This window comes from Panthera leo, chromosome B3 (assembly GCF_018350215.1).
Source record: "Panthera leo isolate Ple1 chromosome B3, P.leo_Ple1_pat1.1, whole genome shotgun sequence".
NCBI lineage: Eukaryota > Metazoa > Chordata > Mammalia > Carnivora > Felidae > Panthera > Panthera leo.
Window position 1 is genome coordinate 4,184,272 of NC_056684.1, and position 111,804 is coordinate 4,296,075.

The 111,804-nt window shown below is 45.0% G+C and overlaps 3 protein-coding genes and 1 long non-coding RNA gene across 17 annotated transcripts; 3 read left to right on the plus strand and 1 right to left on the minus strand.

The window, feature by feature from the left end:
* Positions 1-283: 283 nt before the first annotated feature.
* LOC122221561 (AP-3 complex subunit beta-2-like) lies at positions 284-4,739 on the plus strand. Its single transcript, XM_042940890.1, has 6 exons — positions 284-389; positions 578-806; positions 1,236-1,320; positions 1,530-1,627; positions 4,041-4,179; positions 4,284-4,739. Exons 2-6 carry the CDS (start codon positions 692-694, stop codon positions 4,432-4,434), a joined length of 588 nt encoding a protein of 195 aa, XP_042796824.1. The 5' UTR covers positions 284-389; positions 578-691; the 3' UTR covers positions 4,435-4,739.
* Positions 4,740-6,103: 1,364 nt separating this feature from the next.
* LOC122221564 lies at positions 6,104-14,760 on the minus strand. Of its 2 annotated transcripts, XR_006203297.1 has the most exons (4): positions 14,577-14,760; positions 7,465-7,646; positions 6,768-7,124; positions 6,104-6,552 (listed from the first exon to the last, which is right to left on the minus strand). It is a non-coding gene; the product is annotated as an uncharacterized LOC122221564 (long non-coding RNA). The 2 variants fall into 2 exon arrangements; XR_006203296.1 differs by having other exon boundaries at positions 6,768-7,646.
* Positions 13,420-104,631, plus strand: CPEB1 (cytoplasmic polyadenylation element binding protein 1). Of its 13 annotated transcripts, none has more exons than XM_042940895.1 (12): positions 13,420-13,503; positions 29,535-29,709; positions 78,414-78,605; positions 90,522-90,748; positions 92,481-92,733; positions 94,689-94,802; positions 95,055-95,159; positions 96,050-96,186; positions 99,047-99,245; positions 100,689-100,783; positions 101,324-101,404; positions 103,148-104,631. In XM_042940895.1, exons 1-12 carry the CDS (start codon positions 13,489-13,491, stop codon positions 103,256-103,258), a joined length of 1,704 nt encoding a protein of 567 aa, XP_042796829.1. In that variant the 5' UTR covers positions 13,420-13,488; the 3' UTR covers positions 103,259-104,631. The 13 variants fall into 13 exon arrangements, with proteins under 13 accessions (XP_042796829.1, XP_042796825.1, XP_042796826.1 ...); XM_042940891.1 differs by lacking the exon at positions 13,420-13,503 and adding an exon at positions 13,802-13,994; XM_042940892.1 differs by lacking the exon at positions 13,420-13,503 and adding an exon at positions 13,823-13,994 and having other exon boundaries at positions 78,417-78,605.
* Positions 104,632-106,376: 1,745 nt separating this feature from the next.
* On the plus strand, positions 106,377-109,564 carry RPS17 (ribosomal protein S17). The gene is made up of 5 exons (XM_042940905.1): positions 106,377-106,486; positions 106,777-106,928; positions 107,439-107,544; positions 108,081-108,146; positions 109,440-109,564. Exons 1-5 carry the CDS (start codon positions 106,484-106,486, stop codon positions 109,518-109,520), a joined length of 408 nt encoding a protein of 135 aa, XP_042796839.1. The 5' UTR covers positions 106,377-106,483; the 3' UTR covers positions 109,521-109,564.
* Positions 109,565-111,804: the final 2,240 nt, after the last annotated feature.

The window sequence follows — 111,804 nt, forward strand, 5'->3', positions numbered from 1 at the left end:
TTAGGAAGGTCCCTAGGAGCTCTGGATTAGGTTCCCCAGGGCTCCGGGGTAAGGGGAGCAGACGGAACACACTTTTGGGGCCAAGAGGGCAGAGGGACAGCCTCCCCAGGTGTGGGGTTGGGATACAGGACCTGGTGTTCCCGTAAGAGCCCCCAGGATGCCATGTGCTTCGCTGTCCATGGTGCTGAACCGTCTCCTTCGCTGAGCTTTGGGTTCCCTGCTCAATCCAAGCCGATTCCATGTTGCCTCCCTCATCGTAGCCTTCCTCATCTGCTCCCACAGTCACCCCTCCCAGTGTCCAGCCTGTGTCTCCCCCCACGATCGTGTCCACCAGTCTGGCTACTGACCTGGAGGGCCTGACGCTCACAGACTCCCCGCTGGTGCCCTCAGTGAGTGGGATGGGGGAGGGACACATGTCTGGGATGCATCTTACAGTGTGGATTTGTGTGTGTGGAGGAGGGGTGTGATGTAGGGGATAGCTTTGAGTCCCCATTGCTGGGTGACCCCAGGTGAGGACAAGGCAGGGACAGGCTCTCTCCTTGTTCATTTCCATACTGGCCCTCCTCCACCCCTCCAGCTGCTGAGTCCAGTGGTAGGTGTTGGGAGGCAGGAGCTGCTGCACCGTGTAGCCGGTGAGGGGCTGGCCGTGGACTACACCTTCAGTCGCCAGCCTTTCTCTGGGGACCCCCACATGGTATCTCTGCACATCCACTTCTCCAACAGCTCTGATACCCCCATCAAGGGCCTGCACGTGGGTACCCCCAAACTGCCTGCCGGCATCAGCATCCAGGAGTTCCCTGAAATCGGTACGGAGGGCCTTGGACATGTTGGAGGAGGGGGCTCCTGGGCAGTGTCAGTCCTTCTGTGGCTGCTGATGCCCGCTCTGTGCCAGGCCAGGCCATGAGGGCACAGAGAGGGCATCTAACATGATCGTGCCCTTGTGGATAGTACAGACTAGGAAACAAGCACGTTTGTATCAGGGCAGAAGGTGCTTGAGGCAGGCAGTATGGGCCTTGGTTGTTTCAGGACTGACTTACATGGGGTAAGGGTGGGTAGGAAAAGGGTGTTTAGAATTCAGAAGAAAACCAGGAAATACCTCCAGGGACCTAGAAAGCCAGGAGTGCATAGAGGGGTGGTCAGCTCTGGCAGTGGAGGAGAGAATGGGTCTGGGTTCCAGACCTATCAGGTGACAGTATCTTTCCCTGTCCCCCTTTCCCTGCCTCATACCACTGCAGAGTCACTGGCACCTGGAGAATCTGTCACTGCTGTAATGGGCATTAATTTCTGTGACTCAACCCAGGCAGCCAACTTCCAGCTGTGGTGTGTATCCAACTCAGGGTGGGGTGGGAGGGTGGGCTGGAGAGGGGAGGGGGCAGAATGTCAGGGATACATCGTGACCTGCTGGGTTCAGAAGTCATCCCAAGCTCTCAGATCTTCTCTCACTCTTTGTTGCCTCCAAAGTGGGAGGTGAGGGGAAAAGGTGCCTCACTTCATTTCTTCTCCCTCCATTTCCTCCCCACCCTTCCTAGTACCCAAACCCGGCAGTTCTACGTCTCCATTCAGCCACCCGTTGGGGAGCTAATGGCTCCCGTGTTCATGAGCGAGAATGAGTTCAAGAAGGAACAGGGTGAGTGCTCCCCAGGGTGGACAGGGAGGGGCTCGGCACCACCCACTGGGGCCCTGGAAGCTCATGGTGCAGTCCTGCTGGAAGGGCCTCGGCATTGTCAGAGCGTGGGCCTCTGGCAAAGGCTTCACAGAGGGTGGGACACTTCAGTGAAGCTTTGGAGAGAGCAGGACTCAGCCAGGCAGAAAATTCTAGGCCTGCATTCCAGCTTGGGAAAATATCATGAGTACGTGTTGGTGAAAGTTTGCAGGAACTGAGGAGAAAGACAATTTGGTTTGGTACACAGAGATAATGAGAACAAAGCTGAAAATGAGATGTTTGGTCCAGCATCTGGAAGTCTTGAATGCTGTGCTAAAGCATTTCAATCCCAGAATTTCAGAGCTGGAAGGGGTCACCAAAGTTATCAGGTCCACCTCTGCTGTGAGAGAGATTAGGACTTCATTAGACTTCATTTTCCTAACAGTGCAGAGGTCGCCAAAGGTGTCTGAGGAAGGGGCCAGCTTCAGGCCTCTGCCTCAGCAAGGGGGATCTGGCAGCACCCACAGCAAGGACTGGACTGGGGGGAGCCTGCAGTAGGGAACAGAGGCGGGACAGCCTAAGCAGAAGAAACATGGGGCTTTGTGAGTCCTGGCTTGAAATTCTGACCCCGCCACTCACTTGGTGTGTGACCTTGGCCTAAATTCTGTGACTATAAGGCTATTGCAGTAGATCTGGTGAGAGAAGGTGGGAACCAGATGAGAGCCACAGCAGAGGGAATGCAGGGCTGGGTGGGTAGGGGGAAGGGGGCAGCCGTGGGCAGCTGCCCTGAGAAGGAGAAGAGGGAGGTATGTGGGGATGGCAGGGAGAACTCGGTGCCCTTCCCCTAGACCAGGACTCGGCAAACTTTTTTCCATAATGTGCCGGAAAGCAAACGTTTTGGGCTTTGTGGGCCATGTGGTCTCTGCTACAATTACTTGGCTCTGCTGCCATTAACGCAAAACAGCCCCAGATAACGTGTAAATGAACGAGCGTGGCTGTGTTCCAATAAAATTCTATTTATGGACACTTAAATTTGAATTTCACATAATTTTCATATGTCATGAAATATTAATCTTTTGATTCCCCCCCCCCCCCCCAGTGTTTTAAAAATATAAAAACCACTGTGGGCCGTACAGCTGGCAGGCTGGATCTGGCCTGTGGTCTGTAATGTGCCGAGCCCCGATCTGGAAGAAGGAGGAATGGGTTAGGCAGGGGAGGAGGGAAGATCATGGTTGGTTTCAGATAAGAGGACTGTGAGGTGCATTTGGGAAATTCAGGAGGAGGTGTTTAATAAGCCACTGAAGATGCGGGTCTGTGCCCCAGAAACACCTCTAGGCCAGAGTCATGAGTACAGAGGTGATGGAGGTGACAGCCAAAGCTGTGAGTATGAGTCAGATCCCCCTGGCAGAGAGATGGGTGGGAAGATAAGAAGGCCAAGGAACTTCCTTGTGGAAAACCTGCATGCTTCCGGAGAAGAAGGAGGGGAGGGATGAGAGAAGGAACAGAGTAAGAGGTGGAAGGGGTGCCCTGGGGTGGTCTACAGGCCAGGATGACCCAAGACCTTCAGCTCCAGCAGACAGGAGGCTGCCCACATCAGAGAGCAGGCCATCGCCCAGGGGGACAGAGGCCATCTGCAGCGGGTTGGAGGAGACCAGGGCTTGAGGAAATGGAGCCCTCTTGGGAGGACTTTGGCCACGTAAGGGAGGGATGCACGGCAGTGGCATGAGGAGGGAGTCTTGCTTCCAGAAGGGACTTTTGAGGGACTTGGAGACTTGGACATGGGGAGAGTGAAGGGATGGGGCAAGGAAATGTCACTAGTCTGGAATTAGGAGAGGCAGGGGCAGCAGGAGAGGGATGTCCGTTCTCAAAAGGAGGAGAGGGGAAGCAGCAGGGAGGGGACAGAGGGGCTGAAGAGGAGGTGGCAGGAGGGCAGACAGGGTGTCGCATGGCTGGCCTAGAGTGTGTGAGTGGAGAGGAGAGGTCAGCCCTGTAGAGGAGAGGTTGTGGATGCCTGGGGGCTTTGGGAGCCCCGGCCAGGTATGGAGCCGTTGCCTCCTTGAGCTCCTCTCCAAGCTGACTGGCCACCATGTCCACTGGTGCCTCCCTCCCAAGGGGATGGTCGCCAGGATGTCTGATGCTGGGGAAATGCCAAGTCAGTCTTTGGTCAACAACACGGATAGAGCCCTGGGTGGGGTGGGGTGGGGAGGCTGGCTTCCCAAAGGAGGGTGTGGTCCAGGAGGAAAGTAGCCCCTGCTCAAGACAGAGAGAGGTTCACACCTGCTCTTAGCATGAGACCTGCCAGCCTGAGGAGAACTTGGGGAGGATACCCCGTGGTCAGACCCAGGAGCCAGCCTCTGGACCGTGTGGCCTCCGCCCTCATCGTGACCTCTGTCCTCAGGAAAGCTGACAGGCATGAGCGAGATCACAGAGAAGCTCACACTGCCAGACACCTGTCGGAATGACCACATCGTGGTGCAGAGAGTGACTGCCGTTGCCAACCTGGGTCGTGTCCCTTGTGGGGCCTCTGATGAGTACAGGTACTCAGCCCCCAGCAGAGGGGAGAGGCGGGCTTTAGGGAGGCCTGCTTTGCAGGAGGGTCGCATGCCCAAAGGCCAAGACCCTTCCTCTACCGTTATCGCAGATTTGCGGGGAGGACGCTGACCAGTGGGAGCCTGGTCCTGCTGACCCTGGACGCCCGGCCCACGGGAGCCGCCCAGCTGACCGTCAACAGCGAGAAGATGGTGATCGGCACCATGCTGGTGAAGGACGTGGTGCAGGCTCTGACCCAGTGATTCCCGAGGGCTGTGACCTCTTTGACCCCTGCTTCTCTCTCCCTCATGACATCTGGGCTGTTAGCCCCACTTGTCTTTCCTCTCTCTCTCTCTCTCTCTCTCTCTATCTCATAGCAGTTTCCTCATGCCAGAGAGCATCGGATGGGGGGGGGGGGGGACTCTTGCCCTCTAGTCACTACCAGGCTCCCCCGCAGCCCCTCCCCCGCCCTGTGGGTCCCCTAATGGCCTGTGTGGGGGGAGCCGCTCCCTCCAGTCTTCCCGGCTTTCTGTAGCTATTTCTGCAGCAACATCCCAATAAAGTGTCTTCTCCCTACGTGCTGGCTCAGCTTTCCTTCCTTCTGAGGGGATCCAGGGGAGACAGCTGCTAAGTGTGACCATGTAACCCTTGTGAAAGATCATTACTGACTTTCTAGGGACGGCTGTGACTGACTCATAGGTGACTCTGGTTGTACCCCAAGGTGACGATCCCTTAGTCCCCAGGCATGTGTGCGGAAGAGACATCCAAGCAGGGATGGGAAGGCCAAGCCGGAAGAACTCCTTGGTCCTGCAAAAGCAAGGCCTTTCCGGTGATTATTGGTCCCCCTGGATTTCCCTCCTGGGCCTCTCTTTGGGAGAGACTCATAGTGTGGGGGACTCCGCAAACATAGGCGCGAGGTTCAGAATATGTCAACTGGGGAGCCCCCACCTTGCTGGGGAGATGACCCGACCAGCCCTCCCGGAAGGGGAAGAACGGGAAAGAGATGGAAAGTGCTTCTCAAACAGCCCAGCATCACATCACTTGCAGATTTCGTTAACATGCAGATTCTGATCAGTGTCTGTGGTGGGGCCTGAGAGACTGCATAGAGAGAGTGCACACGCGTGGGTGGGGGGAGTGCAGAGAGAGAGAGAGAGGGAGACGGGATCCGAAGCAGGCTCTGCGCTGACAGCCGACAGCCGGATGGGGGGCTCGAACTCACAAACCATGAGATCATGACCTGAGCTGAAGTTGGAAGCTTAACCGACAGAGCCACCCAGGTGCCCCCAGATTCTGCATTTCTAACAGGGTCCCGGTGGCAGATGCCGTCGCTCTGTGGATACACGTGTGCGGTGAAGATGTGGAGGGATCCCCTGCCCCTGGGACAAGTCTTCTGGAGGTGGTCGTCAGGGTCATGGCCCTCCTTGATGCCTTTCCTGGTGAGGAAAGAGGCTGAGTGAGCAGGGGTCCCAAAAGGTGTAAAAAACAACACAGTAGCATGTATTCCAACAACAACAAGAGTCTGTGATCAATAAGTTTCAGAATAATGGGTTTAAATGAAACAAGGTTACTTCCCACAGGCCTTCTCAGAGCCTTTACCATGACAATTTGCACTGTGACCTAACCATCCCCAAAGGGGCTAGGGAAGTGTTACCCAAAATCAGTTCTGACTTTGGAACACTGTCCCCCCAACCCCCCCCCCCCCCCCCCGAACACTGTGACTGCCGGGGTTACAAGGAACACACTCAATGATAGTTTGAGACGTGATGCCTCAGCTTCTGATCCTCTGTGCTTCAGACTCGTCCCTTGGCGGTATCTTCTCACAGCCCTGTTACCCCATCCCTGAGCGAGTCTCTGCAGGGTAAAGACAGGTGCGGCAGGTGTTCCATCCCCTCATAGGGGACACCCCCCCCCCCCCCCCCCCCCCCAGTCTCTGGGGACTTGCCGGGCTCCGTGGCACCAGAGAGCAGCTGCAGCCACTGCTTCGTGAGGAGCCTTGGAGCCCCACAGTCTCCCTGGGATCACTGTTTTTTGTCACTGCAGGTTTGGAGATGGGACTGATCTGCCAGTCAAGGGCCACTCGAACGGTCGACTTGTTCTCACTTCTGTCACTGAATCAGCACTGCCCACAGCATAAGAAGGTGAGAGCAGTTTCCCAGGGAATTTGAACAGGACCATCAGAGAATTACCAACAATTCTGTGCTTTGCAACAAAGGTCCTAGATGGACTCTGTTAGGAGCCGGAAGTGTACCCCCGGCCCCTCTCCAGGAGCTCACAGCCCGGACTTCCACAGCCTCTGAGAAAGGGGAGCTCTAACCCTGAGCGAGAATCCCAAATGCTGGAACTTTTAGCGACCACACACCTTCCCAGCTTCTCCCTGGTACCTGGAAAGAAAGAATGCTTGTCTTCTGTCTGGGATCTGGGAAGACGCAAGACACATACGTCCCTGTCTGTATTTTTAAGGGACTGTTTTAAAAAATACTATTTAAGAAATGTAAATGTAAATATAATATTCATGTAGAAAATTGTACAGATCACAAGCGTGCAGTTTGATGAACAACCCGTGTAAACAAGAGACTGAGTGTGACGGCACACCCACCTCAGGTTGCCTTCCAGTTTGCGGCAGTGTTTTGTTTTGCTCGGAGATCACGGAGCTTCGAGACGGTCTGACACCAGACTCCAGTTGTCAGTGGGATCCCAGAAGGCCGGCGTGGACTTGTGTCGGGCAGTGCCGACGTGCTGGCCTGTGCTGCTCTCTGGGGCTACGAGGGCACCGACCACCCCCCGTGGCAGAGGCACCGACCACCCCGTGTATGTGGAAATAAGCCGGATTGTCTTCTTGCTTTAACTGAGGGAGAATGTGAGGGAGCAGCTCTGGGAAAGAAGGAACTCGTCAGGGCTTGGGCAACGTGACCTTGATCTAGGCCTTTATGTGCCAGAACCCCAGCACCTGCACCTGCAGAGGGAAGGCACGGAGGAGGGGAGGGTGGGAGAGGGTGAGGCGTGGTCCTTCTTCCCCAGGACAAGGCCAGACTGAGGCCCCGGGATCCTGACAAGAGCAGCTGCGTTCTCGCAAATAAACCCCTAAACTTGGTTTCCTTAGCTGGAAACCAAGCCCAGGGCCTCTTGGGTTCTCACGGGGCTCCTGGTGCTGAGACTCCGGGCATCCCTGACCCATTTACAAGCGGCTCAGGACAACCAGCCCTCAGTGTGATCAGTGTGGCCGCTGACCTCCAGGACGGCCCCCAGGGATCCCTGCTTCCTGGCATCCTCGCCCTCGGGCCATCGCCTCCTACCTTCCATCAGGCTCCGTGCGCGTGCACGCCGGGACACTGCCGCAGTGACGGTACGTCTGAGATGAGGTTAGACACGTCAGCGCGCCTCCATCCCCGCATCTTTCTCTCTTTCTCCCTTTCTCCATCTGGTCATTTGCTCTGGAGAGGGCCGGGAGCCATGTCTTGAGCTAAAGCCAGCAGCCCTGTGGAGAGATCCACGTGACCAGGGACTGAGGCTCTGCCAGGGGCCGCTGGAGCGAGCCACGAGGCAGACCTGCAGCTCCAGGCACAGCTTCCGATGACTGCGGCTCCGGCAGACGGCCCAGCTGCATCCCTGGGGCGGGGGGACCCCGAGCCAGAACCACCCAGCTAAGTCATCCTCGGGTTCCTGACCCGCAGAAATCGTCCGAGGCCGTACACTCTCGTTTCAAGCTGTTGTTCGGGGTTCACTTTACAGCCACACGTGAAGACAATCCAACCCCGACCCATCTCCTGGGGCGTTGGAAAAGTCCTTAGAGGCGGCCAGGGCTCCGGTCTCTGGCCTTCCAAGCACTTTGCTCTGACACTCAGCGTCAGTGCCGTGCTGGAGCAGGCTGGCGCTGGCTCAGAGCACCGACTGTCACGCCTCCAGGAATTCTGTGAGCTGGGTAGTGTCACGCTGGTAGCTTGAAATCAGCTGTGGTGGGAGTATTTACGCCACAGAAATAGGTGAATACTGCAGATCGCTGGCCCCCCCCACAGCCAATTGTCAGACGTCTGCCAGCACATCTCTGCCTTTAATAATCTCTGTCCCTCATTGCTTTGAAAAAGTGTGATATTTATTTGTTTATTTTTCAGAGAGAGAAAGAGCACGAACAGGGACGGGCAGAAAGAGAGAGAGAGAGAGACACAGACTCTGAAGCAGGCTCCAGGCTCTGAGCTGTCAGCACAGAGCCCGATGTGGGGCTCAGACTTGTGAACCATGAGCTCGTGACCTGAGCCAAAGTCAGATGCCCAGCTGACTGAGTCACCCAGGCGCCCCCCCAAAACTGTGCTGTTTAAAGACTAAAATAACAACCACTAGTGTACTGATTCCTGGCCTTAAGGACTGAAGCATTTATCAATCCAGGCAATACTTCTCATACTCATTTCACAGACTCTTCCCTCCTCACCGATTTGGAATTTTCCATTTATCAATGCCATGCATTTTTGTTTTGTACTTTTACTACATATGGATGTGTCCCTAAACAACACGTGATATGGTACTTTGTGATAACAGTGTACTACGTGTTTTATTTTTTATGTTTTTTTATTTATTTTGAGGTGGGGGGGGGAGAGAAAGAGAGAGAGAGAGAGAGAGAACAAGCAGGGGAGGGGCAGAGAGGAGGAGACAGAATCCCAAGCAGGTTCCGCACCATCAGCACAGAGCCTGGTGTGGGGCTTGAACTCACGAACCATGAGATCATGACCTGAGCCGAGATCAAGAGTTGGATGCTTAATCAACTGAGCCACACAGGCGCCCTTAAATTTTTACATAAATGGCATCGTAAAGTATGTATGTATCCTTCCTCCTGCTTTTTTCACTCAATATTATTTCTGAGTCATTTCTGTTTCTGTAACTGGTTTTATTTCATTTACTTTTCCTTATAGATGATATTCCATTGTATGACTATACCACAACTTACCGCTCCAGTCTCCTGCTGGTGGGCATTTAAGGTGGTTATTTTATTTTTGCAATTATACATGATTCAGCTATTGGCATTTTTACTCCTGTCTCCTTTAACACATGCAAACGTTTCTCTACGTTTCCCTAGGAGTAGAATCGCTGGGTCATAGAGCTTACACACCTGCAGCTTCACAAATCACCAGAGGAGCTATACTTGACATCAAGAATGGTCACAGCACTTGTGTTCATGAGTCCCCAAACTAGAAACAATTCAAATACCAATCAACAGGAGAATGGAGAAACAAATGCAGTATAGCCGTACCAGGGAATACTACTTAACAATACAGAGGGCTGAACTATTGCCCCATGCGACCACATGGGTGAATCGCACAGATACCACGTTGAGGGGAAGAGGCCAAATCTTATATGAAGTTCTACAACAGGCAGGATGAATGTCAGGAAGTCAGTAAGAATAACAGTTACCCCGAGGAGTGAGGTATAAAGTGGGAAGAGCATGACGGAACCGTATAGGGTTCTGTAAAGATTCCAGGCCTTGATGTGGGTGATAGTTACCTGTATATATGTAGGTAAAAGATTAATGAGCTGTAGACTTAAGATTTGTGCATTCCATACTATACGTGTTATCCCTCAATTCAAAACATCTAGAGAAGAAAAACAAAAATCAAAGTCGGGGAGCCAGTTTATACCCTCACTGGTGGTGATCCTGCTACTGGGATAGTGAAACTTTGTCATTTGGTCTGTGTGACAGGTGTGAATGGTATCTACTGTGGTTTCATTTGCATTTCCCTGGTTATTGCTGAGGGTACATACACATCTAGTGATGTGTTTGTTGGCCATTTGGGTTTCCAGTTTCTGTCCATTGCCTATTCCCATCTTTTGTCCTTTTTTCTACAGGGTTGTCTTTTTTTCCTCACTGATTGTAGAAGTTCTTATGTATTCTGGAAACTAGTCCTTTATGGATCTCACATTGCAGGTATCTTCTTCAAGTCTATGACTTGTTTTTTTAAATTAAAAAAAATCTTTTGTTAAATCAAAGTTTTAAATTCCAATGTGGCCAAATTTATCAATCTTCCTTTATGTCCTGTGGTTTTTGTTTCTTATTTACAAAATTCACCCATACTCTGAGGTAATAAAATATTCTAATATTTTCTTCTAGAAAATTTCCAGTAATGCCTTTCACGTTTATATCTTTAACCCACTTTAAATTAACATTTGTGTATGATGAAAGGAGGGGCTGATCCACATTTTTAAATCCCGCTTTACAAGACATAAACAACAGCGACAGCAAAGAACATGCTTTCTTCTGCGCGGACCATGGGAAAAGTCTAGCAGAGACCGTGCGCTTACGTTGCTACCTCATGGTCTTGAGTTCCTCAGTAAATCCCCCTCGTGATCTTTTGCAACCAGAAAAATTATGTTCTTCCAGCACTGTCTTTTGTTCTTTCGGCTCTCTGCCTGCTGTGGAAGCACTGAGCACCTGAGCATATAGAAGACCGCTGGGTCCCTCCTGTCCTCCTAGCATACGCGTTTAAAACTTAGTCCGGCCAATTACCGTTACACTTAAAACCTGTATTGTAAGTCTTGGGCTTGACTACAGAGACGGTGCCAGGCATAGCTAGGCTCAAAAGGCTGTTTGTTGACTCTGAGAATGGATAATGCTGCCTGTTTGTTCCTGCTACTTCTGCCAGTGACCAGCTGTGGAGACTTAACGGAGTCACTTAATATCTCCACCTCTGCTGCTTTCCACATCCTCCCCTGTGGATCGTGGACACCTTCCAGTCAGAGGTACTGTTCTTCCTGTTCTACCTGTAGGCATGGCCAAGTGTGGGCAGGGAGCACAGGGGCATGGCCACACCTGAGGCCATGGCTGTATTTTGACTCAGCCACCCCTTCCTTCACTATGTAAGGAGCTCTGGGGTCAGTCTGAAGGAAGTGCACACATCAGGGTGCTGGGAATCTTGTTCTCATCTGGTAGAGACTTCAGGCTCTGGAGCAGGAAGGCTGTCTGGGTTTGCGCTCCCACTCTTCCATTTCTAGCTGGGAGTCCTTAGGCTAGTGACTTCGTGGTTTTTTGGGGTTTTTTTGCTTCCATTTTCTCATTGAACACAGGTAAAACACTTTGAACAGTGCCAAGTGCACAGTGAGTGCTCAGGGAAGGTCAGCTCTTATTACTGCAACAGCAAGTTTAGGAAGAGGGATTTTAAGCAGCAGCAATTTCTGTCCCAAGTCACCTGAAAGATGCATTCATTTTCTTATGGCTAGGAGCTTTAAAATATGAAAGAGCTCCCAGATACTTATTCCCTTGGGCACTAGCCCAGGTTTCAGATTCTTATCTTGTTCAGCTTTGGGTCAAGGAGGAGGAAGGATGCACCCAAGTTTGCCGCGAGAGGGCTGGATGGGGCCCCTAGACATATTGGGCTTGGCTCTTTTAATTTGAATTAGTGACCAAATTTAAAATTGGGAAGATTTCACATTAAAACAAAAAACCTAAGACAAGCCGGATTGTCCTAAAAGATCCAGCTAGGCTGGGACCTCATTCCTGCATGGTATCCATCAGCGAATTGCCCCTTCGGATGTGCCTTGGGCCTTTCTGGTGCTCTCACCCGCCCTTACGTGGGCTCCTGTGATATATATATAGGTGTCTAGGTTGGCATCCCCTAAGACAAGCAAGATACACCACTTCAGAGCAGCTGTCCTATGCTGTCGGCCAGAGTAAAACTTGGGGGTGGGCTGCTCCCCAAGAAGGAAGGTCCCAGTGCCGCTGAATCACAAGGTATGGTTTTCTGGGTAGCTGGAATGGGCTGCCTTGAGGATGGGGGCTGGTGGCTAATCAGGAAGAGGGTAGAACAGTTATGGGCAGGGGAGGCCAGGGTCCTCTTTTGTCCTACTCCTGCAGCCATCATCCTCTCTGCCCGTGACCCCAGCAACCCAAGGAAGCTCCCGGCAGGAGGATGTGTCTGAGACTGGCTAACTTTCACTGTCACTGAGTCCTCCTGTGCGCTTCCACTCCATCTGTTCTTACCCTGGCCACCTTCTCGGGGTAATCCTGAAACACTAGGTTAGGCCCTTGACTTCCTCTCCATCCACAGAAACCTACTGTTACCTACCCCCCCCCCCCCCCCGGCCCCCGCCTTAGCCATTAGATCTAGGCCAGCCTCACCAGCCTGCCAGGAAGGCAGCAGTCCTGTTTTCCCAACTGCCAGGAGGAGCCTTGTGCATAATAAATGCTTTCTAAACAGTGTTAGGACGATGAGATAACATGTGAAACACTCAGTAATGTTCTGCGAACGCTGGTCCCTCTCCTCCTCACTCCAGTCCCTGTTTCTCCCCAGCCGCTACTAAGTCTCCAGTAACATCTTAAGAGACCTGATACTGCCATTCTCCTGTTTACAATTCTTAATAGTTCCCTGCTGTCTGCAAAATAAAGGCACTTCACAGACTGGGCCCAGGCTTCCCTCCTGTGGTGTCGGCACATATTCCCCTTACGTCCTGGTCAAATTGAGCCTCTCTGTTCCATTCTCCTCCCTGCCTTTGCTCGGTCTCCCGCCTGGAATGCCATCTCCGCCTCTGCGCGTGCTTGGGGGTTCCAGACCGCTCCCGCACCAGCTACCCCAGGTCGCCTTTCCTGACGACAGCCGGATCACGGTGGTTTCTCCTGCCCCGTGGCCGCCGCCCTGTCCCTCGTCCCCACTCCGTCAAGTCCCATCACAGTCCGGCAGGAGCGTCGGGATTGGTTTCCCCAGGGAACTGCGGCCCAAAGAGGACCCCGAGTGTCTTAGGAAGTTTCCGGAATCCCCCGACGCGCCCCCCTTCCAGCACCGGGAGCAGCCGATCTAGTGTGAGCGCGCGCCTGCCGGAGTCCGGGAACAGGGGCAAGGGCACGGGCTAGGGCAGGGGCGCGCAGGGCCGGCTCCCGCCCTGGAGGGGTCCTTGGAAGAACAGGAGCACCGGCACGGGGCTCTCCTGACAAACCACACCGCCGCCGCGTCGCAGCGGCTTGTAAGTCCCACACGGGGAAAAGTGAGGCCCCGCAGAGAAGTGACTTGGGCAGGGTCACTAGGTGAGTAGCGCGCTCAAGCGTGGGCCTCTGGCCTCCCGGTCCTGGAGCCCAGCTCCGGGTGGGCGGCCGAGCCCTCGGCCGGGCCTGCAGGGAGGGGCGGGGCGGGCGGAGGCGGGGGCCCGGGCGGGGCCGACACAGGTGCTTCGCATCCGGCCGGGGCGGGGGGGGCGCGGCTCCGCGGGGCTTTATAAGCGGCCCGGGGCGCGGCGCTGTGTGCGGCTTGCTGCAAAAATAGTGCCCACGTGTCTGCGCGTCCTTTGCCGCGCCGGCTCGCCGCCCGCCGGCCGGCCCGTCCGTCCCGCAGGGCCACGCCGGCCCCATGGCGTTCCCGCTGGTAAGAGCCGCCTGCCGCCCGCCGGGGCGGGGCCGGGCGGGGCGCGGTCCCGGCCGCTGCAGCTAACGGTCCGCGCGCAGCCTCGGCCGGCTCGGCGGTCCGCTCCTCCCCGCCCCCCTCCCCCCCGCCGAAGGAGCGCGAGCCCCGGGCGGGGCGCGGGTCACGTGCCCGCGGGCGTGGGGCCTCGTGGAGGAGTGTGTGCGGGGGGGGGGGGGGGCAGGGAGCCTCCTCGTGACTCAGGGCCTTTGGGCTTAAAGGCGCCGCGGCCCTCCGGGGGCGGCCGGCGGGGCCTCCAGGCTGCACTGCGGTCTCCCGGTGGCCTCGAGTGTATGTCCAGACGGGAGCCGACCGGACGGAAAGGCGCCTCGGCGCCGGGAGCACTTCCTTCTCCCGCAGCCGTCGCACGTGAGACCCGAAGCCGCCGGCGCAAGGAGCTCACGCACCGCGGAGAGCCCCGCGCCAGTCTCGTTCGTACCCAGTGGGCGGCGGGGGTGAGTGGCCCGGTGGGGCGGGGCTGCCGGCGGCGGAGACCCCCGCGCGGGACCTACGCCGATCTGAGAGTGCCACGACGGCAGTGGGCACGGCTCCTTTAAGGCGGAGGGATCAGGCCCCTCGTGCGGACCGCGCTGCCTGGCCCGGGAGGTCACGTGGCTTCACACGTTCGATTGTGCCGGAGCCGCGTTCTGGGGGCGGGGCTGGCGGGGTAGGGTCCCACGCGGGTGGTCGTCGGGCACGTGCGCCCGGGCTTCGCGCCGGGGAGGCTGGCGGCTCTGAGGTGAGGTGGGTCCTGCGGCCGCCGGCGGGCGGCCGGGCAGGCGTGGGGGCGGCGCGGCGGTGGAGGGAGCGTAGGCCGCACCTGCCTCGGCTTTCCCCAAGGGCGGCCGGGGGAGAGGACCCGGCGTGCGTGTGGCGCCCCGGTTCTGTCATTCTCTCCTCAGTCCCGGTTCGGGCCGGTTGCACCAGCTGGGGGGAGGCGGGCGAGGAGTGCGCCCCGGCCTCGGGCGGGGGCGGGCAGCTGGCTAGAAAGGCCCCGGCGGGGCCGACGGGACCCAGACCGAGGGCAGGCCACTCACCCCCTGGCGGTCCCGCTCGGCGTCGTTCCCCGGGCTTTTTCGCGGACTGGGCGTTGTGTGTCGTGCGGTCGCCCCTGACTTCGTAGCCCTGTTCCCGGGGGTGGGAGGCCGGGCCGGCGCCCTCGTGAGCCGCCCGGCGCGGGCCGCCCGAGGGGCCCGCGACAGGCCGAGAAGCCGAGGCGCACCCGGGCCCGGGAGCGCAGCCCGGTTTCGCGGCCGCGTGCACCTCGCAGGCCTCGCCCCGCTGCGCGCGCCCCGCGGGAGCCTCGCGCCTGGGGAGGGAGGTCGGCCGCACCCGTGAGAACCCGGCGGCGGCCCCTTCCCCCCCCCTCCCCCCCCCGCCGGGCGCCGCAGCTCCGCGGCAGCTGCCGCCTCTGGTCTCCCTGGCTACCGCTCCGCCGCCTCCCGGGCACCGAGTAAACTCTGCGTCATCCGTCGGGGCGAAGGGCCAGCGGGGCGCTTGGCGCCCTGGGAGGCGCAGGTGTGCGGCCGGCCGCTCCCGGAGCGCAGGTGACGGCCAGCTTGCGCCCTCGGGCCGGGCCTGGGGACGCGCGCGGCTGACGGGGAGGAAGGACTCCGGACGGGCCGCCCGGAACCCGGGAAGCTCAGATCGGTGAGGGGTTTCTGTCGGGGGTGAGGAAGGGAACGCAAGGAGGGTTGGTTTCTGGAGCTCGGGGTGCTCCGGGCCGTGTGTGGTGGGGGCGGTGAGGACGGGAGCGCCCAGGCGTCCCCCCCCCCCCCCCAGCTGCTCTTCTCCCCTTCCCGGTGGCGCTGGCTTTGAGCCGCACGTGCTCCCAGAGCACGGTGCCGTCGGGGGTGGCTTTTGTCCCAGCGATCGAATTCGAGAGTTGGCCTGGCGGTGGGATTTGCAAGTTGGCTTCCCTGCGTGCAGGTGCGTGTTCCTGAGCGCGAAACGCTTGCCGTCCCTCCTCCCAAGGCGCGTTCTCCAGTCCTCTCCCACGCCCGGGCCCCCCGAGCGGAGGGGACTTTGGGCCAGCCGTACGCGAGCCGGTGCGGTGCACGGGGTGGGCGACCGTGGAAGCACGCCCAGGGCACCCGACCCGGCCGTGGTGCTGTGGTCTCTGCCGCCGTGGCACGCCTCCTGGCAGTGTTGACGAGGCGGAGAGTGGAAGAAGACCCCAGGCTTAACGCCAAAGTTGTTAGCCAGTGAGCTCTCGATAGTGGCTGTCTCAGTATTTTCATGAGTCATCGAGCTGTTTATTTTGTTTTAAGTCCTTAAAGCTGGTTGTGTGCTCCCATCCCTCCAGGGGCCCGAGGTAATATAAAGGAGCGAAGCGGGGAGAGGAGGGAAAGAGTTGTAGTGCGTCCGGAACCACAGAACTTCCGTCTCTCTCAAGGGAGCAGCTGGCTGTTGCCACACAAAAACGTGGGCCCGGGTTGATGGATCTTTGATTTTTTTCCTTCCTAGTTAAAGCTGCCGGTCTGTTTTAAATGCAGCAGTTAAAAAACTGAATAGTGTAGGACCAAAGGTAATCTGTCTCTGAAGAGTAGATTCCAGGTGAGGACTAGACTAGTTTTGGGATCTCGGTCTTCAAATGTTCCTTTTAGGTGTCCCCCCCCCCCCCCCATTTTGTAAATGAGGAAACAGGCTCTGAAATCAAGTTACAGGGCTATTAAGGAATAAAATTCGAGTGTGAACCTAGGTCTTTCTGGTGCCGTAGCTCAACGTGATAGTCTGTGTATTCCGGTATGTCCGAGGGGGCCAAGGCTTACTCGTGATGTAGTTTGTAGAGAAAAAGCGGTGCTTTATGCTGGAGCCCCATTTACAGGCAAAGTGAACCTTACTTAACTGCGTTGGAGGGAATGTCTGGTTGTGGAAGTCAGTGTGGGTCTTCTGAGCATTAGTGCAGCGGCGTTGCCGTCGGGAGGAATGTGCTGCGTCTATCATTCCACCATGTGTGTCAGAGCGGTTCGCTGATCTGAGAGAGCCTGAGGTCTGGAGAAATCGGGCTCCTCCCCCTGGGGCGGGGGTGACCCTCCCAACCCTCTGCACAAAAGACTTTCCTTTTTCAGGACAGTTAAAATTCTCATAACTTTTGAGATTAGGCAAATGTGAAATTAGATAATTGTTTGAAGACTCCAAAAAGAGAATGTGGCTTATTAAGTCTCACCTTTTCTCTCATAGCTAAGATTCCCAAAATCATGCCTCCTAGATTTCCAGGAAGAATTAATAGGGGTTTTAGCAGTACTTACTGAGATCTTCTTGAATAAGCTTCCAGGGCGTAAGATGCCTCTCTTTGCCAGGAATGAGAGACTGGGTTTTCATTCTGGGTAAAACTGGGTAAAATTTAGACTGGCCGCAGTGTACAGAGCCACACTAGCAGAGGTAAAGGGATTTGTACCTTTTATTTCTGTATTTTATTCCCAAAGGGTTTAAAGCATAAAGCAGTAAAGACCATTTTGCCAGAGGGATTTTTCTGTGAAAATTCACAGAGAAATATAGACTTGATAGCTTTTTTTTTTTTTTTTTTTTTTTTTTTTTTAAAACCTGTGGTCTGGACAGTTTTTGGAAGGTTGGAAGCTTTAAAATGTTACCTGTTTCCAGCTGCTTTTCTAGCAGACCTTCTTAGCCCAAGCACTCAGGAGTTTAGTGTTTGTGAATTTAGGGGTGGGCAGGAAGAGTGAGATGACTAAAGTAGCTCTCTGCTGGTACTTTAGTGTTTACGTGATAGGCAATATCTGTGCAGATCTTCTCATTCATTGGTTTCAGGTCCCTCGTCTAAATGACCATTCCCTAAAATTATGTGTTTGTTTGAAGTGCAAATTAATTAGTGGGTTTGTACCTCTGGCTTGAAGTTTGGGACAGGAATGCATACCAAACCTGGATATTAAGGGTAGGCTGTTATCTTCAGTAGCTAGTGGTGGAGTGAGTAAAAGAAATCATAGGATCAAATAACAAATTATTTTCTTTCCTATGGGAGAGCTGTGCTAATCCCATCCTGTTTTGCAAATCTTCTTTTCCTAGGCAGTATCTAAGCTGTACTGACTCTGGGGAGAACTTGCCAGAAAGCCTGGGGATAGAGGGTGAGGGGATTAGTAAGGGGGTTGGACCCAGAGGTTGGAGTAGAGGAGGCTACAAGAATTTTTGCTTCGATCTGTTGTTTGATTTAAAGCCAAGAATCCTTGATCGCACCTGCCTCCTTGGCCCCCCACATTGCAGCTTTGGAAGTGCTTTGTTTTCTTTCCTGCCATTGTTGCAGCCTGCTTTGGTTATACCTCCTCATGAGAGCTCAGCCACTTTAGTGAGCACAAATTTTAAGTGCTGAAAGTTTTTATCTTCAAGGTAGGAGCCCCCCCCCCCCAAAGAAGAATATCTGTTATAATAAACTAGCTGAAAAGGTGGAATGAACCAAGGTACATAATGTGTGTTAATATTTCCTATATTTTATGGGGAAAATTATCTGACTTTCCATAAAAAGTCAGTAACCAAAGTTCAGTATTAAATTTGCATTGTAAACATAATTTTCAGTAAGTTTTCTTATTTGGGATTTAAAAAGCCTCCAGTCAGGGATTATTTTGCTTCCTTAACGTATAATATGTTTTTAAATAACAGGCGTGGGGGGGAGGGAGAAATTCCTGACTAGTTGGGGTAGATCTTTGCTTTCAGTAGCACAGAAGAACCCTTAGGCATGGATAACATTTGAATTCTACTTTGTTTTTTTAGTATTGCTGTATGGTTGGAACACTTGTTGGATTATAGTGAGTGAACACTCTTTGTTTTGATTTTTAAGGCATTTTGTGATTACTTGCCTTGAGGTAATTGTAGAATCCCTAGAGGGCAGGTCTAAAGATTGATTTGTGTGTGAAAAATGGGTCACGGTTGTATCTAGCTGTTGATTCTGGGAGTAACTTAGCTGTAATCGCGTTACTGGTTTCTTTATTCTTGGTCAGCGTTATATGCTGATATGTGTACCATCCTGACAGATTTAGCACGATGGCCAGAAGTCTGTCTCCTTGGATAAAGGTATGGGAGTTGCTTTCTGTTGGAGGAAAGCGGTTACCTTGAGCTGTTTTTGTGTTTTTTTTTGTTGTTTTTTTTTTTCCTTTTGACAGAACACTTAATCTCTTACTACTTAACACCTGTGCTCTCTGCATTCTGGCTTTGTGCTCCTGGCTTCTGGCTCTGATACCATCTGTCTCCCAAGTCTGTCCTTTCTCCTGAGACTGTTGTGCTTGTTTGTTTGTTTGTTTGTTTGTTTAAGCTGTAATTTTGGAATGGTTTTGAAGCTTAGAAGATATTAGAGACCTGTCGGTCTCCCAGATGTAACTTGGAGTTGACAACACAGATCCTAATGGCTATTTTCACGGATGAGAGAATTAAGCTGAGAATGAAAAGTGGTTGTTTTAGGGGCGCCTGGGTGGCGCAGTCGGTTAAGCGTCCGACTTCAGCCAGGTCACGATCTCGCGGTCCGTGAGTTCGAGCCCCGCGTCAGGCTCTGGGCTGATGGCTCGGAGCCTGGAGCCTGTTTCCGATTCTGTGTCTCCCTCTCTCTCTGCCCCTCCCCCGTTCATGCTCTGTCTCTCTCTGTCCCAAAAATAAATAAAAAACGTTGAAAAAAAAAATTAAAAAAAAAAAAAAAAAAAAAAAAGTGGTTGTTTTAAGTCCATTCAGCGAGTGGATGATAGAACCAGAACTTGAACTCTGGTCTCTTCCTTTCCAGATGGGTATTTCTAGAATTCAGGCACCTTGACCTTTGCTGTATTGGTCTCTGAGACTTAAAATCTCGGTCTCGTGAGACTCTATAGCTTTCCCCTTGCCCTGTCTGATCTTTTCTTGTCCTGGCACTTAGAAGCTTTCTCATCCCCCTGAATGCCACATTCCTTATGGTTCATTCTGTTGGCTCTTTCTTGTCCCTTTATACAGAGGGCCTGTATATTCTTGCAGCACTAGTTCTCTCTCTGTGTGACCAGGCTTGAGGTTGTTCTCCAACTGTAATAGCGTTACTGGTTTCTTTATTCTTGGCCAGCATTATATGCTGATATATGTACCATCCTGACAGGTTTAGCATCATGGCCAGAAGTCTGTCTCCTTGGATAAAGGTATGGGAGTAGCTTTCTGTTGGAGGAAAGCAGTTACCTTGAGCCCAGCCCTGATTGTTCTCAGAATCCATAGTTCTGACTGGCTTACTGAATGAGTTCTATCTTGCTGAAGTACAGTGAACCCAGCAGTTTTAAAAACAGAACCAATTTTTTCCCCTTACTTCATCTCCTGGGGCCAATCTGATTCTATCCCCTCTACCCGATTAGTCTCTTTTCCCCCCAACTAGACTGTAGTATCCTCTAGGGGGAGAGAACGTGTTTGGGTGTTCTGATTTTTATTTATTTATTAAAAAAAATTTTTTTTAACGTTTATCTATTTTTGAGACAGAGACAGAGCATGAACGGGGGAGGGTCAGAGAGAGGGAGACACAGAATCTGAAACAGGCTCCAGGCTCCGAGCCGCCAGCACAGAGCCCAACGCGGGGCTTGAACCCACAGACCGCGAGATCATGACCTGAGCCGAAGTCAGACGCTCAACCGACTGAGCCACCCATGCGCCCCTGATTTTTATTTTTTTAATGTTGATTTATTTTTGAGAGAGAGCACATGCAGGGGAGGGGCCGAGAGAGAGGGACAGAGGATCTGAAGCAGGCTCCACACTAACAGCAGCAAACACCATGGGGGCTTGAACTTACGAACTGTGGGACCATGACCTAAGCCGAAGTTGGACTCTGGAACTGACTGAGCTACCCAGGCACCCCCTTTCTTTAACATTTTTCAGTTACTGGAGGCCCCAGTACAGACACTAGGTAAATACATATTTGCAGCTTTCCTTTGGAAACTATAAAGCCTTGATGTGGTCTAACTCTGTGTCTCTCTTAGCCCCTGCCACCTTTCCTTCCTTCTCCCTTACCATGGCCACTGCTAGTTCAGGCCTCCCTTCAGTATTTTCAGTCTGGTCTTTACCTTTTTCCTCAGTTCTTGGCTGCTCACACCCACCACTCTGGAGCGCTACCATACTAGTGGTCCTGTTGCTCCTCAGACCTATCCTCCTGGGATTGCAGAGCAGAATCACTTCTAGTACAGTTTATTGGCATTGCCTTGATTCCTGCGAAGGTGCCAGTTTTACCCACTCGTTACTTTACTTTTGTATCATCGTTGCAAATGTCAGCATAGTGAAAAAAGAAATTGGTATTTTAAGGTTATGAAGGTAGTTTTAGCCGTGTGGATTTCTGAAAGGGCTTTGTGGACCTCACGAGTGCACAGACCTCACTTGGAGAACTGCTTCCACACAGTAAGGGCCAGTCCCCTTGGTAGCGTACGAAGCCCATCATGGTCTGGCTTCAGTCTAGTAGTCTACTGGTCTCCTCCTTGAATCTTTTTAAAATTGAGAGAGAACGTACATATGGTAAAAGGCACTAATTGTAAGTGTATAGCTTGGTTAGTTTTTACATGTTGATGTTATTTTTATATACCTAAGAAACTGCCACACAGATGAAGATCTAGAATGTTCCCTTCACTTGTTAAGATTCCCTTGTGCCCTTTGCCATTCTGTATCTCACCCTTGACCCCCCCCCCCCCATGAACTACTGTTCTGACTTCTGTTGTCATTGATTGGTTTTGCCCATTTTTGAACTTACAAATGAAATCGTGTAGCATGCACTCTTTGGTGTCTGACACCCCCCCCCCCAGCTTAATTTAATATCTGAGATTTCTACAAGTTGCAGTGGAAGCCCGAATTGATTGCTATAATCCTACCATTTCCAGAATTAATAGAGTGAATTACTACACCTAAACTGTGCAAGCAATGTGATTTATGCTGAATACCTGCTTCCCTCCTGGAGTCTGGAATTTGGGTGTATTCCAGGCAGAGGCTGCCTTTGTGACCACCCCTCAATAAAAAACCCTGGGAGCCAAGTTTCTAGCAAGCTTCCCTCGTTGGCAACATTTCAGGTATGTTGTCACAACTTGTTGCTGGGGGGAGCTAAGCGATTAAGTTTATCTTCTATGACTCTCCTGTAAGAGGACTCTTGGAAGCTTGTACCTGATTTCCCCCAGACTTTGAACCATGTGCCCTTTCCCTTTGCTGGTGTTTCTCTGTATCTTCAGGCTGTAATAATTAGCTGTATGTGCTGAGTACCACTCTATGCTGAGTCCTGTGGGTCCTCTTGGTAATTGATCAAATCTGGGGGTGGTCTTGGGGACCACCAGCACTGTGGGTGTTTTGTTTCTCTTCAGAGTTTGAGTATAAAACTGCTGTGACTATTGTACCTGCCTTTTTATAGTCCTGTATACTTCTTTCTCTTGTATATGGGAGCCTGAGTGCAACTTCTGGGTCATAGCATAGTGTCCCTTGCAATTAAAATTCTAGCAACAGCGAACTTCTAGTTGCCTGAAAGCACCCATTTCATCCCCCCTTGCCCTTGTACATGTTCTTTTTTGCCAGACTGCCTTCCCCACTCCTACTATGAGTGTATGGTAAAACCTTTTAATATTTTCACCTCCCTAATACCCTTGTTATTTCTTTATATATTTATTGTTGAGCTTACAAAATAGCATGTAACATACTCGATGTGCTTGTGTTCCCATTAGACTAACTCCTTGGGTGCAGGGATTGTCTTATTTACCCTCCGTCTCCAGAATGGCTCCTGGCATATGATGAGAATACAATCAGTAAATGTGATTGTAATCTTTGGGTCTGCAATCACCAGGTTATGTTGTTATGGGTTCTTTATTTTTTGTTCATGTAAATTGTCTCTGGTCTGAGGGGTTTAAAACTCCCAACTGCTGAAATGACTTTGAGTGGCTTGGGGCTTTGACAGTGACAGAGCTAGAATTGGTGACTAAAGTTTTATTTTTCATCCTGTCTTAACATTGAAGGAGTCACTACCATTTATGGAGGTTGTGATTGAGGTGGTCGAACATGCCAGTGAAAGGCATGTGATGTGGGTCTGCCTTCCTGTGGTGTCTGAATTGAGTACCTGCAAATGTGGCAGATATGATACTGAGTACTGCTTCAATGAAGGTCTTTGAGGGCCTTACCATTTATAAAATGCAGAGCTAACAGTGCATATAGCTAACAGTTGGATAGGTAACTGTGATAAGAGCTACAATTTTGGTGGCCGTGTGTTCTGGATATTCTTGAGCAGTCGTGGTATTAAATATTTCCTTCATGTTCTCATAAACCTGTCCTGGAAATTGTAGGATTTCCTTTCCCAGACTGAGTTTATTGTGTGTGTGTGTGTGTGTGTGTGTGTGTGTGTGTGTGTGTGTGAAAGAGAGGGAGAAAGAAAGAGAGGGAGAAAGAGAGAGGGAGAAAGAAAGAGAGGGAGAAAGAAAGAGGGAGGAGGGAGAGAGAGATGCATTAGATATACTCTGTGGAAACTGAAAACTAATCAGAAAGGAGAGATCCAGAAGAAAGGGGTTCCTGAATTAAATGAGTGGAGAAGAGTTAAGGATCAGATCCCCCAAAATACCAAGTAAGGTGAACTTGAAATGGTGGTTGGGTTTGGCAACTATGAAGTCCTTAATTTAGGAGTTCTGTGGCGTCTTTTTGCAGCTTTGTGCCAGCAGGATATCGTGGGTTCAGGGGACAAATGGGTTAAGAAGTATAGCACCTTTTTAGAAAGTTGGTAGTAGAGCAAAAGAAAGAAGGCAGTGACTTGGGAGGATGTTTTAAGTCAAGGAAGATTTTTTTTAAAGATGAGAGAGCCTTGGGCATACTTACAGATTGTTGGGAAAGAACCAGTGGAGAAGAGAGGAAAGTCAGGTCGTGAAGGAGAGGAAGAAGGGGTGGTATCTTGAATTTTGTATCTGGTGATGGATTTATTTTGTCTCTCTGTAAGGACCTGCAGCCATTTCTCCTTTATTACTGGTGAACCTCCCTATCCAGCCCTATTCCTCTGCTTTCTTTCATTGAATTTACTGTGTTCTGTATCCACTCTGTGTTTATTCTCTGCTTGTCTGTTCTTCCCACACTTACGGAAATTCTGATTTTTCATTAGTCTCTAGCTAATTGTCACACTATTCCAGATACCTTAATTTATTCTTCTCCTGTGTGTAGCATTTTGTGCTTACCTCAGTCTCCATTTACCTAACTAGATTTTCTTCTCCCACTTAACTAATTCTCCTTTGGGCAGGGATTATGTTTTATCTGTCTGTAATCTCAAAATCTAATGTAACAGGCTTTTAGTACTTATGAAATACTAGATTGAACTCTGTGAAGCTGCCATTTTGTTGGTTGCAAAAGGTCGAGTATTGGCAGTTTTGTATGGACCAACATAATACATTTTAATTCTTTCCAGTGTTGTACAGAAGACTCGAGGTGGAATTTCAGTTAAGAATGGACAAGTAAGGGTCAAGGAGAAAGTCAAACATAGAGAAGCACTTCTTAGCTACAGACTCATTGAAGTTCAACCAGAAACTGGCTTTGAGTGACCAAGTGACCAAAGCAAAGGTGGACATTTGGCTAGATGATTTACATTCTTCCATAAAGATAACCTGTCAATTCCTCAGGTGAAACTGTAGCCATTTCCTAATCTTTGGTCTGAATAACATTTTTGTAAGTGGTTGTTCATATAAGGACTGTTCAGAATTGTGGTTAAACAGTATCCTCAGAATCATGAGTGTAAATCCTATAGAGGTTTTTTTCAGCGTTATTACTATAAAGATAAAAGCAAATTGCCAAAGTACGTCTGTGAACTAGTTCTTCAGGGGCATCTAAGTATATTGCCCCCGATATACTGTTGGTGTATCTTAATTAAACAAAACCTAAATGTTCAAGATGAATGCTTTCAACTAAAAAAGATGTAATTAGAAAATCTTATTCTCAAAAATTTTTTTAATCTTAATTTTTTCAACCTAACGCTTTGTTTTAATTTACATCCAAATTAGTTAGCATATAGTGCAACAATGATTTCAGGAGTAGATTCCTTAATGCCCCTTACCCATTTAGCCCATCCCCCCTCCCATACCCCCTTCAGTAACCCTGTTTGTTCCCCATATTTATGAGTCTCTTATGCTTTGTCTCCCTCCCTGTTTTTATATTACTTTTATTTCCCTTCCCTTCTGTTCATCTGTTTTGTCTCTTAAATTCCTCATATGAGTGAAGTCATATGATATTTGTCTTTCTCTGACTAATTTCACTTAGCACAATACCCTCCAGTTCCATCTACGTAGTTGCAAATGGCAAGATTTCATCCTTTTTGATTGCCAAGTAATACTTCATTGTATGTATGTGTAGATATATACCACATCTTCTTTATCTGTTCATCCATCGATGGACATTTGGGCTCTTTCCATACTTTGGCTATTGTCGATAGTGCTGCTGTAAACATTGGGGTGCATGTGTCCCTTCGAAACAGCACACCTGTATCCCTTGGATAAATACCTACTGGTGCAATTGCTGGGTCATAAGGTAGTTCTAGTTTTAATTTTTTTGAGGAGCCTCCATACTGTTTTCCAGAGTAGCCGCACCAGCTTGCATTCCCACTCAGAAAATTTTTTAATGTGAACACAGTTTTGCTGGAAGCTTAGTAGATTGCGATCTGTGGACCCCAGGTTAAAACTCCGTCTTGAAGAGTAAAGTGTGTGCCCTTCAGAGAGTCTTCCTTAAATCTCTCAACTGGCTTTCATGAATCCATAGTAAATAATTAGCAGAAATGGTCTTGAGGTCTGCAATATAGGTATTGTGTTTTTGATTAAAGGCAAATTATATCAACTCAGAGATGGTAAAGTTGGCATTCATTATGACCATTAAATAACCCCAGGCCAGGATTTTGACCTAAAAGAATGGCCATCCTATTACCATGTTGATCCTGGATTGTATGGCATCTGAAGGCAAGACCAGTATTTCCAATTAGACCGTTCTAGCATACAAATAAGTATAAAATTTGGGCATATTATTCTTTAATTAGAACACATAGCTATGTGGTATGGGTTCAGATTTTTAAAGTGTTATGAGGGACAGTTTCAAACCACAAATGGAGAAAAACCTCCAGTTGTGTGCTAAACAAGTAAATAAGCTTCTTGGTGAATTTCACTGGGATGAGCCTATACAGGCACTTTATAGATTTCTCATTACTACAAAGTCTGCGAAGTAGGTGGTACTCCACTTGAATACCCAAGACAACCAAGGCTCCTAGAACATACCTAAATGGTAGATTTAGTATTTGTACTCCACAGGCTGTCCTGTGTTCTGCTTTGTGAAACAGTGATTCAGTTTTGGGGGAAGATTCTTCCCTTCTGGAAAAAAGGAATGCTTTTTTTTTTTCTGTCGTCTCCCTGCCCCAACCAGTTGAGAATTACTGGTGTAGGAGACCAGTGTTGGTTCATGATGGGAGTGTCCATTTTCACCTATTGACCAGGAGAACATTGAGGCCTGCTATAAAATAGCTTGTATCCATAGAGATTCATCATGAGCCATTCATTCTGACAGTAAGTAGGTACAATTAGTTTTATCTTGACATCAGTTTTAGTCCCTGACAGTAAGAATTCCTGCTTTTCATTTCTAGCTTTGCCAAGTAATTTGCTCCGTTGATCCATAGTTCTCAATAGTGTTAAGATTTGCATTCTAAGCTTCTGATCTGTCTTAAAGCCTCCTTTCCTGTTCATCATGAAAGACCAAATAAAGGTTAAAAAAAAAAAACAAAAAACCACCTAGCAAATGGTCCCATTTAAGGGCGAAATATGCCAGAAATAACTGAAAACTACCAGACAAGAGTGGTATAACCCAGGGAGAAAACTGTTTGTATTTATGGTAAAACATTGGTAGGAACTCAGACCTATAAAGTGATCAGTCAGGATAGAATATACAGAGTAATGGGTGTGTAAGTATGGGTGTGGATAAGAGATAGTGTTTTGAAGATGAGACACTGAATTCATTTAGCTGAAGAGTTTAAAGGATTGCTAAATTCTGCAGTAGGTACAGGTTTTGGGCAGTTTGATTTGTGTCCTGTCTTAAGTCTTTTTAATTAAGCTTTCTGAATCAAACGATTAGGAAAGTTAGGCATAGAAGGGCCTGGGGTCTTCAAAAGAGTAGTTTCCCTGAGTCTTTAGTACATTATTCTCTTTTAATGAGCAAATAGTCTTTTATTCAGGGATCCTTGTGGTGGCCCCTGAGCCCTTGGTGCAGTAGTGATACTACTGATAGCGAACATTCATCTGTTCAGCACATAATTATGTTCCAGGTACTGTGGCAAGCATGTTATATGCACTAATTCACAAAGAGCTCTGTGAGACCTTGTTACTACTTTTATCCCTATTGTACACATAAGGAAAGTAGATCCGTTCCCCATCTGATATTGCTGGCTTTGATTTTTTTTTTTTTTTAACCCCCTTCCAAATTGGTTATTCAAGGCAAACCACTGGTACTTACTGATTAGGCAGTTTGGGGTATTAATTGAACACTCCATTTACTTGTGTTCTAATTACCTGGACTCCTCTAGATAACTGGCTTGGCAGACCTGAGAGGAGGAGAGGGAGGGAGACATTCCAGATAGCATTAGCCTTGAGTTTCAGAGTTACGGTGCATGTTCATAACGGTATTGGGAGTGGGGCAGATTTGGGTCAGGCCTAATTTTTTTTTTCAGGATGCTTGAGATGGTACGATTCTTAGACCTTGCCCTACTCCTGGGGAAGCAGGTTTCTCCCAGAAGGCCTGTGGGCCCGCATCATCCCCTCACCACAGTGGCACTTTGCTCACAGGCTCTGCCTCTCTTATTTCACATAGTTGCTTGAGGTCTTCTGAGACTATTAGGGTGCTACCTCTTTGCTTGTAAGTGTGGCCAGGATCTGGGAATCCATAGATCTACAGCACATCTGTACTAGTAAATAAAAATCAGATTGTGTATTAAGAGAGGCCCTTTAAAGTTTTGAAACCTTTGATATAGGAGGTTGTTCTAATCCTGAACCTGGCATGAGGCCTTCTTTCCAGTTTGCTGTCTTCTATACCCAGTGCCCCACCACATTGGGCCGCTTCTGATAATGCCCTTCTGTTCTCTGTGTGCTTCACACCTTCTTCCTATCTTTACTTTCAGGCACATTGTCTTCTTCTGAGCTCCCTTGGCTGAGAGGACAATATAGGATTACAGCCAACTGTAGCTTATGTCGTAACTGTTAACAACACGACCAGATCTTAGTTCCCTTTCCAGACTTCAGAAATCTCTTTTTGGTTGGATCTCTAATCTGCCTCCCCTTTGGGTGCTCACTGTACATAGCAGGCAATTGGTTAAAGTTTATTAGGCAGTGAATGAGGGAGGCATGTAGCTTTAAGATCTACAGATTGATTGTAAATGCTTGCATCTTAGCCTTTGTGATGTTGCCTTAGTGAGGTTGAGAATCATCTTAGAAATCTACAGTTGTGAACAGGGCCTTGTGTCTATGGGTTTAGCTGTTCTCAATGGTGGCTTCTGGAAGGTTTGGGAAAATGACCCAGGGAATATGCAGGACTGTGCGTTCTGGTCATCCTCACAGCTTCCAACGGATACAGTCTTTTCAAGAGCTTGAGAATGATATGGGATTCAAGTTCGTCCCTTTAAGACCATCCTATAGAGTTGATAAATTCTGTGCTTCTGCTCCTTCTCCTGCTTACCTGAACATTAATAGGCACCCAGCTTTTTAGAATTTTGTTTTGAAGTGACCAGCTGTAAGATCCTAGGTGCTAGTTTCCTTACTTGGTCTGCTTTTTGCTGATTTTCCCCAAGATCATTGGGAATCCTAGAGCTGGTGACTCTGTCAGCCATTATATCATTGCTTACTATGTCAGGCATCACATGTGGTGAGAGAGGGAGGGAGATTGAAGAGTGAAGAGATTTCTGTCTGGGACACCTAGCAGATGGTGGTGTTATCTACTGAGATACCACATAAACCATTCCCTTTGGATGGTGTTTGTACACTCTTGGTGCTTATTGTGTCTTCTGTAGTTGTATCTTCAGGTGTAAAAATAGCAGCTACCATATACCAGGCTCCATGCTAAGTGCTTTAGATATCTCATCAAAAGGTTGGTAGGTACTCTTCCCATTTCAGAAATAGGGCAACTGAGGCACAGAGGTTAAGTAACTGACGATAAATGGCAGAACCAAACTCTTTAATGAGATACAATTCACATAAGCATAAAATTCAGTAATTTTTAGTGTACAGTTTTGTGATTTATCACCCTAATCTAATTTTAGAGTATCTTCATTATCTCATTATTATAAACCTTGTACCCATTAGCCACTATCCCCAAACCTTCTTCCCTGTCCACCCTGAGATGAAGACAACTCATCTCCTATAGATTTGTCTGTTTGGGACATTTCATATTAATGGGCTAATAATAGGTGGTCTTCTGTGACTGACTTCTTTCACTTAGCATAGTGTACTTGAGGTTTATCCATGTTGTAGCATGTATCAATATTTCCTTTTTTTAATGTTTATTTTTGACAGCGAGAATGAGTGCAAAAGGGGCAGAGAGGGGGAGACAGAGGATCCGAAGTGCCTCTGAACTGACAGGGGAGAGCTCTGTGAGGGGCTTGAACTCACTAATAGTGAGATCATGACCTGAGCTGAAGTCAGACGCTTAACCGATTGAGCCATCCAGGCGCCCCGGTCCTTCATTTTTTTAATTGCCAAATAGTATATAGATCAGCCTCCAAGATTTGAATCTCATATTTCTGGTTCTGAAACTCCTGCTGCTGCCACACCATGCTAATTCCTATACATGTCCTATTAGATTAGAAAGTTCTGGGGCAATATCTTGTATTTAGGTGTTTTGTTGTTTCACCCCTCTTTTAGTTTTCTCAAGATACCTCGCTCATAATAGGACTCCTCAGGTATTTTAGTATATAGGTAAGAAATTCAAGTCCTTGTTACTTTATCTAACTCACAGTGTTGGATTTAGGAGTAAGGGAGTGTAGAAAAACCTAAGTATCTTTTCTGGTGTCTAGGAGGAAAACCTAAATATCTTTTTTCTGTGTGTAGGAAGAAGAAGCTGGAAGGATAAAAGATTGTTGGGACAACCAGGAAGCACCCGCACTCTCCACGTGTAGCAATGCCAATATCTTTCGAAGGATAAATGCCATATTGGATAATTCTCTGGATTTCAGTAGAGTCTGCACTACACCCATAAACCGAGGAATTCATGATCATTTGCCAGGTGACTTAGATTTGAAAATTTAGTGTGTGTATGTATGTATGAAAACCTACACTAGGCATGTATGTAGAGCTGTTTCTAGGAAGCTTTCTTGTGAAGCTTGTAAAGAATGACCTTGAATCTCTGGTGACACTTGCCCCTTTTTGTAGCTTACTTTGTGGATTGGGTTCACTTCTGAGTGAAGACTGACTTTGATTTATAATGTACAAGTCTATTTTATGACACACAAAAAGATAAAAAAGGATAGGTCAAAGGTATCAGGACTATTTATATATAGAATTATAATAGTCATATATGTAATTAGATTTTCTGGTAGCCACATTTAAAAGGTTTGTTTTTTTTTTTTTGAAAAGTGACATTAATATTTACCTAGCCTAACAAAATATGTGAGTATGTAATCAGTATAAAAACTGTTAATGAGATATCCTATTTTGTTAGTACTAAGACTTCAGTATATATTTCACATTTACTGCACTGCTCAGTTCGAACTAGCTGCATTCCAAATGCTTGGTGGCCACATGATTAGTGGCTGCTGTATTGGACAGTGCATCTCTTGAATAATTGCTTTTACACATGAATGTGGGTCAGCAATCATTGAGATTTTTTTTAATCTTATTTTTGAGAGAGAGAGAGAGAGAGAGCAGGTAGGGGAGGGGCAGAGAGAGAGAGAGAGGGAGACACAGAATCTGAAGCAGGCTCCAGCTTCCAGGCTCCGAGCTGTCAGCACAGAGCCCAGAGTGGGGCTGGAACTCACAAAACGTGAGTTCATGATCTGAGCCGAAGTCAGATGCTCAATCGACTGAGCCACCCAGGTGCCCAGCAAGCATTGAGTTTTCGTGATATTTAGGATATTCCATAGGATAGTGGAGGGGAGAGGGCAGCATCCCCTGAAGGTGGTATTTCACAAGGAGACTCGGATGTCCTGACAGTGCTGTGTCATAAGCATTTGTGGAAGTTGCAACATGTTGATGGAGTGTTTGTTGTTGGGGTTATTTTAGTTGAAAGTTGAACATATTTTTAATTCTTTAAGTGGATCTTAAAGAAATTTGGCAATAGTGGGATTTGCAGAATAAGAACTGGCAATTGCTGCTCTTTCATTATAAATTCTTTGATTTACTTCCTAAGTTGACGTTGGAAATCATTCCCATAAAGATGCAGGCGTATATGAACATAAAGTAGCTAAATGTCTGAAGGAGAGATGTCCTCACAAAGGAGACTGACCTGTGGTAACTATAGAATTTATTTCTAGTACATTGTTCTAACTGGAGGGCAAATGGGAGAAGGACATAGGAACTAGGAATGCTGGTACGTCTGGTCTCTTCAAACTTCCAATAAAGTACATGTGTATTTTCTATTAATTGGTGTACATCATGAGCTAATAACAACCCTTACTCTTCTTTAGCTTATGTCAATTTAAAAACTCACAAAATCTCGATTCAACGTATGTGTTGTTTTTCTTCTTTGAGAAGATTTCATGAATTATATTTCAATATGAATGACCCTCAACAATGGCTTAAATTTCACTGGGTTGCCTCAGACATGCTGGGAACTTAGGCATACCTCAGAGAAATTGTGGGTTGGGTTCCAGACTGCCACAGCAAAGCCGATACTGCAATGAAGTGAGCCAAAGGAATTTTTTGGTTTCCTAGTGAATATGGAAGTTATATTTATGCCATTCTGTAGTCTATGATGTGTGCAATAGCATTATATATGTAAAAAAATTGTTCATACTTTAAAAATACTTAATTGCTAAAAAAAAAAAAAGGCTAACCATCATCTGAACTTTGAGTGGGTCATAGTCTTTATGCTGGAGGAGGGTCTTGCCTTGAGGTCTATGGCTGCTGACTGTTCACAGTGGTGGTTGTGGAAGGTGGGGTGGCTGTGGCAGCTTCTGAAAATAGTATCACCCTTCTTTTAGGAAGGATTCGGTTCCATTTTACGATGAGAAAACGAAGTCTCATCTAGGTTAGAGGACTTGGGCAAGGCTACCTACTAAGTGGCTAATCTCAGGCTTAAATCAAAGTCTGCTGTCACTGTGTTGTTTGGTCACTTTCTGACACTCAGCTCCCACAAACAGCACATCTTCAGGTGCATGCAGGTTTATGCCCAGGTTTTGACTCCTGTGTCTGGTGTGGTCTTGGTTTTATTGGGGCTCCAATGGATGCTGTGACTGCTGCAGCTCAGATTTCTCTTGAGCCAGGCACGCCATAGATGGAGTCCTGGCCTTAGAGCCTAGATCATGCTGTTCTAACATTGGGATGATTGGTTGTCTGTGCAGCTAAGCAGACACTGGTATTTCATTCTGAGATGTGCACAGGTTCCGGGGATGAAGACATGGACATCTTTGGGAGACCTCCTTCAGCTACCACATCAAGGAAAGCAGATGAACCCAACCTTGAATCTGTAGCTCAGGTCCCTCCCTCCAAACTCTGTCTTTAGATTCCTACTACTTAGATTACTAAACACTTGGTCCCACTTCCACAGTTAGCCAAATTCACCAGAAATTCAACAAATAGTTAAGGAATGCGTACTTCATGCCAGTCACTGTTGTTAGGCTTCAGGGATTCCTGACTTTACGTGGTATTCTCAGAACCTGCTCTCCCATCATGGATAATGGGAGAAACTCAATAGAGAAATAAGTAAAATCATTGCAAGTTTTAGTAAGTACTATGAAGTAATGATGTTTTGAGTGACATGGTCAGGCAAGAACTCTCTGGGGAGGTATGTTTAAAACGGAGTAATAAAGGAGGAGAAGAAGCTAGATCTTGTAAAGAGTGTGGGGAAACATTTCAGACAGAAAAGGTTGGACTAAGGCTTCTTAGAGAGCTTGGCATGTTTTAGGCACAGAATGGGGGAGTAGGGAAGGGGGAGTGCCCACACCGTGGCTGCAGGGGTGTTGGGCTAGATGGGGTGGATGTTGTGGGCGTTGCAAAGTCCCTGGATGTTCTTGTGAGAGTTGTCAGAGGTCCATGACTAGTGACATTAAGGAACTGATTTGTCCTCCAAGATCTGATTACCAATTTCTCCCAACAAGATGGAGAACAAAATGGAAGTCGGACCTCTAAGCGGGCTGCCATCCCATGACAGGAAAGGGAGGATCGACTCACCATCTTTGCACTCAGGAAGGGTTCCTGGCATTGCTCCTCTGTTTGCCACTGCAGCTTCTTTACAACTCGGCCTCAAAGATAACTTCTTAGCTTTTAGAAATCATCACGCTCCTTGACTCAGTATGTCGAGATCTGAGAATCTCTCCTACGGAGTAGTAATCAGTGCAAATAAGGATTTATGTAAATGGATACTTAGAGCATCGTTACAGTGGTGAAAATTTGAAAAAGCTTAAGTGTCTCCCAAGAGGGAAATATTTATACTGTATATTCAAGCGATGGAATGTCATGTAGTTAATAGAATAATACCTTTTGAGAATAATCTTTTTACATGTTTAGCTACATAAAAATCTCTGTAATGTAATATGATGTGGAGATAAAGTGTTAATACATATGTATGCATATACATACATACACATTCTTAGTTTTTCCTGAGACCTGTAAAATTCTCAAAAACGTTTATAGTAGGGGAAAAAAATTGGAGTCCATCCTCTCAAACCCTGCCTCTGCCTTCTTATCAACTGAGTATAGGTAATATTCTAAATCCTTTGTTGTCATTTCAGCAGTCTTCCCAGCATCTCCACTTTCTGTGCTCATCCATAAGAAGCAACCCCCCGTCTGTTACAGTTTGATCGTGAGATTTCATCAATTGAGTCCCATCTTCAGGCTCCATTTCTAATTCTTTTTCTCTTGCTGTTTCTACCACATCTGCAGTGACTTCCTCTCCTGAAGTCTTGAACCCCTCAAAGTCATCCATGAGGGTTGGGGTCAGTTTTTTCCAAACTCCTATTTATGTTGGTATTCTGACCTCTTCCCATGAATCATGAATGTTTTTATTGGCATCCAGAATGGTGAATCCTTTCCAGAAGGTTTTCAGTTTACTTGCCCAGATCCATCAGAGGAATCCCTATCTATGGCAGCTATAGCCTTACAAAATATTTCTTAAATAGTAAGACTTGAAAGTTGAAATTACTTCTAGATCCATGGGCTGCAGAATGGATGTTGTGTCAGCAGGTGTGTAAACAACATCGATCTCCTTGTACATCTCTGTCCAAGCTCTTGGGTGACTAGGTGCATTGTCAATGAACAGTAATAGTTTGAAAGAAATCCTTTTTTTCTGAGCAGTAGGTCTCAACAATATTTGGGTTTGCAATATTTAGTGTACCACATTGTAAACAGAAGTACTGTCCGGACTTTGTTGTTCCCTTGACAGAGTCCAGGCAGAGTAGATTGAGCATAATTCTTAAAGGCCCTAGGGTTTTCAGAATGGCGCATGAGCACAGGCTTTGACTTAAAGCCAGCAGCTGCATTAGCCCCTACCAACGGAGTCAACCTGTCCTTTGAAGCCAAGCACTGACTTCTCCTTTCACGCTGTGGAAGTCCTAGATGGCATCTTCTTCTGATTTAGGCTGTTTCATGTGCCCTGAAAACCTTCATTAATTATCTCAGACCTTGTGGGTAACTTACTGCTTTATTTTGCGGTTTTATGGTATAAAAATGGTGTCTTTCCTTAAACCTCATGAACCAATCTCTGTTAGCTTCATATTTGTCTTCAGCTTCCTCCCGTCTCTGTCTTCACAGAAGTGAAGATAGTAAGGGCCTTGCTCTGGATTAGGCTTTGGCCTCTGGGAAGGTTGTGGCTGGTTTGATCTTCTCTGCAGACCATTAAGACTTTCTGCGTATCAGCAGTTAGGCTGTTTGTCTTACGTGTTTGTTGACAAGTAGCACTGTTAATGTCCTCCAAGAACTTACCTTTTGCATTTACAACTTGCCTGTTTGGGACAAGAAGCCTAGCTTTTGGCTTATCTCTGCTTTCAACACACCTTCCTCACTGAGCTTAACCATTTTTAGCTTTTGATTTAAAGTGAGAGACGTGTGACTCTTCCTTTCCCTTGGATCCCTAGAAGCCACTGTAGGGTTATCAATTGGCCTTATTTTGACACTGTTGTGCCTCAGGGACTAGGGAGGCCAAAAAAGAGGGGGAGAGCAGGGGAACAGCCAATTGGTGGAACAGTGTGAACACATAACATTTATCGGTTAAGTTTGTCATTGGTTAAGTGGGCGCAGTTTGTGGCACCCCAAAGCAATTACAGTAGTAACGTCAAAGGTCACAGGTCACTGTAACAATTGCAATAATCATGAAAAGTTTGAAATATTGCAAGAACTACCAAAATGTGACTCAGACACAAAGTGAGCAAATACTGGTGGAGAAATGGCAGTGATAGACTTGCTAAACGTGGGGTGGCCATAAATCTTCAGTTTCTGAAAATGCAATAAAATATCTGGAGTACCTGAAAAATGCAATAAAATAAGGTATGCTTGTATTTGCCATTTTCCATGTATTACATTTGCAGTGTGTCCATATTGACATTTTAAAGTCAAATCAGTGGGTTTTAATGACTGTATAGTAGTAGCATTTTACATAAATGTTATTTATCTGATCCTCTGTTGGAAAATGATTTTTGCTGTTAAAAACAGTATTTTGGTGAACATCTTGTTTGTATCTCCTTATGTGCATATAACAAGAATTTCTTTAGCATATGAACCTAGAAGTGAATTGCAGAGTAATGAGTATATAACTGTCTTCAAAGTGATTTTTATCAGTTTACAATCCTGCCACATTTTCATGAGAGTTGTCCTCTACATCTTTGTAGACCCCAGGTATTGTGATACTGCAAAGTTCAGTCAGTCTGGGGGCACCTGGATGGCTCCTCTGGTTAAGTGTCTGACTCTTGATGTCAGCTCAGGTCATGATCTCCTGGTTTATGAGATTGAGCCCCAAGTCAGACTTTGTGCTGACCGTATGGAGCCTGCGTGGGATTGTCTCTCTCCCTCTCTCAGATCTGCCCCTTCCCCACTGACGTGTGCACACTCTGAAAATAACTAAGCATTTGAAAAATTTTTCAGTCTTGGTGTAAAGCCTACTTAATTTTTTGTCTGTACTGTGAAAAATTTTCTACAGTTAAAATAATACATGAGGCATATATGGTCTGGCATCATCCAAGGAAAGATCCCTAGAACTGGGCCCCAGGGGTCTTTTCTTTTATCCTGTTCTGTCTGGTGTGTTTCTTGAGATTCCGTTATATAATTAAAGTCACTGGCTTAGATGAAATCATGCAGGAAATGCTGTTCTGCTACATAGCTGAACTGTTAAGCAGGATACTAAATTGAATATTCCCTGCCTAGAAAAATCCTTGTCTTGTTCAAGAATGGCTTAGTTATCACCTCTGAAAACTTTTTCTCACATTCTCCTGCCTCTGTTACCGGTAGCGAGATCATTCTTGGCTATTTCAGATTGTTCATTGACCTGTGTGGTGGTCTAAATGTATTCTCAAAACAGAGTAGATAAGAAGAAGCCTATTCAATTTGCCCATTTCATTATAAACCTACACAAAAAATGCAGGCTCTGGATGCAGATTAACTTGAAAACAGATCCTGGATGTGCAACTTGACCTAATTTTAGCTAATTCTCTGAGATTAAGTTGCCCTAACTATAACACAGGAGTAGTAACCGTACCTGTCTATAGGATTTGGGGAAGGTTGAATAAGACATGTATCTTGAATATGTAGAATAGTGCCTGAAACTGCACTTACTTGTTATGTGATGGTACTGATTGTGATGGTGTGGATATATAAAGAACACAGTTGTGTGAGAGCATTGCTGGGGTCATGATTTTTGAAGTTGAATTCCTGGTTTCTGGTTTAGACTACAAAGGACTGGGTCTTAAAATATCCTTGGGTTCCTAATCCTCAGTACTGCGTCTGGCACATGGTGGGGGTCGTTGTATGATTGCTCGATGAATACATTCTCACAAACTGGGTACCGAAACTGAAAGAGGCCCTAATTTTAAGTTCAAATAAGTTCTCTCCCCCACATTCTCTCCCCCACATTCCCTACCTATTAATGTCTAGGATATTTCTTTGTTGTAAAAGAAAATTTACCACCATAACCATTTTTCTAGTGCACAGTTCAGTGACATGATGTACATGCACGTTCTTGTGCAGCCATTATCCCTATAATTCTTCATCCTGTAAGGCTGAAACTCTGTACCCACTGAGCAGTAACTCCCCATTCTTCCCTCATTGCCACCCCCTGGCACTTGCCGTTACACCTTATGTCTTTAAGATTTTGACTGTTCTAACTAGAACATGTAAATAGAATCCTACAGTATTTGTCATTTGTGACTAATTATGTCACTTAGCCATGAAGGTTCATCCACGTTGTAGCATTTGTCAGGATTTCTAAGTGAATAATATTCCATTATGTTGTATACATTACATTTTGCTTATGCCTCATACATTGGTGGATACTTGGTTGCTTCCACATTTTGGCAGTTGTGAATATTGTTGTTATAAACATGAATGTACAAATCTCTTCAAGACTGTGCTTTTGGTTCTTTCAGGTATATGCCAAGAAGTGTAATTGCTGGATCACATGGTGGTTCTGTTTTTAATTTGAGGAACCACCATATTGTTTTCCACAGTATCTGTACTGTTTATATTCCCACCAAGAGTGCACAAGGGCTCCAGTTTCTCCACATCCTCACAAACACTTGTTTTCTGTTTTTTTGTTTTTTACAGTAGCTATCCTCATGAGTATTAGGTCTGGTATCTTATTTAGTTTTGATTTGCATTTCCCTAATGATCAGTGATATTTAGCATCTTTCCATGTGTTTACTTGCTATTTGTATATCTTCTTTGGAGAAACATCTATTCCACTCCTTTGTACGTTTTATTCATTAGGAAGATAGTTTTTTTTTTTAATATAATTTATTGTCAAGTTAGCTAACATACAGTGTACATAGTGTGCTCTTGGTACATTTTTAAATCAAGTTGTTGGTTTTTTGTTCTTGTTGCTAAATTTTAGGAGTTTTCTATATGTTGTAGATATTAATCCTTTATCAGATAGATGACTTTTGGGAATATTTTCTCCTGTTCTGTGGGTTGTCTTTGTACTCTGGAGTGTGCCTTTTGATGTACAAAACTGTAAAATTTTCATGAAATCTGGGGCGTGTGGGGGTAGCTCAGCTTGAGTGTCCAACTCTTGATTTTGGCTCAGGTCATGATCTAACAGTTCATGGAATTGAGCCCTGAGTCAGGCTCTACGTTGACTGTGCGGGGCCTGTTTGGGATTCTCTCTCTCCTTTCTCTGCCCTTACCCCCCTCGTGCACATGCACACGTGCTTTTTCTCTCTCTCTCTCTCAAAATAAATAAACTTTGAAAAAAATTGAAAAATTTTCATAAAACCTAATTTGTCTTTTCATTTTAGAGAGAGTGAGCAAGGGAGAGGGGGGAATTTTAAGCAGGCTCCATGCTTAGTGTGGAACCCAATGTGGGGCTTGATCCCATGACCCTGGGATCATGACCTGAGCAGAAATCAAGAGTCAGATGCTCAACCAACTGAGCCACCCAGGTGCCCCTAATTTGCCTATTTTTTTTTTTTTTTTTGCCTGTTGTGCCTTTTATTTCATATCCAAGAAATCATTGCTACATGCAGTTTCATAAAGCTTTTTGTCCTGTGTTTTCTTCTAAGGTCTTAAATTTAGGTCCTTGATTTATTTTGAGTTAATATTTATAAACGGTCTTAGCTAAACATCCAACTTTATTTGCGGGTGTATATCCAGTTTTCCCAGCACCAGACCATCCTTTCCCCATTGAGTAGTCTTGGCACCCTTCTCAAGAATCATTTGACCATCTATGTAAGGATTTATTTCTGGGCTTTCTAGTCTGTTAGTTTATAGGTCTGTATGTATGCCAATACCACACTGTTTTGGTTACTATAACTTTGTAGTAGGATTTGAAATCGGGAAGTGTGAATCTTCCAACTTTGTTATTTTTCTTCAAGAAAAATAACTTGCTTTTGTTTTTCAGGGTCACTTGAGATTCCATATGAATTTTAGGATGCCTTTTTCCATATGTATTTTGGACAATAGCCCTTTATCAGACACGATTTACAAATATTCTCTCATTTGGTAGGTTACCTTTTCATTTTGTTGGTTAGATGTTAGTAATGTAATCCCACATGTTTATTTTTGCTTTGGTTCCTTAGCTTTTAGTGTCAAGGGTTTTCTACTTTTGCAGCAATGTCACTGGGATGTTTAATAGGCATTGCATGGAATCCATAGATTGCTTTGGGTAGTATTGACATTTTAGTAACATTAAGTCCTCCAGTCCATGAACATTTTTTTTTATGTCCTCTTTAATTTATTTCATCAGTGTTTGTTCATTTTCATTGTGTAAGTCATTGACTTCCTTAAGTCAGTTCCTAAGTAATTTATTCATTTTGATGCTATTGTGGATGGAATTGTTTTTGTAATTTCCTCTTCAGATTGCTCATCGTGATAGAAGTGCATCTGGTATGTATGTGTGTGTGTTGACTTTGTTGCCTGCTACTTCGCTTTTAATTTCATTTATTCTAATAGGAATTTTTTTGTGGACTCCTTTAGGGGTTTCAGCATACATTCATCTACAAACAGGGATAATTATACTTGTTCCTTTCCACTTTGGATGCCTTTTATTTTTCTTGATTAAATACTCTGGCTAGAACTTCCATTATATTGAATAGAAGTGGTAAAAGGTGGGTATCCTTGGTTTTTTTGTTTGTTTTTTTTCCTGATCTTAGGGGAAAAGCTTTTAGTGTCCCCTCATTGAGTATTATGTTTGCTGTGGGTTTTTCATATAATGCTTTTATTATGTGAAAGTTAGTTTCTTATTATTTTGGTGACTGATTTTTATCATGAAAGGTGTTGAATCTTCTCACATGCTTTCTCTGCATCAATTGAAATCATCATGTGTTTTTTTTTTTTCCTTCATTTTGTTGATGTGGCATATAAATTTTTTGTATGTTGAACCATCCTTGGATTCCATGAACAGATCCTATTTGGCCACAATGTATAATCATTTCAGTGCACTACCTGAATTCTGTTTGCTAGTATTTTGTTGAGTATTCTTGTCCAACTTTTGTTTTTGATCAGTGTTCATAAAGAATGTTGGTCTGTAGTTTGCTTGTACTGTCTTTGGTATCAAGATTATGCTGCTTTCATAGAATGAGTTGAGAAGTATTCTCTCCTCTTCAGTTTTTTGGGAAAGTTTGAGAAGGGCTGGTATTAGGTCTTCAAATGTTTGGTAGAGTTTACCAGTGAAGCCATCAGATCCAGGGTTTTTCTTTGTTGGGAGATTTTTAGTTTTGATTCAATCTCCTTACTAGTCCTATGTCTATTCAGATTGTATATTTGTGATTTAGTCTCAGTAGGTTTTGTGTTTCTTGGAGTTTGCCCATTTCATCTAGGTTATTTTTTTTGGTGTATGGTTATTCATATTCTTATAATCCTTTTTATTTTTGTGGAGCACATAGTATTGTCCCCACATGTTGCTGATTTTAGTAATTTGAATCTGTTTTAATTTAGTTCATTTAACTAAAGATTTGTCAATGTTGTTGGTCTTTTCAAAGAACCAGCTTTTAGTTTTACTGACTTTTTTTCCTTTTGTTCTTTATGTTATCTCTACCCTTCTTTCCCTCATCTGCTAGCTTTGGGCTTAGTTTGTTCTTTTGGTTCTTACCTTGTAAAAAAGTTAGGTTGTTGATTTGAGATCTTGATTTTTTTTTTTTTTTAACATTTATTCATTTTTGAGAGAGAGTGAGAGAGGGAGGGAGGAAGGGGCAGAGAGAGAGGGAGACACAGCATCCAAAGCAGGTTCCAGGCTCTGAGCTGTCAGCACAGAACCTGACATGAGGCTCAAACTCCCGGATCGTGAGATCATGACCTGAGCTGAAGTCAGACAACTGAGCCACTCAGGTGCCCCTGAGATCTTGTTTTTTGGTAAGAGTGTTCATAGCTATAAATTTTTCTCTCTGTACCACCTTTTCTGTGCCCCACAGTTCTAGTATGTTGTGCTTTTATTTTCCTTTGTCTCTTATTATCTCCTAATTTGCCTTGTGATTTCATTTTTGATCATGGTTTTTATTTTTTTTTTATTAAAAAAATTTTTTTTAACGTTTATTTATTTTTGAGACAGAGAGAGACAGAGCATGAACGGGGGAGGGGCAGAGAGAGAGGGAGATGCAGAATCGGAAGCAGGCTCCAGGCTCCGAGCCATCAGCCCAGAGCCCGATGCGGGGCTCGAACTCACGGACCGCGAGATCGTGACCTGAGCCAAAGTCAGACGCTTAACCGACTGAGCCACCCAGGCACCCCGATCATTGGTTTTTAAAAAAAAGTTTCATTTCCAGTTATGTGAATTTTCCAGTTTTCCTTTGTTGCTGATTCCTAGCACCATCTTGTTGTGTTGTTTTTAATCTTTTGAAATCTGTTGAGACTTAATTTGTGGTTTAACATATGGTCTATCCAAGAAAATGTCCTATGTACACTTGAGGAGAATGTGTATTCATTGTTCTTGGGTAGAATGTCTGTATATGTCTGTCAGATAATTGGTCTATTATGCTAAGTCTTGTATTTCATTGTATAAGTAGCTTCTTTCTGGTTGTTCTATCCATTATTGTGAGTATGGTATTAAAGTCTTGAACTCTTGTAGGACTCTGTCCTCAGTTCTGTCAGTTTTTGCTTCACATATTTTGATGGTCTGTCATTAGGTATGTAAACATTTATAATTTTTCTATCTTAATTTATTGAACCTTTTATTTACATACAACATTCTGATCTCTTATAACCTTTTTGGGTTTAAATCTCTTTTGCCAGGTATTAGTAGAACCACCCTGCTCTCTTTTGGGTACTATTTGCATGGAATATATTTTTTTCTATCATTTCACTTTCAGTCTGTGTGTTTGGATCTCGAGTGAGTCTTTTGTGGACATCGTATAGGTGGGTCACGTGTTTTTATTCATTTTGCCAGTCTCTTTTGACTGGAGAATTTAATCCATTTATGTATCTTTTTAAAATGTTTTTAGGGGCGCCTGGGTGGCACAGTCGGTTAAGCGTCCGACTTCAGCCAGGTCACGATCTCGCGGTCCGTGAGTTCGAGCCCCGCGTCAGGCTCTGGGCTGACAGCTCGGAACCTGGAGCCTCTTTCCGATTCTGTGTCTCCTTCTCTCTCTGCCCCTCCCCCGTTCATGCTCTGTCTCTCTCTGTCCCAAAAATAAATTAAAAAAAAAAAAAAATGTTTTTAAATGTTTATTTTTGAGAGCTAGAGACAGCGCGCAAGTGGGGGAGGGGGAGAGAGAGAGACAGGGAGCCAGAATCCCAAGCAGGCTTCATGTTGTCAGCTCAGAGCCCTACATGGGGCTCGAACTCAGGAACCGTGAGATCATGACTTGAGCCAGAATCAAGAGTCGGACGCTCAACTGACTGAATCACCCAGGTGCCCCATGATCCATTTACATTTAATTAATTATAAGGAGGGACTTCTGCATTGTGCTGTTTTTGTCCTGTGTGCCTTACAGCTTTTTTTGCCTCTCATTTCCTGCATTAATGTCTTCTTTTGTGTTCAGTTGATTTTCCTTTTTTTGTAGTGAAATATTTAAATCCCTTTTTTGTTTCCTTTTGTGTGCATCATATAGCCTTTTTTTCTTTGTGGTTACTACTGGGGGGGGGGCTTACATTTGACAACATAAAGTTATAACCCTCTACCTTGGGTTTATACCAACTTAATTTCAATAACATACAGAACCTCTGCTCCTTTACAAGTCTGTACTCCTCCCTTCCAGTTGTTGTTGTGACAAGGTTTATATCTTTATGTAGAATGCAAGATGACAGTAATACTAGCTTTTACGTTAATAGTGTAATTTCTTTAAATGCAGTAGCCTTTGAAATCATGTAGGAAACAAAGCACATTTACAAACCATTATTAAAATGATTCCTGCTTTTTTATTTTAAACTGCAGCATAGTTAACATACAGTGTTGTATTAGTTTCAGGTGTACAATGTAGTGATTCGCCGATTTCATACATTACTTAGTAATCGTCATGATAAGTGTAGTATTAATCTCCTTTATGTTTGACCCATTTTCCCACCCAACTCTCATCAGGCAACCACCAGTATATTCTCTGTATTTAAGTCTGTTTTCTTGTTAGTCTTTTTCTTTTTTTAATTTTTTTTCATTGTCTCTTACATGCCATATGAGTGAAATCATAATGTATTTGTCTTTCTCTGACTGACTTCTTTTATTTAGCATTATATCCTCTAGCTCCATCCATGTTGCAAATGGCAAGATTTTGTTCTTTTTTATGGCCAGATAATAGTCCATCAAAATGATACCTGATTTTGTAATTGCCCACATTACCCTTGTGGAGATGTTCATATCTCTGTGTAGCTTCAGGTAACTGTTTAGCGTTCTTTGATTTCACTGTGCAGAACACCCTTGAGCATTTTGCAGGTCCTACCTAATGGCCGTGAACTTCCTTAGCTTTCATTTGTCTGGAAATGTCCTAATGTCTCCCTCACTTTTTCAGGACAATGTTAGTGGATACAGGATTCTTAGTTGGCTTTTTTTTTTTTTTCCCCTTAAGCACTTTGAACTTACTGGCCCACAGTTTGCTGGCCTCAAAAGTTTTTGATGAGACTGTCTTACGGTCTTCCTAAGGATCCTTGAATGTGATAAATGGCTTCTCTCTGCTGCTTTCAAGATTCTCTTTGTCTTTTGAAAGTATGATTATAATGGACCTTGGTGTGGGTCTCTGAGTTCATCTGACTTGGGGTTTTTTTGTGCTGCTGCAGGGTTCATATTCATTTTCATATTTCAGAAATTTTCAGCCATTATTTCTTCACATAATCTCTGCCCCTTTTTGTCTGCTCTCCGGGAGCTGCCATGATGCATATGTTAGTCTTTCAGCTGGTGTCCCACATCCGTCCCTGAGGAGCTGTTCTCTGAAATCTTTTTTCTTTCTTGGGCATCGATAATTCCCATTGCACTCTTAAAGTTCACTGATTCTTTCTTCTGCCTGCTTGAATCTGCCTTTGAATCCCTCTAGTAAAATTTTCATTTCAGGTACTACATTTTTCAGTTCCAGAATTTTCTTTTTAGTTTCTTTGTAGGTTTTCTGTCTCTTCATTGACATTTCCATTTTGTTCACCCATTGTTTTCTTGACTTAAATCCACCTCTTCCTTTGATTTCTTGATCATCTTTAAAACCACTGTTTTAAAGTCTCTGTGTAGCATATATACCAGGGTCTTTTCAGGGACAGTTTTGTCGATTTCTTTTTTTCCCTTTGAATAGGCCATACTTGTTTCTTTGTATGCCTTTTGATTTGTTTTTTGAAAACTGGATAATAATGTGATAACTCTGGAAAGCCTTTCCCAGCATTTTCTGGATTTTGTTGTTGTTGGTGTTGATGTTTTTGCTGGGCTAAAAAAAAAATGTTCTTTTTTGTTTTGTTTTGGTTGATGCACACGGTTTCTGTGTTGAGATTCAGCCTGAGACATGTTTATACTTGGACATCTTCTCAGGTCTTTCCTGGGCGGTTACCTGGGCATGTGCAGTCAATTTATAATTTTCTCCATATGGGGCACCCAGGTGGCTCAGTCCGTTAAGCATCTGACTTCAGCACAGGTCATGGTCCTCGGCCCAGGTCATGGTCCTCGGCCCAGGTCATGGTCCTCGGCCCAGGTCATGGTCCTCGGCCCAGGTCATGGTCCTCGGCCCAGGTCATGGTCCTCGGCCCAGGTCATGGTCCTCGGCCCAGGTCATGGTCCTCGGCCCAGGTCATGGTCTTGCAGTTTGTGGGTTTGAGCTCCGCATTGGGCTCTGTGCGGACAGCTCAGAGCCTGGAGGATGCTTTGGATTCGGTGTCTCCCTCTCTTTCTCTCTGCCCCTACCCTGCACGCTCACACTCTCTCTCTGTAAATAATAAACATTAAAAAAACTATAATTTTCTCCATAAATGTGATTGTCTTAGCATGTCCTAGCCAGTGTCTGACTCCTGTAGGGGGAAAATGGAAAATGAAAGGGGGAAGTGGTACCTGCCCTCTAGGGGAGGTACAACAATAATGGTTAACTTTCTGTGTGTGCATCTCTGTGATCAGAAGTAATAATCAGTGATCAGAGCACACATCCCCAATATTTGGAAGATTGGGTCCTTTTTGCTTGCCTTAACTCCCCTGTAGTAGGATTCTTGCATAGAGAGTGGTGACCTTGAGGCTTTTTTTTTTCCTTCCAGGAAACAACTTTATTCCTTCTGGCACCACCACTCAGTTGGGTTTGTACCCAAAGAACTGAGCCCCGAACACCACATGGCGTGGTTCTTTATATATTTTTTACTTCTTAGTCTGCCATGTATGGTAACACACAAACATGCAGTCTGATTAAGTAGTCTCGTTACAAGGTCATGAGGGATGTTGTCACATGCACAGATAGCCAGGTTGCGTTGAAGTTTTTTTTTTCTTACCTTAGGGAGGGGACCCTACCACACCCCAGACCCTCTGCAGGCTGCTTCAGGAACGTATGCACAGCTGGTGGCTGGGCTGAGGGATGGGTAGCTGCTAGCTGCTCCGCCTGGAGGTGAAATTGACAAAAATTCATGCAGTTTACTCTCAAGTTTTCTCCTGGAATTTGCAAGCTTGCAGCAGACTCCAAAGTTCTGAAATAGTTACATCCCACAGATTACGCCAGTGTAATTTCTGGTGCTTTCTACACCTCCATTGTTCCAGGATCCTCCTAGTATCTAGGGTTTTAGTTTTGTACGTTTACATGTCATCACTTATTTGAACTTTATTGGTTTCTTAAATTACTGTTTGTTTTTTTTGTTTGTTTGTTTGTTTTTGTTTTTGGACTAGTTGGCTTGACTTTTCAAATCACTAAGCATAGCATACATGTACAGCAAGTTACTAAACCTGTAGTTTTACTCTGATAAATTATACCGTAACCCCCCACATTACCATTACCTAGGTCAAGAAGAATTCTTTACCTCAATACTCCAGAAGTTCCCCATGTTTTCTTCAATAATCCTAGCTCTGTTTCTCCAGATATGACCATTGTCTTCCTATGATTTTCTCTGTAATATTTCATCCTTATGTATATATCCTTAAAAAGTATTTACATTTTGAACTTTATTCCATACCGTATTTTTTCCAGCCTTATTTATGAAATTCATCCATGTTGTGTGCAAGTATAGTTAAAATTGATGGATCTGTATTATATCATAAAATATCTCATTATCAATTCTAATGTTCAGCATTTGAATGGTTTCTAGTTTTTGGCTGTTAAACAGTGGTGAAAATCTCTAATATCTAGGAATGAGTATCTCCAAAATTAATAACTAATGCCCAGCCTTTCCCAAAGAGGTTGTACCAGTTTACTTTGCCACCAGCAGAGTATATCAGTGCCAGCTGCTTTATGTCCTAACCAACTATCGGTACTGTCACTCTTCCATGGAGCTGTTCTTATGGAGTGTAATGATACCTTGTATGGTTTTATTTTTTGTATCTGCCTGATTTCACTGAGGTTCAGCATTTTCAGATCTTTATTGGCCATTTTGAATATGTAATGTGCTTGTGCAGGTTTTTGTGCCTTTTTTTCAGTTGGGAGAAACAGATTTGTAGGCATTACTTATTACGGAGTAGAGCCCTTTGATCTGTGCATTGCTAGTACTTTTTTTTTTTTTTTTTTTTTTTTTTTTTTTTTTTTTTAGTTTTCTAGCTTTGTCTTTTGACGAACATAAGTTCTTGATTTTTAAGATTGTTCCAATTTATTGAGCTGTTTTTTTTTTTACCTTGAGCATTTTCATGCCATAGTTAAGAAACCATTATTTTTTTTTTTTAATTTTTTTAACGTTTATATTTATTTTTGAGACAGAGAGAGACAGAGCATGAACAGGGGAGGGGCAGAGAGAGAGGGAGACACAGAGTCGGAAACAGGCTCCAGGCTCTGAGCTGTCAGCACAGAGCCCGACGCGGGGCTCGAACTCACGGACCGCGAGATCGTGACCTGAGCCGAAGTTGGCCGCTTAGCCGACTGAGCCACCCATGCGCCCCACCATTATCTTTTTTTTAAGGGAATGATGATACTATGTTTGAGAAGTTTTCTTTTTTTTTTTTTTTGATAATTTCATAAATGGAATTAAATTCTAATTGTTAGTACATAGAAAGAATAGCTTTTTGTATATCAGTAATGTATTCTGTGACCTTGCTGAATTTACTGACCGTAAATTCTAAAGTGTCCTGTAGATTTTCTGTATAGACAGTTGTATGCAAATTATGAATGTTTTGTTCTTCTTTTCCAGTCCTTCTACTTTATTCTTCATAATTTATTTCATTGGGTTTTTTGTAATGTTTATTTTTGAGAGAGAGTGCAAGCGGGGGAGGGACAGAGAGAGAGGAAGACAGAATCTGATGCAGGCTCCAGGCTCTGAGCTGTCAGCACAGAGCCTGATGCGGTGCTTGAACTCACAAACTGCGAGATCATGACCTGAGCTGAAGTCTGACCCTCAACTGACTGAGCCACCCAGGCACCCCTTCAAATGGTTTAGATTACACGGTAGAGCGTTGAATAGAAATGATAATACAAGCATATGTGTCCTATTTCTAGTTTTGTGGAAGAGGTTATAGGAATGGAAGTCTTCGGCATTTCATCGTTTTAGCTGAAAGTTTTGAGATATTCTTTATCTGATTAAGGAAATTCTTTTCAGAGTTGGCAGAGAATGTGTTTAAAAAATTGTTTTTAGTGTTTATTTTTGAGAGAGAAGGAGAGAGAGTAGAGGAGGGGCAGAGAGGGAGGAAGACAGGATTTGAAGCAGGCTCTGTGCTGACAGCAGCAAACCCAATGTGGGGCTCGAACTGTTGAACTGTGAGATCATGACCTGAGCTGAAGTCAGGTGCTTAACTGAGCAACCCAGGTGCTCTGTGTTCTTCTTTTTCTTCTTCTTCTTTTTTTTTTTTTTTTTTAATCATGAATGGGTCCTAAATTATAATTTTTTTCTGTATCCATTTGACTTTTCGCATTTATTGTATAAACATGGGGGATAACATTCAGGAAAGAATACCAAAGTAAAATCAACTTGGCATTCCCAGCATAAACCCATTTTGGTCATAGTATATTTAGTATATAAATAAAATTTAGTTTGCTGGATTTGGTTTACAAATATTTCTCTTGGGATTTTTGTATCCATACATGTAAGAGATAAGCTTGTAATTTTCCTTACTTAAAATATCCTTGGTAACAAGGTTATGCTAGCCTCTTGAAACAGGGAAGTTTCTTTTTGTTTTTTTTTTTTTTTTTTTTTCCTGTTCCTTGGAAAAGCTTTTGTAAAACTTCAGTGTTACTCCTTAAATTTTGGTATAATTTACTGGTTAAGCCACGTGGGCCTGGAGTGCTTGTTTTTTTGAGGAAAGGGTTTAAAATTATGTGTTCAGTTAATAGGTATAGATGTAAGAGAATTTAATACAGAATTTTTAATTTTTTTTAATTAACATTTTTTTTAACATTTACTTATTTTTGAAAGACAGAGCATGAGCAGGGGAGGGGCAGAGAAGAGGCAGACACAGAAACTGAAGAACTGAAGCAGGCTCCAGGCTCTGAGCTCTCAATGCAGGGCCTGATGCAGGGCTCAAACTCCTGAACCGTGAGACCGTGACCTGAGCCAAAGTCAGAAGCTTAACTAACTGAGCCACCCAGTCACCCCTAGAATTTTTAATTTTAATAGATATGGGATTATTGATACTTTGTTTCTTTTAAGTTTTGGTAAGCTGAATTTTTCTAGGAATTTTTCCATTTCATTTAAAGTTTCAAATTCTTTGGCATAAATTTATATGTATATAACAGCATTTTAATGTTTTAGATTAGTTTTTTTTCTTTCCCTTTTTTATTGAAATACATTTGATATATAACATACTAGTTTCAGGTGTACAACATAATGATTTAATATTTTAACATTGCAAAGTGATCACAGTAAGTCTAGTTAACATGCATTACTATACATAGTTTTTAAGATTTACTTAACAATTTTCAAATATGCAGTACAGTATTAACTATAGTCCCCATGCTGTACATTATATTCCCATGACATTTATTTTTTGCTTTTATATATGTCATTGACTTTTTTCTTTTCTTCCTATAGCTTTATTTTGCTTTCATTTACTGTTCTTTTTCTAACTTCTTGAAATGGAAGTGCTTAGGCAATTTTTTTGGAGGTAAAATTTATATACAATATATCTATCATTTAAAACTTTTACAGTTTAGTGATTTCAGTATATTCACAAAATTGTGAAACTATCACCACTAATTTCAGAATCTTTTCATCTTCCCACAAAGAAAACTCATACCCATTAGTCATGACTCCCCTCCACCATTTCCCTGTTCCCTGGCAGCTAACTAATCTTTTGGTCTCTATGGATTTGCCTGCCTTGGATATTTCATGTAAAAGGAATGATATAATATGCAGTCTTTTATGTTTGACTTTTTTTTCATTTAGCAAAGTATTATCCATATTTACCATGAATCCATACATAATTCCTTTTTCTGGATAAACAATATTGTATTATATAGATATGTCACATTTTTTTATCCATTCATCAGTCAGGGGACATTTGGGTGTTTATATTTTTTTGGCATAATATTATGAATAATACTGTTAACATTTATTATGGAAGTGCCCGGGGGGTGCTCAGTTGGTTAAGTGTCTGACTCTTGATTTCTTCTCAGGTCATAATTCCTCATTTGTGAGTTCAAGCCATGCATCAGGCTCCACACTTTAATGTTTTTTAAACATTGTTTTTTAATTTAGGAAAAAAATTGACAAGCCAGTCTTAAAAGCGATTAGGAGTTGTGAATGACTATGAAACAATGACTGTAAAACAGTCTGTGTCGGAATACTCAAACTTCCTGATTTCAAAACTTAAAACACAAAGCTATCATGGTCAAGACTGTGTGATACTGGCTAAGGACGGACATAGATCAATGGAACAGAACTGAGACCTCAGAAATAAATCCGTACATTTACGGTCAGCCGATTTTCTACAAGGGAGCCAAGAACATTTAATGGGGAAATAATATTCAACAAATAGTTCTTGGACAACTGAATGCCTAACAAGCAAAAAAAAATGAACCTAAACCCATACCTCAGACCATATATGATAATTAACTCAAAATGAATCCTAGAGCTAAATGTATAACTGAAATAAGAAAACTCTGTGCTACAGGGAAGACACTATCAAGAAAAGCTAAGAGACGACCCACAGAAAGGACAGAATATTTACAAATCATATATCTGATAAGGGTCTAATATCTAAAGTAAATATGGAATTCCTATAGCTCAGCAATAAAACAACAACAAAAAACCAAATTACCCAACTTTTAAATGGGCAAAGGATTTAAAGACACATTTTCCAAGGAAAATACACATGGCCAGTAGGTTAAACATCATTAGAGAAATGAAAACCACAATGTAATACCACTTCACCAACCACTAGTTTGGCTATAATCTAAAAGATCATAAAAACTGATAAGGATATGGAAAAAATCCAAACCCTCCTACATTGCTGGTGGCAAAGTAAAATGGTTGCAGATGCTTTGGGAAGCAGTTTGGTAATTTCTCAAAAAGTTAAACACAGATACCACATGATCCACAAATTCATTCCTATGTATATAACTTCCATAATATTCTTTTAAATTTATTTTATTTTGAGAGCGAGAATGTGCTCACTTGCAAGGGGAAGAGGGGCAGAGAGAGAGGGAATCCCAGTCCATGCTGAGCTTAGAGCCTGACATGGAGTTTGATCTCACAAACCACGAGATCATGACCCGAGCCAATATCAAGAGTCAGATGCTTAACCGACTGAGCCACCCAAGTGCCTCTCGACCTGTCAATTAATTTATGAAGAAAAGACCATTGAGACTTTGAATCTGTAGATCAGTTTAGAAACTATTGCCCTTGTAATCTAAGTCTTTCAGTCAGTGAACATGAGGTGTCTTTCAATTTATTTAATTTCTGTCAAGAATGTTTGTTTTGTAGTTTACCATATACAAATCTTGTACTGTTTGTAAGTATGTTTATTTTTGATGCTGTTGTAAGTTAAGTTGTTTTCTTATGAAAGTTTATATAAAAATATCATTGATTTTTGTTTGTTGATCTTGTACCCTGCCACTTTACTGAACTCCTTTGCCTGTTTCGTGTGTGTGGATTCCTTAGGATTTTTTTTAATGTCCAGTATCATGTCTTTGAGTAGAGTTGAATATTTTTCTTTCCAATCTAGATGGTTCCTATTTTTCCTGTGTAGTTTCCCTGGTTAGAACCTTCATACCGTTTTTGAATAAAAGTGACAAGAGTAAAGGCGGGCACCTGGATGGCTTAGTTAAGCCTCTGACTTTTGATTTTAGCTCAGGCTGTGATCTCACAGTTGTGATATTGAGCCCTGCATGTCGGGCTATGCAAGTAGGAGCCTGCTTGGGATTCTCTCCCTTTCTCTGTGCTGCTTGTGTGCACTCTCACCTCTCTCTTAAAAGGTGACGAGAGTAGACATTCTTGTCTTATTCCAGATTTATGGGGAAAGCTTTCAGTCTTTGATCACTAAGTATGATGTTAGATATGAGGTTTTATAGAAGCCTTTTATCAGGTTGAGATTGTTCCCTTCTGTTAGTTTATTGGGTTTTGTTTTGATCATGAAAGGGTGTTTGAAATGTTTTTTTTCAAATACTTTTTATATGTCTGTTGAGGTAATCATGTAATGTTTGTCATTTATTAATATGGTGTATTTAACTGATTGAGTTTTCTATGTTGAACCAGTCTTGCATTCTAGGGAAAAGTCTCATTTGGTCATGGTATGTGCAATCCTTTTTATATACCATTGCATTTGGTTTGCTAGTATTTCATTGAAGATTTTAATTTATATTGATAAGCCTATAGGTCTGTGATTTTCTTGTGATGTTTTCATCTGCTTTTGGTATCAGGGCATTACTGGCCTTATGACTGAGTTGTAAAGTGTTCTCTTGCATTTTTTTTGGAAGATTTTGAAGAATTGGTAGAATTTATTTTAAGTCTGGTAGGATTCACCAGTGAAACCGTTTGGTCATGGACTTCCTTTGTGGGAAGTTTTTGATCATTTGTGTCAATTTTTGCAGTTTGTGTTTTTGTAGGAATTTGTTCATTTCACCTAAGTTTTCTCATTTGTGTCAATTTTTGCAGTTTGTGTTTTTGTAGGAATTTGTTCATTTCACCTAAGTTTTCTAATTTGTAGGCATACAATCTGCCCCCTTTTTTTTTTTTAAAGCTTATTTTGAGAGAGAACACAAGTTGGGGAGAGGGGCAGACAGAGAGGGAGAGTGAATATGCCAAGCAGGCTCTGTGCTGTCAGGACAGAGTCCAACGTAGGGCTCGATCCCTTCAACCATGACACGATGCCCTGAGCTGAAATCAAGAGTTGGAAGCTTAACTGACGGAGCCACCTAGGTGCCTCTCTCCTTTTTATTTTTGTAAGGTTGATAGTAATGCCCCCACTTTAATTTCTGATTTTAGTAATTTGAGTGATCTTTTTTTTTTTTTTCATGTTCATTCTAGCACAAGATTTGTTAATTTTACAGATGTTGTCAAAGAACCAACTTTGGGTTTTGTTGCTATTTCTCTATAGTTTTTCTAGTCTTTTTTTTTTTTAATTTTTTTTTTTTTTAACGTTTATTTATTTTTGAGACAGAGAGAGACACAGCATGAACGGGGGAGGGGCAGAGAGAGAAGGAGACACAGAATCGGAAGCAAGCTCCAGGCTCTGAGCCATCAGCCCAGAGCCCGACGCGGGGCTCGAACTCGCGGACCGCAAGATCGTGACCTGAGCTGAAGTCGGACGCTTAACCGACTGAGCCACCCAGGCGCCCCTATAGTTTTTCTAGTCTTTATTTCATTTATTTCTACTTTAATCTTTCTACTTGGCTTTTTGTTTTTACTGTTTTTTTTCCTAGTTTCTTAAGGCAGAATGCTTAGGTTATTGATTTAAGATCCTTTTTTTTAAATATAGGCACTTGCAGCTCTAACTTTCCTTCCAAGTACTGCCTTGACTGCATGTCATATATTTTAGTCTGTTGTATTCATTCATCTCAAAGTATTTGCTAATTCTTGTGTGATTTCTTCTTTGATCCATGATTATGTTAATTTCCACATATTTGTGAATTTTCCAGTTTTCCTTCTATATTGATTTCTAATTCCATTGTGATCAGAGACCATACTTTGTTTGATTTCAGTCCTTTCAAATTTATTTAGACTTGTTTTATGGCATTACATATGGTCTGGCTTGGAGAATATTCAATATGCAATTAAAATTGTGTATTCTGGGGTGCCTGGATGGCTCAGTCAGTTAAGCATTCGATTCTTGATTTCGGCTCAGGTCATGATCTCATGGTTCATGAGATTGAGCCCTGCATTCGGATCTACTGACAGTACAGAACCTGCTTGGGATATATTGGGATATATATTCTCTCTCTCTCTCTCTCTCTCTCTCTCTCTCTTTCTGCCCCTCACCTGCTTGTGTGCACTCTTTCTTTCTCAAAATATATAAATAAATAGTGTATTCTGCTGTTGTTGGATGGAGTGTTCTATAGATGTCTTTAGTTCTAGTTGGCTGTTCAGTGTTCAAGTCTTCTGTTTTGTTGCTTATCTTGTGTCGTCTTATTCTATCCGTCATTGAAAGACACTGGTTTCCAACTATTACTGTTGAAATACCTGTTTATCTCATCAATTCTGTCTTTGTATGTTTTGACGCTCTGTTCTTAGGTTCACCTGTGTTTATAATTGTTATATCTTCTTTGTGGATTATTTTATTTCTAGGGACAGTTTTAAGATTTATTTTGTCTGATACTAGTATAGCCACTCCATCTCTTTTGGTTATTGTTTTCAGGGTATGTCTTGTTCTATCATTTTACTTTCAACCTATTTGTGTCTCTGAATCTCAAATGTATCTTCTTTATAGCATGTATTTGGACCATGGTTTTTAAAAAATCCATTTTGCCAATCTCTTCCTTTTTAGGTGGAGAGTTTAGTGTATTTACCCTTAATGTAATATAAAATGTAAAATGTAAAAGCATTTTAATTTATAATAGTCTGGTTCAGATTAATACCAATTTAATTTCAATAGTATACAAAAACTCGGCTCCAGTACTGCTGCATTCCCTACCTTCTTTGTGCCAATAGTGTCCAACGGATGACCTCTTTATACATTGTATGCTGATCAACCCAGATTTATAATTAATACTTTTATTTAGTTCTTTCAGTAATCTAGAAAAAATTTGTAAACAAGCACACGTTTGTATTGTCTTCATTTACCTGTGTGGTTACCTTTTGTGGTGGTGTCTTTGTTACTTTGTGTGGATTAAAGTATTGTTTTATTGGCCATGTAATTATTTTTTTTGTTTATTAATTTTGAGAGTGAGAGAGAGAGAGAGAGAGAAAGAGAGCGAGCGAGCGCGCGCAAGGGAAGGGCAGAGAGAGAGGGAGACAGAATCCCAAGCAGGCTGCACACTGTCAACACAGAGTCCGATGCAGGGCTCAAACCCACGAACTGTGAGATTGAGACCTCAGCCCAAATCAAGAGGAAGCTTAACTGAGCCACCTAGGTGCCCTTGGCCATAGAATTGTTGAGTTATTTCTTTCAACTCATATGAAACCCTGGGTGTTTTATCCCTGCTTTCTGGTTTACATGGGGTTGCTGATGAGAAATAAGCTGCTAATCTTACTGAGGATCCTTTGTACATGATCCGTGAGGAGTTGCTTTTTCTCTTGCATATTTCAAGATTCTTGTTGCTTCTAGCTTTGACAGATTGATTCTGATATGTCCCAGTGTGACTCTTTGTATTTATCCTACTTGGACTTTTTTGAGTTTCTTGGAGGTGTAGATTGATGTTTTTAGTCAAATTTGGGAAGGTTTTTTTTTTTTTTTTTTTTTTTTTTTTGCCATTTTTCCTTCATATACTCTTCCTTCCCTTTTTTTTTCTCTTGGGACTTTTAATTGTGTATATTGGTACACTTGATTATATCCCGGAGGTATCTGACACTCCTTCACTTCATTCTTTTTCTTTCTCTTCCTCAGACTGAATAATCTTAACGTACCTGTCTCTTGGTTCACTCATTCTTCTGCCTATTTAATGCTGAGATGCTGTACTGATTTTTCATTTCAGTTACTGTACTTCTCAGCTCCAGAATTTCTAACTGGTTCTCATTTATAATCTTAACTCTATTCTGTTTGATGAGACATTGTTCTCCTACTTTCCCTTAATGTTTGGGATGTGGTTTCCTTTAGCTATATAAACATACTTAAAACAGCTGAGGGAAGTCTTTGTCTAGTACTTGGAATGTCTAGTCTTTGTCAGGTAATTTCTTTTGATTGCCTTCTTTCCCCTGTGAATGGACCGTATTTTCTTGTTTCTTTGCGTATCTTACAAATATTTTGTTGAAAAGCGAGTACCTAATTTAATATGAGAGGTGTGGAAATCTGATTATCCCTCTTTCCCAGGGTTTGTTCTTTCTGTTTGTTGTTGTTTAAAGGCTTTCCTCAACTACTTTGGTAGAATCTCTACTTGGTTATGTTTTTGCTGAACTAATGCTTGCAAAGAGATTTCCTTATATGCTTGGAAGCAGTAAGTTTCTAGCCTTTGCTTTTAAGGGATCCAGTGTATCTTCCACACTGAGCCATACAGTTTAAAAGGACTCTATAGTAGCCTTTGCTTCCCTACTACTTCCCTACCAGTGCAGAGCCTTAACCTTAACCAGAAATGAGATCTCAGGGCCTTCTTAGGTCTTTTCTGAGAATGCATGTGGCCTTCTAGATGCCCAGAACTATGTTGAGCTTTTTAAATCCCCTTATAGGTATCTCATTCCCTAGTTTTTCCTTGTAAGCATTTTTTTTTTTTTTTTTTTTTGTAATCTGTTGTTTGCCCAAATTGTTATTTACTACCTGAGGCACCAGATATGTAATAACTGACTTTGATTGTTGAATAAGCCTTCCCCTGGAGAAAGGCTGTTAATACTGGTTGAGATTCAAGGCAAGTCAAGCAAAGATAGCTTTAATAAAAAAGGGAACTTGCAGGGAAACACCAGAAAGGTCAAGTAATGACAGTCTCTGGGGGTGGGATCTGAGCTCCAACCTTATTCTGCTTCTTCCAGTGGCTGCCAGGCTGCTAATTTTCACTGTGATTGTGGGCTGTTCATTTTCAAGGTTACTGCAGAGCTAGGGAGGAGATGGAAAAGTGCAAGATAAAAGGCCATAAAGCATACTGTTTTTACTAGGATCCAGCTGATGTTCCCCAATTACTGTAATCCTTTGTTTAATTCACAGAGTCCTGAAAAAGTTCATTCTGGTAGTTTTTGCCAGTGTTTTCACTGCTTTGATGGAGGAAAGAATATTTAGAGGTCCTTAATTGACCATTTACCTGACATCACCCTGGTCATTGATTTTTTTTTTTTTTTTTTTTTTTTTTAGTCTTTCCAGTACATGCAGAGACTATAAATGTCCTTCTCAGTATGGATTTACGTGCATTCTATGACTCGTGATGTCTTTTTTTTTTTTTTAATTTTTTTTTCCAACATTTATTTATTTTTGGGACAGAGAGAGACAGAGCATGAACGGGGGAGGGGCAGAGAGAGAGGGAGACACAGAATCGGAAACAGGCTCCAGGCTCTGAGCCATCAGCCCAGAGCCTGACGCAGGGCTCGAACTCACGGACCGCAAGATCGTGACCTGGCTGAAGTCGGACGCCCAACCGACTGCGCCACCCAGGCGCCCCTCGTGATGTCTTTTTAATGATTATTTAGTTAAAAATATTTTCTGATTTCCATTTAGATGTCTTGACCACTGAAGTGTAGGGTTTATTTTCAAAATATTTGGGACTTCTTGTTTTTTTGGAATGGACTTTTTAATCTTCATTCGATTATGATTATAGAACATTTTCCATATGATTTCAGTCTTAAAATATTTTGAGGCTTTCTTTATGGTCCAGCATATGCCCTAGTTAGTTAAATGTTCTGTGTATACTTGCAAAGAAACTTACATGGGGCACATGTTGATGCCTTGTTTTTGTTTATGTGAGTCATGTCCAGTTTGTTGGTTTTATATTTCACATCTTCTGTACTTAATTTTGGTCTTCTTATCCCATTAGTTACCAAGAGAAATGTATTTTTTTGTTTTATAGATTTTTGTAAAGATTTAGAATTACGGCCTTCTTATGGATTGATTGCTTTATACTTAGAAAATGCCCTGCTTTTATAAACTCTTCTTTTACCTTAAAGTTCACTTGGTTTAATTACAACAGCTTTCTTTGATTAGCTTTGGGATGGCCTATCTTTAACATTTTTCAGCTTACCAGTGACTTTATATTTTTAAGAACTGACTCTGATAAGCAGCAGATAGTAGAAATTTTGATTTTTTTTTTTTAATCAGTTCTGCCAGTAATTGTCATAATTGCAGTTTGGGTTTTTTTTTTTTTTTTAAACCTCTGTTAATGTTCTTATGCTTAAATCTGTCAAGTTTATTGGGTCTTCTTTTTGTTCTTCATGTCTTGTCTTCATGTCTTTTAGATTAGGCAGGTATTCTTGATTCAGACTTCCTCCTTCTGTTGTTTGATTAAACATTCTTCTGTTCTATCCTAGTTTTTTCATCACTTGCTGGAAAATGCAGGAAGCTTCTAGAACACCAATTACCCTGGCCCCACAGCTTTTGTGGTATTGTTCCTGTGCATTTTAATTGTGTGTTTATATGTTTTTAAATTCCAGAAGGAAATTATTTTATATAATTACTATTTACTTAGTCTTACATACATCTTTTTTTAATTGTTCTTGTTGGAATATACTTGGGTTGTCTTTTCTTTTGCCTGACAAATATCTTCAGTGTTCTCTTTAGTGTGAGTCTCCTGGCAATGAATTTTTAAAAATTTTCCCTGAAAATGTATTTCACTTCTGTTTCTTAGGGCACAGTGGTTATAGAATTCTTGGTTGGCATTTATCATTCCACTCTGTATATGTTGATTATCTTAAGGCTTCTCAGGTTTTCGTTTTTGTTTTGAGAAATCTGTTGCTCTTTTTTGAAATCTTTTGCTATTTGTCTGTCTCTCCTATGGCTTGTTCTAATTGTCCCTGTGTTTTCTGCTGTTGCACTCTGAGTCCACATACAGTATCTTTTTTTTTTTTTTCTTTGTGAGTTCTTGGGCTTCTTATATGTATGGATGGGTATTTTTCCATGTTCAGTTTGTAGTCATTCTTCATATATTTCCTCTGCTTCATTCTTCTCTTTTTCCCTGTGACTCTAATTAAACATTTACTCTGCTTATTCATTCCATCATTTGTCTCTCATCTTCTCTCTGGTATTTTCTGTTTTGTTTTTGTTTTTGTTTTGTCTCTCCCCTTTGTTTTGGACATTTTAGCCTTATACTCTAGTTTACTTCTTGTCCTGTACTGTGCCTCATTTGCTGTTAAGCTCCACCTTTGAGTTTTTAATTTCTGGCATTTTGGCGAGGGGTTTTGGTCCCTGACTTCATTCTGGCTCATTTTTACCTTGATGTGCACTTGGAGTCTAACAGGACACCCTGCCTCTAAGGTAAGACTCCTTGCTGGGCATGCTAGGAATCTTAACCTCTTTCCCTTTGTTTCTTCAGGTCTTAGAGCCAAACCCCAACCTTATTGCTTAACAGGCACTTAACCTTCAGAGGGTTAGTGATTGTGGTGCTCTGGTATTTTGCTTTCTCTTCTGGGTTCCTGCTTTCTTTCAGAACTAAACTGGTAGTTCTCTACCATCTTCTGTGATCTTAGATGCTTGTAAGATCATGTCATCTTTCTTATTCAGCATTGTTTATTTTCTGGACGGTTAGTCTGAATAACCTTGTCAGCCACAACTGGAAATGAAACTTGAATGGTATTAAATTTTCATTTAACCTTTGGTTTAACTCTTCTCTAGTACTGGTATCTATCATGAACGGTTGCTGTAAAGAAATGTAAAGCGCTGGCACATGTAAAGAGCTTAGGACGCATCCAGTTGCACAGTAGTGAGTAGTTTTTCCAATTTCATTTTTCAACATTTTTGTCCTCAGTATAATTCTGGGAAAACTACTTTTTCTGCTTCAATATCAAGTTTTTTAGCTGTGTTACACCAATCATACCATTTATTGGTTTTATTTACATAATCAAATTTTAACTTTTAAGGTCTCTTCTAGTTTCTGGGCATATTTATTTTAAAATCTTGTTAGCCTTATTAAGCCTTTATTTCCTCAAGTATAGGTTTTATGTTAAGCTTGCTGCCTCATGATTCTGTTGATCTTTTGAAAATATTTGGTCAGTATTGGGTGTAAGTTTTTTTTTTTTTAAATGGCTTTTATATTTGAGATTGCTTGACAGCAAGTGTGCAGATACTGTAGAAGTTTACTCCAGCCTGCCTTTTGGATGGGAGAGCGCTTCTTGGGTGATAGTGAGCACTTCTGTAAAGTGGCCCTAGGCACCACTGATGGTCACCACCTGGATGCATTAATTCATTAATGGTTGCCAAAGAACACTTTTTTAATTCGTGTGCCTTTATTAGCTGATAGGCTTTATAAGTTTACTTTTACAAAAGCAAACTTAGATTCATTAACTATTTGATTTACCTGGAAGAATAAAACAGTAAGCCACATAAATGCTGGATTATTTTTCTTCATATACTTATTTTTTAATTATTCAGTTTTGAGAGACCATGAGCTGGGGAGGGGCAGAAAGAGAGAGGGACAGAGAATGTGAAGCAGACTCTGCACTGACAGCAGCGAGCCTAATGTAGGGCTTGAACTCAGGAACCATGAAATAATGATCTGAACCAAAGTTGGATGCTCAACTGATTGAGCCTCCCAGGCACCCTCATATACTTTCTTTCATAACTTTGAGCTGATTCTCCAGCATTGTCTGAGGCTGATCAGTAAATCATTTTCCGTTATCACTGTGAACTCAAGGGTGTGATGTGTTTGATGTGTCTTGACCTGTTGCACTTACCCCTTTTTGTTCAGATTGTCAAGTCTTGAACAGTTGAGCTGCTCATACCCAGTAGGGTGGCTGTAAGAAAATAAAGCAGGCAATAACACTTGTAGACAAACTAGAGCCTTCATGCATTGCTAATACGAGATGTTACAGCTGATTTGTAAAACAGTTTAGCAGTTGCTCAGAAGGTTAAACAGAAAGTCACTACTGTAGGACTCAGAAATTTGCTCCCAGTGTAGACCTAAGAGAAATGAAAACAAGTGCACATGGAAATTTGCATATGAATGTTTATAACGTGTTATTCATCATATCCAAAACGTGGAAAACATTTAGATGTCTGTCAACTGATGAGTGGGTAAACTAGTGTGGTGTATCCATACAATGAACTATTTATTTGGCAATAGAAAGGAGCAAAGACCTGCTTGATGGTAAAACATGGATGAACTTTGTTTCACCTGGATGGCTCAGTTGGTTAAGTGTCCGACTTCGGCACAGGTCATGATCTTATGGCTTGAGTTTAAGCCCTGCATCAGGCTCTCTGCTGTCAGCGTGGAGCTTGCTTAGGATCCTCTGTCCCCACCCCCTGCCCATTCCCTGCTGGTGTGCTCTCCCTTGCTCTCTCAAAAAATAAATACTAACAAAAATTTTTTTTCTAAAAAATAAAAAACAAAAAAAACAAAAACAGTAAGAGTGAAAAAAGCTAGCTAAAAAACTTTGTGTTACATAATTTCTTTTCTGTGAAATGCCCAGAATAGGCAAATGCATAGATACAGAAAGTGGATTATTGGGTTTTTTTGGGCTGGGAGAAGTTGAAGGGAAATGGGAGTGAGTGCTGAAAGTACCCATTTCATTTTGGGGTGATGGAAAGTTCTAAGATTGTGATTGCACAACTCTGGAAATAACAAAAACCATCGAATTGTGTGCCTTTGGTGAGGGAACATGTGAAGAGAAGGGAATATTTGCAGTACATACCAGAGGTTAACTTTCTTAAATTCAGAGCGTTCTTACAAATTAGACTAAAACCTGTTTTAAGATGGTTAGAACACACATGAAGAGACCATGGTTTTAGTCACCATATAATAAACTGCTCTAGGTGCTGGGAATACAGATGTAGAAAAGAGCTATGAACTGTCTATGTAACTACAGGAGTGTAGCAGGGAACACCAGCAGATCTTCAGACCGTGCTGGCTGAAGCAAGGGAGCATGATAGAGAAGGGCAGCATGAGGAGGGCTTGTGATTGCATGGTTTCCCCACATAGGATTAAAGGAGATCCTCTTTCTCAGGAACTGGCACTAGGCTTAAGACCCGAATGATGAGCCAGCCATACAGAGGAAGTGGTTTAATACCAGGGTAAGATTGTTGTAAGCAGAGCAAACAGCAAACAGGAATGAATGTCCTGGGGTAGGACGGCTGGGTCTGAAGTTAGCCGAGTTAAGGGGTGGAACTCTTAATGGGGTGGGAAGTGTTAAGTGGTAAAGCAGAGTTAACAGGAAGCTATTTCAGTAGTCTAGGTGAGTGAGAAGTGTGTTGGCTTGGACTGGTATGGTAACAGTGGAGACCAGGTAAGTGAACAGATTGAGTGTGAATTTTTCTCAGAAGTAGGTTTACTAGGACTTGCTGATTGTGGCGGATGAGGGAGAACAGAATCAAATCTGTTTGGCAAACTTAGGCGGAATGGTTTTCTGAGATGGAAAATATTAGGGGGGAAAGGGGGACAATGAAAGAAAACATGTTAAGTCTTATAAAATTAAAGAGCTAGGATAGGTAGACCTTTGTCATTCAGTCTCAGAATTTTGTCACAAATTTAAACAATGGGATTCTAATTTTTACCTATTAGATGCATAAAAAATAAAGTATGGTAAGGATGTAGAGCAATAGCCCTCATATAGTTGGGAATTCAAACTGGAATTACTCTTGGGGCAGTTTTGGCCAACATCTGTCAGTTTTAAAATACTGGATCATAAGCTATATGCCCTTACCACGTATGTTTGTCTAAGAAGGTGAAAATAAATGTAGAAGGATATATGTTGCCTTACTGTGTGTAGCAGAAGAAGAAATAACTAGGAGAAACCCAAGCATCCATCGGTACAGACAGGGTGAAATATATTAAGCGCATTGAATGGGCTGCCACAAAACAATGAAGTTGATGTGGGTGCGCACATACGGACGTAGGGACAGATCTCCAAAACACAATACGTGAGGAATGATGTGAAATACTGTATCTGACTCTGTGGACATTTTTTAAAAAGCTGTGCATTTACATGCTTTGTGCACACGAAAGAATCTTCTAAAGGTGCCTCCAGGCTCAGGAATTTGAGGAAAGAGATAATTCTCACTTTATGTTTTCCTTTCTTACTTGAAGGTGTGCACACTGCTTTCATTAGCTTTGAATGTGGCAGTGAACTTCTGTGTAGGAGAAGTTTTATTTTTCTTTAAGAGGCAGATTGAGAAAGCATGAGTTACGGGAGTGGCAGAGAGGGAGAGAGAGAATCTCAGGCAGGCTTCCTGCTGTCAGAGTGGAGCCCGACGTGGGGTTCACACTCATGAACCAAGAGATCATGACCTGAGCTGAAATCAAGTGGGCTGCTCAACCGACTGAGCCACCCAGGGGCCCCTATGAGAGTCTTTGACCATGTCTCCTTCTCGTGATAGCATCCTACAAGGACTGGACTGCTAACATCTGTACAGGGTATAAGCACAAAGAGACTCTTGATGCATGTGACCAAGAGTATCCCAGAAGGTTTTCCAGGTTCTTTTCTTAAAAGACAGTTTATTTTTATTTAAATACACTGTTGTTGAATGTATCATGAATTCCTTTGACAGAGAACATACCCAGATTTTAAATTCTTAAAAACCATTTTCTGAATTTTTTCTGTGTGATTTATATTTGTTATAGAGGATTTGGGAAATTCAGTACCAGTTTATAAATTCTCCCTATAGTCTACTTGGGTTGTTTGGATGACTGTTCGTCTCTGTGTACTTCTGGACATTTTCACGCAGTTGTAGTTTTGCTTTGTGTGGTTTATTCTCCCTCCCAAACTTCTTACGCATTCACCTGTATCATGTGCGGAGAAAGGAATATTACTGGCTAAGTCCCTATCTCTTCATGAGAGAAGTAGTTATTTTCAGCTTTTCACCATTAATAGCTTTGTGACAAACATCTCTATAGGCAGGCATTTCCCTGCATTAATGAGTATTCACTTAGAGATTCTTAGCAATACAGTTACTAAGTTGAACAGTTTTAATTTTTTAAGCTCTGATGATTTATGGGAATGCTTTCCTTTTATGGTCCCTCCAGCAATTTGAGAGTACTTGTCTTATGTATTATGCAGAGAAGAAAATTATCAAAGTGACTCCACCACTGCGTATTATACCTTTAATTTTTCTGATTTGGTAAGCAGAATTCTTAGTTGAATTCCCATTTGTTTTAAAGTGGAACAACTTTTGGTTTTTTTTCCCTAAACACAGTATTAGTCTTTTATCTTTTCTCTTGTTGAATTTCCTACTGACCTTCTTTTTCTCTTTCAGTGGAAACTCCACTAGGTACTCTGGAAAAACCGAAGGGCCTGAAAAACCATTGTCATTCCTTTCTTTATAGTGAAGTTAAAAGAAAATATATAGCTTTTTAATTCATTGTCACATAGTTCCTGTGAATAAAGTCCCGTGAGGACATTAAAATGGGCTTGGAGGGGCGCCTGGGTGGCTCAGTCGGTTGAGCGGCCGGCTTCGGCTCAGGTCATGATCTTGCAGTCTGTGAGTTCGAGCCCCGCGTCGGGCTCTGTGCTGACTGCTCAGAGCCTGGAGCCTGTTTCAGATTCTGTGTCTCCCTCTCTCTGCCCTTCCCCCATTCATGCTCTGTCTCTCTCTGTCTCAAAAATAAATAAACGTTAAAAAAAAAATGGGCTTGGAGTGGCAAACACTCCTTATAGGCAGTTTTAACTCTTGAGGACATGCTGATGGCTAGGAATAGGAATAGTAATTGACCTGAAGTCACACTTGTGTCACTCCACATCTCTGCCTAGGAAGGTGTGTGTGCAGGTACAGATCCAGATTTGGAATAGCTGTGACTCCACTTTGAACCTCTGTCCTTGGACTCTTTCCCACTGAACACAGAAGCACAGGCTAAGGGTCTCCTGGGCAGCTCAGTCAGTTGAGTGTGTTTAGGTCATAGTCTGATTGTTCGTGAGTTCGAGCCCTGCATCAGGCTTAATGCTGTCCGTGCAGAGGCTGCTTCAGATCCTCTGTCACCCTCTCTGCCCCTCCCCCATGATGCTCTCCCTTCCTCTCTCTCTCTCTCAAAAAAAAGTACGGACTAACTTGTAAGTGTTCATCCTTAGGCACATCAGTTGACTTTGTGGTTTTACCAGCAATCCCTCTGTTTTAGACAAAATTTAACTTGGATAACTTCTTACTGTGACCAAAATTCGGAGAGATTTGTTTAATGTGCCTTTTTTCTTTTTAAAGGAAAATAATACGTGAAAGTAGAGGTCTTTACAAATGGTGCCATGGATTAAAGTGCTTTAAATCTTTTTATTTTTTTTAAGTTTTTTTTTTTTTTTTGAGAGAGAGAGTGAGCACAAGCATGGAAGGGGCAGAGAGAAGGAGGGACAGAATCCCAAGCAGGCTCCACACTATAAACACCGGCTGGCTCAGGTGCCCAAAAAATAAAGTCTTTAAAAAAAAAAAAAAAAGGTTCCTGTCCCAGTAGGGGAAGGTTGGTTAATATTTCCCTGATGAAGGATACTTTTCAAGTGTATTGTTAAACTGATTTACAACGTGAGCCAAAACCTGAGAGTTGGATGCTTAACTGACTGAGCCACCCAGGGGCCCCTAAAAATTCTTAGGAGGGGCACCTGGGTGGCTCAGTCAATTAAGCACCTGACTCTTGACACTGGCTCAGGTCATGATCTCACAGTTTGTGAGTTGGAGCCCTGCATTAGGTTCTGTGCTAACAGCGCAAAGCCTGCTTGGGATTCTCTCTCTCTCTCTCTCTCTCTCTCTCTCTCTCTGCCCTTCTCTCAAGCGTGTATGCACACTCTTTCTAAATAAACTAAAAAAAGTTCTTATTGAGATATAACTGATGTATAATGTATTAGTACTAGGTGTATAGCATGATTTGATATACATTTATTGCAAGATTATATGCAGTTTATTCTAATGACCTACATTAGATTTTGCATTCACAGCCTCTCTTGATTGGAATGTAAATTCCCATCAGAAGTAGTTGATGTGTACTTAGGTTTCATAATATATAGTTAGAAATGTAGATTTACGTCCTCACGTTCTGAACCTTACTTAAAAGTGTTCCAATAACACCCAAGTTACCAGAATTTTTATTTATTTTTATTTAAAAATAATCTCTACAGGGCCTGTTGTAGGGCAGGATCACAGATGTGGAGTGGAGAGCAGGCACACACTGGATGCCAGCACCTTAATGTCTGTCCCTCACTGTGTCCAACTCTGCTCCCTCCTGCTCTTTTACTTTCTCAGTCAGCTCCAAGGGATACTGTCTGCAGAGAGAAGGCAGAACAATGCTTGGACTTGAGGTATAGAGTTGAGTACAGAGGTGCTCTGCTGAGAGGGGGAAGCAGCCCTGACACTCCAGTCCATGGAAGGAGAAAGGTCCTAGGAGAGTGTTCTAGAGCCTGTCCACGAACTCTGCTCTTTTTGTCACTTTATGAAGTAGGGAGTGTGACGTTTCATTTCTGCAAGCCTTGGCCTGTGTGCTACCATCCCCATCTGCTGGAGGGTCAGGGCTTTGCTGCTCAAACCTAAGTCTCCATGATGTTTTGATCACAGGCAGAATTACTCCCACTGTAGTGTGTGCATCCCAACTTCTGAATGTAGGTGTTGTACTCATTTCTTATTAAAAAAGAAATACAGCTATGGTATGAAAGGGAACTGCGCAGAGGTGAATGGTTAAAGCCAGAATTCACACTTGGAGAGAGTGTTACTGCTGTGAAGTGAGGGGCTTGGACTAAGTGGATTCCAAAGTCCCTTATATCTTTAATGTTCTGTGGCTTATCGTATTTTAAATTATCCTAATTTTGGATTGTCCTCGAACTCCTAATGTCAAATTTAAAATCTTTTAATAAGGATTTTTCTTTGTAAAAATTCTTAGAAGTTTTTTCAAATTTATTTAGGGGATATTAAATTTTAAATTACCTTTACCCTGTTTAATAAGCTGTATGTTTTTCTTGTTTAAATATGTTCATTGTAAAACATTTTGAAGGAAACAGAAAGAAGGAAAAGAATCCTGTGTAATCCCACTAGTCAGAGATAACGGTTAACATTTTAGCGTATCCAGTATTTTTCTAACATAGATACAGTATATATTTATTAAAACGAAAGCTTTCTGAATACACTGTATAGTGATTTGCCGCTTTCTATTTTTTTTTTCTATTTCTTTTAATGTCATTAATTTTCTATGTCCCTGTCAAGGTTACATAGCGTTTTACTGTGTAAATAGATGCAATAGGAGATTCTTACCCTAGATTCTTGGATAGAACTCAGGGAGTCTAGTAACATGGACAGGTGAATAGATCTTTATTTTCACCAGTATTTATCTGAAATGTAGCATTTCTTGCTGTTGTAAATGTTGGCAACAAATCACAATAATATTAGCAAGGCCTAATACTTTGGTAATGATAATCTTCATTAGGATGGTCAGACATTTTATATTTGACTTCTTTACAGTCACTGAACATATTTTAAAAAGTTTTTTATATTCATTACTTCAAAAATTATCACTATTTTATATATTGAACAACATTAATCTTAGTATCGATAGGCTTTAGCAGACTGCCAAATTGTTCATTGTATACAAAAGTTAAGAATTTCGAACTACTATAGATCATTTGCTTAAATAGGTGTCTGTTTTAAACACTAGTAGAAGTGCCTAAAGTTAAATCTTTTGTCTGTATCTGTGGTTATTTGGACACAGAATAAATAAATCTCTAGAAGTAAAATTCTTTAATCAAATAAGTATCTTTCAAAGCTTTGAGTGCACATGTCAGATTACCTTCCAGAAATGTACCAGTTTACTTTTCCATAGTATATGAAAGCACATGGTTGTTTTCACATCACTAGCTTTTATATTTTCTAGCTCTATTGTGGTTTCGCACTGTAAGGGGTCTCCAGTCTGGTGTCGTGTTTAAGGAACTTATGTAAACCCCAGATTTGAACAGTATAGCATCATTTCATCGTGTTTACACGAGGCTAGTTTTATATACAGTTGGGCACACCCTCTGGCAGCGTGTGGTATTCTGGACTCAAGCCTCCGAGAGCTGGAGCACCTGCCAAACCGGGAGCCAAAGGTGAGGTGGAGCTGGATTTGAATAAGGTGGCCTCTTTCCATTGGGAAGAAGCTAAATTGTCACTTTCAAAAATAATACACACACCTGGCAGTGGAATCTTGGATGCACCAGAATGTGACCTTGACATTTTGCTGAAGAAGTGAGAGATTGGGGGAGGGGGATGGTAATAAGAGCGGAGAGAAGCTAGTTGTAAGAATTGATCTCTTGATAGGAAGAGGTGGCTTTAGTACAAAACTCCACAGGGGCCTAAGTGGAAAATGAGAATACAAGTTGTTGTTTTTAATTGTCTTTTTCAAAAATTTTTTTAACGTTTTTTATTTATTACTCAGAGAGCGTGAGCATGGGAGGGGCAGAGAGAGGGGGAGACACAGAAGCCGAAGCAGGCTCCGGGCTCCAGGTTTTCAGCACAGCGCCTGACACGGGGCTGGAACCCACAAATCATGAGATTATGACCTGAGCCGAAGTCGGACGCCCAGCCAACTGAGCACCCAGGCACCCAAGAATTTGAGTTGGGACATGTATGAGTGCAGACCTGGGCCTAAGAAAGTGCCCAGGGTAGGAGAGAAGCAATAGAGCAGGTTCATCCTGGATTTGGATCCCACCTCTTCCACTTAGTAGCTTTGTCACTTTGACCCTCTCTGGGGCTTGTTTGCTCTCCAGTTGGGGGATGGGAGATTTAACCAAGTGTGCTTTTAGATCCTTTGTGATTGATTCGCTCTCATCTGGTGGCAGGGAATTGGGGGCATTTATCCCAGAGTCCTCATCCTGCATGTAGTAATTATTTGTTTGGTCAATCCCTGATAAAGGACCTGAATTATGCAGAGCACTCTTCTTAATCTTTTTTTTTTTTTTTTTTTTTAATTTTTTTTAACATTTATTTATTTTTGAGACCGAGAGCATGAACAGGGGAGGGGCAGAGAGAGAGGGAGACACAGAATCCGAACAGGCTCCAGGCTCTGAGCTGCCAGCACAGAGCCCGACGTGGGGCCCGAACTCACGGACCGTGAGATCATGACCTGAGCCGAAGTCGGACGCTCAACAGACCAAGCCACCCAGGCGCCCCTTCTTAATCTTTTTTAAATTTAAATTTTTATTTTTGAGAGTGAGAGATTGAGAGAGCGTGAGCAGGGGGAATGGCAGAGAGAGAAGGGGACAGAGGATCTGAAGCAGGTTCTGTGCTGACTGCCCGATGTGGAGCTTGAACTCATGAACTGTGAGATCATGACCTGAGCTGAAGTTGGATACTTAACCGACTGAGCCACCCAGGCATCCCTGCACAGTGCTCTTATTTGCAACGGATCAAACACCTGATTAGAACTAACTTTGGCAAAATTTGAGAATTGTTGGAAGTCTTTTGGTATATACTTCATGGAATAGGAAGAAATGACTGGAAAACGAAGTAAGGACACTGAATCCAGGGCCTTCGATCTTGCCAAGATCCTGTCTGTCTCTCTCTCCAAGTGTGGGTTTTATTTTCTCCTTTTGCACAATTGCCTATTACCTGAGTAAGGGGTTATGTTCACATCCTCTAGCATCTTGAAGCTAGGAAATGGTTCTTCCTTCACTGTATCTAAATAGGAAAATTCAAAAAAGGACTCCCAGTTAGCTTGGTGTGGGTTGTCCCTATGCCTGGACTCATCTGTATGTCCTAGGAATGGGTTATTCTGGCCCAGATTGGGTCACATGTTCATCCATGAATCATCTCTGTGATCAGTGAAGCAAAATCCTCTAGGAAGATGGCATTTGCCTTGAAGGACCACTTGGTTGGCATAGGAAGAAAAATTGTTCAATAAAATCCTGGTGTGGGGGAGATTTTTTTTTTTAAACATGGTCTAAGGGATTCATGAACTAGGCAGCAACAGTATTCAAACAATTGTTTGTACACATCCCATTAATTAAAAAAAAAAACCCACCAGTATACTCCACAATGAGATACCATCAATTCATCCCCATAAAGATGGTTGTAGGAAGGAAGGAAGGAAGAGAAAAGAAAATAGTGTTGGTGAGGATGTGGGGAAATTAGAACACTTGTGCACTGTGGAATGTAAAATGGTGCAGCCACTATGGAAAATAGTATGGTAGTTCCCCAAAATAAAAAAATTTAGAATTACCATATGATCCAGCAGTTCTGCTTGGAGGTATATACAAAAGGAAATTGAAACCATATTTGTACACCAGTGTCCGTAGCAGTGCTATTCACGATAGCCAGAAGGTGGAAATAACCCAAATGTCCCTTGGCAGTTGAGCAGGAAACAAAATGTGGTCTCTACATACAGTGGAATATTATTCAGCCTTAAAAAGGAAGGAAATTTTGATACATGCTTACAACATGGATGAACCTGGCACATCATACAAAGTAAAAGAAGTCAGCCACCAGGACAGATAATCTGTGATTCCATTTCTGTGAGGTGCTGAAAGAGTTGAATTCATACAGACAGAAAGTAGTTACCAGGTACTGGAGATGGGGCTAGTGGGGAGTTGGTTTAACAGGGACCGAGTTTTAATTTGAGATGAAGTTCTGACAATAGATGGTGGTGGGTAAATGCATAAAAATATGAATGTACTTAACTGCCTCTGAACTGTATACCTAAAAATGGCTAAAATGGTAAAATTTGATGTATAGTTTACCACAGTAATTATTTAAAATAATTTAAAGTACAACATACAAAAATACAACATACAAAAATTTTAATAATTTAAAATACAACATACAAAATTTAAAAATACAACATACTTCTTGCATGTTTAATTTGATATCTAAGTAATCATTTAAGTGAAAATGTATCCAGTGGAAATCAAAGGTATTTGATACTTCCTCTCTATTTAAAAATGTGTAAGCCCATTCTTTAACAGTAGAAAATTTTTCATTATTCCTTTTCTCCTTTCCTCATATTTGTAGTCTGCTTCTCCCACAGAATTTTATCCTAATGTAATATTGTACACTTACAGGTCTTTGGCTGATTACATTACACTTGTCTGCAACAAAAACAGTACATAAATAGAAATCTTAAATTATTTTCTGTGAGTAAAAGGCTGTAGGTATTCTGGATTGCCATGGCCTTTGATTGCTGGGGCAGTTAAGACCATCTAAATGTTACAAATTTTTATAAAGTTTTGTTTATTGGAAATGCTTCTTAATGAGATAGATGGGACATTTAAAAACCCATGTAATTTTGGACGACTCACTTATTGCTGGAATGACTCAGGGTTTTCAACACGATATATATTCCTATTTTTTGTTTTTCCAGATCTGTGTTCTGAGTAAACTTGCTCACATAAATAGATGGGAAACGAAGGAGTTAATTGGAGCAGCATGTCTCAATTGTTTGAACTCCTCAAGTTCCAAGCAAAAAGTTAGACATCTGTCATTATTTTTAGGCTTGTACTTGCTGGCAGTTCGATTTAATCCTTCATATTTGTGACAAACAAGGAACTGGAAACCATCTAATTTGCAAAAAGATTTACCCAAGTCATCAGTCACTGAATTTCTCAGTTTTTTGAAAGTGTACCAAGAGAGCTTTATGAAGACTTTAGATAACAACTATGTCTATCATTCTTTGACTTAGAGACCTTGTTTACCTTAATTTACCTAAAGGATTGAGAAAATTAAAATAATGTTAATTTAAAAATACACCTTTGCCAGCACAGTATCTTAAGATGTGTTTTATCTTCTCACGTAAAGTATGTATTGTCAAAAACCTTAGGTCTGTAGATTTTAACTTGCTGTACTTATGGAAAATGTCAACCATAAAATCTAATGAAGTCTGTTCTTATTGTCAAACCAATCAGTTCAATCAGACTTGGCCTTTTGTCAGAAAAAGCCTGACTTCGCTTTCACCCGGTATTTTTATGAACATTTTCCAACATACATAAAAGCTGAATGATTTATGAAGTGAACACCCATAAAGCCCTTCACCTAGATACTATGGTAAACATTTTGTCAGTTGGCTTTACAACGTATTCGTTTATTTACCCCCTTAACCATTTATCTTTTCACCTGTTTACCTTTCACAATTAGTTTCAAAGTAAGTTGCCGATGTGAATATAATTCACCTCTAAATACTTCAGTGTGCAGGGGCGTCTGGGTAGCTCAGCTGGTTAAGTGTCTGACTTCGGCTCAGGTCATGATCTCACAGTTTGAGTTCGAGCTCCATATTCGGCTCTGTGCTGACAGTGTGGAGCTGGCTTCAGATCCTCTGTCCCCCTCACTCTGCCCTTCTTCCTCCGTCCCTGCCTCTCTCTCTCAAAAACATTAAAAAAAAAAAATACTTCAGTGTGCATATCATTAATGTTCAGTATTTGCTGATAATATTTTGAGGTAAAATTTATACACAAATGCACAAATCCTCTGTGGATCATGAGATTCATCCTGACAAATAACACACACCCAACTTGGACTCCCGTCAGTTGTAGTGCATTACCCTCCCCTCGCAAAGGTCCTTCCTACCTTTTCCCAGTCCGCTCCTTCCACGGCCCTGCTGCCTCTCCCAGAGGCAGCCATCGGATTTCATTTCATCATATGAGTTTTGCCTGTTCTAGAACTTCAGGTAAAAGTACATTTATGTAAGGCTTCTTTCAGTGTAATTAAGATTCATCTATGTTGCATGTATCAGTAGTTTATTCCTTTAGATCGCTGAGTCATATTCCAGTATATACATGTGTCACACTTTATTCTTCTGTTGATGGTCACTTGGGCTGTCTCCAGGTTTGGTGATTATGAATAAGACCATCACCGTTCATGTACAGACCTTTTTGTAAAAGCATACTTTCATCCCACTTGGTTGAATACTTTGGAGTGGAATTGCTGTGTCCTAGAATAGTCTGTTTAGTTGTGTAAGAAATTCACAGACCTTTCTCAAAAGTGATTATACTGCATGTATGATGCATGAAAGATCTCATCGGCAACACTAAATGTTGGCAAAATGTGGAGCCAGTCTTTCTAAATTTAGCTGTCTGGTGGGTACGTAGTGGTTTCTTGTGGTCCAATTTGCATTTCTTTGACTAATGATGAGCACTTTTTCAAGTGCTTCCTGACCTGTTGGTTATGTATCTTTTTGAAATGTCTTTTCAATATTTTATGCCTTTTTGAAAATATTTTTTCCTTTACTTTTGAGTTAAGATTTCTTTTATATTGTCCATACTAGCTATTTATCAGATATGGTTGCGGATATCTTCTCCCATTTCATAGCTTGTCATTATTTTCTTAATGGAGTCTTGATGAGCAGAAGTGTTTAATTCTGGTAAGACCCATGTATCAAAAGTTTTTTCTAATGACCATTACTTTCTGTGTCTTCCTTAGGAAACCTATGCATCTGTGTACTCCTCAACCCTAAGTCACAAGGACAGTTGATGTTTTCTTAGAGTAGCCTTATGGTTTTGCCTTTTTTAGATCTCTTGGATTCATATTGAATTAATGTTTGTATATGGTGTCAGGTAAGAGGTTAAGGTTCATTTTTTTTTTTTTTTTTTATCCCATGTGGATGTCTGGTCAGTCGAGCACCATTTGTTAAAAAGTCTTTCCGTACTGAATTGCTCAAAGGCCAGGTATTTCATTGGGGTTGCACTAACCACATAGATCACTTTGGTGGGAATTAACTTTTTAACAATATTGAATTTTCTATTATGTGAACATGTATATGACATTTTAGAATCTAAACATTAATGTTTATTTTAAGGAATATTGTAGAAATCACTTTTGATTATTGAAACAATTTGTGGAATTTGAAGATTATTAAAAACAGTCAAGACTAAAATAAGCCAATGATCCTATTTTTCTGATGGTTTGTAGAAAGTAAATCGGTTGTCTCTCATACTTTCATCTGTAATATAATTTAATGCATAGGTAAAATCATGTGTAAGCTTTTCCAGAGTATCCTAGCCATCATGCAAGCTCTCTCATCTGACCTGTTGTTTCACTTATCAGCACATAGATAAACGATAAATTATTTTCTGGAGTGTGAACTTCTGAGGAATTGTGATTAAATCTAGCTAAGCCTTTAATGTTTGGTGACTAGTGTAAGAGAAAGTTAATAAGCCAGGGCCTGAAGATTGGCTTTGATATGAGAGGCATTAGGGAGCCAGTGAAGGTACTTGTTTAGTAGAATGAACACCATGAAGGAAAGTGGTGTTGGGTAAGAATGGGGTGAGTAAGAATTACTTGGAAGAGACCATCTGGAGTAGAAAAACCCTTTTAAAATTGTACTGCTCGGAGTGTGGCCAGCATACCAGGAATGCGACATAATATGGGAGTTGATTAGAAACGCATATTCTGGGCTTGACCCAGACCCACTGAACCTGAATCAGTGTTTTAAAAAGATTCCCAAGTCATTTAAAGTTTGGGGAGTACTGCTCTGGAGAAGCTTGCAGTCTCCCTGGCATATGAGTAGTTAAGGGCCAAAGTACAAACAGAGCAGTTGAAATGATCTTGACAGATGTCTGACTTCTTGCACGTTTGTTCTTTCTCTTTAAGTTGCCAAGATGGATTTCCAAAATCATCATTTTGGTTTTTTTGATTTTGTGTGAGAAAATTGTCTTTCAGACAGTCTTTTTAGAAATACATTCTTAGAAATGCTACTTTATAGGCTTGTTAAAACCCTACGAACCATAAATCATTGATTTAAGGAGATTCAGCTATAAAGCTAGTCTTTTGAAAGAATCTAATGGGAACAAATAATGCAGTGTCCTATCTCTGCTATTCCCAGAGCCTGGAATTTGGGGATAAAGTTGAGATTTTTTTAAAAGACTCGAGTGTGGTTGCTAAACAAACTATAATAGTGTGCTGCTTAGGTTGAAAGAGGGAAAAGACAGGAGAGGATGGATTTTATTCTGCATTGTTATAATTGTACACTGACTAAAGGAAAATCCATTAGTAGTCTGCTGACCTTATACAGTAGCTGTTCATATTTTTCTGTTTCTTTACCAAAATTTCCATCAATGGACAGAATTTTCACATTGTTCTAATCATGGTATAGATAGATGCAGCTTTGTAGTCTGCTTGTGCCATTTAACATATTTCCCTTCAGCTCTTCTTCCCTCTCATCCCTGGCCTCCTGATAGGCCTTCTGAGCTCCGATCTCTGGTTCATCTTGGACCCTTCAGCCTGTTATTTCCTGTTTAAGAGTCCATAGACATCCCTCACTTGGCGTGCCTTGGTTCAACTGGTACAAACACACCTTGCTGACCTTACCTCCTCATGGAACTAGATCTTTTTCCTAGGATCAGCTTGTGATTCATCTGTTCTGTGAAGCCAACCCAACTTCTGGCAGTCACCATCTGCCTTTGTACAGTGGAGCCTCCTAACTTAAGGGCTTCACAAGTGAGGGCCTCATAGCACAGTTCTTGTCTTCCCTTAGTCTCCAGACTTCAAGAATGGTGGCAGCAGACGACCCTGAGCAATGCTGTGCTGAGTTTTGCTGGCAGAGGAGTCATCAGAGGAACAACAGCCTCTTACGAAGATGGAAAAGATAAGAGATGAGGTCACTCTGAGCCCTGGAGCCAGGGTCCCTGGTTCACTTCTGCATTTTGAGTCTGCCAGGGGATGCTCTAGTTGAGATTGTGGCTAACTTTGACCTTTGGGTCAATTTACTTATTTCCCTGAGTTGTTTGCCTGCTAAGAAATTTGGGGGATTAACTGTAAAGAAGATAACTGATAGTTTCAAAGGGAAATGATTTTTAAAAATTTGAACTAAATTAAGAAACTTAAGTCAGAAGCTTTGTTATGGGTATGGATGAAGGAAACTTGTAGGAAAAAGCATTTAAACTGAGAGTCCTTGTTCATTAGATTGCCTTAGAATAAGAATTATCACATCATCTTGTGCCAGTTATCAGCTTTTAGTACTTGAGAGTACGTAGATGGAGCTGGGCAAAAGATTATAAATAATATCCTCCAGTAAAAAGGGTCACATCCCTGTCCAGCATCTGCTGTGAGCTTCAGAAGCAAAGAAAAGCTTTTGCTCAGTATAGTTAGCCTTTGCTTTTCAGACCTCTTACCTCACTGCATGTTAGGCTGTGTTGACAGTTTACTTCTCAAACTTTCTTTCAGTACACGGAGAAGAGGTGGACAGCAAGGGATAAATTTGGATAGAAGGGATCAGTTAGTCATTGGAAAGGAGCGTTTTTGGGTAACCTGTTTCTGGAGGGGCAACTGGATGGCACAGTTGGTAAAGTGAGTGACTCTTGTTCTCGAGGTCATGAGTTTGAGCTCCATGTTGGGTGTAGGGATTACTTCAGAAAGAGAGTCTGTTTCTTGAGTAAAATGTTTCTGAACACAAAGACTCCAGATAAGAGTGATCATGCCTACCAGGCCTACCATCTCTGAGATTGCTGTCCTGGTAGGATTTTCTTAATTGAAGCGTAGTTTAACGTACAATATGATGTTAGTTCCAGGTGTACAGCATAGTGATTGGACAATTCTGTATTTGACCCCGTGCCCACCACAGTAAGTATAGTCACTGTTGGCCACCATACGACATTACTACAGTATCACTAACTCTTTACCTTATGTTCTTTGTACTTTACATCTCTGTGACTTCTTTTAGAACTGGAAGTTTTGTCCTGGTACGATTATTAAAATTTGCCTCCTTTCTCTCAAAAACGTCTTGGTTTGGATGATAAATTACATGGTCACCCTACTGAAAACTGATAAAATGCTTTGTGTCGGACAGTGTACCAGATGTTTTATGTGATCCTGAAAGAATCAGGATCTGCTGTTGCCACCTTACAAAGATGCTCAGAAGCTAAGTAACTTGACTGAGATCACACAGTGGCAAGACTTGGTGAGCAAAGTAAGATCCTGTTGGACTTTTAAAGCTACTTAATTTTTCCCAGTCTGCTACACTAAGCATTTAATGGGTATGGCCTTCATTGATTTTAGGATCTAGTGAAGGAACCCTGCAGTGGTTGTGAAAGCCTTTTTCTGGAAGAGAATGTGGGATGGGGGATGTCTGGATAAGGATAGAGGTGATGTGATGCCTATGGTGGGGATGCTGGGAGTGAAAGTAGAGTTGTGTTCAGATCACAGAGCTGGATGCACGTAGCCATCAGTATCCTTAAACAGCCCTGCTGCTGAAGCCTGGGTCTGTCAGCTTGGGATGGGAAGGTTATGGAAGTTGTATAGATACTGTTGCTTAAACTGGTGTGTGCATACATATCAGCTGGTAATCTTGTTAAAATGCAGGTCAATTCCATAGATCTCAGGGGTGCTGAGATTGTGTATTTATAACAAACTCCTGGTGATGCTGATGTTGCTGGTCTTCCTCACTAGACTTTGGGCAGCAAGAGTATAGTCGATGATTAGATCCTTCCTGCCAGAGGCATGGGGGTAGTCATGCACACAGATACCCTCATTTTAGAGGTCAGGGTGGGGTGGGGGCAGTTGTGTCTAGGCAGAGGTGGCCTCGCTGTGGGGTGGAAGGGACTATATAGATAGCTGGTTTAGTGGGCACAGGTACTGAAATATAGATGTTTTTAAAGGCAGCATTGTTTTTGTAGTTAGTACACGTAGATTATTTTTAAAGTTTGTCCTTAGCTTGTGTGAGGGTGGACCTAGAGAAGCAGGAGGGGAGTGTTCTGGGGTGGGGACAATACCAACATGGTGCAGTGGTGAACAAGGTTTTAACAAACACAGACAGGGAGCAAGCAGAGTATCTATAGCCAGACAGGAATAACGTGGATGGATGACACAGCAGCAAAGCTCTAAAGAAAAAGGAAGGGAAAAAGAAAAAGAAAAAACCACCTCTAATGGGAGGAGTCTCTCCTACAGACTGGTCATTTCTCCCCTCTCAGCTCTGCCTGAGTGCCCAAGGACATAGGGGTATGTACTGCAGGTGGTTCTCGCTAGTTTATCCTGTGGCTAATAGCATTTTTCTTGCCTCTGCCCACCTGGGACCCTGTCTATATCGGTCACTGCCCGTATGACATGGGAGAACAGGTGAGGCGGAGTACTGCCACCAGCATGGTTTAGGTGTGAGCAGCCTGCCTGCTGAGGCTGGGACCTTTGCTCTCTACCCTCTTTTCTGGGGAGGAGGCCTTGTGACTACAGGTCATGATGGCAGAGGACTGATACGGGAGAGCATGTCACCAAAGAGGAAATGGCGGAGGTTCCAGAATATCTGGGCAGAGCTGTACTTTGTTGCTGGAGCTGTGAGTGGTCACAGAAGTGGGGCCTTGGTCCTGAGCAGGACCCCTGAGTGAGGGCCCCAGCAGCCAGAGGCATCAGTGAGCCTCCCAGCTGGCTAGCTGGGAGGCTCAGAGTGCTCCTGGAAGGCCGGAGACAGGGCGTTGGCAGGGCCGGCTGGTGGGAGCTCCTGAGCACTGGATTTCTGAAGGGGCAGAATAGCACTGGGACTGTTGCTTTTCTTTCTGTCTGTCTGAACTGTTTAGCAGTGTTGCCTCAGTCTGTCCCTATGTCCGGCCGCCCGAGGGAAGGGAGGCTGGACCTGACAGAGCTGCTCATGACTCATGCCCATCCTGTTGGGGCGAGAGGAACCAGGGACAGGAATTGTCCTGGTCAGGGCAGAGCTTACTCTGGCCTGTGGGTGGTGGGACATACCAGGGCAGCCCGGCGACTCCCTTCCCTCTGCTGAAGCTGACCCCTTTTCTCTGTGATGTGCTCCAGACAAGCCTGGAGCACCAGGTGTTGTTTCCCAGGGTCCCAGTATGCAGTGTTTTCTGAAGGTTACCCCATCCCTCAGTGGTAAACACTGCTGTGTCAGGGTGCTGCTCAGGGGCCACTTGGAGCACATAGATTTTTGCTAGCAGGATTGTGAAGCTTTGCATTGGGCTGCAAAACCAGGGCTTGAGCAAGCAGCTGGAGAGAATCCAGGACTAGAGTGTTTTTGGGTTTGGGGGTGGAGAGCAGAGGGAGGGGAAGGGAGGGGCAGGAGGGCAGAGCTACACAAGCAGGCAGTCACTGCTTTGGCTTTGCTGTCAGCGGAGAGGACTTCAGTCGTGCCTCGGGGCCGCTTGGCCACCATTGCTGGAGACCGGAGGGCGCTGCCTCAGAACCCTGACTTACCGGCACTGCACCCGGACTGTTCCAAGTAGCTGTTGTGCTATCTTTTCCCGGGGAGGCAAGTCTCCTCCCTGTCGTCCCCTCCTGCTCCTCCCCCATTCTGTGAGGGATGATGCCGCTTTCTATTGCACAGCTCAGCCGGCTGATGTCACTGGCAGCGGGAAGCATCAGCAGCCTGATCACATGCTGGCCCAGTCTGTAATGCAGACGGGATAGGGGTGTGTATGTGGGGAGGGGGGCTGTATGGCAACTGCTCTTGCTCTGACGCCCCCAAAAGTGCAGAGGCAGCGGCCGCAGCATCCGGCCGACTTGGATGTCTGCTCCTTGAGCTCCGGGAAACTATTATTATTAATATTTATTGTTGATAATACTGGGGAAAACAGCCCTTAACTCTGGGGTTTCTGCTGTCCTCCTGTCCAAAGCAGACTTCCAGGACTCAGAAGAAACAGTTACGAGCAGGATGCTTTTCCCCACCTCTGCGCAAGATTCTTCCCGGGGCCTCCCAGATGCAAATGACTTGTGCCTTGGCCTGCAGTCCCTCAGTCTCACAGGCTGGGACCGACCCTGGAGCACCCAGGACTCCGATTCCTCAGCCCAGAGCAGCACACACTCGGGTGAGTGCCAGAAAATGAGTTGGCTGGGGGAGGGGGACGCATGGGGTGGTGAGCAGAGACATCCACAGCAACAGTTGTTCTCTTCCCCTTTGCATCACCTCCCCCCCCCCCCCCCCAATACAACATGGAGCTGTTTTGCAAGAGATGGAAATGCTGGCTGTGAGCGTGGCAGGACAGATGGTTGCTCGTAAAGGCAGGCATGGCTTTTCCACTTACCCTGATAAATTCCCTGGAGTTGTTAGTGTGCACCTGGGGTGGCCCTGAGAAGGGTCCCCAAGGTGACAGTCTTATGCAGAAAAGATCCAGCTAACCCCCTGAGTGCCCAGGCCTGTTTTGGAGATGATGAAGCAAAACACTTTTCAGTGGGGGAGGGGACTTCAGGGGCTGATCCCTGGATGTCCAGATTCTGTTTCTCAGTGGTTTTTATAACTAGGGACCTGTATACGAGGATGGGTGAGTCCCTAAATCATGGCAAGGGAGTAATTTTAACCTCCAGTGTGGCTGGGTGGTATTAGAATATTGGAATTGGCTTTAACATACGGGTAAGAGCATTGACCCTGGAAAGGGACAGGCAGGGTCAGTGGGGTGGAGTAACTCTCAGCTGCGGAGGCTTTGTTTTTCTTTGTGTGAAGGGTAACCAAATGGATGGAGGAAGAGCCACTCCCCTTTAGGACCCCTTGTTGCCTTGGGAGGATTTGATGGGGACAGCCTGAAGGGGCTTCTTGGCCAACCCCGTGAACTGCTTCTGCTGAGAACTTCCCAGTGCCCGTTTCTTTCCCTCTTGTGGTACACGGGGGAGGGTTGGCCAGACCCAGCCAAATCTTGGAGTGTTCAGGAAGAAATGGGAACTTCAGAAATACTATAGGTAACTTAAAACCCATGTATTTTGCTTTATGTACATTATACCTTAATAAAAAGAATAGCAGCAGATACTTAGGGAAGATGGAAAGGTAGTGGGGGGCAGCCATTTCCTATTGGTGCTGACCGTGGAATTCACTGAGCCTGCCATCCTTCCCTCACCTCCTCAGCTCCAGAAACTGGCAGTCATGGTAGCCAGGTACCGTCTTGCTGATTTCTCTGGCCTCCACCCTATTTGGCCGCAGGTCTTTTTTTAGAATGCTTTGCAGAGCCCGGGACTGTTATCTGTTGGCATTATCCCATTTGATTGGGGGTAGGGGGTTGGATTTTTTTTTTTTTTTTTTTTGATTTGAGGATGGGGAAGAGCTTTGTCTAAGTAACTACCTCTGGGTTAAGGTAGAATTTCTTGAAGTACTGGCCTTCAGTTGGCTCAGGTTTTTCCAGAAAGATTGGTAACTGCCCTGGGGCAAGGAAGTGTGGCATCCTGTGCCTGGAGATCTTGGCTGGAAGGCCACGGTTGCTTCTTTTATGTGGTACTCTGAAGTTGACCCAGATGGCCTGTGAAGCTGACCTTGTCCTCATTCCCACTGTATCTGAGCAGAAAACAGAAGAGCTTATGCAGGAGGTGGGCACCTGTCTGTGGTGACCAGTGTTTGACTAAGGCACTATCTCTCACTGGTGTCAGATTGGGGCGTGGCCCTTCTTTGGCTCTGGTCTCTGTTAGCTACAAGGGTCCTTCTGAAAAGTAGTACTGCACACAGGTTGCAGGAGGGCGCAGGTTGGGGCTTGGAGAGCGTAGCCTGAAAGTTACTGTGAAATTAGGCTGTAAAAAAAAAAACAGTTTGGACCCAGTCGTAATTCCTCCAGCTTCCTTGCTGCCTGAAAGTCCTGTGCTTGTAGCTATTTGTCTCCAGAGTGGGGATGAATTTATTTCTTCACCTTTCATCTCAGGCACATCAGTGATAAATATCACATGATTTTGTGGATCAGGGAGGGACTGCAGTCTGTGGCCCTAGCATTCACAGGGACCAGAGGGCTGCCCCAGTGCTGTCATCTGGCTATGGGCAGGGTTAGTGTGGCCGTGTCTTCCTTTCTGAGGGTTAAGGACACACCCATCCCTCACATCCGTGATGTCCTCAAATTTTGGAGCTATGATGACGGCCATCTCTCTTCTTTTCCCTGAGCTCTGGGCCTTCTCAGCCCACACGAGGGTACTGCCTACTGGAGTAGGATGCAGCCCTCCCACCAGCCAGCTGCAGTGCCAGATCGGGCACCCTTGCCAGCAATGCGGGAACATGCGGCCCACATTCCAGTGCCTACACTGCCTTCCCTTCTGAAGACCAACTAGCTCAGTTTCTTTAGGGAGGGAGGAGGTGTTTCAACATCTCTGGGCAGTCTGGGAGTTATCCATGCTGTGTTTTGTGGAGCACAGGTGCAGGCTTGCTCCTTGGGCTCTGCTTGGTGACACATTGCCCCAGGCAGCTGTGGCTTCACCACTGACCACCTTCTGCCATCATATGTGTTCATCAGTGTTGGGGGTAGGGGAGGAAGATGGCAGGGCTCTTGCCTGAAAATCTTGGTTAAATGTATTCAGCAAGCATTGAGCCCTGGCTATGTGCCAGGTACTAGATTAGGCTCTGGAGGTCCATCGATGAATAAAATTGTTGCCCTTACAAATCCCTGTAGCTACCAAGGGTAAACAGATGAGAAGGTATACCAAAGGCAGTGTGATAGTTGCTACAACAGGGGCTTCCATTTTTTCCACTAAGGATTTTTTTTTTTTTTTTTTTTTTTTTTTTTTTTTGCACAGGGACAACTTTTAACTGGGTTCTCAGCATGAGACTGGTACATGGAGACCTTTCTTGGGGGGCTAGGATCCTTCCGCTACATGGGCTCCATTGGCCTCCGAGGCCTGCTTTTGAAGCCCCTGGGGTGGAATCTGGTTTTGAGATTAGTGCCTGCAAGACTAGCATCGGTTTGGTTATGGCGCTTTGTGGGGTCCCTCCTTCTAGAAAGACTGGGCCTACCCTGAGGCCTCACCTCTTGCTGGGAAGAAAGCCTTTTGGGGAAAGATGAATGTTAGACATTGGTTTTTCCCTGAGACCCCAGTGGCATGTGTCCAGCACTACCTTTGTCATCCTTGTAGTGTGTCTGAAGTCCTGTAATAGAACAGTAGAACCACGAAAGCTGTCCTCAGTATCTTGGGATGGGGGATGGAATGACTAATAACTACCAGTTGTTGACTGCTTCCTATGTGAAGTCCATCATGTGACTTTAATGCTTGTACAATCCCATGAAATGGGTAGTCATTACTTCTATCATAAAGATGGGTAGGTAAGGTCACAGGTTGTGAAGTACCAGAAGTCACACAACTGCCAGAACTCACAGTGCTCTTTGGTTCCAAAACTCTTGTGCTTTCTATTACACCTGTGTTCCTATAAGCAGAACTCTTAACATGTTGGACAAGAACACCTATGTTAAGGTATTTCCACATACTGCCCTGGGCTGTCCATCCAGAGGTGATGTGTTCCCTAGCTGAGACCCCTCAAAGCTACAGTGTGCCGTAGACAGTTCTGACTCCCCTCTACCTGAGTCTTAGCTCATGAGCTGTGCCCACCCAATGGATCTGTCTCCCTGACTTCCCCCTGGGGACTCTGTTGCAGGCAGTATTACTCAGCATGAAGGGGGTGACTGAGAATCTACTTTGGGGAGGCCTGGAAGCAGGGACTCTTAATGCATGCCTTGTATCGAAGCCCAGTGGGTAGACCAGATGTTCTGTCTGAGGATGCCAGAGGCCATGCCCTGTTTTCTCCCACTGTCCTTTAGAAGTCCCCGGGGGTTAACCTGTCCACCTTCTCTGGTTTCTGCCCTGACTGCTAACCAGTCAGGTTATGAATGGTATGTTCCCGTGCTGTGTTACTTGCAGGCTCTCTGTTGGTGGGCAGGCTGGATCAGCCTGGAGTGAGAAGGGGGACCCTCGGCATTTTGATTTTGCTGCTGCTATACTTCCAAAACAGCCTTTCTGAGGTGATACTCAAAACAGAGTTGGGCTCCTCATCTGTGGAACATGGACTTCTTGGGCTGGACCAAGTTCCGCTCCTGCAGATCTCCTTCAACCATCCACTTCTCCACTACTGTGTCCCCAGCATGCAACACAGCACCTGGCTCATGGCTTTTTCATAAGTATCTGTTGAATGAATGATGAATGTCGAGCCACTGTGTTGTTAATCCTGAGTAGTTTTGAACTGTAGAGTTCAGTCAAGGTCTCCCCCATTCTTCTGCCTCCCACGTGTTTTGATCAGCTGGATGGATGGATTCTTCAGAGATCAGTATCTCTGAACCTCCATAGCTTCTAAGGCATGAAGATGCATTTACAGAAAATTTTGTCATACACTGGAACAGGAATTCTATCGTGGACTCAGGAAGTCTACTGAGAAATAGCATTTAGTGCAGAGATGAGGGAGGGCCTGGGAAGCAGTATGATAATAGGGTGCCTCCTAGGCAAGAAAGAAATTGGGTACAGGGGGGGCATGTGTGCTGACCTTACGTGGGACTTGGGTATGTCATTTCTTCAGGTAATGAAACTTGTCCAGTCATCTCCTCTCTCTAGAGAAGAAAGGCTCTGTTGGGTGCCACATTGCGTCTATGGGATCCAGGGTCAGTGAAGGCAGCTCACACTCAAACGATAGCCCACCACCTGAATTGGAGTGTGGTGTAGACTGCAGGGTTGGGGTTCCAGGCAAAGAGCAGTCTGTTGTTATACCTGGAATGAGTGCTGCCCTCCCACTTCCTATCTGTGTGCCTTCAGATGGATTTTGAGCACAAACAACCTAGAGCTAAGGGTTGGGAGAGAGAAGGAAGGGTTCCAAGTATGTGGCCCTAAATCTCAAGCTAGAAATAATGGCTCCTGGTGTGGGTTTTTTCCATGATTACTCCCAGGAGTTAGCAGGCATCTGACTCTGATGTCTTGGGCCTAGTCTCTCCCGAAGCTGAGCTCGAACTCAGGGTCTTGGCAATACCCACATACAGTTCCAAACTCTTGCTGCTGCCACCATCAGGCTCTGGGTGACTTTGTACTCTTGGGGAAGGCTTCAGAAAATTCGAACAGTGACTCAGCTGTAAAAACCCACAGGAGCTGGCATAGAAGGGTGAAAGTGGAGAAAGTTAACAATCGGTCTAAAAATATTCCTGCTGATTTGGTCTCTTGTACCCTCTGAGGTAGCATTAATGAGCTGGAACCCTCTGCCAGGTCTTCTCTTCCCCGTGACTTCCCTGAGAGCTGTCTGTAGCTGATCCTGATTCCTGCCAGCATGTGAGTGGTGAATGGTGCCTCTGCTCCAAGAAGAGCACACTGCTTTTCTTAGTCACTTTTGGAAGATACAAGTGCCATATGCTTGGCCACCAGGGCTGGAGGTACTTGGTAAACGTCAGACTTCCTACGGTCCCTGAGTTGTGGAGTTCAGGAGTAGAGCAAAGGTCTAGGGCCCTGGATCCCATTGAAAAGTGACTACGGACTTCTCTCCACACTTACCAGCCCCCAAGCCATATAGGTTAATGCTTGACGTCTGGCCTCGGGGAAGCTCTGTGCCCTGTGATGGGGAGTGGACTTCAAGATACTGACCTGCAGCATAAATGACCTAGCACTTGCCCTGGATTTTAGATTGTGTAGCTTAAAGAGCGTGCCTTTCTAGTAGATATACTTACTACTTCAAGTTACGAAGAGGGAAACCATGGATTGCTAGCTTTTTGGCTCCTTCCCTCCTGATTCCCAGCTAGTGGGAATCAGTGCTAGTCACACCAGGGGAAGTATGGTGTCATGGGCTGAGCCAGGAGTAGGACAGGTTCCATCTCTTGAAATGAGGTTCCATCTTCCCTAGAAGCTTTTCCTTTGATCTGTAGATATTCAAAGAACTACCTGCTCAGGTGCCATGTGAGTAGACTGTATAGGGACACTCAGGTCACTCTAGGGAATCTGACCACAGGTGACAGTTTCCAGAAACCTGGCTCCTTCTTTGGGTTGAAGGAAATCTCAAACCAGGTGGAAAATCATAGGCCTGTTGATACTAGGTTTTTTTGTCTTCCCCATATCTTCTAATCAAACTCCTACTGTATTCTTGGCCCTCCCAATGTAACATTTGCAGGAAACTGCTGCAGTGGAGGTTCTGATGCGACCCAGGTGTGTGAATCCTGGGGCATCCTGATTTTTTGTCTGCTAAATGACATTGTCCCTTTCCCTTTTTCTTCTGTGTGGTTAGGATAGTTTTCAGTGAAGCACTCTTTCCTGCTTTTAGTACTTGAATGTGGAAGTAAGTACACATAGCTGTGAGGATCCCAGCAGGTTACTGGGAGGATTGAGCAGGGAGGTGCTTCTTCTGTCCTGCCCTTCCTCAAGCGCAGAGTAGGCTCTCTTCAGCCTGTACCTATATATACTTAGTTCTCTTCGAAGAAAGTATTTGAAACTAGTGGAAGGAGTATTGTCACAATTTGATGTGACAAGTAACTCTACTTATCTCAACCTCTGTTTTGGTGATGGGCTGGGTTGGGATGAGCTAAGATTTTTTTGCTCCGGTTCTGAGTTGCTGCTAGGTCAGTATTGTGTCCTTGAGTTGAATAACCTTGATCAAAAGGGTGCGGCCTCAGTGAGCATACTGGCTCTAAGGGATATGATGTTTCTTTCCTTTTAGTACTGCCCAGCAAATACTGATCACCTGCTCTCTGCCAGATGTTGAGTTAATTACTGTTGGAGTGGCTTGGCATGGTTGGTTGAGAAGGCAGAACTTTGTCCATATGTGTGCCTGCAAATATCCATACAAATGTTTTTGAGGCTTTAAAAAGCTTGTTTAAAAGAAGATTATTTCTCTAAGATTATAGTCTCTTATAGGCAGAGACTCCAAAGGTACTTAGTTACCATTCCCCACCCCCTGGGGATTCTAGGCCCTGTTACTTGTGCTTGATTCTCCTTTTCCGGTTAGATCCAGTTACCTTGAAAGAGGCAGAGAAAGACAAATGGGAACGGACTAGTTTCACTTCGTGTCATTTAAAGAAACCTTTTTGTTTGGGAATAATTTCACATTTACAGAAGTTATAAAGTTATACCAGGAATACATGTATTTCCTTTATCCGGATTCTCCTATTATTTTTTTATTTTTAAGTTTGTTTATTTTGAGAGAGAGCGAGCGAGCCTGCATAACCAGGGGATGGGCAGGGAAAGAGAAAATCCCAAACAAGCTCTGTGGTATTGGCGCACAGAGCCTGACAGGGGGATCAGTCCCATGAACTGCAATGTGAGATCGTGACTCGAGCTGACCAGCTGACTGAGCCACCCAGGCGTCCCCAGATTCTCTTATTGCTGACATTTACCTTTATCATTTGCACATTATTGTACTTAAATATGTTCATAAGTGACAAAACGGTTCTCAACTCCATTCAACTTAAAGTTGATCTAATACTTAAACTGTTGTTCATAGTCCAGTTTTGTCAGGTAACCCAGTTGGATCCTTCATAGCACTTTCCTCTTCCTTCTTCTGTCTTAGCAGGTGGTGTCTGCCCCAAGCAGTAGGCCCTACCTCCCTTGGTTTTTGCTCAGTATGAGCTTACAGAGAATTTTGGTTGTCTTGAATATTTTTCACAATGTTCGCCTTGTTCCGGTCATCACTCTTTCTGAGACTATATTACCACAATCTATACCACTCTTTTATACTCTATGTTTGTTCCTGCTTACTGTCACTCTCCCTCTGTCCTCCCTACTCCTCACCCTGCACCCAACTAGTGTTTCCTGAGACCAGACTCTTTGGGAAATGTCCTATAGCCGCCTTGCTTTTTTTCTTTTAGGTATTAGTTGCCATTATGCTGTAAGAGCTGTGTTTAAATAACCTGCAGAAATAATGACATATCAAAGGTTTCTGGGGCATGGTAAGGGGGACTGATTAGAAGAGTGATGTAGCAAGCCTCAGGTTTTTCTAGATGAGTGCTTCTCACACTTTAATGTGCACACCGACCTCCTGGGGATCTTGTTCAGAGCGCAGGTTCTGATTCAGTAGGTCTGGAGTGGGGCCCACGTTGCATTTTTAATGAGTTCCTACAGTGGCAAGGTTCTAGAGAAGTTTCAAGGCCTGGATGATTTAGTTCCCAAGGCACTGACCTTTGGTAGGTGAGAGAGCTTTGTCAGTAGTTGATGGTCTTAAAAGGAATTTGAACAAAGAGAGGTGTCAAGAACATGAAGACGAAAAGATGTAAAGTCCTGAGTATTAAAGGTAGCTAGTGAATGGTGCATTATAGGAAATACAACTCAGAATCAGAATTAGGTCTCACTCTGTCATTCACTAGCTGTTATTTATACAAATGCTTGCCCTTTGATCCTTGATCCTTGATCCTCTCTTTAAGATGGGGTAATATTACTTCTTAGGATTCAGTGAAGATTATTTACCTTCAGGTATAAGTGCTTCTAACAAAGTGTCTAGCACATGCTATATGTGCAGTAAATGGAAGTTGCTATTAGCAAGTAGTAGGAGCTTGATGGAACCTGGTCCAGATTGTAGAACAGACGATTGACTATGAGCCATGCACATTTAAGGAAGTGGAGTTCATTAGTGGCCAACATGGGTTGTCATGCCTTTATCTTTTTAGGCAGGTATATTATCACATTTAGAGGAGTGCTGTAGACCTAATTCCTAGCTTTGACATGGGAATTTGACAAAGCCTCCAGATATCTTTGTGGGCATGGTTAAGAAAAAATTGCATGTGAGTTGAGGTGGATGAATTTGTGGCTTGTAGAATGGAGGCACCACCACAGTAGTGAACGGAAATTGACATGAATGATGAAAGTGGTCTCCAGTGGCATCCCAGTTTGCTTTTTGACTCTTTCAAATGCACGTTTTCTTTTTTCTTAAAAACCTTGGGTGAAAGACTCAGTTACTATGGCCTCGATTTGTTGTCCTTGATAGCCCCAGACACAAGCCCTCTGGGCCAGCCATCCTCCCTTGAGCTTTTTTCTGCGTGCTGCCTTATTCTGCATTTTCCCTTGACAACTTCTAGAGCTCCCTACCGTGCTACCCCTTTTCCCAGGGTTAGCACACTGCTTTCTGTCTTGTTGCTCTTTGGTGAGTGCTCCCTCTAACCTCTGCACTTGCTGAGGGCTTTTACTTGTGGGTACTGTTTTGTCCAGTGGAAGATAGACATTCTTCCAAGCTGAATTTACCATTTATCTCAGGGTCATTCTTTCTGTTCCTCATTACTAGTTTCCCAGTCCTTTTCTCCTCTGAAGATGTCAGTATTTGTTTTATATTTGTTTATTTTAACCCCAGGCTCAGTTATCACCATGAGTCCCTTTGATACCCATATGGGCGACCTAGTCAATTTTTTAGACTCCACACTGCACGTCAGCCAGTCGGTGGTCACACATTATCTTACCATCCTGAAAACTCAGTCCTCACTGTTCATCCTGTCTGCCGCTTCACCTCTGTTGTAGCTGTCAGCACGTTGAAATTGCTGGTTTTCCATTTGCTTCAACTCTGTTGACCTACTTTGGTCTTTCACCTGTACTACATGACCCGTCACTCACCTCCTGTGTTGCTATTTCCATCAGCTCTTGTCTTGTTTCCTCCTTCATAGCCCCGTATGGGTCCAGTGGAGAGAAGGGCCCATCGGGTTTAAGTGCTGTCTTTCTGGGTTGGGCCCTGGGTGCAGGTGTGGCCTTGCTGAGTTTACCCGATCAGCCTCCTTTGTCATCCCCCTAGAAGCTCTTCAGTATCTGCCAGGTGCCTTCAGGATGAAGTCTCAGTGCTCTAACTTGTTTTTCAAAGGTCTGTTTAATTTGATTACTACCTCATTATTCAGCACGCTGTGAACTTAGGTTTGTAAAATGTGAAGAAAGAGGAGACCCTCCAGGGCATTGGTACCACGTGTAAGGCCGATGTGTATGATCCGTTAGTTTCCAGAGGTTTTATGCCAGGTTTTGCAGCACCCGGAAGGAGCCTGGAATAAATCTTCACACCTCCTGCCTTCTCAGGACATGAGCTCAGGGGCTTTGATTTTGTGTTTCAATGAGGGAGGGGCTTGTCAAGAGTATTTGAGAATTTTGACAAGGACTGTTTCTGGTGGATGTCAGAGTCCAAACATTGAGAGACACTTTCAACATACAGTTATAAGCTTGTGCTTAGGAAACTGCTTTCAAAGGCCTAGTTAAAAGAATGTTTCCTTAAAAACACAAAGTAATAAATTAATGGACTCCTTGCTGTATATGGTACAGCTTCCCTCATCCTCAACACACATGCCTATTAAACTGGCTAGAATTAAAAAGACTGGTCATAACAGGTATTGGCCAGGATGCGGAGGGACTGAAACCCTTATCATTGCAGGGGGAAATGTAAAATGATACACCCCCTTTGGAAACCAGTGTAACAGTTTCTTTAAAATTCAAGGATGTATTTGTCAGAATAAAATACACATATCCGCAGTATCCTCTGCATTTAAAGATACACTTGCCTTATCTTTATCTGAAAGGGAGGCCATTTGGCTAAAAGAGAGCGGGCTGAATGGCATGTGTGTCTGGTTCCCTGAAAGCATGCTTTCACTTTGACTTCATGTTTGAAGAGGTTTATTCCTGCCTCTTGGGACTCAGCACAGCCCCCAGCAGGCATTCAGTCTAGCTTGGAACCGGAGAGGAAACCCACCCTGGTGACCTGTGTTTCACTCCCTGACCAGTGAGGGGAGCCAGTCACAGCCACCATCTATGAAGCACTTATGCACACTTCAGCATGTTACTTTGGTTTCACGTCACAGCCATTTGAGGTGGATGTTTTCCCCTTTCTTCAGATGGAAACAGTATTGGATTCATGCTTCTTCCCTAGCCTTCGTGCCACCGTGCTCCGTGGCAAACGTGTTTATTCCTCCTCCTCATGGATAGAAAGGTGTGCTTTCCTTTGGATTCCTTAATTCTTCAAGGCCATGGGTGGAAAAATGTTCTCTTCTGTCCACTTTACCTCTCTCATCTCTTCTGGCCTTTGCTTCGCTCTTTTTTTGATGTTCGGTATTTAAATGTTTACCGTGTGCTGGGCACTGCTCTGCTGAGCACTTGCCATCTGCTGTCTAGTTATTGAACCTTCCTGATGGTATTATGAAATAGTTGGTGCTCCACTCGTGATGGCTGTGAGAAAACGAGGACTCTGCTTCCCGGAGCACACAGCCATGGAGAGGTGGTGCTGACCTCGGGTTCCATTCCAGGTTTATCTTAAGCCAGAGTGGGCTTAACCATCTGTCATTCTGCTCCATCCTCAGTGTCTGAAGTTCAGGGTGTATGGGAGAGAGTCTGTCTATGCAGGAACATGGCATAAGGGAACTTCTCCGGCAAGAAGACCTGCTCCTTCTGAACCAGACTTGTGGGATGTGTCCTGAAATTGTATGTTTTAGCTATATAGTGTTAGGTAGGAATTCTTGGGGTGCCTGAGTGGCTCAGTTGGTCGGGTGTCCGACTTCAAGTCATGATCTCACAGTGCGTGGGTTCAAGCCTCGCGTCAGGCTCTATGCTGACAGCTCAGAGCCTGGAGCCTGCTTCACGTTCTGTATCTCCTCCTCTCTGTGACCCTCCCCCACTTGTGCTCTCTCAAAAGTAAACATTAAAAAAAAAAAAAAAAGGTGGGAATTCTTTGAATAAATGTGTTGGCAGGCAGTAAGGAGGGAGTGTGGCTTGGGCTTCCTAATGGTTCTGAAGGTGTCTCCTGAGGCAACATGGATGTGTGTATTCAGATATTAATAGCAGCTGTGACCAGGGTCCCCATTGGCACATTTCCCAGATACTGTTACTGACCCTTAAGTCTGGGTGGCAGAGAGCAGTTTCGCTGCTGCTGTCACAGCAAGAACTTTGGTCTTCAAAAAGCTGTCGTGTAACTACCTCTAATGGGCCCTGGTTGGCCGTGGTAGGTGTTGGAGATTTGTCTACTTGTTATACTCTAGTGATGGTTGTGCCTTTGTGTATCTTGTTGGGTGGGAGAAAAGGGAAGGACTGTTGACTGGGAAGAAAACGAAGAGGTCATGAGACCTCCTTATTTCTTTTTCTCCTAGTACTGAGCATGCTCCACAACCCACTGGGCAATGTCCTGGGGAAACCCCCCTTGAGCTTCCTGCCTCTAGACCCCCTTGGATCTGACTTGGTGGACAAGTTTCCAGCACCCTCAGTTAGAGGATCCCGCCTAGACACCCGGCCCATCTTGGACTCACGTTCTAGCAGCCCCTCTGACTCAGACACCAGTGGCTTCAGTTCTGGATCGGATCATCTCTCAGATTTGATTGTACGTAACTTGTTGGGGAGTGGGGTGGGCAAGGCAAGTGAGTGTAAAAAGGGAAGTGTGTCTGCCAGAATGCAGGCAGGAGGTGGAGGCCACTGTGTGCGTGTATGGAACTTCTCAATGGAGAGGAGGATGCCTTGTGTGCTCACAGAGCGATCCGTTTCAGGACCCCAGCTGCCAACTCTCTTTTTACAAGATACTTCCAAGAGTTTGGAGAAATAGTTAATTTCAAAAGTTAATTTGGGAGTCTTGGCGTTGCTCTGTTTCTTGACCTGCTTGGTCATTTTCTTTAGCCTCGAAACTATGTGTATGGTTTACGTACTTTTACATGTTTTACCTCAGAATTTTTCAGTGATGGTTTTAAAAATTACATTAGTAATTATCAGCTAGGATTTCCATCCAGATCAGACTGACTGTAGCTCCCCCATTCTCTTTACTGACCCAGGCCACGTCTCAATCTGAGGCTGTGATGAATCTGTTAAATGTTGCCTTGAGTTAATTTATGTACTACATGCTCCTTATCCATGGCTACGTGTGACGTGTGTGGCACCAGTGCTAAGTGGAGCTGGCAGGTGGATTAGAATAGATGAGGAATAGGGGACAGTAGAAGTAAATATATGGGCGTGGCAGTGAGAAAGCATCCTAAAATAAAATGCAATTATCAGGAGCCTTCTGAGCCTGACTTTCTGTGCTGCCAACCCCACTCCCCACCTGACTGTTGAACAAATAAGAAGGCTTATTTTCCTGCCCTCTGCTCTTCTCTATCCAGGATTGGCAACGTTGGATGTGGCTAGTTTCCTATCCATAGCATGACCTTTTAGGAGGACCCACCTTGTCACCTGTCAGCCTGTCCTAGAATATGAGAGCTGGCCTTGTTTCCACTGCTTGTTGATTTTATGTTTAGGCCATGTTTCCAGAAGGGTAACCACAAGCAGGTCCCTTCAATGATCTGGGCTGTAGTTTAGTCCCCTATAAAATGGGGTTAGTTGCTTCTAGTTCTATTTATGTTAATTTAGATGGAGCTCAGTCTTGGAAATTTACTTCATAACTGACTTAACAGTTTGGGATTTTGTTTGAAGAACTTTCTCAGATACCCTACCCCAAAGGCTAACTGATGAAGGGATACGGGCAGAAAGCTCACAGAAGAGGTAAATAGAGGCAAAGCCTCTATTTAGGAAATATTGAGTCATTTGGTTTTTTTGATAACGCAGTATTATTTTTACCTGCTTAAGTTAGTAATAGAGCCTTGACACAGGCTTATAGTGAAACCCATTCTCTTCCACATTTCTGATAGAACACGGAACCCTTATAGAAAGCATTTTGGCATTCTCCATGTAGGAATCGGACAAAAACAAAACCAACACAAAATTAGAAGAAGCTATACATACTTCAGGTTTTTATTTATAATCCTGAAAACTTGGAATGTGTCTGAATGTTTAACAGGGGAATAGGTTAGTGAAATGTAGCTTGTTCCCTAAATAGAATATCATAAATTAATTAAAAATTGTTATGAAGACTGCCTGGCAATATGAAAAAAAAAGTTGAGTTGGGAGAAAAGAATTTGTTTAAATTCAGTATAATCTTAAATTCAGTATAATCTTAAAAATGCATGGGAAGAAAGTCTGAAAGAAAATGTCAGAGCTATATGGTATTTTTTTTCATAATTTCTGTAGTGTGATTATTTTATAACAAAACTGTCCTTTAAAAACCTATATCTTCCTTTTTCCTCCCCCAGTCAAGCCTTCGCATTTCCCCTCCTCTGCCCTTCCTGTCCCTGACAGGGGGTGGTGCCAGAGACCCTTTAAAGATGGGGGTTGGGTCCCGGATGGACCAAGAGCAAGCTGCTCTCGCTGCAGTCAGCCCCTCCCCAACCAGTGCATCAAAGAGATGGCCTGGAGCTTCTGTGTGGCCATCCTGGGACCTCCTCGAAGCTCCCAAAGACCCCTTCAGCATAGAGAGAGAGGCCAGGCTGCACCGGCAAGCTGCAGGTGAGTGTGGCTGTCACCCTGTGGGGGCCTGAGGCCTCATTCTGGGCACAGAGAGTAAGTGACCTTAGTTCACAGACTGAACTGTCCAGAAGAGGACTTGGTCGTGTGTTGAGGTCTCTGGATCTGCAAAGAATGGTCTCTTCTGTGGAGTGAGTGCTAATGGGACAAAAACTCAGGAACTTCTTTGAGGCTGAGCAGAGAGGAAAGAAGCTGTGCTCATACAGAGTGGGACCCATTTCCCAGTTGTGCTCTTTTGTGGAGATTGGCTGAGTACTAGTGTTGCTTTTGATTGTTTCATGGGTGGGTGTCTTCAGGAGGAATCCTGGAAGTGATGCCCAGAATTTTGTCTACCTCTCCCCTTTCTAATTCAAAGACCTGTCAGACATAACCCCTGCTGGAGCTCTCTTCCCCTGAGGGATGCTCTGTTGGGTAATGGGTCCACGTGTCAGCCTCTAAGGTAAGGAACCCTTAGGTTCTCTCAGGAACCCTTAGCTTCTGTCATTTAAATGACCTTAAACATGCATTGAATCTATTCTTCATCTTTTACCAGTAGTTGGAAGTAAATGGGTCTTAATAAGTCATTCTTGACTAAGGCTTCAGGGAGGTGTTGTTCACCAACTGTTCTTCTAAGGTTCTGGAGTTGAGGACTATAAGTGAGTGTTGAGTTTCTCCATCCATTTGTTTCTGGTGGCTTCAGATGTCTGTCTTTCCAGTCACGGAGCTGGGCCTGATCTCATTCTCCTCTGATAGTCCTGCTGCCCTGTTCACATAATGGTTTTGGCAACCCATGTTTGTACTAATGCCATTGTTTTTGGAATGACATTACCTTACTCCTGGATGAGACCGTTATATTGATTTATGTTTTTGTTTGTGAAATATTGCTGATGGTGCCCAAGTTCTTGGCGTAGCAACACATTGGCCTTTTAAGGAATGAGCTTCCACGTCATTGTCCTGAATGGAAATGATGGTTCATTTCACTGGCTATCTGCCCCATTGCCGAAAGAGTAAAATGGGCAAGGATTAGCCAGTCCCCACTGAGACTAGTCCCTGATCTGGAGAGGTACAGACTGAGTGGCGGGCATGATTAAAGAGAGAAGGCTGAGCTGAGAGGCCAAGAACAAAGAGGCCTCTAGAAGTTTTCAGAACAGGCCACACAGAAGATAGTTCCTACTCTGTCCAGCAAGAAAGGTTTCTTAACGGGGTGTTGTCAGAGAAACTTCACAATGGGTTTAGACAAACTTGGATTTGGTATAAACAGGAAGCAGAGTAGTTGGGGAAAAATCAACATTATCTTACAGTGTTGGCATCAAGGAAGGCCCAATGTCTGTCCAGGTGCCATGGAGACAGCTCTGGCAGTGATGGGACATGGTTCTGATGCAGGGAGCAGTTGAGACGTTCTTGTCTTTTGGGTTGCTAATGGTGGCTTTTACTGGCAGTGGTCCTGACTTCTGTGACTGATAAGTTCAGAGTGCAGACAGGAGAACAATAGAATGTTCCTTATTTGAATATTTAGGGAGAAGGCCAGTTTGGACCAGTAAGTCTGTAGAACATTGTATACAAGATTGCTCTGTTTATTTTAAAGCAATTAGAAATTTAAATCCATTAGTATTGTAAGCCATGACTAGGTAAAACTGCTTTGTGGTTAGCTTATCAGTTATATGTTTGAAAATAGCTTGGGTCGTGATCATTTTTACCCTACATAGCTGCTTTGCCTTTCCTCTCTGTTCTAATGGAGACAGAAGTAGTGGTTTAGAATTGTCCTACTGGGCCAACTGGTTTGAGGAGGCATAAGGTTCCTTGCCTTTCCGAATACTGGTGGATGTTCTCCCAGCGGCCAGGCTAGAACTGTGGCCTGTGTAGCTCTCCCCAGATGAGTTCATCCCAGAAAGGAGCAATGACTTTGTTGACTCTGACCGGTTTCTTTCTCTCTCTGTCGTCTCTGTTGTCAACCAAAGCTGTGAATGAAGCAACCTGTACCTGGAGCGGCCAGCTTCCTCCCCGGAACTATAAGAACCCCATCTACTCCTGCAAAGTGTTCCTAGGAGGTGTTCCTTGGGATATTACGGAAGGTGAGCTGCCTCTGAGACCTCCTACTTGAGGGTGGGGCATGTCTCTCTAGAGCATTAAACTTGGACCTAAACCTGTGGCTCCCATATTGCTTCTGTCTGGTGCTTACACCCATCACCTGAGACCCAAGATCACTTCCGAATTGTTTGTCAAGGGAGGGAAGTCTGGGGGAAGAATGCCGATGATCCTGTGCTTGGGCCTTCCTGGGGAGAGTGGTGCCTCAGTTTCTGCCATTCTTTTCCATCGCTTTGCAGCTGGATTGATTAACACCTTCCGTGTGTTTGGCTCTTTGAGTGTGGAGTGGCCTGGTAAGGATGGCAAGCACCCCCGGTGTCCTCCCAAAGGTAATATGCCTAAAGGTAATACAGACATGGTAGGAGATTTTTTTTTCCCCTCCCTAGTATGTAATTGCACTGAGGGATGCTGGTATGTCCCAGCCGCATGCTGGTAACGTGGTTTGGGCACTCCCGAGCACAGAACTTTGGGCTGACAGCACTTCTCTTCACCCTGGCACATCCTTCTGCTTCCTCTGAGCTAATGTTCCATCAGTCCACATTGACACTGCAGTTGGAGCTGTCTGGGAAACTTCCTCGTGCACTTCCCTCCAAACCTGAACCCCGGCAGCTACTTTCCTCTCAAAATGAGGTGTCTGAAAAGCTTTCCTTTGCCTGCCTTTCTTGCCCAGTTACATTGTTGCCTGACCTAATTCTGAGATCCCTTTGGAGTTGGCAGGAATGAGGACCAAGCATCTGACTCCTCACTGGTCTGAAATGAGATCCCTTCCCTGTAGAAAGGAGCAGGTGCTATTTTCACTCTGCCCCATCTTCACTGAAAATGTTCCGATAAACTGAACCACTGGTCTAACTAGGCTTTTAAAGCAATATCTCCATGGCCCAGCAGGCTGGCCACAGACCTGCCCTCCATCCTGCCCCCAGGACAGCCTGGCTCTGCTGACCAGAACATGCTGTGTGCCCTGGGACGGATGGCTGCGTGGTTATGATGGGATCCTGTGTCCCACCTTGCTGGTCCCTTCCTTCACTCAGGTGGGAGACGATGTGCTTCTCCCTCCCATGGCCTGGCCATCTGACACAGCAAAGTGCTTCCATTCAGAGACTCTGCAGGAGTGGGACAGAAATGTGTTTTACACGTGAGACTCTTTCTCCTGGACAAAACTCCCTACTGCAAAACCAAGACTGAGGAGTAACCACCTGAGGGATGTTAATGCAGTTTCTCCTTTTATTGGAAATAGGGTATGTGTATCTGGTCTTCGAACTAGAGAAGTCTGTCCGGGCCTTGCTTCAGGCTTGCTCTCATGACCCGCTGAGCCCAGATGGCCTGAGTGAATATTACTTCAAGATGTCCAGCCGAAGGATGCGCTGCAAGGAGGTGTGTTAGCCCGGGGTCCTCTCTGGGTCGGGGTAGTTGGTGCATGAGGCAGTGGGTCTCCCACAGGTGGGTGAATATGCAGGCTGCTGGATGAGGATTCTTGTTGCGGCCAAAAGGCTGCTCCTCCTGTTTTACGGTAAATACAGCAAGATACTCTGTTGTGTTAGAAAAACAAAAATCTTTGGTCCTCAATGGTGTATGTGTGCTCCTGCCTGTGGTGATCAGGCTGTGTCCCAGCCCTTACTCCAGCCAACACTTCTGTCCCAAACCTCTAGTCCTAGAAATGAAAACAACAGCTTTCTCCACTTGGGTTTAACTGATAATCTACAGCTGTTTCTCCCTAGACCTGCCGTCAGGCTGTGCCTTGCAACCTTCCTGTCTCTGGCGGGTAAATTCCTCTTTGGCCCACACCGTCTGTGGATCACCTCTGCACTCCCATTCGGGGCTTCATTAGCTGTGTACGTTTCTCCATACACTTCTCTCTCCTTTTGCCTCTCCTGCTCCTGGCCGTGTCCGCCTGTGCCCTGAGCATCATGGGTCTCTAGCATAGGTACTCTACCTGCAGCCCTCACTGCACGTTCCTGAGCCCTGTCGCAGACTTACTGAATCAGTTTGGGAGGAGCTACAGATTCTCCACTTTGGACCATGCTCCCCAATGGTTCTAGCAGTTGATGCTTGAAAACCACTTGTCAGAGGAAGTTTGGCGTTGAGGAATCAGTGTTGTTTTTTTTTTTTAACGTGGTTCCAGAGAACATCACTTTCGTGACACTGGACTAGATATTTAATATATCTGAAACTTCATTTCTTTGTGTATACAAGGGAAATGTGAAATGCCTATTTTAATAAAAAGATCAGCAGTTGCTAGGGGTCGGGGGAAGGGAGGGATGCATAGGTGGAGCACAGGGGATTTTTAGGGCAGTGAAACTACTCTGTTGTAATGGTGCAGTCATGTCATCACACATTTGTGGAAACTCCTAGAATGTACAACAGACACCAAGACTGAACTCTAATGTAAACCATGGACTTTGGGGGGCTAGTGATGTATTGATAAAGGTTCACTGCTTGTAGCAAAGGTACCTCTCTGGTGGGGGATGCTAATATCAGGGGAGGCTGTGCATGCGGTGAGGCGGCAAGGAAATGGGGCTCTGTACTGTCAGCTCAGTTTTGCTGTGAACCCTAAAACTGCTCCAGAAAGTAAAATCTGTAGGGTAAAGGGTGGGGCGGGGGAGCTACTGAGATGGTCACATCGGATTTAAAATAAATATTGGAAGTAACAAAGCTGACTCTTTGTTTTATAGATGTTTCCTGGTATTAGTTCACATTCTTAGTGACAGGGTAAGTTTGTCTTCCTGCTGCACAGAGACCCACCACACTGCTTTCCTCAGTGCGGCACTGCTGTCTTGTCGCTGTGTGGGGCCCATGTTGCTCTCCCACCTTGTTACACTCCAGGGCTTGGTTAACACGCTCCTTCGTCCCTGTCCCCTGCTTTCACAGGGAGAGGCTGCCACGGCCATACCACAGACCCCCTGAGCCGCCTCTGTGCCCCTGCTGACAACTTCCTTGTCTCCTGTTCTGCCTCATCCCCTTGCAGTGATTACATGTCTGTCTTTGATGTGCTGGCTGTAGGCTGTCCTGGTTCTCCTTCCTCTCAGACTCTTACTTCCTTGTGTCCCCTCCCTGCCCCCAGTGCGGTCGGCATTGAACTCCCTCTTCTCATCTCTCCCTGTCACTTAAACGACTCACTCCTGTGGCTCTGTTCTCACTTTTAGACCCAGACTCACGTCCTCCATGAGCCCCACCTTCCCATGGGGCCTTTCTTGAGGATGTCCTATAATCCTAGACTCTTGTGTTTAGTGTAAGGAAAAGCTTGGAAAGCTTGCTGGCCCTTGGGATATAGACCAAGACTGTGATACTTGTCCATGGGGGTGGAAGAAGCAAAATTGGCTTTTCATCTTCCAGTGAAGTGAGCTCCCCCGTCAGATGCTCATTAAGGTCTTTTAGGCCTGGACCCCATCAGCGCCGATTCTTCGCTTTCCCACCATGCCCAGGCGGTCTGACCCTTCTGTTGAAGAATCTTCTTGGTCTTGGCCTGTTGTGTGCCCAGTGCCACCAGCCTCCTCCACGTCTTTCTCACCTGTCCTCCCAGCTACTGGTTTCTGCCTCCGGTCTCTTTCTGCTTTGAGACTTGTTGGATTTTCACAGATTTACCTTTCCAAAAACAGCATTCGTCTGTCCGCTCCCTTTCTTGTGGAGTTCTCTACCTGCTATGCCAGAGTTTGTTCTAGGCTCAGGGGACTCAGAGGTAAAGGACCCAGTCAGCTCTTGCCCTGGTGTGTCGCTGCTCTGTTAGACTGCCACCTGCATCTCTCTGGTCACTTCACTGCTCCTGGCACGCCTGCTGATGCGCACATTGGGCCAGGAGCTGTCTCACGGTGGTACCTTGAGTATCCCCACTCCCTGTCCTTCCAGCTCTGTCCTTCAGTTTCTGAGTCCTTCGTGATCTCTGTTCATCAGTGACTGTGGTCCTCTGCTGGAACCACACGGTTGAAGGTTGTGACAGAGTGCTAGGTTCCTGGGTGTGACTGTTGGGTACCATTGTGCTTGTTCTCCAGGGTGAGTGACTGCTCTTGCGCTTCTTTTCCCCATTTTGGACACAAAGACTCAGTAAAATGCAGCTTTGGTTGGGTCTGGTGAGGTGGCTGCCAAGTGCCTGTGTGCCTGGGACTGGGCAGTACACCTCCCCCACTAGATGGGTCTTGGTAGTCTGTTTGAGCATCTCCCGAGCATGCGCCTCACGGTATAAGAGCCTGTCTCTCTCTGGCTCCTGGCCGGGGCTGATACACCTTTGGGTGGTTTCCAGGTGCAGGTGATACCCTGGGTCTTGGCTGACAGCAACTTTGTCCGGAGCCCATCTCAGAGACTTGACCCCAGCAGGACGGTGTTTGTTGGTGCCCTGCACGGGATGCTCAACGCCGAGGCCCTGGCAGCCATCTTGAACGACCTATTTGGTGGAGTGGTGTATGCTGGGATTGACACAGATAAGCACAAGTATCCCATTGGTAAGTGTCCCACTTCTGTGTGGGAAAGCTTGGTGGCCCCTGGGACTGTGCTAGACCAAGACTGTAATACTTCCCATGGGAATGGAGAGGGAGGCCTGACCCAGGTCTGCAGATGAGCATAGATGAGCAGCATAGCATCTTTTTCTAGATAAGCCACCAGTACTGACCGTCTGTGCCTACCTCTCTCCCTACCACTTCCCTTGAACGGGGAGAAAGTGGTAGGGGAACATAGGAAGTGATAGGAGGGGAAAATGACATAGGAGCTTTACTTGGAAACTAAACCAGTCTGGGACAGACAACAGGTAATCTTTCATTAAAAGGCCAGGACTTCCCTGAACTTGCCTGTTGTTGTTGTTGTTGTTGTTGTTGTTGTTGTTAAGAGTTCTTGAAAAGTGGCCTTGTCTCTAGGGTCAGAGACCAGGGTCAGGCTGAGGGACGACACTGATTGACTCGAGCAACAGCGTGTAGTCATGGCCTGTGGCGTCCTAGCTTAGGGGAGTCTGCAGGCCTAAATGCTGGGTTTTGGGTCAGCCCCCCTGAGAAAGGAGATTCATTCCCCAGTCCTAGCAGAGTGACCTTGGTGGTGTTCGGAGGGGGAGCAGAGCCTGAACTTTTTGATCAAGACCTGGCTAACCCACTTCCCCAGATGTTTAGTCTGCCCACCCACACTGAATCTGATGAGGAAGGAGCACCGTGTGCTCATCAGTGCTGTGCTGCAGACTGAGGACAGGGAGTCAGAGGCTGCGGGGGCAGGGGCAGCGGCAGCATTAGTCAGGATGAGGCTGCCTCCTGGCCCGGAGGGGTGCCTGCTGCGTCACCTGTACACAGGTGTTCTTTGTGTATCTGCCTGTGCCAGAGGGGTCTCTTCCTTCCCGCTTCTTTTTGTTTTCTTGTGAGTTTTGTTCTTTTTGTTGTTGTTTTTGAGAGAGAGATGTGTGACTGGGGAGGGGCAGAGGGGGAGAGAGGGAAAGAGAGAATCTTACGCAGGGTCCACGCTCAGCATGGAGCTGGATGTAGGGCTCCATTCCACAAACCTAGGATCCTGACCTGAGCCAGAATCAAGAGTCAGATACTCGACCTACTGAGTCACCAGGCGCCCCTCTTTCCTCCCCAAATCAGTCCGTGAATCCTTCCCCATTCCTGAGTGGTTTGTGCCACCGTGGTCTATAACTACACTGTCCAATAAGTGTGGTTGCTGTGTGTTTAAAATACAGCTAGTGCCACATGTTGAAATGATAATATTTTGGATATATTGGGTTAAATAAATTATAAAAATTCCACCACTTTTCACTTAAATGTGGCTTTTGGAGACTTAAAATTATGTAAGTATCTCCTATTATATTTCTGTCTCACGGCCCTGGTCTAGAAACAGGGTATCTTCAGTGTTGACAAGCAGCATTTGGGAGAATTTGGCTAGAAGGGAGGTTTGTTCTCTTGTTCTAGGATCTGGTCGTGTGACTTTTAATAACCAACGCAGTTACCTGAAAGCAGTCAGCGCTGCTTTTGTGGAGATCAAAACCACCAAGTTCACCAAGAAGGTGAGTGTGCTGGTCTGTACCTTTACTCTGAGCCTTTACTACCCAGGGCAGGCCTGAGACCAAAGCTGTTTGTGTGCTGCGGGTGCCCAGGCAGTGGGTCAAGCTCCTGGGCACTCAGGTGAAGGCTGGGGTTGGGAGTGGCTTGGCGATGGTAGGCTCAGGAGGGAGAGAAGCTGGGATTGTTGAGCCTTTTCAGTATGTGGGGTGTCTTCCCTCACTGGGTATTTGACTGGCATCGCTGGGCAGCCGGCTTCCCATTCTCCAACCTGACCTGCGTCCTCTGAATGCTTACCTGTTGCTGGGTGATCAAATGCTGGCGTATAGTTTCAGAGACTCATGTTGTGGAGCCTGCCAGCCAGCTCTGGGGGACGTGTGAATCTGTCCTCTGGGGGCTGTGTTTGTACACTCTCTCCCTGCAGTTCTCACCTTTAAAACAGTAAACGTCCTGTACTACTGTTGCCCGGTAATGTCCCTTCTCCTTTGGCCCGTTGGCCTCCTGGTGAGAAGAACCACTTCATTCTCCTGGTTTGCTTTGTGCAGGTTCAGATTGACCCCTACCTAGAAGATTCTCTGTGTCATATCTGCAGTTCTCAGCCTGGTCCTTTCTTCTGTCGAGATCAGGTGAGTTCCCTGGGGCACTCCAGATGTCTAGGAAGTACCTACCCTCAATTAAAAATTGTCCTGTAACATTTGTCACTAGAAGGTTGGTGCTCTCAGGTACCTTGCGATTGTCTAAGAGCACAGAAGAGGCAGCGGTAATGTTCTCTGATGGTGAGAGCAGGGATACACTTCGATAGCTTGATGGAAAACTCTTGGGAAAGCTTTTGAGTCCAGTCTTGATACGCTGGCCTTCCCTGTGCCTGGGGTGTTGTGTGCATTGTCACCCTGAGGCCAGCAGGGGGTGGTGTTGGATGAAAGGAAGCTGGGTGGGTGTGGTCAGCAGCACCTGTGACCAGGTACCATAGTTCTAACACAGGCCTTCTCGACTGATTTTTCCCTATTCAGGAACCCCTTCTGTACTTGTGAATCTCTGCACTCTTGTGTTTGTCCCTGGTTTATATTCACAGTTGTGAGAAATGGGCAGCTTTCTGTTGAATGTTCCTGGGTGGGAGCAGGGATGTGGATGTGTTGGGGCAGTGTTTCTCAGGTGTTAATGAACACACATCACTTGAGGATCTTGTTTATTTTTATTTTTTGAGAGAAGAGAGGGAGTGCGAGAGGGGAGGGGCACTGGGGTGGGGAGAGAGAATCCCAAGCAGGCTCCTCACGGTCAACACAGAGCCCATCGCGGAGCTCATTCTCACAAACTGTGTGAGATCATGACCTAAGCCAAAATCAAGAGTGAGGAGCTTAACTGACTGAGCCACCTAGGTGCCCCAAAAGAGAGAGAGAATCTTAAGCAGGCTCCATGCTCAGGGTGGAGCCCGATGTGGGGTTGGATCCCATGACCCTGGAATCATGACTCGAGCTGAAACCCAAGAGTCGGACGTTCAACTGACTGAACCACCCAGGCGCCCCCAGGATTTTATTTAAATGCAGATTCTGATTCAGTGGGCTTGGAGTGGAACCTGAAATTCATTATTCCTGACGAGTTTCCAAGTGGTCCAGTGTTGCTGGCTGGTACCATACTTTGACAAGAGTTAGGGTAAGTCGGGCCTGTTGAGATACCCACAGTCAGTCATGCTTGGGCTTCCCCCCCCCCCCCCCCCCGCCCCGCCCCCAGTGGTGCTTATTGCTCAGGCTCTGAACCAGGGGATGAGTTAAGCTGGAGGCTCCAGAGTGAGGGTGTGAGGTAAATTTGGGTTGTTGGGTAAAACCTAGAACAAGTGAGCAAGTATTGCTGACATCAGCCTCTTCTAGCAGACTTGTATGTGTCTGTATCGTTAACAGATGATCCCCATTTTCAGGTAATTGTTGAAAAGTTGGTGGGCTGAGGTGTCACAGCTAGCAAGAGGGGGGCCGAGACTGAGGTACATACCCAGTCACCTGCCCTCAGTGTGAAGAGAAGCATGTTGCCTCGCGTATTAGGACACGGAACCACGTAGGCTACAGCTGCTCTGTAGGAGGTGGAGGGGCCGGGGGCCTGACGAGCAGCCCTGGCGGTAGGAGGGGTGAGGGGAGCCAGCAGGGTCTCTGTGCACAGTAGGAGCTGGCGTGTCTGATCGAGTCGGGCACTTAGTGGATTTGCTACGGTTGGTCCAGCCTCTGTGTTAGAGGTGAGAAGGTTCCCCAAGACCGTGTCTTCTGACTCCACGGAGACCACCAGGAATCCCCTCCTCCATCTCCAGGGCAGACAGGAGGCACAGGCAGCAGCTCCCGCTGGTGCCAACACGGCCGTGGCTTCTCTTCCTGTCCCCCAACCAGGTGTGCTTCAAGTACTTCTGCCGGAGCTGCTGGCATTGGCGGCACAGCATGGAGGGCCTCCGCCACCACAGCCCCCTGATGCGGAACCAGAAGAACCGAGATGCCAGCTAGAGGAGCCGGCCGTGCCCGGTGGCCTGTGGCGCCCAAGGCCGGCGGGTCAGGCAGCGGCCTGCACCATCCTGCCCCTGGCGACCAGGGAGCTGGCTTCCCAAGGACAAGGGAAAACCGTAGTCACCTTTGCACTTGCTGAATCTGTCTTTGTTTCTGCACTAATTAATGCACAATGAGTTTTGTCGGGTTTTGTTTTCAGGGGGTACGCCAGGGCAAGGACCCTCCGGCTCACCCTCCAAGCGACTCTGTAGTTTTCCCAGATTTTAGTTCCTCATTTTGCCGATGAAAAGCAAAAAAAAAAAAAAAAAAGAAAAAGAAAAAAAAAAGAACTACGTGTCGGGAAGGTATTGACACGATGCCTACATCTAGGTTTATTTATTAAAAGCGCTTTTTTACATTCCTTGCAATACTGATGGTGATGGTGTGCAGGTCTCGTTGGGTTTGTTCTTGCAGTTGCCATACAGTGCCTTTCCATTTATTTAACCCCCACCTGAACGGCATAAACTGAGTGTTCAGCTGGTGTTTTTTACTGTAAACAACAAGGAGACTTTGCTCTTCATTTAAACCAAAATCATATTTCATATTTTACGCTCGAGGGTTTTTACCGGTTCCTTTTTACACTCCTTAAAACAGTTTTTAAGTCGTTTGGAACAAGAGATTTTTTTTTCTTTCCTGGCAGCTTTTAACATGATAGCAAATCTGTGTCTGGGGGACTGCTGGTCACTGTTTCTCACAGTTGCAAATCAAGGCATTTGCAACCAAGAATAAAAAAATTTTTTTTGGATTTGAAACTGGACCGGATAAACGGTATTTGAGCGGCTGCTGTATATAGTTTTAAATGGTTTATCGCACCTTCTTAAGTTGCACTTCTGTGGGGGGGAGGGTTGATAGAAGTTTTTAATCACAAAGTCACAGGACTTTTTTCTTTTGTAACTGAGCTAAAAAAGGGCTGCTTTTTGGTGGGGGCAGATGAAGGCTCACAGGAGCCCTTTCTCTCAGAGGGGACAAGTACACTTTCCTTATTTCTTTCAGTTGAGAAATGTATGAAGGAACAGTTGCAGTCACTGAAATGCTACTGGAGTTGAAAACTTGACTTTTTTTTTTTTTTTTTTTTTTTTTTTTTTAAAAACAAAACCTACTTGCCCCTCTTTGGGAAGCTGTGTGCCAAAGAACCAGTGTCATACCCCCCCCTCCCTCCTGCTGAGCTGACGTCGCATTGTTGCATATCCCAGCTACTCTGTGGGTTTTGTGAAGCTGTGTGTGAAGTCTCTACCTCATTGTAGTATATGCAGGCAAGACTGCACTCTCCTACAGACGTGTGGAGTAAGCTGTGGTGTAGTTTTTTTGGCACATAATAAACACGTTGCAGCAGAGTTCTGCTTCTGTCTCTGTCTGAGGTGTGGGAGCAGTGGGGCCGAGGGGCCATATGACTGGAGAGTAAAAATCCCTGTTTCCTTGGATTTACTGTGGTGGTGTTCCAGCCCGGGTTGAGGGCGGGGCCGTGTGGGAGACCTGCCCCTGTCTGTACTCCTTGGTCGGTTCACGGTCAAAGGCACCTTGGAGATGCCTCTCCAAGCAGGCGGATAGCTTTAGTCCAAGGATAAAAAGCCCTCACACATAGCTTCTTGGAGCTCCTCTTCTCACAGCCTCAGAGCCAGCTTGGAGAAGCCGGAGGCACAGCTCGGGCCCCCCGTTCTCAGCTGCCCCTGTAAGCCTCGGGCTAGATTCTTCTTGGGAGGCTTCCCATCCTCTTGGACTCACCTGTGCTGACCCAACCCCTTTCTGAGGAGGAGAAACTTACTTTTTGCTACTCTTCAAGAGCCCTGTTAATTTGGACTCTTTATCACAGACTCCCAGGATTTGTGAGAGAGTCTGCTGATGATTTTCCCAGGTAGGTTGTGCCTGGGCCCTGCTGCCGGGCCGATCCTTCGGAAGATAACCCGGCACGCTGAAGCAACCCTTTTGCGAGATGTGCAGGAATTCACTGTTGGAGTGGGTGGCGGGAGTCCCTGGGCCAAGAATGCGAGGCCTGGCTGGCAGCAGCCTCCCGTGAAGTTTGCCTTGGCTGGTAAAGCTCCTGCAACTCCCTCAGAGGACCAGACACCCCCACCCTTTTGGTGTCCTATTCCATATGGCATAGAGGCATCTCTTCTCCCCTCTGTGCCCCTCTTCTCAGGATAAGAAAGGTGCCACGTGCAGGTAGAGAGCTTCGTGCCCTGTATAGCCTTCCGTTCCCATCCATCCAGAGTCTGGACTGGCCAAGGTGACCAGGAAGGGAGTTGAAGGCGGGGGCCCAGCCTGAGGCCCTTTACCTTATACCACCTGGCCAGCCCAGCCTTTCCTTAGGTGGGGGCCTGGGGCTGGCCTCAAGAGTTGGGGGGAGCAGAGCCAGAGGAGGGGGCAGGGAAAGCCGGGGGATGTCTGCTCTGGTGGTTTCAGAAGGGCCTGGTTTGGGAATGGGTGCGGCAGGAACAGCCTGAAGACAGATGGTTGGAGGACGTGTCTCGGTGGCTGGGAGCACCGCCGGTGGGCTGGGTCCTCTGCATGTTTGAGAGCTTGCGGGGCGCTGGGAATTAGCTAAGCAAAATGGCCCTGTGCTGACGAAATAGCGCTTGTCATGGTGACTTAAATCTTACAGTAGCTTTAAGAGGCTTTGGTGCTACTTTAGGTTGGAAGGAAAGCCCATGCTAAGGTGACACTTGGGCAATGACCTGGAAGAAACGAGCTCGGCCTCTCCCAGGTGCAGCCCCCGCCCCCAGGCTAAACCCACACGTCTCCGACCTAGGGACGGCTGAGGGTCCTGGGAGGGGAGGGGCACCGTCCCTGCTTCCTTACCTTTCCGCACTCCCGAATCGCCGTTCCCAGGACGCTAAAGCCTTCCTCCGTCTCGCTGGCGTGTGCAGAAGACACGCACCCCTTCTAGTCTAGGCCAAGTAAGGCGATCCAGTCCCAGAACCGACGAGCAAGAAGCAGGGAGCCCAGAACAACCCGGGGCGGGGCGGGGCAGGGAGCGGAAGTCGCGCCCGCAGAGGGCGGGCCAAGCGCTCGTCCCGCCCACCGGCTGAGGATGGGCCGCCTGCACTTCCGCCCCGCCCCGCTAGAAGTCGCTGTGGAGCCCCTGAGGAGGACTCTGCGCGTCCGAGGTTAGGCGGAAGCGCCTTTCTGGCCGGCGCTTTATAGGCCTCTCTGTTGCTTCCTGTTTCCTCTTTTACTGTACCCGCCAACATGGTAGGTATCTTGGCTCCACGCCCCGTCCCCCTCAATCGTCCTCCATCCGCGGCTTTCCGCGGCCCCCAGCCCTCGAGGCCGGGCGCCGGACCCCGCCAGGTCCTGGCCTCCGCGGCTCCCTGGCCTCCGCGCTGAGCCCCGCGCTCCAGCGCTTCCCGACCGGCCGGCCCTCCTCTCCCCTGGGGTTCAGCCCTAGCCCGCAAACCCTGCTCCGGTCGGAGCGGGACGCCGCGCTTTTCCCCGGAGGGCTGCTCTGGCTCGCGAATGACCCAGTGTTGTCCAACCCGCAGGGCCGCGTCCGCACCAAGACCGTGAAGAAGGCGGCCCGGGTCATCATTGAGAAGTACTACACGCGCCTGGGCAACGATTTCCACACCAACAAGCGCGTGTGCGAGGAGATCGCCATTATTCCCAGCAAGAAGCTCCGTAACAAGATTGCAGGGTGAGTTGACGGGCCTGGTGGAGGACGGGGAGCCGCGGCTCAGGGTCCGCCGAGCTCCGACTCGGGAGCGGGCCGGGTGCCCTGCTGCTGGCGTCGGGACGAGCGTCACCGACGCGGCGGGTTCTCCTGCGGGCCTGCCCTCCCGGACGGGGCTGGCCAGGCAGAACCCCCGGGAGATCCTGCTCCGCACCGCGAGGCCTGGCCTGGTTACACGCCGGTCAGGGACGTTGGAAGTCGGAAGGAAGGAAAAGGGAGGCGGGCGGCGGCCGAGAAAGCTGGAGGTGGAGGATTGGGTGGCTCGGAAAGAACGGGAGCCGAGAAGGGTGTGTGCGAGGCGGCGGAGCTGGGTGTGCGCGCTCGGAGCCCGCGCTCGCTCTCAGGGTGGTGAGTCCTGCCCCTTCTCCCGGCGTAGCAGGAACCGCAGCTGCTGTGCGTCTCTCCGGAGACGGCCGGGACCGGCGGGGCCCGGGGTGCGCGCTCAGGGTTCTCACTGGCTTGTCCACTTTGCAGCTATGTCACACATCTGATGAAGCGGATCCAGAGAGGCCCGGTGAGAGGCATCTCCATCAAGCTGCAGGAAGAGGAGAGAGAAAGGAGGGATAATTATGTACCCGAGGTAAACTTCCTGGGTCGTTTTTGGGCCTCTGGCGCATCCTGAAAGATAAGCAGGTGCCTGGTTTGCCAAGGGACCTCCACATTAGTCTTAAAAAGGAGGTCTTCTATCCATCTATCCCTCAACCAGCTCTAGGTGCCCACAATCCATGTGCCATAGCCTTGTTCTGCCCTGTTGGGACCATTTGGGTCCGCTCTGGTTTTTCATGTGAGAGCCCTTAATGGTGTGTGTTGAATGATTGCCGATCGCCATTTCTTCTGGTTTGAGTATTTGCTTTAGCGTAACATTCCGGAGGTGTGCACCTAGTGTTGAGGTTTGCTGAAAACTGGTTGGATGTTCATGAGGGTAAACGAAGGTAAAACCAGGAGAACTGATCCTTGGGTGCTGGGATCCTTAAGCACACTGCTCACCTTGCGGGATGCCCTCCTCCCTTCTTCCCCCTCCCACCCCCCACCTCCCATTTAAGAATCTTGGGGAAAAGGTGGGGAAAGAGAGAGAACTCACTCATTGATATTTGGGGCCTGCCTTGTTACTTCTAGGTCTCAGCCCTGGATCAGGAGATCATTGAAGTAGATCCTGACACTAAGGAGATGTTGAAACTTTTGGTAAGTGTGCGCTGGGTTTCTAAAATAGGATTTCGAGAACCATCAGTAGCTTTCCATGATCTCTGTTAAGACCTAGCAACCAGGCGTTCTTCTCAACGTCCTTCATACATGATATCCTTTTGTCCTCCCCATGCCCCGAGAGACCCATTCTGCTATTTGCGTTTCCTACTTGAGGAAATGGCAGCTTGAACACTAGTGGGTGGAGGGTTGGGAATCCCATCTAAGCTTCCGACCACTAGACACACCGCCTCCAACATGGGGTTCGCTGGTTGGTGAAGATGGAGATTGCACTCCACAGGAAGGTAACTCCCAAAGGGCAGTGGCCATTCTCCCATGGCTTCCAGGACACCCCTCCTCCCTTCTTTCCTTGTCTTCTTGTCTCTGGCCGCTCCTTCCCTTTGCCCCTTGGTTCCAGCTCTGGTTGTCCCTTCATACTTCGTGCTTTCCCTCGGGGACGTCATTCCTCCTGTGTCTGTATGCTGGCCACTCGTAAGAAGTGTGGTCTCTGCACGTGCTTACCAGGCGCGTGCGTGTGGCAGTTAAGATACCTTTGTGTGGCTTCTCTTAGTTCTCCATGGTTTGATGAGGGTAATCTGGGCTTCGAAGTCCAGTACACAGTGATTCAGAGCAACTTCGTTTTTTCTTTTTTATGATCGCAAAATGTGTAAGACATCTGGAGAGGTAGGTAGTGAGCAGAAGGAACTGCGTACCTACCACCCAGTTTCAGAAAAACGTTACAAGCATAGCTAAGGTCTGCTGTGGACCATTTTCTCCAGAAATAACTACTATCCTGAATGTAGCCTTTTCGTTTTTTCTATAAAATTGGTTTTTGAGGATGAACCGGGACATGAAGTTCCAGGTGTGTGGCCGGCTCTCGACAACTGTTTGAATTAGTGAAGCTTCCTACTTGCGTGTGGCCCTGTATGTGGCCCAGGGCGGTGATCCTCAAAGGAAAAGATGACCCTCGGGACGTTTGGCAATGTCTGGACACACTTGGCTGCTACAGCTAGGGGATGCTAGCAGACATGAGTGGGCAGAGGCCAGGGATGCTGCTAAAAATCCTACAGTGTCCAGGACAGCTCGCTGACGTCTGGCTGTTGGGAGTGCATGTTCCTCCAGATCTCAGCTAGACCCCCTTGTGAGTTCATTGTTCTAGGGCGGGTAGAAGGCCCCTGTTGGCTTTCTGACCCCAAGCTGGTGGAGGCCGATAGGCCGGGCCTGGAGGTGGTACTGGGACTTCGATCACAGACCCCAGCAGTATGGCCACACTGAACCCACTTTGTTGTTTTCCAGGACTTTGGCAGTCTGTCCAACCTGCAGGTCACCCAGCCTACAGTTGGCATGAATTTCAAAACACCACGTGGAGCCGTTTGAATCTTTGCTGTGCTGTAATACCTTCAATAAACCTTGGACAGTAACCTTGCCTGTGTCCTATGTGGGTTCTGTGCCAGTAGCGCTAAGGGCAGGAGTCTTTCTCAAGGCAGAAATCCTGAAGAGCACTCTGCGGTGGCAGCATCTGCAAGGGGCCTCTGGGCCGTGGGCGTACGGACGGCGGACATCCTGGAGAGCTGAGCCCCATGGCCACGTTGCTTGCCAGCCCCACCCTGCCTGGCCCTGGCAGGCCCTGAGCACTAACCTTGGCTTCAGGAAGAAGTCGGGGAGATGCTTTCCCTCTCCTCACCCTGTCTGCCCCGGGGTTCGATCCTTGGCCTCTCCTGGGTACACACAATCTGGGCTAATGAACCTGTCTTGAAAGGGTAACACTCCTCACATGTTTGAAGGTTGGGCTTGGTGGGTAGGAGGTTGGATGGGTGGGGTCTGCCTGGTTCAAGTGTGTGTGGAGGTGGAGGAGGGTCAGTGACACTGGGGTGCATGGGTTTAAAGGGAGGCAGAGCTGCTGGCTGTAGCCCAGATAGGTGGCTCTGAGCTTAGGATCAAAGGGTGGGCGGGAGGAGCGTTAGGCTGGGCTGGTGCCTGTTGAGTAGTGGGGGAAAGGAGCCCTTCAGTTGGTGATCCACACATTTGATGGCTTTTTTGTCCCCGGCAAGTTGGGCATGTTTGCAAACATGCGTGTGTCCCAATCTGCAAGGTGGCAGAAACCAGACCAGCCTGGCTCTGCACTGGTCCTGCCCATCCCTTCTGTGGGGCCATAGCTACAGCAAGCATTGTAAAAATGTGTAACAATTTTGATAGTTTGCCTTGCAGAAAGCTTGCAAAAATAGTACGAGGAACTTCACCTACCCAGATCTACCAATTGTTCGTTTTGCCCCAGTTGCCTTATACTCGTGTGCGTGTGTGTGTGTGTGTGTGTGTGTGTGTGTACGTACATTTCTTTTTTTTTTTTTTTTTTTTTAATTTTTTTTATGTTTGAGAGAGACAGAGTGCTAACAGGGGAGGGGCAGAGAGAGGGAGACAGAATCTGAAACCGGCTCCAGGCTCTGAGCTGTCAGCAGAGCCTTATGTGGGGCTTGAACTCTCAGTGAGATTATGACCTGAGCTGAAGTCAGTCGCCTAACCGACTAAGCCACCCAGGCACCCATACACGTACATTTAATCTACTGAGCTAAAGAAGCATACCCTTTTGACCCAAATATTTCAGTGTCTAGTTCCTAGAAATAAGGACACTTCTATAACCAGTGTACATTTCAAAATCAGGAAAGTTGACAGATACACTACTGTTAATCCATAGTCCATTTTTGCCAATTTCCAGATTATGTTTTTTATAGTTCATTCGTTTCCCCTGTTCCAGGATCCATCCCAGAATCACTGCCTGCATCTAGTGTTCATGTCCCTTTAGCCTTTCTGTGTCTTTCATGACTGACATTTTTGAGTAAAAGTATTGTCTGAGTTTGTAGAATGTCCTTGAGTTTGGATGGTTTTGTGTTTCCTCATAATTAGATTTAATTTAGTTTTTTCTGTAGGAAGGCCCCAGTCTTCATACTGTGTTCTTGGCGCGTCACAGCAAGAGGCAGGATCTCCGCTCCTCACATTTGTGGTGATGTCTATGTTGAGCCCTTGGGTTAAGGTGCACCTGTCACTTCTCCATCCTGAAGTTGTCTCTTCCTCATTGTAATTTATAAACTTGTGAGGACATCAGTGATACTTTAATTCCAGAAGGAAGCTTTCATTTATTCACAACCAACTTGTTTCCATTTTCTGGTGTGGGGTCGGGCGTCCCTAGCAAATATTACTGACTTCTAAATTTTTTTTTTTAACGTTTATTTTTGAGACAGGGAGAGACAGCATGAACGGGGGAGGGTCAGAGAGAGACGGAGACACAGAATCTGAAACAGGCTCCAGGCTCTGAGCTGTCAGCACAGAGCCCGACGCGGGGGCTCGGCATGGCAAGATCATGACCTGAGCAGAAGTCGCCTAACCGACTGAGCCACCCAGGCGCCCCTATTGGCTTCTAAATGCAACCGCGCTTGAAGCCCCCTCCCTCACCCACCCCTTCGGTGTTTGGTCAATGGTGGGGAAAGGGTTGGGCGCTCTGCAAGGAGGATGGAGAGAACCAATAAAAGGTGAAGCCAGTAGCCGGGCAGTTTGCTGTGACGTTTGCTAACCCCCCACCGGGAGGCAGCGTCATTGCTCCTTCATTTGTGTGCGGCCCCTGCGGCCCAGGGCTTCGAGCAGGACTAGGTCGCTGCGGGTGCGGGCC

What these genes read in the sequence shown, in the direction of transcription:
- RPS17 (XM_042940905.1), top strand. An exon ending in GGGATAATTATGTACCCGAG is followed by an intron (nt 107,545 to 108,080) that starts GTAAACTTCCTG and finishes TGTTACTTCTAG; the next exon opens with GTCTCAGCCCTGGATCAGGA. An exon ending in AGGAGATGTTGAAACTTTTG is followed by an intron (nt 108,147 to 109,439) that starts GTAAGTGTGCGC and finishes GTTGTTTTCCAG; the next exon opens with GACTTTGGCAGTCTGTCCAA.
- LOC122221561 (XM_042940890.1), top strand. Translation starts at nt 692, where the DNA reads ATGGTATCTCTGCACATCCACTTCTCCAACAGCTCTGATACCCCCATC. An exon ending in CCAGGAGTTCCCTGAAATCG is followed by an intron (nt 807 to 1,235) that starts GTACGGAGGGCC and finishes ATACCACTGCAG; the next exon opens with AGTCACTGGCACCTGGAGAA. An exon ending in GGGGCCTCTGATGAGTACAG is followed by an intron (nt 4,180 to 4,283) that starts GTACTCAGCCCC and finishes CCGTTATCGCAG; the next exon opens with ATTTGCGGGGAGGACGCTGA.
- CPEB1 (XM_042940891.1), top strand. Translation starts at nt 13,833, where the DNA reads ATGTCCAGACGGGAGCCGACCGGACGGAAAGGCGCCTCGGCGCCGGGA. An exon ending in AATTCATGATCATTTGCCAG is followed by an intron (nt 29,710 to 78,413) that starts GTGACTTAGATT and finishes TCCTGTCCAAAG; the next exon opens with CAGACTTCCAGGACTCAGAA. An exon ending in TCCTTGGGATATTACGGAAG is followed by an intron (nt 94,803 to 95,054) that starts GTGAGCTGCCTC and finishes ATCGCTTTGCAG; the next exon opens with CTGGATTGATTAACACCTTC.